Source organism: Bombina bombina, chromosome 5, assembly GCF_027579735.1.
Source record: "Bombina bombina isolate aBomBom1 chromosome 5, aBomBom1.pri, whole genome shotgun sequence".
In the NCBI taxonomy this organism is placed as follows: Eukaryota; Metazoa; Chordata; class Amphibia; order Anura; family Bombinatoridae; genus Bombina; species Bombina bombina.
In genome coordinates this window covers 512,738,796-512,882,974 of record NC_069503.1, presented here as the reverse complement: position 1 = coordinate 512,882,974, position 144,179 = coordinate 512,738,796, and the positions used below count along the sequence as shown (strand labels likewise).

The 144,179-nt window shown below is 40.3% G+C and overlaps 1 protein-coding gene and 1 long non-coding RNA gene across 3 annotated transcripts in view; one reads left to right on the top strand and one right to left on the bottom strand.

Moving 5' to 3' along the window:
- LOC128659409 (uncharacterized) overlaps positions 1-1,846 on the bottom strand; it is an 84,860-nt gene extending 83,014 nt beyond the window's left edge. Inside the window, exon 1 of the long non-coding RNA XR_008402370.1 lies at positions 1,796-1,846. This is a non-coding gene — a long non-coding RNA (uncharacterized LOC128659409). The remainder of the gene's footprint in view (positions 1-1,795) is intronic.
- Positions 1,847-56,729: 54,883 nt separating this feature from the next.
- On the top strand, positions 56,730-130,739 carry RP9 (RP9 pre-mRNA splicing factor). 2 transcript variants are annotated; one of them, XM_053714427.1, is made up of 7 exons: positions 56,730-56,796; positions 58,722-58,970; positions 64,259-64,289; positions 68,835-68,964; positions 75,235-75,326; positions 76,897-76,958; positions 130,049-130,739. In XM_053714427.1, the coding sequence occupies exons 2-7, from the start codon at positions 58,762-58,764 to the stop codon at positions 130,212-130,214; spliced, it is 690 nt and encodes a 229-aa protein (XP_053570402.1). In that variant the 5' UTR covers positions 56,730-56,796; positions 58,722-58,761; the 3' UTR covers positions 130,215-130,739. The 2 variants fall into 2 exon arrangements, with proteins under 2 accessions (XP_053570402.1, XP_053570401.1); XM_053714426.1 differs by lacking the exon at positions 56,730-56,796 and adding an exon at positions 56,941-57,038.
- The last annotated feature ends 13,440 nt before the right edge of the window (positions 130,740-144,179 follow it).

Sequence of the window (144,179 nt, the reverse complement as noted above, 5' to 3'; positions counted from 1 at the left end):
AAGTAAATTGGAATGTTGTTTAAAATTGTATTCTCTATCTGAATCATGAAATCATTTTCTGGGGTTTAGTGTCCCTTTAAACAGTATGAACTTTACTGGATGGATTTAAAGGGACACTGTACCCAAAAATTTTCTTTTGTGATTCAGATTGAACATGAAATTTTAAGCAACTTTCTAATTTACTCCTATTATCAAATTTTCTTCATTCTCTTGGTATCTTTATTTGAAATGCAAGAATGTAAGTTTAGATGCCGGCCCATTTTTGGTGAACAACCTGGGTTGTCCTTGCTGATTGGTGGATAAATTCATCCACCAATAAAAAAAGTGCTGTCCAGAGTACTGAAACCAAACAAAGCTTAGATGCCTTCTTTTTCAAATAATGATAGCAAGAGAACGAAGAAAAATTGATAATAGGAGTAAATTAGAAAGTTGCTTAAAATTGAATGCTCTTTCTGAATTACAAAAGAAAAAATTTGGGTACAGTGTCCCTTTAAAGTGATGTGAAACCCCAAATGTGTATTCCATGATAGGAGCACGCAATTTTATACAACTTTTGGTTTTACTTTTATTAATTTTTCTTCATTCTATTGGTATCTTTTTATAAAAAGCAGGGATGTAAGCTTAGGAGCCAGTCATTTCTGGAGCACTATATGGCTGCAGTTTTGCTAGAAGAGCACTAGAGGGCAGCACTATGTCCTGCTATGTAGAGCTCCAGATGCCTGAATCAGTAAATACATTTCTTGGGGTTTATATCCCTTTAAAGATAGTGTCATTTACTAGCAGGCTATATATATATGCGTAATACAGCCATTTATTTTACCTCTGGTTATTTCTATTGGATAATTCTAGACTCTTTTATAGACAGATTTCTTACACTAAAAAGGTTTACATTTTTTAACAGAAGATTAAAAAAAAAGATTAAAGGGACATTCCAGACAAAACTGAAATCCCTATAGATACATTTCAGTTTTGAATACACAGTATTAGCAGAAATGTTTCTAATAAAAGCTAAAGCGTATTTTAGTATGCACCGTGCATCAGCATTTTATACACAGCACTTGCTTAGAGAGCCCAAGGTGTTTGTATCATCTGGTTATAACTCAGTTTGTTAATTGCTGACATGATACAAGCTCCACTCGCATTCTGAGCAGCTGCAGTATTTAAAAAGCTGGTGAAGTGAGAATATCTAGCTGTGCTTCACGTGCACAGAAAATGCTATCACTAAAACAGTGCTAACTTTTACTAGGAGCATTTTTGCCAATACATTTATATTGTAAATATATACAAATCTATTCCAAGATGTCATTTATCTAGGTGCATTTACATTTTGTCCAGAATGTCCATTTAAAAAAAGCTGCCTTTTCAAACAGCTGCAATTAATAGCCTAATTATGTTATCACACACAATACACAGTCCATTATCTTAGTACAATGCATTTGTTTTAACTACAAAGCAGTAGCTAATTTACTTAAACAATCACTAAAATCACAATTATTTTATTTGTAATCTCAATTACATATCCAGTCAATACTACACAACACAACTAAAAGAAAGCTCAAGAAATCTTTTGCACAAGTGTAAGAACAAATGCATAGAGTTTAACACATTTTACTGTAGACAATGCCTTTAAATGTTTCTGCAGTGTAAGCTAAACACAAACTATAAGGCATAACAAACAGGCAAGACACTTATACACATAAATCTGCAGGAAACGTTTGTTTTAACTTCTGAATAAATGATGCAAAACACACAATAACATCATGTGCCATATTGTAGCAAACGCTGCAAAACTCACCAGTAGTTTATTCTCATTCAAATTTTGGCGCAATTTCTGTCTCTGTACAGGAAGTAAGACTCAAATGTAACCTTCCATGTGATCATGTGACATGCAGCAACCAATCAGAGCTCAGATTTTTTTTTAATTTTTTTTTAAACATGCTTTATTTATATGTAACACTGCATGGTGCAACGTGAATTTCTGATGAAACATCATTTTAGTATGTTTTTCTAGCAGATTTAAAGACATTAAATTATATCTAAGTTAGTTTAGCATTCGAAATTATTTTCTTGGCTTAATGGCATTTTACTTGAGAAATTGGTAGGGGGGTGTTTAAACCAAGGCTACCAACAACAATACTGCAGAAACAAAAAGGGGAACCATATTTTGGGTGTAAAATGATAATCCCTGTTTTCCCTATAGACCTCAGCCAGCCTACATATTTATATATAGTCTTACCATAATTTTTAGAGGTGAAACTGGGACCAGCTGGTGCGGTGCCAGTGGGGGTGTGGTCAGGGGCGTGGTCAAGGGGCCATGGCGATTACCGGTCCTTTTAAAGTAGTAGCTTTTATGTGTGTAATGTTTTGTGGATACTCTACCCTTCCTCAGTCTAACAACAAGTGAATCACACAGTTTAAATTGACCATAACACCACCCCCTAGTGAAAAGGCACCATTACGTTGTCATGGCAACCCATACACATGAGCAAATAAATCATTCATCTAAATCTCAGATTCTAAATAATGCCAAACATCAAACATAATTATCAATTTCATAAAATAGTGAAAAGCGTATACATCACACAATTTAATATCTGCAGTGTAATATGTGTTTTATGTGTCTAATTAAGGAACAGAGCCAAATACTGATAAGGCATAAATACAACATTGAATGAAAGTAAAAAAGAAACACGTACCTGTTAAAGCCGTTTAAGAGGCTACTCTATACCATAATGCAGGAAGATTATAGCCAAATTGCTATCCTGCATGAAGTAAAGCAAGATCCAGGCCAAAAATTCTGCCTGTCTGTACTTCCTAGTCATACCCATATGATTCCCCTAAAGGTGTATTACCGGTGATGTCACCAGGGGTCGGGGGGTGTTGCATTCTTACAAAAATAAACCAAGTAGTACTACAAAATTAAAAAACACTATGCTGCTCACTCAGCCTGTATTACTAAATGTAAACTTTGAAGGACACGAACGTTAAGCTAAGCAGGGCTGTATGTAACAAAGTACCAGCATCCAACTATGCTGGAAAGTCACAGTCCAGTCATTTTGAATAATGTGTCTGTGTTTCAGGTGGTCTGAAACCCGGACACATGATTTGAAACCTGGAGGTGGCAACCCTACTGGGACAGAATGAACAACTGGGTGGGACACTGGGACAGCGCCTCCAAACCGGGACAATCCCAGTAAAAGTGGGACTTCTGGTAAGCCTATTTATATACATTTCTGCAGATTATGTGTAACTGTTTACAATGACTTCTGTCAGTAGCAAACCCTGCTGGAAGATAATGTTCACACTGCACAGCTTTAAAGGTGTAGCTCACACAGTCTTAAAGGGACATACACGCACCCTACACAGACTTTTAAGGGACAATTCTAACACACTACACAGTCTTAAAGGGACATATTACAGTAGGCACACTCAGCCTTAAAGGGATAGATGCACACACACAGTGTCCACAGCATTTAAAGGGACAGATCACAATATGCAATATGTGAACAGACACAACCTTGCACACTCATAGTCATAAAGGGGCAGGCAAAAAGAGTGCACTCAATCTTTTAAAGGACAGGCACGCACACTCTCTTTCACATCCTTTAAAGGGATAGCTGACACCACACACACACACACACACACAAAGAGATGCACACACACCCAAGGCAGACAGCCTTAAAAAGAAAAGAAACCCAGAATTTTTATTTTATTATTCAGATACAGCATGCAATTTTAAACGACTTTCCAATTTACCTCTATTATCAATATACTTCATTCTCTTGGTATCCTTTATTGAAGGAGCAGCAATGCACTACTGGGAGCTAGCTGAACACATAAGTCATAAATGTGCAGCTACCAATAAGCAGCTAGAGCCCAGCTCCTAAGCCTACATAGGTATTGTTTTCAACAAAGGATACTAAGAGAACAAAGCAAATTAGATAATAAAAGTAAATTGTAAAGTTGTTTAAAATGTTATGGTCTATCTGAATTATGAAACAAAAACATTTGGTTTAATGTCCCTTTAAATGAACACCTGGCAGTCTTTGAGGGTCAAACACAAGCCTGTGTATTCTTCAGACTAGTACCAGGCTTCTCTCTCCTGGGCCCCTATTTAACAAAGGTCTGGCGGAACTGATCAGGTCCGCCAGACCTCACTGAATGCGGACAGCAATAGGCTCTCCGTATTCAGCATTGCACCAGCAGCTCTTGTGAACTGCTAGTGCAACCCCCCCCCTGCAGATTGGCCGCCAGCAGGGAGGTGTCAATCACCCCGATCATACTCAATCGGGTTGAATTGCAGCGATGTCTGTCCGCCTCCTCAGAGCAGGCAGACAAGTTATGGAGCTGCGGTCTTTTAACCGCTGCTTCATAACTGGTGTGTCTGGTGAGCCTGCAGTCTCACCACAAACACGGGCCCTCAAGATCCATCCGGAGCTTGATAAATGGGCCCCCTGGACTCCTCTTCAGACATTAAAGGGACAAGAAACCCAAAAGTTTTCCTTCATGATTCAGATAGAGCACTGGTTTTCAAACCTGTCCTCAAGCCTCCCCAACAGGCCAGGTTTTCAGGATTACCTTGGAAGAGAGCAGGTAAGGTAACCATATTTACTAATCAGCTGATTGTTTCACCTGTGCTCCAGTTCAGATAACCTCAAAATGTGGCCGGTTAGGGAGGCCTGAGTACAGATTTGAAAACTAGTGAGATAGAGCATACAATTTTAAACAACTTTCCAATTTATCTTCTATTGTGCAATTTACTTAGTTTTATTGGTATCCTTTGTTGAAAAGAATACATAGGTAGGCTCAGAAGCTGGGTGCTAGCTGCTGATTGGTGGCTGCACAGAAATGCCTCTTATGATTGGCTTATCAATGTGTTCAGCTAGCTCCCACTTGTGCATTGGTGCTCCTTCAGCAAAGGATACTAAGGCAATGAAGCAAAATTAAAGGGACATAATACTCATATGCTAAATCACTTGAAACTGATGCAGTATAACTGTAAAAAGCTGACAGGAAAATATCACCTGAGCATCTCTAAGGAAGATATTTTACCTCACAACTTCCTCAGCTCAGCAGAGTAAGTTCTGTGTAAAAAGTTATACTCAGCTGCAGGTAAAAAAAAAACAGCCAATCAGCATCAGCAGTGCTGAGATCATGAACTCTTTTACTGTGATCTCATGAGATTTCACTTAACTCTCATGAGATTTCATAGTAAACTTCCTTAAGCTGAATAGGGAAATAACATGAGAGTGCACGAATACTCGCTCCTTCCGCTGTCCCAGGACAGACTTACTGATTTGCTGCTTAGAAGTCCTTTACAATGGGATGTGGTTACTGAGGAACTTTTGAGGTAAAATATCTTTATTTTTTACATAGAGATGTTCAGGTGATATTTTCTAGTCAGCTTTTTACAGCTATGCTGCATCACTTTCAAGTGTTTAAACATTTGAGTATCATGGCCCTTTAATACTAGAAGTAAATTGGAAAATATATTCTCTGATTCATGAAAGAAACATTTTTGGTTTCATGTTCCTTTAAGGCCTAATAGATCTTCTAGGCTTCCTTAGGTACAGCATGCCTTACTGCAGCAGGAATAAAAATCAATCTCTTTGACAAAATTCTTTTATGATACTATCACTTTCACATGTGTTACACAATTGGGACTGTTAAAGGGATACTAAACCCAAATGTTTTCTTTCATGATTCAGATAGAGCATGCAATTTAAGCAACTTTATAATTTACTCCTATTATCAATTTTTCTTTGTTCTCTTGCTATCTTTATTTAAAATGTATAAATGTAAAGCTTAGGAGCCGGTCCATTTTAGGTTCAGCACCCTGGATAGTGCTTGCTTATTGGTGACTACATTCAGCCAACCAATAAGCAAGTGTAACCTATATTCTGAACCAAAAATGGACCGGCTCCTAAGCTTTACATTCCTGCTTTTTAAATAAAGATACCAAAAGAACAAATAAAAATTGATAATAGGAGTAAATTAGAAAGTTGCTTAAATTGCATGCGCTGTCTGAATCATGAAAGAAAAATTGTTTTAGTAACCCTTTAAGTACTGGGACTCATGAAGCACCCAAGTGCACAGAGATTTAAAGGAACACAGTATTAAAGAGACAGGCACACAACCTTTAAAGGGACAACTCATACACATGCACAGAATTTTAAAGGTACAGGCTTTAGAGGGACAGGTCACACCATGCACACAGACAACACACAGGGACCGATTTATCAAGTGTCTGGCGGACATCATCCGCTGTAGCGGATCCTGTCTGCCAGACATCAATAAATGCCAACAGCATACGCTGTCAGCATTTATCATTGCACAAGCAGTTCTGGTGAACTCCTTGTGCAATACCGCCCCCAGCAGATTCGCGGCCAGGGTGTCAATCAACCCAATCGTATACGATCGGGCGGGTTACTGTCCGCCACCTCAGAGGTGGCGGACAAGTTAAAGGGACAGTCTAGTCAAAATTAAACTTTCATGATTCAGATAGGGCATGCAATTTTAAACAACTTTCCAATTTACTTCTATTATCTAATTTGCTCAATTCTTTAGATATCCTTTGTTGAAGAAATAGCAATGCACATGTGTGAGCCAGTCAAACAAGGCCTCTATGTGCAGCAACCAATCAGCAGCTACTGAGCATATCTAGATATGCTTTTCAGCAAGTGATATCAAGAGAATGAAGCAAATTAGATAATAGAAGTAAATTAGAAAATTGTTTAAAATGACATGCTCTTTCTAAATCACGAAATTAAAAAAATTGGGTTTCATGTCCCTTTAAGGAGCAGTGCTCTTAACACCGCTGCATCTTAACTCCTGTTGCGGCGAGCCTGAAGGCTCGCGCAAAAATAGGGGTATACAGCCCCATTAGGGCTGTGATAAATTGGCCCCACAGTCTTGAAAGGACAAATGCACTCGCACAGTGAACACAGCCTTATTGTACACCAAATACAGTTTTAAAGGGACAAATCACAGCATTCACAAACACACGGTGCACACAGTCTTAAAAAAGAGGTCATATCACATGCACACTGTCTTAATGGTACAGTAGCACAACAACCTTAAAGGAACAAATCACACCATATGCATTCCAGAATTCCCAACTCTCCCTGAAGTTCAGGGAGTCTCCCTGATTCTAATAGCGGCTCCCTGATGCCAGCAAATGGAATGCAATCTCCCTGAAACTCCAAGTACCATGAACCAATGTGGCCCAAATTCATAAAAGTTTTTTTTTTTTTTTTTTAAGGAATGCCTTTAGTTGCTGGGAAGTTATAGAACCCTCAAAGCATGCATCAGTAACCAAAAAGCCCCCACTGATTTTAATAAAATAAAACACAAATGCTACCTTATTTACTGCACGTAATTAAACTTCGTATTCTAAAATATTTAAAGGGACACTGAACCCAATTTTTTTCTTTTGTATTTCAGAAAGAGCATGCAATTTTAAGCAACTTTCTAATTTGCTCCTATTATCAATTTTTCTTCTTTCTCTTGCTATCTTTATTTGAAAAGAAGGCATCTAAGCTTTTTTTGGTTTCAGTACACTGGACAGCACTTTTTTATTGGTGGATGAATTTATCCACCAATCAACAAGGACAACCCAGGTTGCTCACCAAAAATGGGCCGGCATCTAAACTTACATTTGTGCATTTCAAATAAAGATACCAAGAGAATATAATAGGAGTAAATTAGAAAGTTGCTTAAAATTGCATGCTCAATTTGAATCACGAAAGAAAAATTTTGGGTATAGTGTCCCTTTAAGCATTCAACAATCATACGATCACTGGAAAATAGGTTTGTTGTATGTGGTTGTGCAATAAAGCTACTTTTTTATGTGACTTTAGCGGGAAGCTACTTTAAAGGGTCAGTAAACCTTAAAAATAATGTTATATAATTCTGCACATAGTGCAGAATTATATAACATTACATTAGCCAAACTTTTTAAATCATAATATTCCCTTTTTATTTTGTAAAAATACAGCTGTTTTACAGACCCGCTCTCTGTACTCTGCTGAGCGGGTCTGTTGGTTTTACTGAGCGCATCGGGCCAGCTGTATAGTCACAGCCCGGCCCGACCGCGCCATTAGACACAGTGCAGCTCGCTCCTGCTCTGTCAGACAGAGAGCGGGTCTGTAAAACAGCAATATTTTTACAAAATAAAAAGGGAATATTATGATTTAAAAAGTTTGGCTAATGTAATGTTATATAATTCTGCACTATGTGCAGAATTATATAACATTATTTTTAAGGTTTACTGTCCCTTTAATGATAAGTCTCTATCTTATTTAGCGTTTCAAGGTGTCCAATATATAACTGAGAGGGGGGGGGTTGCGGCACAGTAGCGGGTGAAGCCACCTCCTTGAAATGAGTTTTTGCAGGTTAGGATGTCTGGTACTCAGTCTTAAAAGGGCTGGCAAACACATACAATACACACATTCTTTTATTGAATAACCACAGCAAAACAAAAACAAACAAACCACAGTCTTATAGAGAAAAAAACTGCAGAAAAACACACAGCTTGAAAAAGACAGCTCACAGTTTTCACCCACAGCCTTAAAGAAATGTTTCATGGTACACAAACCCTTTAAGAGATGTCTCAATGCTAGGGTTGCCATCTCACATATATGAGTTATACATGCTGCAGGGTGTGCAGAGGGGCCTATGAATTGCACCCCTGGATAGCACATAGTGATCCTGGACAGCACTATTCATGTTCCTCCCTGCAAACCCTGCAGCATGTGTAGCACATAAGTGTTCAGCAAAACATGGTTGAGGTGGAAACCCTACTCAAGGCATTCATGCACAGCCTTAATGGGAGCTTATGGCATCCATTTACAGCTATGAGCTGCCCCTTTTGAGTTTGGGTGTGTGTGCCATGATTTGGGGTTGTGTGTGCATATGTGTTCTAAGCTTTTTTCTTTGATTTTTTTTTAAAGCAACTGTGCATGCGTAATATCTCCTGAAAGTGGCGATATTCATTGAAACAACTTTATCCATAATTGGCAACATTTTTTAAAAAAATTCTAGGGACACTTTGCAGCAGAGCAAGCAAGCGGGTTACTGGAGTATTGACGACCTTCTGTTCAACTGCTCCGCCCACTCAGTTCAAAACACACACATTTGAAAGTAATTTTATAATTTAGACGTAACCATAGTTTATTATACAGATTACAGCATCAAGCTCTTACACCTACCCAGTCTCTGGAACACATTCTGGGCGTATGGTTATTTCTACAACACAGCATCAAAATTATCTATCTGTATATATTTATGTGTGTGTGTATATATACAGTAAAGTATATATATATATATATATATATATATATATATATATATATATATATATATATATATATATATATATATACAGGGAGTGCAGAATTATTAGGCAAGTTGTATTTTTGAGGATTAATTTTATTATTGAACAACAACCATGTTCTCAATGAACCCAAAAAACTCATTAATATCAAAGCTGAATATTTTTGGAAGTAGTTTTTAGTTTGTTTTTAGTTTTAGCTATTTTAGGGGGATATCTGTGTGTGCAGGTGACTATTACTGTGCATAATTATTAGGCAACTTAACAAAAAACAAATATATACCCATTTCAATTATTTATTTTTACCAGTGAAACCAATATAACATCTCAACATTCACAAATATACATTTCTGACATTCAAAAACAAAACAAAAACAAATCAGTGACCAATATAGCCACCTTTCTTTGCAAGGACACTCAAAAGCCTGCCATCCATGGATTCTGTCAGTGTTTTGATCTGTTCACCATCAACATTGCGTGCAGCAGCAACCACAGCCTCCCAGACACTGTTCAGAGAGGTGTACTGTTTTCCCTCCTTGTAAATCTCACATTTGATGATGGACCACAGGTTCTCAATGGGGTTCAGATCAGGTGAACAAGGAGGCCATGTCATTCGATTTTCTTCTTTTTTACCCTTTCTTGCCAGCCACGCTGTGGAGTACTTGGACGCTTGTGATGGAGCATTGTCCTGCATGAAAATCATGTTTTTCTTGAAGGATGCAGACTTCTTCCTGTACCACTGCTTGAAGAAGGTGTCTTCCAGAAACTGGCAGTAGGACTGGGAGTTGAGCTTGACTCCATCCTCAACCCGAAAAGGCCCCACAAGCTCATCTTTGATGATACCAGCCCAAACCAGTACTCCACCTCCACCTTGCTGGCATCTGAGTTGGACTGGAGCTCTCTGCCCTTTACCAATCCAGCCACGGGCGCATCCATCTGGCCCATCAAGACTCACTCTCATTTCATCAGTCCATAAAACCTTAGAAAAATCAGTCTTGAGATATTTCTTGGCCCAGTCTTGACGTTTCAGCTTGTGTGTCTTGTTCAGTGGTGGTCGTCTTTCAGCCTTTCTTACCTTGGCCATGTCTCTGAGTATTGCACACCTTGTGCTTTTGGGCACTCCAGTGATGTTGCAGCTCTGAAATATGGCCAAACTGGTGGCAAGTGGCATCTTGGCAGCTGCACGCTTGACTTTTCTCAGTTCATGGGCAGTTATTTTGCGCCTTGGTTTTTCCACACGCTTCTTGCGACCCTGTTGACTATTTTGAATGAAACGCTTGATTGTTCGATGATCACGCTTCAGAAGCTTTGCAATTTTAAGAGTGCTGCATCCCTCTGCAAGATATCTCACTATTTTTGACTTTTCTGAGCCTGTCAATTCCTTCTTTTGACCCATTTTGCCAAAGGAAAGGAAGTTGCCTAATAATTATGCACACCTGATATAGGGTGTTGATGTCATTAGACCACACCCCTTCTCATTACAGAGATGCACATCACCTAATATGCTTAATTGGTAGTAGGCTTTCGAGCCTATACAGCTTGGAGTAAGACAACATGCATAAAGAGGATGATGTGGTCAAAATACTCATTTGCCTAATAATTCTGCACTCCCTGTATATATATATGCACACACCAAATGTTGGGCAAAAGAAATTGACAGTGGAAGGCCCTCTAGTGGGCCTGTGGCAAAATTAAGGGATAGCTGACTTCAAGTCTGGACTGTTCTAGGTGTTTTTGTTATAGTGTTGCAAGTTGGGGGGCGGGTGTCTTTGCTTACCTTTATAGGTTCTTGTTGCAGACCCGGCCTCTTTCTTCCTGCGTCCAGACTTCAAGGGAACTTTCTCTGTAGAATTCTTCTTCTGGTTCTTGGCGTTTGAAGAAATGGAGCGTGCTAGGAGGAAATCTGTACACCCCCCCCCCCCATTAAATATATAGAGAGGTGGTGGTTGAGGTGCCAGGAAAGGAGAGGACCTATGAGAGAAAGTGGAGGATCAGACATGATCTATAGCTAAGTCCAGGCAAACAGTGAGGAGGGGACTGGGCCTGCAGGAAAGGACAGCCACTCCTGCGGCCCAGTCGCATACACATGGCCCAAATGTATACACCCCAGGGATACTAGGGGTCCCCTCCACATCACACGCAGGGAATGAGGAGATTACCATTAGTGCAGCTCCCACTACTCCCCAGTCCAGGGATCTCATCCATACAGGCCCAAAGGAGACAGCTGCAGGCATGGAGGCCTTGTGGCAACAGCTGCAGGCCTTGCCCCCAACGGCCCTAGCGACCGTTCTCTCCCTGGCCTAGGCTCTTGTGGCAGTCATCGCCCCAGGTAGTACTTTGGCAGGTTGGCATCTGTGGTCACATCACCCAGGAATATCTCCAGAAGCACACGCCCAGAGATAGATACTCATGAAAAAATACTACGGGAGAAAGTCTCTTGTTGCCTGATCTAAATCTATCCTTTAAAACAGATCTGAAAGTTCTCCATGTCATGGAAAATAGCAAAGGTAATGATGTGCATGGAATACCATCAAAGCAATTCCCTCCATACACAGAGTCGCAGAAAAATGAAGAAAAATCAACTGCAGCTAAATCCAAACTCCAAACCTCCTGATTGCAAGATGGTTAAGTTATCCGCCGGCCACTAGAGCTTGCTGTTGGCTGGATAGTAGACTGCAGAGAGGGAAAAAGGAATACATCCTTTATTATCTGACCTTTGATAGACATCTTCTCCTAGAAGATGTCTATCAAAGGTCAGATAATAAAGGATTTAAACTTTGGGCACCACAGCCTGCAGAACTTTCTCCCAAAAGCTGCTTCCACCAAAGCAAAAACATCAAATTTGTAAAATCTAGCAAAAGTATTTAAAGAGGACCAAGTCGCCCCCTTACAAATCTGCTCCATAGAAGCCTCGTTCTTAAAGGCCCAGGAAGAGGCCACAGCCCTAGTTCAGTAAGCCATAATCCTCTGAGGAGGCTTATGTCCCGCTGTCTAGGCCAGATGGATAATGCTCCCCGAATACACAACAAATAAATACGAAGACTGTCTGAATTCCTTCATGGCTTGAAGATAAAACTACAAGGCCCGAACCACATCCATATTATGAAACAACCTTTCCTTTGACAAAGAAGGGTTAGGACACAAGGAAGGAACTACTATTTTCTGATTGATTTTATGATTTGACACAACCTTGGGAAGAAAACCCAATCCAGTGCGATGAACAGCCTTATCAGCGTGAAAAAATAGGTAAGGAGGCTCACATTGCAAGGCAGCTAACTCAGAGACTCTGCGAGCCGATGCAATAGCCAGTAGGAATAGGACTTTCCAATATAGAAGTTTAATGTCAAGCGCATGCATAGGCTCAAACAGAGCCCTCTGCAAAATCCTAAGAACCAAGTTTAAGCTCCAAGGAGGGGCAGAGAGCTTGAACAAAGGACTGAATATCAGGACGCTCCGGTAGCTTCTTGTATAACAGTACAGATAAAGCCGAAATCTGTCCCTTTAAGGAACTGGCAGCAAGACCTTTATCCAGACTGTCCTGGAGAAAGGCCAGAATCCTGGATACCCTAACCTTGTTCCAGGGATATCCACGTTCCTCACACCAGGACAAGTAGGTCCTCCACACCTGATGATAGATGCGCAGAGTGACCGGCCTCCTGGCCTGAATGAGAGTATCAATCACTCTCTCCAAAAATCCTCTCTTGGCTAAGACTAAGCGTTCAATCCCCACGCAGTCAGTCTCAGAGAATCGAGATTTTGGTGTAGAAATGGACCCTGAACCAGCAGATCTCTGTGATCGCTGTTCTATTGTCTCAACATGCACAACTGAAGAGGCTTGAGATGGAACCTGGCGTATGGAAGGACATCTATGCTGGATACCATGAGCCCAATCACCTCCATACACCTGGCCACAGATGTCCTTCAGGAGGTTTGAAGGGCAAGACAGCTGGACGCAATCTTACAACGTCTCTGATCTGTCAAGAATATCTTCATGGATAAAGAATCTATTATTGTACCCAGGAATTCCACCCTGTTGCTGGGAACCAGGGAACTTTCCCCTTTGTTTATCTTCCATCCATGAGATTGAAGGAGAAGAGCCCTCGTGTTTTCCTCGGTGAGACTGCAGAACGGAGCCTGGACCAGGATAAGGATAAGGAGCCACTGCAACACCTCTGGCTCTCGCCACCGCAAGCAGTGCTCTCAGAACCTTCATAAAGACTCATGGGGCAGTCGCCAGAGTGAACGGTAGGGTCAACATAGCAAGCACCTCTTTCAGCAGAAAGAGCAAATGCTCCATCTTAAATTTAAAATCTGGCTCCTCCGCAGATGAAGATCTAGAAATCGTTGATCCCGACCCAGAAAAAAACGTCCTCCGAAGAGTCGGAGTCGTCTTCATCAGTGGATAATCTGTCAGATACATCCAGCGGAGTAGATGACCCCTGGCATGGATAGCTATGTTTCACCTTTCGCTTGTGCTTAGCAGGGCGTGGTATGGCATTAAAGGCAGCAGAAACCGCCGTTTGTAACTGATCAGCTAAATCTGGCGGCCAAAGAGCTCCTCCCGCGGGAGGATTAGTAGTGCCCTGGGGAACTGCATGTGCAATAGGAGATGGGTGTATGGAACGCACCTTGCAGGATGGGGAAAACCCTCAGAGGTGGACGGCTCAGTGGTAATAAATATCTTATTCTTTTTAGATATTGCAATTTTGTCAAAGCATGTGTAACAAAGTTGAGCAAGTGGATCAACCAGAACCCCCTCACAATAGACACAGTTATTAGGTTTAATTAAAGAGGGAGTACCCTCTAACATATCAGAGTCCTCCATAGCTTGCGCCTTTATTGCGGACTAGATATAAATTAAATGGCACCTTTATATCCCAATGGCCAGGTCACTCACCACCTCCTATGACCCAGACCACAAAGAAACTGCTTTATCTCCAAAAACCGCCGGTCAAGAAGAGGAAGTTAAAAAGGCCACACCCGGTCACATGGAGTGCTATGCAGGAACGCCCCTGCATTAGAGAGAAAATGCGCCAAAAAAACAGAATTTATGCTTACCTGATAAATTACTTTCTCCAACGGTGTGTCCGGTCCACGGCGTCATCCTTACTTGTGGGATATTCTCTTCCCCAACAGGAAATGGCAAAGAGTCCCAGCAAAGCTGGTCACATGATCCCTCCTAGGCTCCGCCCACCCCAGTCATTCGACCGACGGACAGGAGGAAATATATATAGGAGAAACCATATGATACCGTGGTGACTGTAGTTAGAGAAAATAATTCATCAGACCTGATTAAAAAACCAGGGCGGGCCGTGGACCGGACACACCGTTGGAGAAAGTAATTTATCAGGTAAGCATAAATTCTGTTTTCTCCAACATTGGTGTGTCCGGTCCACGGCGTCATCCTTACTTGTGGGAACCAATACCAAAGCTTTAGGACACGGATGAAGGGAGGGAGCAAATCAGGTCACCTAAATGGAAGGCACCACGGCTTGCAAAACCTTTCTCCCAAAAATAGCCTCCGAAGAAGCAAAAGTATCAAATTTGTAAAATTTGGCAAAAGTGTGCAGTGAAGACCAAGTCGCTGCCTTACATATCTGGTCAACAGAAGCCTCGTTCTTGAAGGCCCATGTGGAAGCCACAGCCCTAGTGGAGTGAGCTGTGATTCTTTCAGGAGGCTGCCGTCCGGCAGTCTCATAAGCCAATCGGATAATGCTTTTAAGCCAAAAGGAAAGAGAGGTAGAAGTCGCTTTTTGACCTCTCCTTTTACCAGAATAAACAACAAACAAGGAAGATGTTTGTCTGAAATCTTTAGTAGCCTCTAAATAGAATTTTAGAGCACGGACTACGTCCAAATTGTGTAACAAACGTTCCTTCTTTGAAACTGGATTCGGACACAAAGAAGGTACAACTATCTCCTGGTTAATATTTTTGTTGGAAACAACTTTCGGAAGAAAACCAGGCTTAGTACGCAAAACCACCTTATCTGCATGGAACACCAGATAGGGCGGAGAACACTGCAGAGCAGATAACTCTGAAACTCTTCTAGCAGAAGAAATTGTAACCAAAAACAAAACTTTCCAAGATAATAACTTAATATCTACGGAATGTAAGGGTTCAAACGGAACCCCTTGAAGAACTGAAAGAACTAGATTTAGACTCCAGGGAGGAGTCAAAGGTCTGTAAACAGGCTTGATCCTAACCAGAGCCTGAACAAATGCTTGAACATCTGGCACAGCTGCCAGTCTTTTGTGAAGTAAAACAGATAAAGCAGAGATCTGTCCCTTCAGAGAACTTGCAGATAATCCTTTCTCCAAACCTTCTTGTAGAAAGGATAGAATCTTAGAAATTTTTATCTTGTTCCATGGGAATCCTTTAGATTCACACCAACAGATATATTTTTTCCATATTTTATGGTAAATTTTTCTAGTTACAGGCTTTCTAGCCTGAATCAGAGTATCTATTACAGAATCTGAAAACCCACGCTTTGATAAAATCAAGCGTTCAATCTCCAAGCCGTCAGTTGGAGGGAAACCAGATTCGGATGTTCGAATGGACCCTGAACAAGAAGGTCCTGTCTCAAAGGTAGCTTCCATGGTGGAGCCGATGACATATTCACCAGGTCTGCATACCAAGTCCTGCGTGGCCACGCAGGAGCTATCAAGATCACCGAGGCCCTCTCCTGATTGATCCTGGCTACCAGCCTGGGGATGAGAGGAAACGGTGGGAATACATAAGCTAGGTTGAAGGTCCAAGGTGCTACTAGTGCATCTACTAGGGTCGCCTTGGGATCCCTGGATCTGGACCGGTAGCAAGGAACCTTGAAGTTCTGACGAGACGCCATCAGATCCATGTCTGGAATGCCCCATAATTGAGTTATTTGGGCAAAGATTTCCGGATGGAGTTCCCACTCCCCCGGATGGAATGTCTGACGACTCAGAAAATCCGCTTCCCAATTTTCCACTCCTGGGATGTGGATCGCAGACAAGTGGCAGGAGTGATCCTCCGCCCATTGAATTATCTTGGTCACTTCTTTCATCGCCAGGGAAGTCCTTGTTCCCCCCTGATGATTGATATATGCAACGGTTGTCATGTTGTCTGACTGAAACCTTATGAATTTGGCCTTTGCTAGTTGAGGCCAAGCTCTGAGAGCATTGAATATCGCTCTCAGTTCCAGAATGTTTATCGGGAGAAGAGACTCTTCCCGAGACCATAGACCCTGAGCTTTCAGGGATTCCCAGACCGCGCCCCAGCCCACTAGGCTGGCGTCGGTCGTGACAATGACCCACTCTGGTCTGCGGAAGCTCATTCCCTGTGACAGATTGTCCAGGGTCAGCCACCAACGGAGTGAATCTCTGGTCTTTTGATCTACTTGAATCGTCGGAGACAAGTCTGTATAATCCCCATTCCACTGTCTGAGCATGCACAGTTGTAATGGTCTAAGATGAATTCGTGCAAAAGGAACTATGTCCATTGTTGCAACCATCAATCCTATTACTTCCATGCACTGCGCTATGGAAGGACGAGGAACAGAATGAAGTACTTGACAAGAGCTTAGAAGTTTTGATTTTCTGACCTCTGTCAGAAAAATCCTCATTTCTAAGGAATCTATTATTGTTCCCAAGAAGGGAACTCTTGTTGACGGGGACAGAGAACTTTTTTCTTTGTTCACCTTCCATCCGTGAGATCTGAGAAAGGCTAGGACGATGTCCGTATGAGCCTTTGCTTTTGACAGGGACGACGCTTGAATCAGGATGTTGTCCAAGTAAGGTACTACTGCAATGCCCCTTGGTCTTAGAACCACTAGAAGGGACCCTAGTACCTTTGTGAAAATCCTTGGAGCAGTGGCTAATCCAAATGGAAGTGCCACAAACTGGTAATGCTTGTCCAGAAAAGCGAACCTTAGGAACTGATGATGTTCCTTGTGGATAGGAATATGTAGGTACGCATCCTTTAAATCCACGGTAGTCATAAATTGATTTTCCTGGATAGTAGGTAGGATCGTTTCGAATAGTTTCCATTTTGAACGATGGTACCCTGAGAAATTTGTTTAGGATCTTTAGATCCAAAATTGGTCTGAATGTTCCCTCTTTTTTGGGAACTATGAACAGATTGGAATAAAATCCCATTCCTTGTTCTCTTATTGGAACTGGATGTATCACTCCCATCTTTAACAGGTCTTCTACACAATGTAAGAATGCCTGTCTCTTTATTTGGTTTGAAGATAATTGAGACCTGTGGAACCTTCCCCTTGGGGGTAGTTCCTTGAATTCCAGGAGATAACCTTGAGAAACTATTTCTAGCGCCCAAGGATCCTGAACATCTCTTGCCCAAGCCTGAGCAAAGAGAGAAAGTCTGCCCCTCACTAGATCCGGTCCCGGATCGGGGGCTATCCCTTCATGCTGTTTTGGTAGCAGTGGTAGGCTTCTTGGCCTGCTTACCCTTGTTCCAGCCTTGCATTGGTTTCCAGGCTGGTTTGGGTTGTGAAGTATTACCCTCTTGCTTAGAGGATACAGAATTAGAGACTGGTCCGTTTCTGCGAAAGGGACGAAAATTAGGCTTATTATTAGCCTTAAAAGACCTATCCTGTGGGAGGGCGTGGCCCTTTCCCCCAGTGATGTCTGAAATAATCTCTTTCAAATCAGGTCCAAATAATGTTTTACCTTTGAAAGGAATGTTAAGCAATTTTGTCTTGGAAGACACATCCGCTGACCAAGACTTTAGCCAAAGCACTCTGCGCGCCACGACAGCAAACCCTGAATTTTTCGCCGCTAATCTAGCTAATTGCAAAGCGGCATCTAAAACAAAAGAGTTAGCCAATTTAAGTGCTTGAACTCTGTCCATAACCTCCTCATACGAAGATTCTTTACTGAGCGATTTTTCTAGTTCCTTGAACCAGAAACACGCTGCCGTAGTGACAGGAACAATGCATGAAATTGGTTGTAGAAGGTAACCTTGCTGTACAAAAATCTTTTTAAGCAAACCCTCTAATTTCTTATCCATAGGATCTTTGAAAGCACAACTATCTTCGATAGGAATAGTAGTGCGTTTGTTTAGAGTAGAAACCGCCCCCTCGACCTTGGGGACTGTCTGCCATAAGTCCTTTCTGGGGTCGACTATAGGAAATAATTTCTTAAATATAGGGGGGGGGGACAAAAGGTATGCCGGGCCTTTCCCACTCTTTATTTACTATGTCCGCCACCCGCTTGGGTATAGGAAAAGCGTCGGGGGGCACCGGAACCTCTAGGAACTTGTCCATCTTACATAATTTCTCTGGAATGACCAAATTGTCACAATCATCCAGAGTAGATAACACCTCCTTAAGCAGTGCGCGGAGATGTTCTAATTTAAATTTAAATGTCACAACATCAGGTTCAGCTTGATGAGAAATTTTTCCTGAATCTGAAATTTCTCCATCAGACAAAACCTCCCTCATGGCCCCTTGAGATTGGTGTGAGGGTATGTCAGAACAGTTATCATCAGCGTCCTCTTGCTCTTCAGTGTTTAAAACAGAGCAATCGCGCTTTCTCTGATAAGTAGACATTTTGGATAAAAGATTTGCTATGGAGTTATCCATTACAGCCGTTAATTGTTGCATGGTAATAAGTATTGGCGCACTAGATGTACTAGGGGCCTCCTGTGTGGGCATAACTGGTGTAGACACAGTAGGGGATGATGTAGTATCATGTTTACTCCCCTCATTTGAGGAATCATCTTGGGCAATATCATTATCTGTTGCATTACTGTCCTTACTTTGTTTGGACACTATGGCACAATTATCACATAAATTTAAATGGGGAGACACATTGGCTTTCATACATATAGAACATAGCTTATCTGATGGTACAGACATGTTAAACAGGCTTAAACTTGTCAACAAAGCACAAAAAACGTTTTAAAATAAAACCGTTACTGTCACTTTAAATTTCAAACTGAAAACACTTTATTACTGAATATGTGAAAAAGTATGAAGGAATTGTTCAAAATTCACCAAAATTTCACCACAGTGTCTTAAAGCATTAAAAGTATTGCACACCAAATGTCAGAGCTTTAACCCTTAAATTAACGGAACCGGAGCCGTTTTTACATTTAACCCCTATACAGTCCCAGAATGAGGCTCTGTCTATAACTAGAAAGGCCCCCATCTGAAAAAGGTGTCCAACACAGTGCCTGCCGTTTTTCTAAACGTTCCCCAAGATTATAATACCAATAATTAGTTAGAATCTGCATAATATGCCTAGTAAAGCAATTGTTTTAGCCCAGAAAAATGTCTACCAGTTTTTAAGCCCTTTTTGAAGCCCTTTATTCTTTTATGTTTAACTAAGAAAATGGCTTACCGGTCCCCATGAGGGGAAATGACAGCCTTCCAGCATTACATGGTATTGTTAGAAATATGGCTAGTCATACCTTAAGCAGAAAAGACTGCTAACTGTTTCCCCCAACTGAAGTTACTTCATCTCAACAGTCCTGTGTGGAAACAGCAATCGATTTTAGTTACTGTCTGCTAAAATCATCTTCCTCTTACAAACAGAAATCTTCATCCTTTTCTGTTTCAGAGTAAATAGTACATACCAGCACTATTTTAAAATAACAAACACTTGATAGAAGAATAAAACTACATTTAAACACCAAAAAACTCTTAACCATCTCCGTGGAGATGTTGCCTGTGCAACGGCAAAGAGAATGACTGGGGTGGGCGGAGCCTAGGAGGGATCATGTGACCAGCTTTGCTGGGACTCTTTGCCATTTCCTGTTGGGGAAGAGAATATCCCACAAGTAAGGATGACGCCGTGGACCGGACACACCAATGTTGGAGAAAAAGCCCTGCGGTGATCTCTCGCTAAGAAAACTGACTGTTCACACCTGACAGAGCCTCATCTCACACATGACGTAGCATTAAACAGAATAAATAATAGTATGCAAAAATACCCCCCCTGTTCAATAACCCCCTTTCCGAGGAAATTACCTTGATTCTTGATTCTTGATCTTCTTACCTTATCATATGTGAATAAATGAAACATTCTTACCAGAATCTATGCAGTGGGCCAGGAACACGGCCTTTCAAGTGTGAGAGGGTAGTAGCATCGCTCCTGACATGGACTTAAGGGCAGAAAAGCAGGCAGCGAAACTTGTCAAAACTGATTGCTTATGGAGCTGTTAATCTGAGTCGGGATGGTTTTGCAGAAAGACTCCCCCTGCATCTCCGGACTCTAACATTCCTCCATGCTCTTACTGAGAGGCTGACAGGACTACTTAAAACTCCAGTCCCATTTCGAAGCGTACTACCCTCCATAAGAGACTACTCTGAATATTCGACACTTCTCTGCAAACCTCCTGGGGGAGGTATTTAAGCCTTTGTCTGGGGTTTCTTTGCCTCCTCCTGGTGGCCAGGTTTTTAATTCCCACAAGTAATGAATGAAGCAGTGGACTATCGTCCAATTAAGATGGAAAATATTATAAAAATATAATGTACGTATATATATATATATATATATTATTTATTTAATATATATTATAATATATATATATAATGTGTGATTATGTGTAGTTTTCATATTAAATATATAAGTTAAAGTGAGCTGTGTGAAGGCAGGGGTTTCCAGTTCACCCCTGGTCTTATGTGGTATCTAGCAAGGAAATGAATGGGGGCATGGAGTCTTGAGGCTTGGCTGGTATATTGTGGTATATTGAGGTCTGAACTGAATTGCATGATCCATTATGTACCACAATATATGTCATCCATTATTTCTGGATTATTAATGGACTTTATTGATGGACATTTTCTTTGTTATTATGCAACTTTCATTGCCCAATTTGAAACAAACTGTCAGATAACAATGTTGCCATTTGTTATAATTAAATGTATCAACTATATCAGTGTTTGTTAACTTTTCTTTCTCACTCTCTCTCTGATTTTCTCTGTGGGAATATCATTAATCCTTGAGTTATTGTCTAGTGCTGGTTAATAGTGGTCTGCTTTATCTATTTAGTGTCATTTAAAACTACCGTGCACCACTACAGGTGTATCCCAATATGGGAACATTGTGTTTTGTATGTGACTCTCACATTCATTATACTAGTAGTGCTGATTTCATATATAGATTTAATATATATATATATATATATATATATATATATATATATATATATATATATATATAGGTATGAGTATATATTGTACCAAAATAGATATATTTAGAAATATGTATCTATGAATAAATAGAACATATTATGTTATGTGAAGAACACTGGAATGTGAAATATTCATATTTACATGTCAACATCCTCAGGACTATCCATTCAACCAAACAAATTGTAATTTCGCCCATCATTCCCTGAGGGATGTACATGACAACAGAGTCATGCACATTCAATGGCTTAAGTTAAAAATAATTTACAGTTCTTGTGTTTTTGTTTAAAAACTACATGAGGGTTTTAGTCACACCTTAGACCACACAAATGCTTCGTTCTACCATGGTGAGAAAGTTCTGTCTTTGGTATTTTAAAATATTGTAGCTATGTTTTTAGATTGTGTTATATGGTGTATGTGGGAATTTGGTGTGTGTTAGGTATTTGTGTTAGGAGTGTGTGAGTGTGGGAATTTTGTGTGTGAGTAAAGTGTTAGATATGTGTGAGCTAGGTGTTTGCATTATGTGGTATGTTTGAGTTAGGATTGTGTTAGTGGTGTGTGTTTATTTGTGTTTGTAACTTGTCTGCCTGCTCTGAGGCTGCGCACATCAGTCCGCCCGATCCTATACGATCAGGCAGATTGGCACCCCCTACTAGCGGCTGATTGGCCGCAAATCTGCAGGGGGCAGCAATACACATCAGTTCACAAGAACTGCTTGTGCAATGATAAATGCCGACAGCGTACGCTGTCGGCATTTATCGATGTGCGACAGACATGATACGCACTTTAATCAATTTCATGTCCATGCGCACTTTAATAAATTGGCTCCTTAGACTATGCATATAGATTTGTAAATATATATCTGTGTATTTGTGCAAATATCAGTGTTTATGTGTATATATGTATGTTTGTGTACATCATGTGCATACTTGTTTCTGTGTCTATCTCTGTGTTTACCAACTTACCTAGTGACCTGACTGTATCTACCTACTGACCTGATTACCCATCTATATCTGTACCTGCCTAACTACATAACTAAAAAAAAATGACATATAAGTGTGGATGTGTAGGTATGATTATGCGCATACGGCATATCTCTATCTGTGTAGGGGGCAATAAAAACAATCCTTGCACCCAGGTTCCAAAAACTCCTTGCTAACCTCTGCTTGTTTTCAAACGTTACATGTGCAGATATGGATGGTTTCATCAAAGCACTAAGAAACCAATATGTTCATAACTACTGCTTGGTGAAACTGTAAGAATAGAAGGTTAGTTTTTCACAAACGTTATTACATTTTCATCCAGGTGTGACATAGTGTTGAAATCTTGGTTATTTTTGCTTATATGATCATACATAAATGATCATGTGATTTATAGGATTCATAACACTACCCCTTACACATAGAACAATAGTCTTTGTGTGTTTAGTTTTAAAGCACCCAATAATATTTCCCAAGGACATTACATGGCATTCTGATACCACAACTATTTTTTAAATAAAAGCACATACTGCAAGAAAGTGGGGAACTTCAACCTTTGTATTTTCAAATAAATACTTATTTCCTTCCATAAGACAGGGAGAGTCCACAACTTAATTCCTTATTGTTGGGAAATACAACATCTGGCCACCAGGAGGAGGCAAAGACTTAAATATCCCTCCCACTTCCCCCATCCCCCAGTCATTCTTTGCCTTTCATCACTATAGGAGGTGGCAGAGAAGTGTCAGAAGATTTGGATAGTCCTGTAATGGGTATGTTCCCTTCAAGAAAGGACTGGAGTTTTAAGTAATCATGTCAACCTATCAGTGAGAGTATTGATGAAACTTAGAGTCTGGAGATGCAAAGTTTTTCTGCGAACCCATCCAGACTGTCGCTAACAGCTCCTGAGCAATCAGTGTTGACGAGTTTCACTGCTTTCTGCTACACACTCAAGTCCATGTCAGAAGCGCTGCTGCAAAACTGTCACACTTGAGAGGCTGTGCCTGTTCCACAGCATGAATCCTGGAGGGTAAGAATTTTTTTTTTATATATATACACTTTTAAACGCTATACAGGGTCACAGTGTGGCTCCTTTATACCTCGATAGGATCAAGGGTTAATATCTCCTTCAGGGAGATTATTTGAACAGCTTGGGGATTTATATCTGCTTAATGTGAGAGTTTTTTTTGGGCTCATAGACTGTGTTTTTTTTTTTGGCTTGGAACAAATAGGTTTCACTTTCGTTTTTGAAGTGTTGCACAGCTCATAATAGCTTTTTTTAATAGCAGGGGAAGTCTTTCCCACCATGTGACTGGGTGTAGTCTCTTTCATTTCCTAAGATCCTGCTGCAGACATTATTCCTGAGGAGAGCAGCTGTCTGGGTCTAGGAGGTGGTGAGTGCCCCAGCCATTGGGAGTATTAAGGTGTCATATTTTAAATAAATGCGTTTCTTTTTGTTTGTCCTTCTGTGGGTATATACAAAGCTGTGGAGGGCTCTGATACTACATTAGAAGGTTCCGCTCCTTCTGTACTGATTAATAATCCCTGTTTATATTATGAGGAGGTTATGGTTTGCCCGCCTGCTCAATTTTGTTCCATTTGCCTAAACACTGTTCTAAAGTCTAAGAAGGGTCTAAGGTCTAAGAAAAGCCTGATAATACTCATATCGCTATTAGCCCTTCTGAGCCGTCTACTTCTCAGGAATCTGGGTCCCAAGAAATTACTACCCTTTCTACACCTCCTTCAGTGGAGGAACCCTCCTTTAGATTTAAAATTGAGCATCTGCTTTTTTTATTAAAGGAGGTTCTGTCTACGCTAGAGGCTCCAGAGGCTACACTCCCTAAGGAACCGAAGAACCCTAAATAAGACAGGGTTTATGAAGATAGGAAGGTCCCTCTGACTTTTCCTGTGCCAGTTAAGATGGCGAACATTATTAGTGATGAATGGGAAAGAGTAGGAACTTTTATTTCCCCCTTGTCTACTTTAAAAAAATGATTCCCAGTCCCTGGCTCTCAATTAGATTTGTGGGGCTCCATCCCTAAGGTGAATGGCGCTATATCTATGCTGGCTAAGCATACTACTATCCCTCTGGACAGGGCCGCCACTAGAAATTTTGGGGCCCCTGACTTAACCATTGATCAGGGCCCCCCCCCCTCCTTTGACATGTGCAATTTTTGACCAAGTGACTAAAACGTATATGCACTTTATTCTTAAGTGTCTATTTAAACTTGGAAATGTTGTAAAGGTAGTAACATACATTGAAACACACACGCACACTCACACATAAGGATTCACATATAGACACTCTAGCAAAGACGCAAAGAAACTCAGACACAGACACCCAAACAGACACTTAGCACTTGTTCACATTGACCTGACATGTAATGAGGTAAACTACAGTTTTGTAAAAAAAGGAGATTTAGAAAACAAAATATGGAGTTCTGATGATCTTTTTGTAAAGGAAAATGCCAACTAAATGATGACAACAGCATGCAGTGGCTGAAAGGAAGGGCCCTGAACTGCCTAAGCAATAATTTAAAGGTTAAATGGTAGATTGGTGACTTCCGGAAAGGTCTCAGTCTCAAAGTCTGTAGAAAGATGTGAATAATCAGTAGTAAGGTCAAAATGTCCTAAAAAGGAACAGACAATGGACACACACACACAAACTCAAACTTGCACATACACCCAAGGAAACACCAACAGAGACAGCCTCAGAAAACACACAAGACATACACACACACACAGAGACACCCACAGAAAAAAAACAGAAAGACATACATACACACCCTCACTGAGACATCCACAGAAAACACACAAAGACATACACACACCCTCACAGAGACACCCACAGAAAACACAGACATATATACACACACAAACACACCCTCACAGAGACATTCACAGAACAGACACACACCCACCCTCACAGAGGCATCCAGAGAAAATACACAATGACAAACACACGCCCACCCTCACAGGGACACCCATAGAAAAAGCTCAAAGACATATGCACACACCCTCACAGACATCCACAGAAAATGCACAAAGACATACGCACCCACCCTCACAGAGAAACCAACAGAAAAAAATACATACACACTCATAGAGACAAAAACCAAAGCACAAAGACATAAACACAGACACCCACAGAAACACTCACAGGAGGAAACATTTATGCACCTTGCATCCCCTAAATCAACAGTGTGTGACATGCATGATAAAAAAAATGCAGAAATTAAGAGATCACTTTTTAAAGAATCATATTTGTAAATGTGCAAACAAAAATAATTCTGTGAATTCAAAATTGTACATTAATGATCTGGGTAGATGGCTAGATGAAGAAAAGTACTTTTAAAAGGTTGACATATGTTTGATATTTTCCCAATTTTCCCCAACCAAGAGCACCACTTCAAATATAGTGTACAAATGTTCCCATCTGTCAGCTGTACTTGTGGAGTTTGAAAATGCTCTACTCTATATGGTCTTGGTGGAACCATAAACTGTGGTACTCATACCATTAGATCTGGTTAAATGCAGGATTTAAGATTGTTGGTATGCATTTCAAAATTAAGTCAGCTGTAGAGTAAACTGAACAGTTTTAAGTTAACCTGTCTCATTTCCAACATTGAGCAATCTTAGTCTGAGAGTATAACATGTTATGCAGATGTAAAAATCCTGTATCTGGAAAGTCCTTGCATAAAGGGGCAGTAAACTGGAATGTAATATATATCATTTGTGTATTGAGGAGGAAACATTTCTGCATGGTTTTAAATATAGAATTTCTACAGCATTGTCAAATAATCATAAATACACTGCTGCTAAAAAAATGTGTTTTTATGGACCCCTGGCCCCACCATACAACTACTACCACACTGAAGTTACAATCTTAAATTGCACAAAGAAATAAAAAAACATTTGCTAAGTAATTCCTACCTCCTCTGCAAATGAAAGTGATCAGCCGTCTGACTCAGGCACACACTCTACAAACAAAGTGCCAAGTCTGTCTCACACTGTGCATAGCGGTTTAGTGTACACTCAGAAATCCTCTCAAATGCTAATACTTTACTCCTTGTAATAACATTTCCCATGCTCAATTAGCACTTTGCTGTAGTACCCACTGGTGGCTGCCAAAATTAAAAAAAAAAAAATAATAGTTCTTGCCTCATGGGGCTCCCCTAGCCCATTGGGCCCCTGACAGGAGTCACCCCTGTCACCCCCTGATGGCGGCCCTGCCTCTGGACAATAGTTCTTCTTTTAGAGAGCCTATGGAAGAAAATGGAAACTTTTCTGAGGAAGATGTTTCAACATACGGGGTTATTATTTCAACTGGTGGCAGCTGGAGCCACGGTTGCTGGAGCAGCTACCTACTGGTGCAACACTCTGTCAGAGCTCCTTGAGGTGGAGACTCCTCTCTGGGATATTTAGGAGAGAATTAAAGCACTGAGAATTGCTAACTTCTTCATTTGTTACGTGAATATGCAGATTATTCGCATAAATGCAAAGGCTGCTGGCTTTGCGGCTCTAGTCCGCTGGGCTCTCTGGTTGAAGTCTTGTGGATATGACTTCTAAATCCAGACTTATTTCTCTTCCCTTCAAGGGGAAGATTTTATTCGGTCCAGGGCTGGACTCCATTATCTCTACAGTTACCGGAGGGAAAGGTGCCTTCCTACCGAAGGATAAAAAGAATAGGTCTAAGGGACGCAACTATCTAATTTTTGTTCTTTTCATGCTGACAAGTCACAACGACAGCAGTCCTCTTCCAAGTCCGAGCATCCCAAGAGTACATGGAAGCCGGCTCACTCCTGGAATAAGTCCAAACAGACTAAGAAGCCCGCAGAGAACAAAACGTCATGAAGGAACAGGCCTCGATTCGGGATCGGATCGAGTAGGGGGCAGACTGTCTCTTTTTTCAGACACTTGGTTCCAGGATGTACAGGACCCTTGGGTCCTGGAGGTTGTATCTCAAGGATACAGGATAGGATTCAAGTCTCATCCGCCCAGGTGCAGATTCCTACTCTCCAGCCTGTCTACAAGACCAGAGAAGAGGGCTGCCTTTTTTGGTTGTGTATGGGATCTCTCCTCTCTAGGAGTAATTGTCCTGGAACCTACAGCAGAAAGAGGTTTGGGGTTCTATTCAAACCTTTTCGTGGTTCCAAAGAAGGAGGGAACTTTTCGTCCAATTCTGGACCTAAAGTGCCTAAACACGTTTCTGAGTGTTCCCTCTTTCAAGATGGAGACAATACGGTCAATCCTTCCCCTGGTTCAGGAAGGATAGTTTATGACCACAATAGACCTGAAGGATGCATACCTTCACGTCCCGATAAACAGGGAACATTTTCAGTTCCTGAGGATTGCTTTTCTGGACCAGCACTTCCAGCTCCCGAGGTTTGCTTTTCTGGATGATATCTTGGTACAGGCACCATCTTTTTGTCTAGTGGAAGAACATTCGGAGTCCCTTCTCAATCTTCTTTGATCACATGGATGGACTTGGAAAAGAGTTATCTTACTCCAACTACAAGGGTGAATTTTCTGGGAACTATAATAGACTCCCTATCAATGAGACTATTCCTCACAGATCAAAAACCTTGCAAGCTAACTTCTGCATGTCTTGCCCTCCAGGCCTCCTCGAGACCCTTAGTGGCTCAATGTATGGAGGTAATCGTACTCATGGTGTCCTGCATGGATATCATTCCTTTTGCCAGATTCCATCTCAGACCCTTACAACTATGCATGCTGAAACAATGGAATGGCAACCATTCAGATCTGTCTCAACAGATCGTGCTGGACAGCCTGTCGAGAGACTCGCTCTCCTGGTGGCTCTGTCCACATCATCTGTCCCAAGGCACTTGCTTTTTGAGACCGTCCTGGAACAGTGTGACTACGGATGCAAGCCTTTCCAGCTGGGTAGCCATTTGTGGTGCCAAGAAGGCACAAGGTCTGTGGTCTCAGGAGGAGTCCTCCCTTCTGATCAATTTTTTGGAACTCCGGGCAATCTTCAATGCCTTGCAGGCTTGGTCCCAGTTTATCAGATTCCAATCAGACAATATAACCTTGGTTGCCTACATCAACCATCAGGGTGGAACGAGAAGTTCCTTGGTGATGAGAGAAGTATCTCAGATACTAGAATGGGTGGAGACTCACAAATGTACGCTGTCAGCGATCCAGATTCTGAGTGTGGACAACTAGGAAGCATACTTCCTCAGCAGGCAATCCTTTCACCCAGGGGATTGGTCTCTTCACCCTAAGGTGTTTGCAGAGATATGCAGCGAGTGGGGGATGCCAGAGATAGATCTCATGGCATCCTGCCGCAATACCAAGCTATTCAGGTACGGGTCAAGGTCGAGGGATCCTCAAGCAAAACTGATAGATGCCCAATCAGTACCATGGAGGTTCAGACTCATATATATTTTTCCTCCATTACCAATTCTCCCTCGTGTGGTGGCTCGCATCAAGCAGGAGTGAGCATCAGTGATTCTGATTGCTCTGTCATGGCCATGAAGGATGTCGTTTGCGGTTCTGGTGGGGATGTCCTCATCTCATTGGAGGTTACCTTGTCACAGAGATCTGCTAATACAGGGTCCCTTTGTTCATCAAAATCTAGATTCTCTGAGGTTGACTGTGTGGAGATTGAACGCTTAGTCTTAGCCAAGTTAGGGTTTTCTGAGAGTGTTATCGACACTCTGGTTCAAGCACGTAAGCCAGTTACTCTTCGTATCTACCATAAAGTGTGGAGGACTTATTTGTAATGGTGTGAAGAGCATGGCTTTTCCTGGCATAAGGTTAAGGTTGCCAGAATTTTAGCTTTCCTCCAGGATTGACTGGAGAAGGGTTTATCTGCTAGTTCCCTCAAAGGGACAGATATCGGCCCTGTTGGTGTTACTGCACAAAAGTTTGGCTGAGCTTCCAGATATGCAGTCCTTTGTTAAGGCTCTGGCTAGGATCAGACCCGAGTTTAGATCTGGGGCTCTGCTTGCCTTGGAGCCTCAATCAAGTTCTTACGCCTAGATTTAGAGTTTGGCATTAGCCATCAAAAGCAGCATTAAGGGGTCCTAACGCTGCTTTTGGCCGCCCGCTGGTATTTAGAGTCAGGCAGGAAAGGGTCTAACGCTCACTTCCCTACCGCGATTCCAGGCTACCGCAGATCCCCTTACGCTAATTGCGTATCCTATCTTTTCAATGGGATCTGCCTAATGCCGGTATTTGGAGTCTTGGCATTAGCCGTCAAAAGCAGCGTTAAGGGGTCCTAACACTGCTTTTGGCCGCCCGCTGGTATTTAGAGTCAGACAGGAAAGGGTCTAACGCTCACTCCCTACCGCGATTCCAGGCTACTGCAGATCCCCTTACGCCAATTGCGTATCCTATCTTTTCAATGGGATCTGCCTAATGCCAGTGGCGTCACTAGGGGGGGGGGGGCGGGCCGCACCTGGGTGACACCCTCCAGGGGGTGACACCAAAAAAAAAAAAAAAATTTTTTTTTTTTTAAATTTTATTGAAATTCAAAGAAATACAATGTTGAGATGCATAGATTATTTTATTAGAGGCTGGCATTTGTGAACATTAGTGGGACTGGGGAAGTTGTAGACACCCAATTTTTTTGCCCCTTGAGCCAGTGCTGCAATTTCAACAAATAGTTTTCCCGGCTGCTTTTGCTTGGTTGTACTTTGCTCCTCCCCTGCCCAATTTCACTATGAATGTTGTGGGTGTGCCGTGGGTCTTGCAAAGTTGCGCTGCTAGCCTAAACCTGCCTGCCTATCTGTGCTCACTGCTCAGTGACATGCGGCCAGGGCTGTGCACTGACAGACTTGGAACAGAGTCAGAGAGCAGAATTTTCATAGTTTGCGCGCCTAAACCTTTTCTTCAGTGATTTATTTTAGAGTGCTCTGTTTATCTTTCATTTGATGTTCTGCTGAGCCAGGGAGCAGCTCTAGGCATGAGCTTCATAATTAATGCAGTGCAGTTTACATATTTTGTATGTGTGTGTCTGAGTTTTTGTGTGTCTCAGTGTTTTTGTGTGTGTGTTTTTGTGTGTGTGTCTGAGTGTGTTTCCGAGTGTTTGTGTGTGCATCTGAGTATGTTTTTAAGTGTGTCTGAGTGTTTATATGTGTGTTTGCCTGTGTTTTTGTGTGTCTCTGCTTTCTGGGGGGGGGGGGGTGACACCATGACTTACCGCACCGGCTGACACCAACCCTAGTGACGCCACTGCCTAATGCCGGTATTTGGAGTCTTGGGAGAAGTGAGCGGTAGACCCTCTACCGACAAGACTCCTACCGCCAAAAAATGTCAGTAGTTAAGAGCTTTATGGGCTAACGCGTGAATATAAAGCTCTTAACTACTGTGCTCTAAAGTACACTAACACCCATAAACTACCTATGTACCCCTAAACCGAGTACCCCCCACATCGCCGCCACTCTAATATTTTTTTTTAACCCCTAATCTGCCGACCGGACACCGCCGCCACCTACATTATCCCTATGAACCCCTAATCTGTTGCCCCTAACATTGCCGACCCCTATATTATATTTATTAACCCCTAATCTGCCCCCCCCAATGTCGCCGCTATCTAACTACACTTATTAACCCCTAATCTGCCAACCGGACCTCGCCGCCAATATAATAAATGTATTAACCCCTAAACCGCCGCACTCCCGCCTTGCAAACCCTAGAATAAATAGTATTAACCCCTAATCTGCCCTCCCTAACATCGCCGCCACCTACCTACAATTATTAACCCCTAATCTCCCACCCGCACCGTCGCCGCTACTATAATAAAGTTATTAACCCCTAAACCTAACTCTAACCCTAACCCTAACACCCCCCTAACATAAATATAATTTATATTAAACTAAATAATATTCCTAAAATTAACTAAATTATTCCTATTTAAAACTAAATACTTACCTATAAAATAAACCCTAATATAGCTACAATATAACTAATAATTACATTGTAGCTATTTTAGGATTTATATTTATTTTACAGGCAACTTTGTATTTATGTTAACTAGGTACAATAGCTATTAAATAGTTAATAACTATTTAATAGCTACCTAGTTAAAATAAATACAAAATTACCTGTAAAATAAATCCTAACCTAAGTTACAATTAAACCTAACACTACACTATCATTAAATTAATTAAATAAATTACCTACAATTACCTAAAATAAAATACAATAAAATAAACTATTCTATAATACAAAAACAAACAAACACTAAATTACAATAAAATAAAAAAGAATTACAAGCAGTTTAAACTAATTACACCTAATCTAAGCCCCCTAATAAAATAAAAAAGCCCCCCAAAATAAAAAATTCCCTACCCTATTCTAAAATACAAAAGTAATCAGCTCTTTTACCAGCCCTTAAAGGGCTTTTTGCGGGGCCTTGCCCCAAAATAATCAGCTCTTTTACCTGAAAATAAAATACAATACCCCCCCAACATTACAGCCCAGTACCCACATACCCCTACTCTAACCCACCCAAACCCCCTTAAAAAAACCTATCGCTAACCCCCTGAAGATCTCCCTACCTTGAGTCGTCTTCACTCAGCCGAGCCGAATTCTTCATCCAAGGTGCGCAGAGGAGGTCCATCATCCGGTAGAAGTCTTCATCCAAGCGGGACAAGAAGAGGTCCATCATCCGGTAGAAGTCTTCATCCAAGCGGGGCAAGAAGAGGTCCTCCATCCGGTAGAAGTGTTCATCCAGGTGGCGTCTTCAATCTTCATCCATCCGGAGCGGAGCGGAGCCATCTTCAAAGGAGCCGACGCAGAGCCATCCTCTTCTACCGACGGACTAATGACGAATGAAGGTTCCTTTAAGGGACGTCATCCAAGATGGCGTCCCTTCAATTCCGATTGGCTGATAGAATTCTATCAGCCAATCGGAACTAAGGTAGGAAAAATCTGATTGGCTGATGCATGAACACTTCTACCGGATGGAGGACCTCTTCTTGCCCCGCTTGGATGAAGACTTCTACCGGATGATGGACCTCTTCTTGTCCCGCTTGGATGAAGACTTCTACCGGATGATGGACCTCCTCTGCGCACCTTGGCTGAAGAATTCGGCTCGGCTGAGTGAAGAAGACTCAAGGTAGGGAGATCTTCAGGGGGTTAGAGATAGGTTTTTTTTAAGGGGGGTTTGGGTGGGTTAGAGTAGGGGTATGTGGGTGGTGGGTTGTAATGTTGAGGGAGGGGTATTGTATTTTATTTTCAGGTAAAAGAACTGATTACTTTGGGGCAAGGCCCCGCAAAAAGCCCTTATAAGGGCTGGTAAAAGAGCTGATTACTTTTGTATTTTAGAATAGGGTAGGGAATTTTTTATTTTGGGGGGCTTTTTTTATTTTATTAGGGGGCTTAGATTAGGTGTAATTAGTTTAAACTGCTTGTAATTCTTTTTTATTTTTGTAATTTAGTGTTTGTTTTTTTTGTATTATAGAATAGTTTATTTTATTGTATTTTATTTTAGGCAATTGTAGGTAATTTATTTAATTAATTTAATGATAGTGTAGTGTTAGGTTTAATTGTAACTTAGGTTAGGATTTATTTTGCAGGTAATTTTGTATTTATTTTAACTAGATAGCTATTAAATAGTTATTAACTATTTGATAGCTATTGTACCTAGTTAAAATAAATACAAAGTTGCCTGTAAAATAAATATAAATCCTAAAATAGCTACAATGTAATTATTAGTTATATTGTAGCTATATTAGGGTTTATTTTATAGGTAAGCATTTAGCTTTAAATAGGAATAATTTAGTTAATTTTAGGAATATTATTTAGTTTAATATAAATTATATTTATGTTAGGGGGGTGTTAGGGTTAGGAGACTAGGCGGGAGATTAGGGGTTAATAATTGTAGGTAGGTGGCGGCGATGTTAGGGAGGGCAGATTAGGGGTTAATACTATTTATTCTAGGGTTTGCGAGGCGGGAGTGCGGCGGTTTAAGGGTTAATACATTTATTATAGTGGCGGTGAGGTCCGGTCGGCAGATTAGGGGTTAATAAATGTAGGTAAGGTAGCGGCGACATTGGGGGGGCAGATTAGGGGTTAATAAATATAATATAGGGGTCGGCGGTGTTAGGGGCAGCAGATTAGGGGTTCATAGGGATAATGTAGGTTGCGGCGGTGTACGAGCGGCAGATTAGGGGTTAATATTATAATGTAGGTGTCAGCGATAGCGGGTGCGGCAGATTAGAAGTTAATAAGTGTAAGGTTAGGGGTGTTTAGACTCGGGGTTCATGTTAGGGTGTTAGGTGTAGACTTAGAGAATGTTTCCCCATAGGAAACAATGGGGCTGCGTTAGGAGCTGAACGCTGCTTTTTTGCAGGTGTTATGTTTTTTTTCTGCCCAAACTGCCCCATTGTTTCCTATGGGGATATCGTGCACAAGCACGTTTTTCCTGCTTACCGCTACCGTAAGCAGCGCTGGTATTGAGGGTTGAAGTGGAGCTAAATTAGGCTCAACGCACCCTTTTTTGAGCCTAACGAAGCCCCTCAGAAAACTCTAAATACCAGCGTTGTTGGAAGGGTGCGTTGGGAAAAAAAGCAGCGTTAGCTACGCGGGTCTTTACCAACAAAACTCTAAATCTAGCCGTTAGTGTTTTGCAGTAGACTCCGTTTGAGCCTATGCATTCTGTTGACATTAAATTGTTATCTTGGAAGGCTTTTTTTGTTGGCTATTGGCTCTGCGCGTAGAGTTTCTAAGATTTCTGCTTTGCAATGTGATCCCCCTTATCTGTATTTTCATGCTGATAAAGCGGTTTTACGCACTAAACTAGGGTTGCAGTTTTCTGGGTCTGTAATTCATCCAATTTGATGCATCTAATTATGGATTTAGTTGCTAAAAAGGGGTGAGTTCTCATAAAAAGTGCTGCCAGGGGGGTTACTTAGCTTTTTAAATCTGCAGTCTGTTTCTATTTTAGTGTATTAACCCTAAGCTTAAAGAGTGTCAGGGCATTTGTAGAGAGCTCTCTACTTGTTTTTTTCCCCATTATTTGTGTATATCTGGTGTCATTGTATACTGTTTTTACACTGTATTATGGAACAAACTCACTGTTGTTTGTACTATACACATTTGTTCCATTACCAGGTTATTTCAATTTTGTCAAAGCTCTGTATCTACAATTTTGCATGCAATCAGCCATAATTTTCTACTTCCTATAAGAAATTTTGTTCTGTTTATGACACTCAGGGGGCTTCAAATGTTGTTTTCCCTGAATATAAAAAGAGTGTGTTTACGGTTCTAAATAGCTCAGTAGGTAACATACTGAACTAAGGACCAGGAGACACAGGTTCAAATTCAGCACAGAAACTCTGCTCAGCAATCACATACATTACCTTATGTGGTTATTATACTGTTAATGCAAGTTATGTCATATAGACATTAAGTCATTTATTTATCAAAATTATTTGGTGGCTATTTCTAAAATTAAGTAGCATAAGTGCAAATCTGGGGATTTTTCCTTAATGTCTCATCTGCCCAAATTTTCTGTGTTGCTGCAAAGTTCTGACTGTGTATAGGTTATCTGATGATTGCCTTATGTTACAGTCTATGGGGCATATGCCCCGTGTTTCTGGCGAGCCTGCAGGCTCACCAGAAACAGCAGTTATGAAGCAGCGGTCACAAAGACCGCTGCTCCATAACCTGTCTGCCTGCTCTGAGCACCCCCCTGCTGGCAGCCTATTGGCCGCGAGTCTGCAGGGGGCGGCGTTGCACCAGCAGCTCTTGTGCGCTGCTGGTGCAATGCTGAATACGGCGATCAGGTCCGACAGACATTGTTAACTAGAGGCCTATATGTATTTATTATATTTATACCTATCTGCAATTAAGAAAATTATATATCATGTGTCTGTATGTATGTATGTATGTGTGTGTATATATATATATATATATATATATATATACAAAAGATAAATGGCAATGATTTATATGTAAGAGGTGACACAGGACCCTCTGGCGGACGTGCACTCTGTTACCTACTATGAACTTTAGCTACTCTCACTAGTGCTAGACCTATTGCCCTTCATATATATATATATATATATATATATATATATATATATATATATATATATATATATATATATATATATATATATATATAGGTATATAGTAGATGTGGAACAAAGCACTCACTGGTCTTGAAATATATTCAAACTTGAGTTTTATTTGCAGTGACATTTTTGGTGTTCACTCCTTCATCAGACCAACACTAGTGAATAGATTGACAAACAATATAAAGGAATTAGGCCCCTCCCACTACCAGAAAAACTGCCAAGGAGTTACCCTGGCAACATACACCCCCAATAATAAAACACCTGTTAAAAAAAAATATAAAACACATACCAAAAAAAGTACACTATAGGTGAATCAATATACCTTATGTGTATCATACATACAAATATATACAATATATACATAACCCATTATTAGCGCTGAGTAAAATATGCAACAATCTGTCTTAGATATGGATATAAACAAAGCAGTTCTGTGTATCAAAATTTTATTTGTATTGCACATTAGGCAAAATACATCACTGTTAGCGCTGAAAATTCTATATATGGTTACATCATGCAACAATCTGTCTTAGATATGGATACAAACAATGCAGTTCTGTGTATCAATATTTATACTTGTATTGCACATTAGGCAAAAGACACCACTGTTAGCACTGAAAATCCTATATATAGTTAAATCATGCTAATGCCTAGTGTAGAGTGGCTCACAAGTACTGAGAGACTAGCAAGGCTAATGAAGCAAATCACTTAATTAGATAATTGTAGTGTACTTACGCTGGTAAGCCCAAGAATATCACAAGAAAATCACTGGCTCTGTTACAGGGGCCATGCAGCCTGTCAGGTAAATAGAGGGAGAGTATCCGCCCCCAATGACTTCATTGTGACATCATTGCCACGCCCCTAATGTGATCGTGGCTATTAAAGTTGTTACAATAAACTTAAAGTGTTACAAGCATTGGTAAACTACTGAAACATTTCAGTACAGGTAAAAATATCATATATGGCATAGGAAATATACCATAGTGATGCATATCGTCTAACTATGCAAATGTCACTAAACAAGGGACAGGATCAGAGGTAGAACTGGTCAGTTCTGTCAATAAGCCTATGATAAAAGGTAAAAGATAACATATATCGCCTATCCTCAGTAGCCCTATTTGGGGAAACTAGATAGCAGATGTACTGTACTATGTTAGCGACTTGTGTGCAAACAAGGGCAGGGCCATGGGTAGTACTGTATTCCATAAATCAACTTATCTATACATATAAAAATATAAAAGTATAAATATGCCTCTCAACCACAATACACACAGACTTAGCAAGTCTAGAGAAAATGGAACATGCCTCGCTCAGTTATACTAAACAGCATATATGGGGCCGCATAACTCCTTCAGTGAGCCCGGCCAATAGGTCCAGTGTGGAAAAAAACATATAAATGAATACCGTGCCACATAGCTCAAGATACACATCAACAGTATCTACAAGAAACCATGTAAAACATTGAAAAATACACTGTCATAGGAAGCAATTCCAGTCCACTCCTGCATTCAAACCTTTAGGATGTATCGTGTCCAATTTAAAGATCCATCATGCTTCCAATTGCAGCAACTGTTTATTCCTATCACCCCCTCTAGGTAGGGCAGGTATATGGTCAATAAGCTGTAATCGTAAATTTTTCACAATGTGTGCTTGCTCCAAAAAGTACCTTGCCACCGGTTGGTCACTCTCCCATTTTTCAATCGCTGTGCGAATCGCACTGCGGTGGTTCACCATTCTTTTCTTGATGTCATCCAACGTTTTCCCTATATTGAAAATAGCCCACAAATGCAGCTTAGCATGTAGATCACATATGGGGTAGTAGATGTCAATAAATGTTTGATCTGAAATTGCTTATTCGTATGGGGGTGCTTAAAGTTATTACCCTGAATCATAGGGTGGCAAGTTACACAACTCAGGCATCTATATGATCCCTTCTTAATGGTCTGTAACCATGAGTCCTTTTTGTAGCAGTGTTGGGGGTCTGTTAGTACCAGCATATCAGGTTGACTCCTACCACGTTTAAAAGACACTCTTGGGGGTCCGTATCTCTCATACGAGAGGGATTTTTTAAAATTATTTATTTATTTATTTAACCCCAACAAAATGGGTACAATATTGACAGAAAACAAAATGATTGCTACACAGGGCAAAATGACATTTAAATATATTTTGTATATACATAAGGTGACCATATTGTAGCTTTAAAAAGGGACACATATGAAAAATACATATGTCAGGGTTCTTATACAAAACATTTCTATAAACAGCCCAGAAAACAGCCCTGACATATGTATTTTTCATATGTGTACCTTTTTAAAGCGGCAATATGGTCACCCTATATATACATCATCTTAAATATGAACATAAATCTTTAACCCTTACATTCATTTTGATGGGATTTTTCCATTTTATCTCTGAATAATCTTGGGTCTAAAATATGCATCAACATATAAAGAAAAAAAATGGATAGAGATTTCTCCTCTGGACATCCCCTTGTAACGGGTATAAGAGCCGTGGAAAGATAATTGTTTTGATAATTGTTTTAAGACTAATTCTAGCCCAGACTGACAGGGGAAAAGAGACCCATAATTCTAGATGTGCTTTAATTTTCTGCAATAAAACTTGATAGTTAAGTCTATACCAGTTTTGTGGGGTTTTATGTAGATATATACCCAAATATCTAAGAGCGTCAACTTCCTTAAACTGAATTTTTGGTATACTGTAACCCGTTTTATGAATCAACATCAATTCACTTTTATTATAATTTACCTTATAACCCCAAAAGGAACTGAAAAAATTTAAACAATCTAAGATTAATGGTATAGCTTGAGCTTTATTATAAAGACAAATTAAAAAATCATCAGCATATAATAAAGTTTTAAGAATATGCTTGCCCAAAGGAATTCCCTCTAGCTGATCTCTTAGCCAAATGGCTAGAGGTTCTACTGTTAAGTTAAAAAGTAATGGGGACAAGGGAGAACCTTGTCTAGTACCTTTTTTTAAAACTATACCAGGTGTTAAAGACCCGTTAACCAACAAAAAAAAAGTTGGGCTACTATATAGGTTACGCACAAAATGAACAAATTGATTTTTAAAACCAAACTTCTCGAGCTTTGAATAGGTATTCCCATTCAATAGAATCAAAAGTCTTTTCGGCATTAAGGGTCAAAAGCGTTATATCATGTTTAAGATGTTTACTATTACTTCTACCTATGTTCCACATATAATCTAAGAGAGTTATAATTTTCTGCATATTTTTAGATGAATTCCTGGAGGTCATAAACCCCGTCTGGTCAGAATAAATAATCAAGACATATCATAAGTCTGCATGCTATAATAGAGGTTAATAGCTTGTAATCTACATTAAGCACAGATATTCGTCTTTATGAAGCGGTATCTTCCGGATTTTTATCTTTCTTGGGAATTAAAGAAATGTTAGCTGCACAGAAATAGCCTGAAGGTGGATTATTTAATGAATTATACTTATTTAAAAGTTTTTTAAGAGTAGGTTTAATTTCTTCCGCGAGTATTTTATAATACTCTGTCTGTAGGCATTCCGGACCTGCTGCCTTATTTAACTTAGCTTTTTCTATAACTTTTCCAATCTCTTCCCCTGTAATTGGAGCATTAAACATAACAAGAATGTCTTCTGTGACCGACAATGTTCTAATTTGTGTCCAGAAGTTTTCTTGATTCACGTTATTACTACTAATCTTTGTATATAACTTCTGGTAATATGTGTAAAAAGTCTTACTAATATCTGTCGGATCTGTATATCTTTGATCTCCATCTTTAATGGCTAGTATATAGTTTTTCTTTTTCTTATTCTTAACTAGCTTAGCCAGATATTTAGCGGAACACCCATGGTAGCCTCCAAACTGTAAACTTACTTTGATCTCTTCTTCATGGGATTTCTGTTTTAAGAAGATATCCCTTTCTTGCCTTGCTCTGTAATAATTCTCCCAATTTGCCCAGATTGGGTCATGATAGAATTTTCTATAGGTATTTCTAACTTGATTTGCTAATTGAACTTCTCTCATGTTATCTTTCTTTTTCTTATTGCACATATATGCTTTTATGTCTCCCCTTAAGACCACTTTAGAAGCTTCCCAAAACGTCTCTATTTTATGAAAGTATGTTATATTATGTGTGCAATAATCTTGCCATTTTTGCTTTAGCCATAATGAAAACTTGGTATTATTATACATATATTGAGGGAAATGAATAGCTTGATTCTTCTCTTTGGGTCTAGCTAATGTATGAAATGACAGCGAAACAACCGCATGGTCCGATATGGCTAAATCACTTATTTTAGCTTCAATCTTTTAAAAAGATAATGATTCTGCTACTAATAAAACATAAATTCTAGAAAATATTCTAAAAGTTTTTGATTTGCATGTAAAAGAACAAGTATCTTGAGAAAGGCTGTATGCAGCCGAAACGCGTTGCTCGTTATTCTTGTTTTTGTGTCACACTTGGGCTTCCGTAGCCCTAATACATGGATGCTGTAAGAGTTCACTGAACTCGCAAGGTGTTTTTTTACAAAGTGAAACAGCGGATTACATTGGAACATTCACAGAGGCGAGAAGGAGAGAAACAATTTGGGATTCTAGAGGACAAACAACTACAGGCATCTGGTGTAAGTATATATATATATATATATATATATACACCTTGCCATTGGAATTTTGTATGTGCCTTAAAAGGATCTTTCTGTCCTTTATCTCGCCCTTACTCTGCAGTTTTTGCAATTCTTCAGCCCTTCAGCTTGTGCCACTGAAACGCTTGTTTAAAACTACTAACCAACAAACTGCTTTGCTCTTTTACAAAAAGACTTTTTACAATAAGACTTCATTGTTTATATGTGAAACGCTGTATGTTTGATCTGAAAAGTCTTTGGTCATTGTGCAAATTAGCTTGTTTTATTATTATTTTTTTACTTCATTTTCTAAGCTATAAAATTATAAGTATTTTAAGTAATTTATCTATGATGATGTTTTAAAATTAAATATATACTGTATATATACATCTAATATTCCTTTAGCCAGTTACTACACACATTTAGCTGCTCTTTTGAGGGCAGCGCAGCTGTATATTATTACCAGCCTGCAGATCTCTGCAGACATTGTAATTTAACCCCTATCAGTGTGCTAATTAAGGAGAGAGGGAAAAGGGAATCCTTATTTACAGCTGCTTTGTGTACTTCTACTTAGCTTTGTGGCTTGTGTTTTTTATTCCCAAATTTTTCAATGTTTTACATGGTTTCTTGTAGATACTGTTGATGTGTATCTTGAGCTATGTGACACGGTATTCATTGATATGTTTTTTCCACACTGGACCTATTGGCCGGGCTCACTGAAGGAGTTATGCGGCCCCATATATGCTGTTTAGTATAAATGAGCGAGGCATGTTCCATTTTCTCTAGGCTTGCTAAGTCTGTGTGTATTGTGGTTGAGAGGCATATTTATACTGTTATATATTTATATGTATAGATAAGTTGATTTATGGGATACAGTACTACCCATGGCCCTGCCCTTGTGTGAACACATGTCCCTAACATAGTACAGTACATCTGCTATTTAGTTTCCCCAAATAGGGCTACTGAGGATAGGCGATATATGTTATCTTTTACCTTTAATCATAGGCTTTTTTTGACAGAACTGACCAGTTCTACCTCTGATCCTGTCCCTTGTTTAGTGACATTTGCATAGTTAGACGATATGCATCACTATAGTATATTTCCTACGCCATATATGACATTTCTACCTGTACTGAAATTTTTCATTAGTTTACCAATGCTTGTAAAACTTTATTAAGTGTATTGTAACAAGTTTAATAGCCACAATCACATTAGGGGGCATGGCAATGACGTCATGATAACAGAGCCAGTGATTTTCATGTGACTTTCTTGGGCTTACCAGCGTAAGTACACTACAATTATCTAATTACATGATTTGCTTCATTAGCCTTGCTAGTCTCTTAGTACTTGTGAGACACTCTACATTAGGCATTAGCATGATTTAACCATATATAGGATTTTCAGCGCTAACAGTGGTGTCTTTTGCCTAATGTGCATTTAGGCATTTCAGACTAAAACTTCCCCAGGAGACCAGAGCATTTTTAGCATTTGCCATCACTACATTTAAACAGAAATAGAGCATTGTTTTATATTTACCCATAAAAACTATATATTTTGCATTTAGTAGACAACCCAAAGTATTGATATAGGCCCATTTTGGTATATTTCATGCCACCATTTCACCGACAAATGCAATCAAATAAAATAAATCGTTAACTTTTTCACAATTTTAGGTTTCTCACTGAAATAATTTACAAACAGCTTGTCCAATCATGGCACAAATGTTTGTAAAAGCTTAAATGGAAAGAGAGAAGCGCTCAACCTAGGAACGAACAATAGCATAATAGCTTGTTCTATGGCTAGTTACCACCCAAAAAGCAGCCTCTTTTTGCTCAACATGTGCCTTTCACAGAGAAGAACTTTCCTGAAGCATATCAGTCTGATCCTGACTTCACAGTACAGTCCAGCCCCGAAATATCAGGCAATCCCTCTCTGAACGAGAGAAACAGCAAAACCCCAGGCGTACGTTTCGGCCTATTGTGGGCCTCGTCAGTGAGGTGCAGCCATATCCCTCTAGGCACACTGAGCAACGGGTCCACGTCTGGATTCCCGCATCACACTTAGGAAGACTTCCCTAAGTGTCATAATTTGCATAAATAAAAAGAGAGAAGCGCTCAACCTGGGAACGAACAATAGCATAATAGCTTGTTCTATGGCTAGTTACCACCCAAGAAGCAGCCTCTTTTTGCTCAACATGTGCCTTTCACATAGAAGAACTTTCCTGAAGCATATCAGTGTGATCCTCTGTGAAAGGCACATGTTGAGCAAAAAGAGGCTGCTTCTTGGGTGGTAACTAGCCATAGAACAAGCTATTATGCTATTGTTTGTTCGCAGGTTGAGCGCTTCTCTCTTTTTTTATGCAAATTATGACACTTAGGGAAGTCTCCCTAAGTGTGATGCGGGAATCCAGATGTGGACCCGTTGCTCAGTGTGTCTAGAGGGATATGGCTGCACCTCACTGACGAGGCCCACAATAGGCTGAAACGTACGTCTGGGGTTTTGCTGTTTCTCTCGTTCAGAGAGGGATTGCCTGATATTTCGAGGCTGGACTGTACTGTGAAGTCAGGATCAGACTGATATGCTTCAGGAGAGTTCTTCTCTGTGAAAGGCACATGTTGAGCAAAAAGAGGCTGCTTCTTGGGTGGTAACTAGCCATAGAGCAAGCTATTATGCTATTGTTCGTTCCCAGGTTGAGCGCTTCTCTCTTTTTATTTATGCAAATTATGACACTTAGGAAAGTCTCCCTAAGTGTGATGCGGGAATCCAGACGTGGACCAGTTGCTCAGTGTGCCTAGAGGGATATGGCTGCACCTCACTGACGAGGCCCACAATAGGCTGAAACGTATGTCTGGGGTTTTGCTGTTTCTCTCGTTCAGAGAGGGATAGCCTGGTATTTCAGAGCTGGACTGTACTGTGAAGTCAGGATCAGACTGAAATGCTTCAGGAGAGTTCTTCTCTGTGAAAGGCACATGTTGAGAAAAAAGAGCCTGTTTCTTGGGTGGTAACTAGCCATAGAACAAGCTATTATGCTATTGTTCATTCCCAGGTTGAGCGCTTCTCTCTTTTTATTTATGCAGGTTGTAAAAGCTTCTCTGGGATCCCCTTTGTTCAGAAATAGCAGACATACATGGCTTTGCCATTGCTTTTTGGTAATTAGGCCACTAATTGCAGCTGAGCAACACACGTTTATTATTCCCAGCAGTGAAGGGGTTAATCAGGTAGCTTGTAAGGTTAATTTTAGCTTTAGTGAAGACATTACCCTCCCACCTGAAACTTCCAACCCCCTGATCCCTACCTGACCCCTCTCAAACAGCTCTCTTTCCTCCCCCACCCCCCAATTGTCACTCCCATTTTGAGTAAATCTGCCATTATGAAAATATTAGGCTTTTTTTTTTTTTTTTCTATTTTCTGCAGTGTAGGATCCCCCCAAACAGCTCTCTAAACCTCCCTCCTCTACCTATTAGCCACCATTTTTAGATACTGGCAGCTGTCTGCCAGTACCCAGTTTGCTATCTATGTATTTCTTTCATATAGGTGGCGAGAGTCCACAAGCTAGTTACTGATGGGAAATACATTCCTACCAGGAGGGGGCAAAGTTTCCCAAACCTCAAATACCTATACATAAACCTCCCACCTCACTCATACCTCAGTTTTAAAAACTTTGCCTCCTTAGGAGGTGGTGAAGTTTGATGTGCTTGATTTCTTCAGTGAAAGGCGTTTCTGAGCATATTGAAGCCCAGTTCCTTTCTAAATGCAGTGTTTGTCTGAGGGATGTGAAGGGAGTATTGCCTGGCGATACCATGTTTTCGCCTATGGGAAAGCTTTTCATAAGGCTCTCTGTTAATCGGTTGCAGGGATTCATTTGTTGCAGGGATTCATTTGCTGCCTCCCTTTAAATATCGACAATATACTCATGTACCATTTCCTCTGCTGATATGCTTTAGTACTGGTTTGGCTGTCTGCTATATGTGGATGGGTGTCTTTCATGGTAAGTATATACTTTTATTATATAAGACACTCAGCTATGGATTGGGCACTTTATAAGTAGAAGTTGTTATATATTGTTTGTATACATGCCTTGAGTCAGTAATTCAGTGCTCTTTTTTAGCGACTTTATTTGTGGCTAAATATTTGTCAAGGTTGGTAAAGTCTGTGAAACATACAGGTGTTTTTTTTTTAAGCTAGTAATTTATTTATAAATTAGAATGTTGATAATCACATTTTATGCAGCTGTAATAGAAGTATCCATTAGGCTTTATTTAGGTACATTTAAGTTTTTTTGTATATACAATCAAAATTCTTACCTGCTTTTTGGAGGTGTATTAGAAATCCACTACAGCTTTGCATGTCGCACATTTGATGATGCTATTTATGTCATAGCGTGACGTGTCATAATTTTGCACCATTTTTTTTGGTGCCAAAAAATTCCCGCCAAATATTTAAAATTTCCTGCCAACATTTTCCCGCCAAAATTGCAGTTATAAGCTCCACCCCTAGCTCATTCATTGTTCTCAGAGAACACACTCCGCTAGATTTAGAGTTCTGAGTTAGCTGTCAAAACCAGCGTTAGGGGGTCCTAACGCTGGTTTTGGCCCCCCGCTGGTATTTAGAGTATTTAGAGTCAGTCACTTTCCAGCCGCGACTTTTCCATACCGCAGATCCCCTTACGCCATTTGTGTATCCTATCTTTTCAATGGGATCTTTCTAACGCCGGTATTTAGAGTCTTGGCTGAAGTGAGCGTTAGAAATCTAACAACAAGACTCCAGCCGCAGCAAAAAGTCAGGAGTTAAGAGCTTTCTGGGCTAACGCCGGTTCATAAAGCTCTTAACTACTGTGCTCTAAAGTACACTAACACCCATAAACTACCTATGTACCCCTAAACCGAGGCCCCCCCACATCGCCTCCACTCTATTAAATTTTTTTAACCCCAATCTGCCGACCGCACACCACCGCAACCTACATTATCCCTATGTACCCCTAATCTGCTGCCCCTAACATCGCCGACCCCTATATTATATTTATTAACCCCTAATCTGCCCCCTCCAACGTCGCCGCTACCTACCTACAATTATTAACCCCTAATCTTCCGACCGGACCTCACCGCTACTATACTAAAGTTATTAACCCCTAATCCGCCTCACTAACCCTATAATAAATAGTATTAACCCCTAATCTGCCCTCCCTAACATCACCGACACCTAACTTCAAGTATTAACCCCTAATCTGCCGACCGGACCTCACCGCTACTCTATTAAATTTATTAACCCCTAAAGCTAAGTCTAACCCTAACACTAACACCCCCCTAAGTTAAATATAATTTTTATCTAACGAAAGAAATTAACTCTTATTAAATAAATTAATCCTAATTAAAGATAAATACTTACCTGTAAAATAAACCCTAATATAGCTACAATATAAATTATAATTATATTATAGCTATTTTAGGATTAATATTTATTTTACAGGCAACTTTGTATTTATTTTAACCAGGTACAATAGCTATTAAATAGTTAATAACTATTTAATAGCTACCTAGTTAAAATAATTACAAAATTACCTGTAAAATAAATCCTAACCTAAGTTACAATTAAACCTAACACTACACTATCAATAAATTAATTAATTAAATAAAATACCTACAATTATCTACAATTAAACCTAACACTACACTATCAATAAATTAATTACATAAAATACCTACAAATAAATACAATTAAATAAACTAACTAAAGTACAAAAAAATAAAAAAAGAACTAAGTTACAAAAAACAAAAAAATAATTTACAAACATTAGAAAAAGATTACAACAATTTTAAGCTAATTATACCTACTCTAAGCCCCCTTATAAAATAATAAAGCCCCCCAAAATAAAAAAAATGCCCTACCCTATTCTAAAATACAAATAGAAAAGCTCTTTTACCTTACCAGCCCTTAAAAGGGCCTTTTGCGGGGCATGCCCCAAAGAATTCAGCTCTTTTGCCTGTAAAAAAAACATACAATACCCCCCCAACATTACAACTCACCACCCACATACCCCTAATCTAACCCAAACCCCCCTTAAATAAACCTAACACTAAGCCCCTGAAGATCTCCCTACCTTATCTTCACCACGCCGGGTATCACCGATCCGTATAGAGGAGCCTCCGAAGTCTTCATCCAAGCCCAAGCGGGGGCTGAAGAAGTCCATCATCGGGCTGAAGAGGTCCATCATTGGGCTGAAGTCTTGATCCAAGCGGGTGCTGAAGTGGTCCATCATCGGGCTGAAGTCTTGATCCAAGAGGGCACTGAAGAGGTCCATCATCGGGCTGAAGTCTTCTATCAAGCGGCATCTTCAATCTTCTTTCTTCCGGATCCATCTTCATCCCACCGACGCGGAACATCCATCCTGGCCGACGACTTCCCGACGAATGACGGTTCCTTTAAGGGACGTCATCCAAGATGGCGTCCCTCAAATTCCGATTGGCTGATAGGATTCTATCAGCCAATCGGAATTAAGGTAGGAAAATTCTGATTGGCTGAGGGAATCAGCCAATCAGATTCAAGTTCAATCCGATTGGCTGATCCAATCAGCCAATCAGATTGAGCTCGCATTCTATTGGCTGTTCCGATCAGCCAATAGAATGCAAGCTCAATCTGATTGGCTGATCCAATCAGCCAATTGGATTGAACTTGAATCTGATTGGCTGATTCAATCAGCCAATCAGAATTTTCCTACCTTAATTCTGAATCCTATCAGCCAATCGGAATTCGAGGGACGCCATCTTGGATGACGTCCCTTAAAGGAACCGTCATTCGTCTGGAAGTCGTCGGCCAGGATGGATGTTCCGCATCGGCGGGATGAAGATGGATCCGGAAGAAAGAAGATTGAAGATGCCGCTTCATAGAAGACTTCAGCCTGATGATGGACCTCTTCAGCGCCCGCTTGGATCAAGACTTCAGCCCGATGATGGACCTCTTCAGCGCCCGCTTGGATCAAGACTTCAGCCCGATGATGGACCTCTTCAGCCCAATGATGGACTTCTTCAGCCCTCGCTTGGGCTTGGATGAAGACTTCGAAGGCTCCTCTGGACGGATCGGTGATACCCGGCGTGGTGAAGATAAGGTAGGGAGATCTTCAGGGGCTTAGTGTTAGGTTTATTTAAGGGGGGTTTGGGTTAGATTAGGGGTATGTGGGTGGTGGGTTGTAATGTTGGGGGGGTATTGTATGTTTTTTTTTACAGGCAAAAGAGCTGAATTCTTTGGGGCATGCCCCGCAAAAGGCCCTTTTAAGGGCTGGTAAGGTAAAAGAGCTTTTCTATTTGTATTTTAGAATAGGGTAGGGCATTTTTTTATTTTGGGGGGCTTTGTTATTTTATTAGGGGGCTTAGTGTAGGTGTAATTAGCTTAAAATTGTTGTAATATTTTTCTAATGTTTGTAAATTATTTTTTTATTTTTTGTAACTTAGTTCTTTTTTTATTTTTTGTACTTTAGTTAGTTTATTTAATTGTATTTATTTGTAGGTATTTGTATGTAATTAATTTATTGATAGTGTAGTGTTAGGTTTAATTGTAGATAATTGTAGGTATTTTATTTAATTAATTTATTGATAGTGTAGTGTTAGGTTTAATTGTAACTTAGGTTAGGATTTATTTTACAGGTAATTTTGTAATTATTTTAACTAGGTAGCTATTAAATAGTTATTAACTATTTAATAGCTATTGTACCTGGTTAAAATAAATACAAAGTTGCCTGTAAAATAAATATTAATCCTAAAATAGCTATAATATAATTATAATTTATATTGTAGCTATATTAGGGTTTATTTTACAGGTAAGTATTTAGCTTTAATTAGGATTAATTTATTTAATAAGAGTTAATTTATTTTGTTAGATAAAAATTATATATAACTTAGGGGGGTGTTAGTGCTAGGGTTAGACTTAGCTTTAGGGGTTAATAAATTTAATAGAGTAGTGGTGAGGTCCGGTCGGCAGATTAGGGGTTAATACTTGAAGTTAGGTGTCAGTGATGTTAGGGAGGGCAGATTAGGGGTTAATACTATTTATTATAGGGTTAGTGAGGCGGATTAGGGGTTAATAACTTTATTATAGTAGCGGTGAGGTCCGGTCGGCAGATTAGGGGTTAATAATTGTAGGTAGGTAGCGGCGACGTTGGGGGCGGCAGATAAGGGGTTAATAAATATAATATAGGGGTCGGCGTGTTAGGGGCAGCAGATTAGGGGTACATAGGGATAACGTAGGTGGCGGCGGTGTACGGAGCGGCAGATTAGGGGTTAATAATATAATGCAGGGGTCAGCGATAGCGGGGGCGGCAGATTAGGGGTTAATAAGTGTAAGGTTAGGGGTGTTTAGACTCGGGGTACATGTTAGGGTGTTAGGTGCAGACTTAGGAAGTGTTTCCCCATAGGAAACAATGGGGCTGCGTTAGGAGCTGAATGCTGCTTTTTTGCAGGTGTTAGGTTTTTTTTCAGCTCAAATGTTCCCATTGTTTCCTTTGGGGATATCGTGCACAAGCACGTTTTTGAAGCTGGCCGCGTCCGTAAGCACTGCTGGTATTGAGAGTTGCAGTGGCGGTAAATTATGCTCTACGCTCCCTTTTTGGAGCCTAACGCAGCCCTTCTGTGAACTCTAAATACCAGCGGTATTTAAAAGATGCGGGAGAAAAAAAGCACGCGTAGCTAACGCACCCCTTTGGCCGCAGAACTCTAAATCTAGCGGTAAGAGAGGTTTCATGCAGCATTTTTTAAATCAGTTTTCTTTTTTTTAAATAAATTTTCCCTTTGTTTCCCATTCTCTCAAGCCTGTTATATATATCATATATAGGAGCATGGATATAAATTTGCAGAATTAATTTATTTTTTTCAAATTTATTTTTTTTGCAATTATGTCTCAAACTGAACCTGCCTCTGATGTTACCATAGGATTTGAGCTGTCTGAACACGTATCTACCTAAGCTAAGTGTGTTTGTTGTAATAAAGCTGATCTAATTTCTTCAGCTCAATTATGTGGCTTTTGTTTTGACAAACTGTTAAATTCTTATAATATATCTGTGAGTACAAATGCACCCACTGTTATTCCATCTCAGTCTCATCTACATAGCATTACTGCAGAAATGAAAGATTTTATTGCTGCAGCTATAGAGAAGGCAATGACTGCTATTCCGCCTTCAAATAAACATAAAAGGGTTTTGCAACAGTTTCCTAAACATACAGCTAGATTACGAGTTTTGAGCGCTATAGGGAAAGTAACTAACAAACACAATTAACCCCCTATAGCGCAGCCATTACAAGTTTTAAAAAACCCGGCTTGTGCGGGCGATATGGTACTTTAAGCTCCATACCGCACCAAAATACAAGCTCTGTTTTGATGTGCCCATGCACGCTTCCCCCATAGACATCAATGGGGAGGTTTCAGAAAAAAACACCTGCGATCACGGAAAGAACACCTATTACTAACCTATCACTAACCCCTGAAGATCCACTTACAGTTTTTGAAGTCCCGCTTGATTGATCTTCATCCAGGCGGCGAAAAGTCCTCATATTAGATTAGGTGTAATTCTTTTTTATTTTTGATAATTTCGTTGTTTTTTTCCCCGTAATTTAGTGTTTGTTATTTTTTGTAATTTAGTATTTTTTTTTGTATTTAGATACTTTGTAAATTGTAGAGTAGTGTTAGGATTTTTTTAATGTGTAGTTTAGTTTTAGTTAATTGGTAGTTAGTTTAATTTTAGTTTAATAATTATATTGGTTTAATTGTTAGTTTAAACTTAGTTTTTTTAATTTGACAGGTAAGTTTTAATTTAATTTAAACTAGGGAAATTGTAATTTTAATCTAAAGTTAGGTGGTTGTTAGGTTTAGGGGTTACTAGTTTAAATTAGTTTATTGCGATGTGTGGGGCTTTTGGTTTACGGTTAATAGTTTAGTTTAGTATATTTCGTTGTGGGGGCTCACGGTTTAGGAGTTTAAGGTTTATTATAGTGGCGGCAGTGTAGGGCTTAATAACTTTAGTATAGTGGTGGCGATGTGGGCAGAAGGCAGATTAGGGGTTAATTATATTTAAATAGTGTTTGCAATGCGGGAGGGCGGCAGATTATGGGTTAATACGTTTATTATAGTGGTGACGATGTCAGTCGGTTGCGGAATAGGGGTTAATATTTTTTTTAAGTGGCGGCGATATTGGGAGCGGCAAATTAGGGGTTAATAAATTAAATTTAGTGTTTGTGATGCGGGAGGGCCTCGATTTAGGGGTAAATAGGTAGTTTATGGGTGTTAGTGTACTTTTTAACACTTTAGTTATGAGTTTTATGTTACAGCTTTGTAGCGTAAAACTCATAACTACTGACTTTAGATGGCGGTACAGATCTTGACGTTTTAGGGGGTAACGCCGTTTTTTTAGTCAGAATGCAAAACTCGTAATACCAGCGCTATGGGAATCCCATTAAAAAAAACGTAATTTTTAAGAGTGCGGTACTGGTGTTGCATTACAGGCTAAAAGGCTTGCGGTACAGCTATACCGTCAAGACTCGTAATGGATGCGGTGCTATTTTAACGCTGAAAATACCATATTTTCAGTGTTAAAAGACAAACGCACAGACTTTGTAATCTAGCTGATAATGAATTAAGTTCTGACTTTTAGCATACTGATGTATCCTCTACTGATGGGGTTTCCTCTGATTCAGAGGACGCCACGTCAGAGACAGATTTAGGCAAATCTTTTTTATTTAAGATAGAATATATTCGTTCTCTCCTGAAGGAAGTTTTTTTGTTTACTTTGGGTATTGAGAAGTCTAAACCTCCTGATGATAAAGCTAACTTCTGTATTTAAGACCACTGTTATTACTCCTGAAGTATTTCCTATTCTTGACACTATCTCTAATGTGATTCCTAAAAAATGGTCTAAGCCTGGTAACTCTTTTCACCTTTGTTCTAGGTTTAAGAAATTGTATCCTTTACCTTTATCCAATTTAGATAGGAAGCTTGAAACTTATCTAAGAAGGGCATATTTAATTACTGGCTATATTCTTAGACTTGTTATATCTATGGCTGATGTTGCTGCTGCTTCTACTTTTTGGTTGGATAGTTTAGCACAGCAGTTGTCTTCAGACTCTAAATTATCTAACATTATTGTTTGACTTCAACATACAAATAATTTTATTTGTGATGCTATATTTGATGTTATGAAGATCAATGTCAAATCCATGTCTTTAGCTATTCTAACTAGAAGAGCTTTATGGCTTAAATCTTGGAATGCTGACATGGCGTCTAAAAATAGATTATTATCTCTCTTATTTGAAGGTAAAAATCTTTTTGGTTTACAATTGGATACTATTATCTCCACTGTTACTGGGGGTAAGGGAGTTTTTCTGCCCCAAGACAAGAAATCTAAGTGTAAATTTAAAGCTCCCAATCATTTTCGTTCCTTTCGTCAGAAAAGACAACAGAAAACCACTCCTCCTCCTAAGGCCTCTGGCTCTAATTGGAGACCAATTGGAATAAATCCAAGTCTTATAAGAAACAAAATTCTACCCCTAATCCTACACGAAGGTGTGGCCCTCAAGTCAGTTGTTCTGGTAGGGGGCAGACTAAAGCTATTTTACAGAGTTTGGACAGACTCTGTCCAAAATCAGTGTATTCAGAATATAATTTCTCAGGGGAATCAAATAGGATTCAGAATAAGACCTCCTTTGAGAAGATTCTTTCTTACCCATGTATCAAAAAACCTAGTAAAAGCTCAAGCCTTTCTGAAATGTGTTTTAGATCTAGAACTTTCCGGGGTAATTATCCCAGTTTTTTTTTTATTCAAATCTATTCATTGTACCAAAAAAGGAAAATTCTTTCAGACCAATTTTGGATCTGAAAACTTTAATTTATTTTGTAAGTGTCCCAACTTGCAAGATGGTGACTATAAGGACTATTCTGCCTTTTGTTCAGCAAGGTCACTTCATGTCCACAATAGACTTACAGGACACTTACCTTCACAATCTGATTCATTGAGATCACTATCGATTTCTGACATTCTCTTTTCTAAACAAGCATCACCAATTTTTCGCTCTTCCGTTTGGCCCTGCAACGGCACCAAGAATATTCTCAATAATTTTAGGTACCCTTTCTATCTGTAATCAGAGAGCAATGTACTGCAGTGTTTCCTTATTGGGACGATATCTTGGTACTAACTCAATCTTTTCATTTAGCAGAATCTCACACTAAACAATTTCTGCTGTTTCTTCAAAGACATGTTTGGAGGATCAATTTACCAAAGAGTTTCTTGATTATTCTGACAAAGGTCACCTTTTTTAGGTTTCCAGATATATTCAGTGCCCATGACTTTATCCCTAATAGAAAAGAAACGTTTGAGATTGGTTTCAGCTTCCCTAAACCTTCAGTCTCTTATCATTTCCTTCAGTGGCATGGAAGTTTTAGGTCTCATGTTTGCAGCATTGGACACAATCCCTTTTGCTTGTTTTCATATGAGACCTCTACAGGTTTGCATGTTGCACCAATGGTGCAGGGATTATACTCAGATATCACAACTGATATACTTAAATCACAACAATCAGCTTATTGTTTAGGGGTCTCCTTTGTTCATCCTACGTGGACTGTGATCACAACAGATGCAAGTCTCACAGGTTGGGGAGCTGTCTGGGGGTCTCTGACAGCAAAATGAGTTTGGAATCCTCAAGAGGCAAGGATACCAATTAATATTAGAACTCTGTGCTATTTTCAGAGCTCTTCCGGATTGGCCTCTATTAAAGAGAGAACCGTATATTCGGTTTCAAACAGACAATGTCACAACAGTGATTATTTTACTTTCCTCTCGTTGCACCTTTCAACAAATACAGCCCTTCTCTTCACTCACATTTTCTTCATTTGAAGCACACCTGATTTGGGTATTCTATCCCCTTTCTATACGTCTTGCAGTCATATTCCGCCCCCCCCTGGCTCCCCAACTCAATTTTTAGATCACTTTGCTGCCTGGCTTCCTTATTTCCTTTCCTCAGACACCCCTGCCCTCATTCTTGGCGACTTCAACATCCCTCTTGACAATCCCACTGCCTCCTCTGCAAAACAACTTCTTCAACTCACTTCCTCTTTCGGCCTGTCACAATGGACTGACTCTCCCATTCACAAAGATGGTCATTCCCTTGATCTGATTTTCACCTATCGTTGCACTATCTCAAATTTAACAAACTCCCCTTTTCCTCTCTCTGACCATCATCTCCTAACTTGCAACATCACTTCCCTACCTACAACTCCCCCTCCCTCTACCCCTCACACCAAACTTCACAGAAGCACTAAGTCATTAGATCTACAAAAGTTCGCTAGCTCTCTCGAACCTCTCCTCTCATGATCCATCACCTCCTTTTCCTGCCCTGACCAATCTATCTGCCAGTATAACTCCACCCTTACATCGGTCATTGACAATCTGGCCCATCCAACCATAGCTCAGAAACCACACTCTCATTCTCAGCCCTGGCATACTCCTCTGACACGGTACCTACGCAGATGTTCCCGTACTGCTGAGCGACACTGGAGGAAATCTCTGAGTTCAGCTGACTTTCTTCACTACAAGTTCATTGTGAACTCCTACTATTCTGCCCTTAATCTCTATAAGCAACAATACTTCTCTAATCTCATCCGTACTCGTTCCTCTAACCCAAAACGTCTGTTCTCCACGTTCAATACTCTTCTCCGCCCACCCCCACCTCCTAATACAACCTCTCTCTCAGCTAAAGATTTTGCCAGCCACTTCAATAACAAAATTGACTCCATCAGAAGTGAAATCAGCTTTTAACATACTACCAATCTCCCACCCCCTCAAAAGCTCACAATCATCCAAAACCCAAATATCGAAAAATGCAGCTCTTTTGCCCCTGTTAACGAGGATGACGTTTCTGCCCTTATACTGTCCTCCCACCTCACCGCCGGAAACGTAAGTTAAGAAGCAGTGGTCTTAAAGTGAAGGTAAACTTACCTTCATGTCAATCTAGTATTACCTTCTTTGTTCCATATCATTAATTCATCATTTTTTTTTTTTTTAAATGGGTCGAATTTGTAAAGCGTTAGAAATCAATTAATAAAGCCTTTATTTACAATAAGATTGATAAAATTGGCAGACATCCCAACTCTCCCTGAAGTTCAGGGTGTCTCCCTGATTGTAATAGCGGCTCCCTGATGCCAGCAAATGGAATGCAATCTCCCTGAAACTCCAAGTACCATGATCCAATGTGGCCCAAATCTGGAAAAGTGTTTCTTTAAGGAATGCCTTTAGTTGCTGGGAAGTTATAGAACCCTTAAAGCATGCATAAGTAAACAAAACCCCCCCACTGATTTTAATAAAATAAAACACAAATACTACCTTATTTACTGCACGTAATTAAACTTTGTATTCTAAAATATTTAAGCATTCAAAAAGCGTTCGATCAATGAATAATTGGTTTGTTGTATGTGTTTGTGCAATAAAGCTACTTTTTTTTAAAGTGACTTTAGTGGGAAGCTACTTTAATGATAAGTCTCTATCTTATTTAGGGTTTCAAGGTGTCCAATATATAACTGGGAGGGGCGCAGTAGCGAATGAAGCCAACTACCTGAAATTAGTTTTTGCAGGTTGGGATGTCTGAATTGATGAATTAAACTCCTATTGATTTGTAACAAAGAAGGTAATACTAGATCGACATGACAGTAAGCTTTGTCCGCCACCTGATCCGATCCGATGATTGACACCCCTTGCTATTGGCCGATTGGCTGCGAATGTGCAGGGGGCATCATTGTACAAGCATTTTACAAGAAATGCTTGTGCAATGTTAAATGCCGGCATCAGGACCGTCTTTAACACAGGGCAAAAGGGGCAGCTGCCCAGGGCCCAGTTTCTGTTGAGGGGCCCAAGAGTCCTAAAAAAAAAATTTTTTTTTTTTTTAATGGTTCATACCAGACTGCTGATGTGACATGGGGAACACATACATTCAATCCTAATACTGTCACAGTCAAAAGTACTCTGTTTATATATATATATATTTTTAAACTGTGCCAGACCGTGCCGGTGTCACGTGACATGCCAAGCTTTTGCCATGTGCTGTTTTAGATGTGCACTGTGCAGCACTGAATGCAAAGCCTTAACTTGGTATCCAGCCATTCCCACTGCATCAGATAAGGTCCTACTGGGGCTACCACTGTTACCAGGTCACTGCTCTGGTGGTGGGGATTGTTTCTGGGTAGGGCTGACTGTAGGCGCATGCAGCAGAAAGCAAGGACGTGAGGATTTGAGCATCTGTGCAGCTGCATACACTGCTCTCTTCAGTCTTGAGGCTGTGTGACTCATCCCACACTGTATCCATGCAGCCTTGGACAGACAGCATCCTGTCTGCTGGTCCCCTTAGCCCTGCTCTTTCTGCTGTGGCCCTAAGATCAACTAACTGAAGTTTGTTAGGGGAACAGTGCTTTGTAGAAAGGTGTCAGTGGGAAGAATAAGTGAGTGCACACATGCCACTCCCCATGCAGCATTGTCTAGTGCAGGGTGAGAGGGAACTTGTTCCTAGCAAAGAAGTGGCATGTGCTGCTGTGGCTGATGTATAGTGTCATGCTGATACTTCACAGATTAATGTAAGTTTTATTTTTATAGTTTTTGTTTTCTCTCTGTCTCAGATTTTACAGATTCCCATAGTAGTTCTGCTGTTCCAGTCAGTAAACTTATACTGCACCTCCATGCTTCCTCCTCAGTCTTTACCTTGCTTTGCTCCTGTTGGCTGCCCTAAATCTCTTTAACCAGCTAACCTCACACTAGAATCACATTCAAAAGAATATTAAATGAATCCACAGTGGAGGAATTTATATATTTATTTACTTATTAGTTCTGCTTAGGTCCAGTTTCACATATTGCAATGTATTTCATTTTTTTTTAAATGATTAGCCCAGCAGTGGATGATCCACTGCTGGGCTAATAATAAAAAAAAATGGATTTAGTTGTTTTTTGGGATGTTGGGGTGGAGAGCGAAATTGCATGGGGGGGGGGGGGGGCCAAGAAAATTTTTGCCCAGGGTCCAGTCAATATTAAAGACGGCCCTGGCCGGCATCTCAAAACAACAAGTCAATTTTTTTTTTTTAAATGCATGGCCTCTCTGGGCTTGTGAAGTCTATCCACTAAAATAAAAAGTAATGCAAACAAGCTCTAGGAAGGTTGTGTCATGTAGTGCCCCCCATAGGTTCAAGGCCCAAAACTTGTTTTATTAATACGTTATCGTAGTACTGTATACATTATAATAACACAAAGGCTACAGAGTAACACAGGTAGCCACTAGAGCTCATTAAAGCCACTTAGGCTTTGCTATCTACATTATATTAAAACGTTTACAGTGTTTAAAACATGCTGTATCCACATAATATGTATTTATTTGTACTTTTTTCTGCATCATAAGTAAAAAAAAAGAACGACTATCACAATTTCTGTACACGTGACACTTTCTAACATGTATGAACTATAGTAGTATGAACATACACCGATTGTAATTACAAGCAATGTCCAAAAGTGGGGGCTGTTTTTAAACAAACCAGTTGGGCGAGTGGTCTGGCTTGTCTTGCCTCATTCAGTTACGCTTTATTCTCTATGGTGCCCGGACGTGCTAGTTGAGAATCACAACATCCGCAAAAGGAGGATGCTGTGAGTTGTACGGATAGCGGTATGGCTCTTTTTCTCATTATTGCTATACATAAGCATTGCGCTATATATCTTTATTTTTTCCACACAGTTACATTTGGTGTGTGAGCTCTAGGAAGGGAACACAGGCACCTTGGTACATGTGCACGGGATAACATTTCTGCAGACAGGCTAATGGTATTTGGGAACAAGCAAATGACGTATGTCATCGCGACGGCTTAAAAGCTATTTTAGAAACATTATATTGTAGGCCGTTGTTCTAAAGTAAGTTTTGTTTCTTTGCTTTTAGAAAGAAAAATCACAAGGAAAGTAGCCTATTAAAGTGTTGTATAGTCACCCTGGTGTGTCAATCAACGGCATGGCCAATTTAAAGCTGTGACACATGATTATTGACTTAACTGAAGGTGCTTTCCTGACTCTCCGTAATCCAGGCTGACAAACCAGTGCATGCAAAATTTGTCAGCAGTGAAAATTAATAGAAACCATCTGTAAACAGTAAATCAGATAACTTATTGTGGTTCTTTGTTTACTGATTCGTTCTTCTCATTTTTAGTGCAGCCTGATTATAGGAGTGGACAGGAGCAATAGGTATGGATGGACACAAATAGGCTGAGGGGCTAATCCATTGCAATCAGCTGCGGACAAAATAATTATTTAAAATACAAGCTTTATTATCAATTACTTTTGTATTGTCTACTGGGTATATACAGTTATATGCCATCTTTCAGACATACATTATTTGCCATTACTTTAGATTGTGGACCACTACTTACTAGTTATGAATGCGATAAACTTTAATTAGAGTACTACCTCTGTATGCTCTTATGGAAAGAATCTACTTTTCCACAAAGGATAAAGAGAAACATATATACATTTAATAATAAAAGTAAATTGGAAAATGTTTAAATTATGAGGGTTTTATGTTAAAGGAGCAGTCTACACCAGAATTTATATTGTTTAACCCTTTGAGTGCTAAGCACTTTCCCACCTGGATGCTAAGATTTTTTAATTTTTTTTTTTTAATTTTTTTTTTTTTTTGAACAATTTTTTTAACTTTTTTTTTTCCAGACCCCCAAGACTGTTGGAATGGTTGTGCAATTACCTTTCCAATGGTGGGTCTTAGAGGTCTGTAGCTGCTTAGATGCCTGAGATACAGGCTTCGAAGCAGCATGCCCCCTGCTCCTATACTTAACATTAAGTATAAATAAAGTTGCACGGTGACGTCATCACGTTATTGCGCGTGACGTCACCACGCAAAAAGGGAAGCCCCGGCGATGCCTGTCACTCTACAGGCAGGATCGCCGGCGTAGGAGCCCCCAGATCTCCCTCAAGGTCGGAGAGTGCTAGCGACGGCTCTGAGCCGTCGTTAGCACCAGAGTGGGAAACTCTGCGACGGCTCAGAGCCGTTGTAAGCACTCAAGGGGTTAAAAAGATAATTGCTTTATTACCCATTCCCCAGTTTTGCATAACCAACACAGTTATATTAATACACTTTTTACCTCTGTGATTACCTTTTATCTAAGCCTCTGCAGACTGCCCCCTAATTTCAGTTCTTTTGACACTTGCATTTTAGCCAATCAGTGCTGACTCCTAGGTAACTCCACAGGCATTAACACAATGTTATTTATATGGCACACATGAACTTATGCCCTCTAGTTGTGAAAAAATGTCAAAATGCATTCATATAAGAGGCGGCCTTCAAAGGCTGAGAAATTAGCATATGAGCCTACCTCGGTTTAACTTTCAACTAAGAATACCAAGAGAACAAAGCAAAATTGATTATAAAAGTATATTGGAAAGTTGTTTAAAATTACATGCACTATCTGAATCATGAAAGTGTATTTTTGACTAGATTGCCCCTTTAACTTCCATGTCCTGTTAACAGATGTAACTGCTTCTTTATGGAATGCATACATAAAATGAGTGCTCTGTTCATTTTGTTTTTAGATATTGTTGCCTTTGAGAGCGCAAAAGGTAAGAGGCAACAATGTCCCGCAGAGGAAGTGAGGATTATTCAAAGGAAAGACGCAGCCACAAGCACTACAAGCGAGATAAAGATGATGAAGTGAGTCCAGGCAGCAGCCGCCATCATGAGCAAGATCACAGTGATAAAAAGAGAAGGAGAAGCAGCAGCAGCAACAGCGATGGTTCGCGCACAGCCTTAGAGATCCAGAAGATCAAACATGTTGAGATCTTGTAAGGGAATAGCTCTCTGTTGAGAAATACATTGTGTCTATATATGCAGGTATAATAACTGTTTGCAAGTTATACATAGAAAAGCTGTAGTTGCAGTGTAATGATAATGTCCTAAATAGTTAGGGATTTTTTGCCAAATAATTGGTAGAGATTATGTTGTGGTAAAAAGTAGAATGGAACTGGGTTAGCTTAAAGGGACATAAACTCATTCAATTCTATTTAAACATGTTGTAATAATATTTTGCAATGTACATTCTTAATTATTTATATTCCCCTCCCCTCTTATGACCCTGACAATTGTGCGTTTTTTGCAATTCCTATGAGAGGTTAACATGCAAACTCCAGGCATCAGAACTCCAATTCTTCTACATTTGACACAGTGATTGCTTGATCACTGTTGTAGCTCATTTTATATCTGCCCTAAATCGGCCACACCAGAGATGATATATTTTTTAATAGGTTTCTCCTTGGACTGCAAAACAGTGCTTGTCTTTTGCAATTATCTAATTAACTACTAGTATATAATAATCATATATAAACACAAGTGTAATGTCCCTTATGAAAAGCTACTGTTTAGGCTGAAAAGATAATATATAGATGACTTTTGGTATTTATTTTTACCATACCCCATCAATTATTGCTACTGTGCAAACCATATTAATGAAAGGTCCTCCAATTATCTCTATGAAATGTCAATATTTGCAATTTGCAATATATCATTAGACTTTTTTGAATATTCATTTGCAAAATGTTTTAAAAATAATTTCGTTATAGATACCTTCTAACAAAATATCTAATAGATTCATTTTTCACAATTTGATATAAAGGAGTCTATTATACAGTATAGTGTAAAATTTTGTTTTCTTTTTAGTGTGTAGATTGCAGATAGTGCTTGACAGATTAGGTCAAAATCTTAGAGCCAACCCATAATTTAGGAGTCAACAGTTTTGGGACACCCTCATGATGCAGTATGTGTGTATGTCTATATGTAAACAAATTATGTATATGTGTGGTGTACGTTCAAAAGTTGTGGGTCACTTATTTTCTATGAAATCATACATAAAATGAGTTTGAATAGGAAATATAGTCATTGAAAATGTTAGAAATAATGAATTTTAAGTGAAATATTGTCCTTCAAACTTTGCTTTCGTCAAAGAATCCTCCATGTGCAGCAATTACAGCCTTGCAGACCTTTGGCATTCTAGTTGTCAATTTGTTGAGGTAATCTTAAAGGGACATGAAACCCAAAAACGTTCTTTCGTGATTCAGATAGAGATAACAATTTTAAACAACTTTCTAATTTACTTCTATTATCTTATTTGTTTCATTCTCTTGGAATGCTTTGTTGAAGGAGCAGCAATGCACTACTGATTTCTAAATTAACACATGGGTGAGCCAATCATTATTGATATATATTTGCAGGCACCAATCAGCAGCTAGAACCTAGGTTCTCTGCTGCTCCTGAACTTGCCTAGATAAACCTTTCAGCAAAGGATAACAAGAGAAGGAAGCAAATTAAATAATATAAGTAAATTGTATTCTCTATCTGAATCATGAAAAATAAAATTTTTGGGTTTCATGTCCCATTAAGAGATTTCAGCTCATGCTTCCTGAAGCTCCTCCCACAAGTTGGACTGGTTTGATTGGCACTTCTTACATACCACACTGTCAAGCTGTTCCCACAACAGCTCAATATGGTTGAGATCTGGGGACTATGCTGGCCACTCCATTAAAGAGATATGAAACCCAACACATTTTTTCTTTCATGATTCAGATAGAGCATGTAATGTTGAACTACTTTCTAACTTCTATTATCAATTGTTCTTTGTTCTCTTGGCCCAAGGCAGAGCATGCTGTGATCTGAGATGTAATCTCAGAAAATGCAGCATGTCTGCAGAAAGAATGGGACACATGCAGGAACTGTTGGCTCCTTTGCTTTGCAATGCTGCTCCAAATCAAGCTCTTCTCTTCAAACAGTGCTGTGCTCTGACTGCACTGTGTAAGTTTTCCATAACACAATGCAGCTAGAGCGAAGCACTGTTTGAAGAGAACAGCCTTTCCTGGTCTGCAAAGCTGTGACTCTTGAATGTAAGACATTCTTTTGAGCAATGCACCTTTTTCACTTCTACATTTTTACCTTATAATTATGTAATGTTAGACCAAGAGCAAAGGAACCAAATTTATTCAAGAGACATTTCAAAAACTTCTTCTAAAATTTTTTTTTTCACTGCAGCTAATTTGCAATGAGATTTAACTGACTCAATATATCATAAAATTGCTTTATTTTCCAGTTAATCAACACATTGTAATTGAGAGGGCACTTAAGCCTTATATAAATTGAATTTCATTTCAAAATGATCTGCAGAAAAATAAAAAAATAAATAAAAATCTCATTGCAGAAAGTTAAAAAAAGTTCTGCCTCTGGGTCTCTTGGTATCTTTTGTTGAAATTCAAGAGAACGTATGCTTAGGAGCCGGCCCATTTCTGGAGCACTATATGACAGCAATTTTGCAACAATGTTATCCATTTGCAAGAACACTAGATGGCAGCACTATTTCCTGCCACGTAGGACTCCAGATGCCTACCTAGGTATATCTTCAACACATATTATGGTAACAAAGCAAATTTGATAATAGACGTAAATTGAAAACTTTTTAAAATTGTATGCTCTGTCTTAATTACAAAATACAATTTTTGGTTTTCATATCCCTTTAAATTCATACTGACTGATTCTTCCCTAAATAGTTCTTGTATAGTTTGGAGCTGTGTTTTTGGGTAATTTTCCTGTTGTAGGCAGGAAATTGGCTCTAATCAAGCGCCATCCACAGGGTATGGCATGGTGTTGCAAAATTGAGTGATAGCCTTCTTTCTACAAGGTTCCTTTTACCCATTATAAATCTTCCACTTTACCACGACCAAAGCACCCCCAGATCATTACATTGCCTCAAGCACTCCTCCAGCATCTTTTCATTTGGTCTGCTTCTCATGAATGTTCTTCTTTGTGATCACCTCAAACTTATATTTGTCTGTCCATAACACTTTTTTCCCCCAATCTTCCTCTGTCTGTGTTCTTTTGCCCATCTTAATCTTTTCTTTTTATTGGCCAGTTTAATATATGGCTTTTCTTTGCAACTCTGCCTTGAAGGCCAGAATCCTGGAGTCACCTCTTCAGTGTTGACGTTGAGACTGGTGTTTTGCGGGTACTATTTTATAAAGTTGCCAGTTGAGGACCGGTAAGGTGTATGTTTCTCAAACTAGACATTCCTAATGTATTTGTCCTCTTTCTCAGTTGTGCACCGGGTCCTCCCTTTCCTTTTTCTATTCTGGTTAGAACCAGTTTGCGCTATTCTGTGAAGGGAGTATTACACAGAGTTGTACGAGATCTTCAGTTTCTTGGCAATTTCTCGCATGGAATTGCCTTCATTTCTCAGAATAAGAATAGACTGACAAGTTTTTTTCTGGCAATCTTGAGCCTGTAATCAAACCCATAATTGCTAATGCTCCAGATACTCAACTAGTCTAAGACTGAAGGCCAGTGCAAATGCTAACATGCAAATGAGTTTTCTAATGATCAGTTAGCCTTTTTACGATATAAACTTGGATTAGCAAACGCAATGTGCCATTGGAACACAGGTCATATGGTTGCTGATAATGGGTCTCTGTACACCTATGTAGATATTACATTAAAAATAAGCCGTTTCCAGCTACAATAGTCATTTACAACATTAACAATGTCTACATTTCCTTTTCTTTTGAAACAAGGACATTTCTAAGTGACCCCAAACTTTTAAACTGTATTGTATATCTGTGTGTTGTTTGTTGGGAGATCTGTTGCAGAACTGCTTGTATGCTCACACACTCCCAGCTTCTTGACCACCAATATGTCCGCAGTGTTACTGACATCTCTGGCCAGCATTGCACATGAAATCAAGTGACATTGACTCGCCCTCCCCATATGTCGTGTTTATTGGCATAGAAGCTTCACAGGAGGTATTAAAGGGGGCTTGGCCAAAAATGGATTTGTAGTATTCTGCTGCACCAGGCTAAATTTTAGGTGCAACTGGCAGTGGGGGCTCCACACCAGGGCCTTATTTTAAGGTGCCAGTTGCTCCCTGATGCCTGGATTTGTTGAGCCCTGGTCTAGATATATAAAGGACATTTGCAACTGCTATATAAAGGAGTATTATACTGTTTGTCTCATTCAGTAAGTCAGTAAGTCTCCACTGCCACTTCCAAGCAGGGTCAGTTTATTCGACAGTAAACTGTATAGCCAATTAGTGCACTCTTTAAACTCCAGCATCCAGCTCTATTTACATTAGTATTCCAGACTGAGGTGATGCAAATACACTCGCTGAGCCTTTTCTGCTTCAAGAAGCTGTGCAGACAAGTAGTGAAGGACGATGCACACTGCGCACAAAGAAACTGTCCCAGTCTGGGTGAGGCCTGTGGAACTTTACATGAGGGGATTTAAAGGGTATGATACTCTTTATAGGGCATTTGGAGCAGCTGTAGTTGTGTCCCAGTATCATTATATCTCATAACATAAGCCTAGTTTTGTTAGCAATCTTTCCAGCTCCACCAGTCTCACTTGTTTCCATGATACTATATTCTATACGTAGCATAAAATAACATAGGAACTGGTAAGGCTCAGTGTAGCGTAGAACATATGCCTCTTCTCATTGGCTCACAAGATATGTTCAGCTAGATCCTGGTAGTACCTTTCTGCACTGGAGCTGACTTTTAATTATGTGTTTATAGTTCGATGCAAGCAATAGTAGAATAATAAAATGCTTAAAACATCATAACATTTTATTTTAACATTTTATTTTTACAATGTTATCTCCTTTTTAAAGTTGTAATGTGTTTGAGTAAACTGCTGTCTATTGTGGTTGTCTGATGACATGCTACAAGACCAGCTGTATACACATTGCCAGCAATTGTTAGTCCTTCCTATCCACACTTATATGTATTTGTTCAGTGTTGTTTACTGTTATTTGTACAGCATACAAATACAAAGGGTATTAGTGTGTTTAAACTTTTAACATCTAAATGATAGAACGGTTCCCCAGAGAGTTTGCAGCAGTATTTGTGAGGGAAGGCGGAATTGGCTGATTCATATTCTGCAACAGTTGTTTTCTTTTTATAAAGCCCATGAGAATCCTGATCCTAGGACTTGTGAAAAATATGTATAATACAAATGTTAACATTTCATCTTAATTTTCCAATATAGATATTGTGCTTTTAGGCTCTGTTGATTATTTACAAATATTTTTTGTGTTTTATTTCAGCTACGAAAAACCTCCCCCAGGACTAATTAAGGTAATGTAACAGAATATATGCAACTTAATTTATTATGCACAATGTGCTCCCCTCTTAAAGCAATGACAACATTTGTGCAGATTATTACTTGCCGCTGCAGTGTTTCTTGGCCATAGACAAGCCCTTTACTAAAACTGCCAATTTCATCAAAGAATATGTTATATGATTTGTGATAGTGACACTTGGCTCTTTTCTTGGCGCCTAAGCAGAGAGTTTGTTTTCTCTGATACAAATTAGTTTGTCCATTTTTGTTTCTGTAATATCTTGTACTTCCAATTTGTGTTATTTTGCTGTGCTTATGACCATCTAAATAACTTTGGCTTTAAAAGTGACTTTCTTTTATTAGTTAGAAAAGAAAGCATTTAAAAGGAGATTAAACAGCAAATCAATGCTAGATAAAAATGCTGTATTAAAATCAAAAGCTTAGCCATAGAATAATATATAGATGTAGTTTTCAGTGTATAAATATTGAAAAATATAAAGTTTTAGTGTCAAGCAGTTGGACAGTTCTAAATGGGTCACTAGAGTGTCCAGATTTGAGTGGAATATAAACACTGTTAAAGGGAACCACAACAGCTGCTTGACATTTTTTATACTAACTTTTTCTGATTAACCAAAATTGACTTTAATTCTGTATGCAGTGTTTATCTTATCACATTCTGTTATATATATAAAAGTTTTACAATTTAAACTTTGATCTGCAGCATTGGATGTGCTATGCTGCTGATCTTGTAACGTACGTTCCACAACAGTGGGTCACATGATGCACACGGCACCTGCTATTACTAAATCAGAGTGAGCCCTGCAGTGTCTCAGAAGAACGGCTTCAGGCACTGTTATGTTTTTAAATAGCACAAGCAGGGAAGGAAGTGTGAGGGGAGAGGTGGAGAGGGAGGCACAGGGGGAGAAAGAAAGCAAACTCACTCTGATTTAGTAATAGCAGGTGCCGTGTGCATCATGTGACCCACTGTTGTGGAACATACTTAAAATATGGCAGCATACATAGCACATCCAATGCTGCAGATCAACGTTTAAATTATAAAGCTGTTATGTACAACAGAATGCAGTAAGATGAAAAGACTGCATACAGCATTGTGAGTTAGTTTATTTTGCACAATTAGAAAAAGTTAGTTCAGAGTATGTCAAGCAGGTGTTGTGGTTCCCTTTAAGTACGAAATATATTCTTCCACATTTAACAGTAATTGGAAAGCCTACCTTTTTAGAACTAATTTACAGGGAAAGGACCAAAATAAATAATGAAAGAATAATGCACGACATACCATCTAAAAGTGTTTATGTTTCTTCAAATGGACATTAACTCGTATTTGCATTTAATTATGCATAATTATAAACAAAAAACCCCCAAAACTTTGCAATGCATTTTCATTATTTATTTTGCCTTCTTTCCCTGTATTTTATATTTGAAAATGGTAGTGTTTCTACTCCCCCCATAGAGGCTGACACTCTTACGTGTTGCACAGTGATTGATTGACACTTATTTGTAGGCAGGTCTATTAAAATGCAGTGGGTCATTTCTAATACACAAATTGCAATGCAAACACCTACATATAAATGTTTTAAAAGCTTTTAAACTATCCTTTTAGTTAGCAATAATTATGTGGCTTTGCAGTTTATGGACATACCACTTGAAAGGCCCTTAAGGGTTATTTTGTTTCCTCCACTGTCGCTATTTAGGGAGATATAAAGGAACTCCTAATCTATCATTACGGTGTATAATGTTAATTGTAATGTCGGAGTTCTGGTGTGTAATGTAATTGATATGTCAGAGTTCTGGATTCTGCAAGACACACTTCTGCTTTTTTGGGGACGGTGGGGAAAAAAAGTTATCTATAAACTTTTTTTTAAATTTAATTATGCTGCAGTTTGCCTGATTCAGCTACTGCTTAAAGGAGCGCACAAACTCTTTTACATACATTAAAATGAGTTCAATATCCCATTAACTAATTTAGACATTTAAAGGACATGGGTTCTGGGTACAAATACAGTATCAGGTAGGCATGTTCAATCGGAGGCCTCCAAATGTTTACAGAAGGCGGCCAAGTGCGGCTTTTGGCACTTTTTTTTTTTTTTTTTAGCCATATTTCTTCTTAAGAAAGTGCAACACACTAAGATCTGGATTTGCACTTTCACAAAAAGAAACTCGGCTCCAAAAAGAGTTGAATGCTGTGAGTGGCTGCCGCATTCTGCATTTGGAGGCCTCCGAAACCTCAGTATGCACATACCTAGTAGCAGGGTTACTACTCACCTTGCTATTTTTGCTGTTGATGTAACTCTCTTTTAAGCTGTTCTTCTTTTTTTTTTAACCCCTTATTCATGCCCATTAGTGAAGCTCTGCATTTTTACAATGGGTGCTGCTATCTTAAAGGGCCATAATAATTAAAAATAAAGAGAGAATGCAATTTTGACACAATTGAGGCTCAACTCTTTATTTAAACCCTTTAATCCTGCTCAGAAGATTCAGAGAACTGCAGTTCCCAATCAGAAACTACCAAGACATGACCTAGCTGTGCAGCTACCTCTGCTGATTGGGTGACTGTTAAGGCTGTGACACACAGCAAGCGTCGCATCGCTTCTGAAGATCAAACATTTCATCTCTGAGCGCTTAGCTACGCGACCTGACGCAGCAGAGTACACAAAGATGAAAAGCAGGACACACTGAGCGCGCACAGCCGCATCTACACGCTGCGCGCCACTCCGCTTGCAGTGTGTCACAGCCTTTAGTTTCTGCTCTGGACCAGTAGTTCTCACCTCAGTTGTGCAAGGTACATCTGCCAACATCACTTCTGTCAAAGGATATAAGAATATATGTGTTCTAAGATAGTGACAACCAGTATGAAGATGTCTTTACCAAGCAGCACCTGTACTGGGTTAAAATAGGGGAATGGTGCTGAAGACAGCTGCAAGCACAGTAGGAAAAAAGTATCATTGTGAGTAGTACCATACTACTGTAGTGTACCTAGCAGTTTAATGTCCCTTTAAATAAATTCTTAATGGGTGCAGTCAGTCAATAATAATTACTGTGAACCTAGTTATTTTATTTTTTTTAAAGATAACATTATTACACTTAACTAATATCCAGAAATCTTGGAAAGTGAGAACTCCTATCCTGCAGAATGATAGCCTTATAAGTCTGATTATTTTGCTAATGAACATGAGATCACAATGTATATAATAAATTATGTATAAAAATTATTCTTAAAGGGTCAATAAACACAATTTGTTTTCTTTCGTGATTCAGATAGAGCATGCAATTTTAAGCAACTTTCTAATTTACTCCTATTATCAATTTTTCTTCATTCTCTTGGTATGTTTATTTGAAAAGCAAGAATGTAAGTTTAGATGCCGGACCATTTTTGGTGAACAACCTGTGTTGTCCTTGCTGATTGGACAGCACCAATAAACAAGTGCTGTCCATGGTTCTGAACCAAACATTTGCTGGCTCCTTAGCTTAGATGCCTTCTTTTTCAAATAAAGATAGCAAGAGAAGAAAAATTGATAATAGAAGTAAATTAGAAAGTTGCTGAAAATTGCATGCTCTATCTGAATCATGAAAGAAAAAATGTGTGTTCAGTGTCCCTTTAAAGGGACAGTAAAGTCAAAATTAAACTTTCATGATTCAGATAGAGCATGCAATTTTAAACCACTTTACAATTTACTTCTGTTATCAAATTTGCTTTGCTCTTGATATTTTTTGTTAAGAGTAAATCGACGTAGGCTGATAGGAACTCAGGAGCGTGCACGTGTCTTTAGCAGTCTTTGAATAACATTGCTATAAACAAGGTTGCAAACACTGCTGCCAGATGGCTAGAATCATGTGCATGCTTCTGAGCTCACCAATGGTTACTCTTTTTAATAAAGAATACCAAGAGAACTAAGCAAAATTGATAACAGAAGTAAATTGAGAAAATGTTTAAAATGTCATACTCTATTAAGTCCTTTAAGGTTAATTTTTTACTTTACTGTCCCTTTAAGTAGGGAAGGCATCATATTTTTAATAATCAAATGTGTGTGTATGTATAATATAATACTGCTCCTGAACCTACCTAGGCATGCTTTTTAAACAAAGGATACTGAGAACAAAGCAAATTAGATAATAGAAGTCAATTGGAAAGCTGTTTAAAATAGTGTTCTCTATGTAAATCATAAACGTTTTGACTTTAATGTCCCTTTAATAAAAGTTTTAATTTTTACTTTTAAGAGACTTTTCAATTGACTTCTATTATCGATTTTCCTTTGTTCTCTTGGTATTTCTTGTTGAAAAGCCTATCAATGTAGGCTCCAGAGCAGCAATGCTCTAGTAGGAGCTAGCTGGTGATTGGTAGCTACACACACTCCCTTTTGTCATTGGCTCTCCCAGTAGTGCATTGCTGCTCTGGAGCTGATTTTAGCTGTGTGTTTAACCCCTTTGCACGGGCTAATCGCATAGTTATCTGCAAACAATAGTGCAGTAATGAAATCCCTTTAAGCATACACCCACAAATGATAATGTTCTATACATTTACCAATTAATATGTGTCTCCCTAGGAAGATGAGCCTAAACCTGAGGATTGTATACCTGATTTACCTGGTAATGAACATGCCAGAGATTTCCTGGCTCATGCTCCTACAAGAGGACTGTGGATGCCTTTAGGAAGAGAGGTTAAGGTTATGCAGTGTAAGTTTGCTTGTGTCATTATCACAATTCTTTTTTCTTTCCTTCTTTTTTTTCTTCACTGTCCATGTTTGAAGTTAAAAATATTAGCTCAAAATGTGTGTGTGTGTGTGTATATATATATATATATATATATATATATATATATATATATATCTATCTCTATAATCTCGCATGAAAAAATGTAAAGCTCGCACTTTGTATTGTGCATCCTGACCCAAGTACCCAGCAGCTTATTGCCCTTTTAAAGATGAACAGGATTTTGGAATTTTTATTACAAACAATTTGAAGTTTGGGAAACCATTCAGAAGTGCAGTAGGTAAGGCAAGTTAGATGCGTTGTTGTATAGGAGGAGGTATTAGCAGCAGAAAAAAAATAACGTTCTTCTGGCTCTTTAAAGTGAAGGTCAATTTTGATGAATTAGTGCCCTGTTTTTGATAATCCTATTAAAACCAAGGGCACTTTAATTCATAAAAATTGTCATTTCACTGTTTTCTTCAAAAACATACTTGTTAATCCTGGCAGACGCTCAAGCGATTCCCCTGGCCATCGGAAGCCTCTGCAGACGTCAGAAATGACGAATCCGGCTTCCTCCAATCATGGCTTCCCCCCGGGGGAATCTTGGCCTGATGCAACGCCGTGATTGGAGGAAGCCAGATTCGTCATTTTGCAAAGATGGCATGCGACTGGTGGAGGAAGTGCTGGAGCGCCTGCCAGGATTAAAAGGCAAGTTTTTGAAGAAAACAGTGAAATGTCAATTTTGATGAATTAAAGTGCCCTTGTTTTTAATAGGATTATTAAAAACCAGGCACTAATTCATCAACATTGACCTTCACTTTAATACAGTAGATGGTTATGCTAATTTTAAACACAATGTACAGGTCTGGAGACTGTAAATTATTTAGAAACTGTTCAAAGGAGGACTCCTGACTTTAAAATATTTAGCTTAGAGAGGGCAGAAGTGTGATATGATCAAAAACATATGTGTTAAAGGGATCTGTTGGCGCTCTACAAATACCTGATAATAATAATAAAAATAATAATTTGAAGCCCAAAAAATTTCTTTCATTATTCAGATAGAGCGTGTGATTTTTAAACAACTTTCAAATGTACTTCTATTATCAATTTTTCTTCATTCTTGTGGTATCCTTGGTTGAAAAGCAGGGACGCAAGCTTAGGAGACGGCCCATTTGTGTAGCACTATAAGGGCAACAGTTTTGCGAGAATGTTATCCATATGCTAGAACATTAGGTGGCAGCACTATTTACTGCCATGTTGTGTTCCAGATGCCTATCTAGGTATCTCTTCAACACAGAATATCATGGGAAAGAAGCATATTTGATAACAGGAATAAATTGCCAGGGCAGTTGGTTCAGGAGTAATTAACGTAAGCACTTCCTTACAGTAAGGGTGGTTCCTTCATGGAATAGAAACTCTAATAAATGTGGTAAGGCCAAAAACTGTAAGAGGATTTTAAGATTTCCTATTTTCTTTTCTTTCATTACTACAGTGTTCACTTATCATAACTTAAAACTAATTAATTTTACTATAGAAAGTTGAATAAATGTTGACATTGTTTAAAAAAAATAATGATTTTTATTTTTTTATGATTTATATATTAGTGAAATGAAATAAAATGGATTTAAAATTGAGATTTATTCATTATTACTAAAAATATTAATAGCACCATTACAAAATTATTTGACCGTACGTACGTGATACAGGTGGGGCAGCACATTAAAAGAAATTTTGAAATTTGTTAGAAAAAAAATCTATTGCTAAGTGCTATTGCATTGTCTTTTTATTATGCACTTTTGGTTATGCAATTCTAATGAATTTAATGGTCCTTTAACAAGGTGAGATTCTAACCCATGCTAGCTTTAACTCAAAATAATGAGTAAGGAATGAAACAGAAAAGCTTGATTTGAAAAGTAGAAAATACACAATTGAATTTGTTAGTAAATCTGATTTAGGTTAAATGGATATGTTAAAAAATATAATTCTCTAATGCAGGGCTTGACAAATTCTAAGAGCCAGTCCATAAATTTAGGAGACAGAAACTTTTGGGGGTTATATATTCTTTAGGATGGTTCTGCACTCTCAGCAACCAAAAGGGTGCAGGTAAAATTAATTTTATATAAATCTGTACTTGCTGGAATTTTTTTAAACACAATGATTTGTTTATGTGACATTTCAGGGACCAAGTCCCCTTCCACAGACTATATAGATACATACATTATATAATATCCCAATAAAGGTTGAATTTGCATTTCACAGCTGTGAAGCTTAGAAAGAATTCAGCCTAATTTTAAAGGCCTAATTTTAAGGCGACAGTGGCTACTTGGCATCTGGGTTTGTTGAGCCTTAGTCAAATGCGTTGGAGCACTTTATTATTGTACTATTGCTTTTAATATAACTATGCCTTTAAAATGATTAAACACATAACTAAAGGCCTAGGGCAGTAATGTGCTACTAAGATTTAGGTGAGCACATCTGGTGAGCCAATCACAAGAGGCCTATAAGTTTAACCGTCAATCAGCAGCTAGCTCCCAGTAGTGCATTTCTACTCCGGGGCCTACCTAGGTATGATTTTCAACAAAGGATACCATGAAAATAATGTAAATATTATAATAGAAGTACATTACAGTGTCTTGGTATTGTATGCTCTAACTGAAACATGATTTTTTTTTTTTTTTTTGTTTGTTTTTTATTCTTGAAGGAATATTTGGTCTCTTCCCCCCCCCCCCCAAGTTCAACATTTTACTCTCTTTACTGTTTTTATCAGCCTAGATAAAAAGCAAACAAACAAATACAGTTAACAAATGTAAAGATACATAGAAAAAAAATGAAGATGTTGGATTTATGGAATGTGTCAAGGTAAATATAAATGTTTAAATACAGTGCCTTTTTATATTAGGGTAGAATATTAATTGATTTAATTTGTTGTCCAATATGTCTCAACTTCAGTCATCAAGTACCCCTTACAGGCCAGATTTTCATGATATCTTAAAGGGACATTTTACTTACTGGAGTGTATTTAAAATAGCTCCTTAAATAGTTTTCTTTTCTAATTTTTAAACAGATTATTTGTCTATTGTATCCTCACCTATACTGAATATTTATGGTTACAAAAAACATGTAAACAAGAAGGTTTAGATAAAATAATGCTCCCAGTGAGGGGCTGTGACAGAGTTGTACTAAAATGTTAATTTTCGATTGTTCTCTCTAAGAGCCTGATGATAAAAAAAAACCAAAAAAAAAACTCGCCAGCGTGTAGAGAAATCACGTACAATCTTTGGGAGCTTTTTTGAACATTATAATGTAACTAGTGAGAAAGCCTGCCCAGAGGGCAGTCTATTGTGGTGACGGAACCACCCTGCCATTTTCGGAATCCACCTGGATGCAGGTTACGCTGCATCCAGGTTGATTCTTTCACCACCCTGTCATCCAGATGGATTCCGAAAAAGGCAGGGTGGTGATAAAATCCATACAGGTGGATTCTTTCACCACCCCTTTTGCTCTCTCTCCCCCTCTCTTTTGCTCTCCCTCTCCCCCCTCTCTTATGCTCTCCCCCCCTCTCTTATGCTCTCCCCCCCTCTCTTATGCTCTCCCCCCCTCTCTTATGCTCTCCCCCCCTCTCTTTTGCTCTCTCCCTCTCCCCCCTCTCTTTTTGCTCTCCCTCTCCCCCCTTCTCTTTTGCTCTCCCTCTCCCCCCTTCTCTTTTGCTCTCCCTCTCCCCCCTTCTCTTTTGCTCTCCCTCTCCCCCCATCTCTTTTGCTCTCCCTCTCCCCCCTTCTCTTTTGCTCTCCCCCTTTCTCTTTTGCTCTCCCTCTCCCCCCTTCTCTTTTGCTCCCCCTCTCCCCCCTTCTCTTTTGCTCCCCCTCTCCCCCCTTCTCTTTTGCTCTCCCTCTCCCCCCTTCTCTTTTGCTCTCCCTCTCCCCCCTTCTCTTTTGCTCTCCCTCTCCCCCCTTCTCTTTTGCTCTCCCTCTCCCCCCTTCTCTTTTGCTCTCCCTCTCCCCCCTTCTCTTTTGCTCTCCCTCTCCCCCCTTCTCTTTTGCTCTCCCTCTCCCCCCTTCTCTTTTGCTCTCCCTCTCCCCCCTTCTCTTTTGCTCTCCCTCTCCCCCCTTCTCTTTTGCTCTCCCTCTCCCCCCTTCTCTTTTGCTCTCCCTCTCCCCCCTTCTCTTTTGCTCTCCCTCTCCCCCCTTCTCTTTTGCTCTCCCTCTCCCCCCTTCTCTTTTGCTCTCCCTCTCCCCCCTTCTCTTTTGCTCTCCCTCTCCCCCCTTCTCTTTTGCTCTCCCTCTCCCCCCTTCTCTTTTGCTCTCCCTCTCCCCCCTTCTCTTTTGCTCTCCCTCTCCCCCCTTCTCTTTTGCTCTCCCTCTCCCCCCTTCTCTTTTGCTCTCCCTCTCCCCCCTTCTCTTTTGCTCTCCCTCTCCCCCCTTCTCTTTTGCTCTCCCTCTCCCCCCTTCTCTTTTGCTCTCCCTCTCCCCCCTTCTCTTTTGCTCTCCCTCTCCCCCCTTCTCTTTTGCTCTCCCTCTCCCCCCTTCTCTTTTGCTCTCCCTCTCCCCCCTTCTCTTTTGCTCTCCCTCTCCCCCCTTCTCTTTTGCTCTCCCTCTCCCCCCTTCTCTTTTGCTCTCCCTCTCCCCCCTTCTCTTTTGCTCTCCCTCTCCCCCCTTCTCTTTTGCTCTCCCTCTCCCCCCTTCTCTTTTGCTCTCCCTCTCCCCCCTTCTCTTTTGCTCTCCCTCTCCCCCCTTCTCTTTTGCTCTCCCTCTCCCCCCTTCTCTTTTGCTCTCTCTCTCTCTCTCCCTCTCTCCCCCCCTCTCCCCCTCTCTCCCTCTCCCTCCGCCGCTGGCACCAGCAGAAGATCGTTACCGACAGTGACACACACAGTGTCACCGTCTGTAACGATCAGGCATCTGGCCTCATATGGAGGCAGAGCACCGATCGCGTGCCGGCTCCATATGCGGCAGATGCCTGAAGCTTCAGAAGCTCCAGGTCTCAGCTGTTATATTACACCTGAGAGTTGGAGCTCCTGAAGCTGTCTCGTCGCTGCGAGGTGGCTGCGTGTGCGTCCCACATTCCTTTGAGGATTCGTGCGCAACTGCCGACGGTGACAGCTCTCAAGCTAAAATTTGCCTTTCTAAAATTCGTTGATGGACCACACAGTAGTGAAGAGATTCCTTAGATAATCTCGCTGGACCAGTTTTAGATTAGTGGATGGCCTTTGAGTAAACCCTAATGAAGAAGATAAGGAGGACTTTGTTCAAATAGTCAGATAAGATAATGAGGTATTCTCTCCTTACATAATCAGCACATTGTATTGGGTTGTGGTTTCAGTTATCAGAAACTATACCTAAATTAATAATTTCTCATACATTTAAACTTTGCAACCGGTATAACAAGTAATTGGATACACATTAAAATAATGATAAATCCTTGTGTTTTTGAAATGCTAGGATTTAACAGTGTTGCAAATAAAGGGGACTTTCAGTCATGAAAAATAAAACACTTCATGCTGAAAATTCCTTAATTTGCCCGCAGAGTATGTCGCACTGAACGCTTTAGGCGTCCCACGGCAAAACACTATTTTTTTCAATCAGGTAACGTTTCTATTAGCCATTCAGCCCAGTTGGCATTATGCTGTATGGCTAGCACTCTATTGGCTAACATCTCATTGACAAAATAGCCTTCTGCTGTGGGAGGCCTTAGACGCTCAGCACAGTATACGCTGCAGGCAAATAAAGGAACTTTCAGCATGAAGTATTTATTTGTAACACTGGTAAATCCTAGCGTTTCATGAACCCTAGGATTTACCATCACTTTAAGGAGCACCCACCCAGTATACTGTCCTTTTAACTTCAGCACAGGTGACACTTAGCTTCAACACAGGTGAATCAGCTGATTAGTAACCATGGTTACTAACCGGCTCTCACCCATCAGCGGATAATTTCACCTATGCTCTAGTGAAAGGGACATGAAACTCAAATGTTTTCTTTCATGATTCAGACAGAACATGGGATTTTAAACAAATTTCCGATTTTGCTTTCATTATCTAAATTGCTTCATACTCTTGGTATCCTTAGTTGAAAAGCATATCTAGGTAGGCTCAGGAGCAGCAATGCATTACTGGGAAGTAGATGCTGATTGGTAGCTGCACAAAAATGCCTCTTATTAATACAGTGCTTACATATGTAACTAGCGTATGTGTTTACGTGTTACGTTTCTCATCTTTGGTATCTTAATTACTAATGTTTGTTGTCTTTGATCATTTTAAAGGCTGGAGGTGCAAACAGTATGGACACAGAACTGGGGACAGGGAATGCCCTTACTTTATAAAAGGCAATCAGAAGATTGAGCAGTTCAGAGTGGTAAGAAATGAATACTCCGCAGATTCACTCTGTCATTTAAAGGACATTGAAATTAAAAGATCTTGTATCATGCGTATGGAAGAGCAGCAGTTAAAGGGACACTGAACCCAAATTTTTTCTTTTGTGATTCAGATAGAGCATGCAATTTTAAGCAACTTTCTAATTTACTCCTATTATCAATTTTTCTTCGTTCTCTTGCTTTCTTTATTTGAAAAAGAAGGCATCTAAGCTAAGGAGCCAGCAAATGTTTGGTTCAGGACCATGGACAGCACTTGTTTATTGGTGCTGTTCAATCAGCAAGGACAACCCAGGTTGTTCACCAAAAATGAGCCGGCATCTAAACTTACATTCTTGCTTTTCGAATAAAGATAGCAAGAGAATGATGAAAATTGATAATAGGAGTAAATTAGAAAGTTGCTTAAAATTGCATGCTCTATATGAATCACAAAAGAAAAAATTTGGGTTCAGTGTCCCTTTAAATATGATAAAATACTTCTCACTTGTTTTATTGAAACATATACAAAGTGCACGTGCATGCACAGCTCTTAACTTGGCACTTTATGCTTACTGGCTGATAAAGACAGCTCCCACATCTCTAGTGGTGCACATGGACACATCTCCATCATCATTAAAATTCAGTCTAGTTTTATGCAGGATAGGAAGAAGAAAAATTGTAATACATTCTCATTTGGATGCAACAAAGAAAAAAATGTCTCTTTAAAAAAGCATTGCATTCTTTAAAATTGTTGTATAAAATGCTAAATAATGTGTAGTAAATATAGCCAAAGCTCTGGAAGTTCTGCTTATCAACTAGTGAGAAACCAGTCTTAAAGGGACAATAAACACCTTGTGATTTTTATATAAAATGTTTAGTTATGCATAATGAAACAACTTTGCAATATGCTTCCGTTATTTTTTTTGCCCCATTTTCATATAATTGAGGCATTTTGTTAACACCTTTTACATAATAAAACATTTAAAGGGACATAAATATACAAAAACAAACTGCTCTTATTTATTATTTATTACAGTTTTGCTTGAAAATAACTGTGTGTTTAACCCATGCAAATGGATGTTCCAGAAAAGCAATGTACTATTGGTACCTAGCTGAACACACCTGGTGAGCCAATGACAAGAGACGTGTGTGTTGCCAACAATTGCCAGCTAGCTCCCAGTAGTTCACTGCTCTTCCTAAGCCTACCTAGGTATGCTTTTCAACTAAAGAAACCAAGAGAATTACCTAAAATTGATCATACATGGTAACACCGTATAACATTGCTACATTGTTTGAAGACACGTACGCAGTCCTAAAACTACCAATGTTTATTCTTAAATAATACAAAGAGAACAAAGTAAATAAAAAAAATAGAACTAAATTATTTCTTTTAAATTGCATTTTATTTCAATAAATTTTAATTTGGACTTTCCTGTCCTTTTAAGCAATTAACCATTAGCTCAATTTTTTTAGCATCTCATTATTCTTTTCCTCCCTATTGGCTCAACTATAAATGATGTTGTAATTTATATTACATAGTAATTAGACTGTAAAAGCAATGTCATGTCTCCACAGGCTCATGAAGACCCAATGTATGGCTTAATAAAACAAAAAGAGCACCAGGAAAAGGAAATGAGGTAAATAATATCTGGTACATTTTCTATTATGTAGTTAACACAACAGCAAATGTAGTGCACTTTGTATTGAATGCGGTGCTCTGTAGGAAAAGGAGGATCAAGCTGCTTTCTTTTTGTATTGAGGCAAACTAAATAATGTGCTGGTACTGGATCAGAGGTTATAGGAGGTGGGAACAGCAGGGGAGAGCATTCTGCTCAGGTAGGGCGGGAGCTTCCCAGAAAAGCTCTTAAACACAAGGCAGGAAAGATGGAGGGTGCGTCTGGATTCCAGCGACAGACAGTTTAGTTCTTTTAGCATGTCACAATGGTGGGTCCTGTAGTTACATTTTAGCACGAAGTGGCAGAATGAGTTATACAATGTATTAAGTTTATTAAGTTGAGTTTGCGGTGCAGGTGCATATACTACGTCCCCATAATCCATGATTGGCATCAGCATTTGTACAATCTTTTCCTTTACTGTAGGGCTGAGACATGATTTGTTTCTGTACAGGGCACCTAGTTTTGGATAGAGTTTAGATGCAAGTTTTTCTATGTGGAGGCCAAAAGATAGATTGGGGTCTAACAATATACCCAAGTATTCCAAAGAGTGGACTGCAGTCGTTTAACATTTATTGGCATATTAACAGCTGTTGATGAGCCACTTTCAATGTATATGCAGTCACAATTAACTTTTTTCATTGTTTAGCGACAGCACTTTTTCATTATATTTTTGGTCACCAATTGTCCTATACTTTATATGTGCCATACCTGTTTGTTTTTAAAAAAAATCATAATCCAAATTCTTAATAGTTAACACGAGGAAGTCACAGATACAAATTGTACCTACTGGGTCAATTAAAGTTAAAGGGACACAAAACTAAAAAATTTTTCTTTCATGATTCAGATAGAAAATACAATTTTAAACAGCTTTCCGATTTACTTCTGTTATCTGATTTGCTTCATTTTCTGGGTATCCTTTGTTAAAGAAGCACCAATGTACTACTGTGAGCTACCTGAATGCACTGGGTTAGCCAATAAGTTTACTTAGGTATCCTTTTCTTTTTAAAGACACAATGAGTCCACGGATCATCATCCTTACTTGTGGGATTACACCTCCTGGTCAACAGGAGGAGGCAAAGAGCACCACAGCAGAGCTGCTATATATAGCTCCTCCCACCCCAGTCATTCTCTTTGCCTACGTTAGTGATAGGAAGAGGTAAAGTGAGGTGTTAGTTTTAGATTCTTCAATCAAGAGTTTGTTATTTTAAAGTAGTGCCAGAGAGTGCTACTTTGTTCTGAGGTGTAGCCTGGTTCCATTCAGTCTCTACAGTAGAGCTTTGGTGGCTTTAGAGCAATGGGAACTTGTGGGACATAATTCTCACTGCGCCTCCCATATTTGTGCTGCCCTATCTCCTTCAGTCTGAGGTACTTCTTGACTCAGCATGTATTTATTTCTTGGGCCAATGTGAGGGGGAGGACCTCTCAAGCTTGGGACTGCCTTCCTGCCAGGCAGTGTTTAAGGTAAGTGCTGCCTTTTTTCCTGGGACCTAAGGAGACTCAGTATGTTTGGTATAAACAGCACTATGGAACATAAGTGTTTAATGGTTAAAGCCTTGTTTATGTTGGGACTCGTTTTAACTTTCAATTGAAGGTTTTTTTTGAGGCAGTGAGATATATTGCAGGCACTCTGGCTGGAGATAGGTTGCTTTTTTTGTTGAGGAAGACTACGGTGGTTTCACTATAGTTTTTTTCACGGAGAGACATTGATCTTTAGGAATGCCCACGATGGGCGGGACTTCCGTTTTTTGTGCGCCTTTCTGTAAGAGCGCACTTTTCTCTGGTATTTTAACTTTGTTATTGAGCTGGACAAGTTGCTTATCTGCTCTAGAGTGGCATGCAGTATATTTTCATGTGTTTCTAGTGCAGATGAGTTAGAATTGTTTCCGGACTTTTCCTGGCAGTGTGACTGTTAACGGATCAATAGCAGAGGGATCCGGTGTCATTTATCACGGTAGGAGCACCTCAGCAGGCTGCTGAGGTGTATTTCATTAGTCATTTTTCTTAAATATTGGGCTTAGGAATAGATTCTCAAATCTGACAAAAAATAGTGAAATCGTTTGTATTTAAAGGGGCAGTAACTTTTTTTATAATTATCATTGCTTGATATTTATTATTTTTTCTATTTGTTATTTGAAGATTTGTGACAAAAGATGGAACAAGATGGTGTACAATATGTTACATGTGCTTTGTGTCTTGATGCAAATGTGGAACCACCAATCCCTTTCTGTTCTACATGTGTTGAAAGGACTGTAAGTTTTAGGGATAAGATTTTTTTCTGAGCCAATCTCCTCTCAGGCAGATGTTGTCCAAGAGTCTTCTGATGAGGGTCAATTTATGCCACAACTTTCTCCCCAAGCGTCCCAAAAATTAACGCCCCCACCAGCAGTGCCCTGCACTTCTGCGCTAGTACCTGCTGCAGTTACTTTAAAAGACATATGGTTATGTCTTCCACAATTTCTGATGCGTTGTCTGCTTTTCCTATGCTTCAAGGCAAGCGCAAGAGGAAAGACAAGCATGTTATCAGTGAGGTTTCTGATGCCATGGTGGCTGTCTCAGAGGTACCCTCTCAGGGAACTGAGATGGAGGGTATAGAGGTTTTATCAGATGGCGAGATTTCAGATTCAGAACGGTTGACTAATTCAGATGTTGTCTCTTTCCGATTTAAACTAGAACACCTCCGTCTGTTACTCAGGGAGGTGTTGGTTACCTTAGACGACTGTGATTCTACTGTAGTAGTCGCTCCTGTAAAGGCGAGTAAATTGGACAAATATTTCGAAGTTCCAACTTTCTCAGATGTTTTTCCAGTTCCTAAGCGAGCTTCTGAGATTGTTTCTAAGGAATGGGAGAGACCAGGTATTCCCTTCTCTCCGTCTCCTATTTTCAGAAAGATGTTTCCTATAGCTGACACTATCAAGGAAACTTGGCAAACGGCTCCTAAGGTAGAAGGGGCTATCTCCACCTTAGCTAAGTGAACTACTATTCCTATTCAGGGTAGTTGTGATTTTAAAGACCCCATCGACAAGAAGTTGGAGGGTCTACTTAAAAAGATTTATGTTTACCAGGGTCTGCTGTTGCAGCCGGCTGCGTGCATTGCTACGGTCACTAGTGCGGCAGCTTATTGGTTTGATGCTCTGTCTGAGTCTCTTTAGTCAGAGACTTCTTTGGAGGAGATCCAAGACAGGATTAAAGCACTGAAATTAGCCAATGCTTTTATTACGGATGCTTCTCTGCAAATTACTAAATAAGCAGCTAAGAGTTCGGGGGTTCTCTATCCTAGCCCGCAGAGCTTTATGGTTAAAACCTTGGTCTGCGGACGTTTCATCTAAGTCTAAACTTCTAGCTATCCCTTACAAGGGAAAGACCTTGTTTGGACCTGGCTTGAAGGAAATTATTTCTGACATCACTGGAGGTAAGGGTCACCTCCTTCCTCAAGATAAGAGGAATAAACTAAAAGGAAGACAAAATCATTTCTTCTATAAGGTACAACAAGTCCACGGATTCATCCTTTACTTGTGGGATATTATCCTCCTGCTAACAGGAAGTGGCAAAGAGCACCACAGCAGAGCTGTCTATATAACTCCTCCCTTAGCTCCACCCCCCAGTCATTCTCTTTGCCTACTCTAAGTACTAGGAAGGGTAAAGTGAAAGAGGTGATAAAATATTCGTTTTTAATTTCTTCAAGCAAGAGTTTTTTGTTTTAAATGGTACCGGTGTGTACTATTTACTCTCAGGCAGCAGATGGATGAAGACTTCTGCCTGGAGGATGATGATCTTAGCATTTGTAACTAAGATCCAGTCCTGTTCCCACAGAGGCTGAGGGGTACAAGAAACCTTCAGTGTGAGGAACGTTTTCATGCTATATAGCAGTGAGGTATGTTCAGTCATTTTTTCTGTAGAGACTGTGTATTTCAGAAAGGCTGACAGTATCCCCATGAGGGTAAGGGTAAGCAGTAGGGTTGCACCGATACCATTTTTTTTAAGACCGAGTACAAGTACCGATACTTGTTTTCAAATACTCGCCGATACCAATTACCGATACTTTTTTTTAATGTCATGTGACAGTTTACCAAGCACAATACAGACAAATTATTTAAGAATCCTTCTTTATAATTATGAAGGACTGTAGCTCAAAAGACATTATAAAATAATAAAACAGGTTTTATTTGTCACAAAGTTCACAGAACATGTTTAGAAATAAAAATATTACAATAAAATATATTAACAACAACAATAAATAACAAAGATAAAATTGCAACCAACCAAAAGTGTCATACAGTAAAAAAATAGAACAGAATACTGTTTAATCATGGTGAATAACACTATGGGCTAGATTACATTTGACTGGTAAGCTTTACCAATGCTCTCATTACTTGTCCTACTCCATTAAAGGCTATGGAGTTGGAAATGTGAACAGAGCATTGGTAAAGCTTACCAATCAAATGTAATCTAAATCTAGTCCTATAATTGCAGGATGAGTGTTCATTGGGATTAACTTAATTTTTCCTATGAGTACTCTTCCTGCAATTATATAAGCTAAGATGTTCCTCAGAGTACAGTATGTTTTGAACATAATTGTGCAAGATGAGAACTAGCAGTATAAAAGGCAATCTAGCAATTAGAATAATTTTTCAAAAGTTAGTGGCATGTTCTTTTTAAGGAACAGAACAGAAGCATCTCTGCATGTTCAGCTATAAGTCTGTTTTTGCTATCAGTAAGGAGGTTCTACTTTCCACACTACTGTATGGGGCAGAAAGATATTTTTGGGCCATTTTAGCCAGAGCTGGAAATCTCAGTTTATTAGCTGCCCAGTACTTCAGGGGTTTATCTGAACGCAGTACAGCGATCTCACCTACAATAATACAAATAAGAGCAATTTGTATTGGCAGAACAGTAGTAAACACTTTTTAGTTTAGTCTCCACTCCAGCTTTAAATGAAATGTGAACATGCTGTTTGAAAAAAACACCACAAGATAGCATATGGGTAATAAGTGGAGGTATCGGTTTAAGTATCGGTGCATTTGCACGAGTACAAGTACTCATGCAAGTACTTGGTATTGGTACCGATACCGATACTAGTATCGGTATCGGTGCAACCCTAGTAAGCAGTAATCCTAAGAGCTATAGAAAGGCATTACTAAGCTTGCATAAGGGGCTAATTACAAAAATGGTTGACACTGAGTTTTGAATGTTTGTGGGCAAACATTTTATGAACTGGGAATGCTGTTAACGTTTTGTGGGTTATAACGTTTTTTGGGAAACTTTATTGAGGGTACACTTGGCTTATTTTTTGGGTCTCAGAACCCACATGGCTACTTTAAAACCGCTCTGGTGCGGTTCTTTGAGGCTGTAGAGACAGCCTCAGATGCGCAGTTGTTTTCACGCAGCAAGCACCAACTCCTGAGGGCCCTTGTGAATGTTTTGGGCCAAATCGAAGCTTTAACCCCATATTTACTATCCCTGAGGGCAGGTAGGCGCCATAGCAGGACTGTGGCAAGGTGCTGGGGGTGTTTTTTTTCCGGATTTAGGCCTAATTTCAATCAGGTTTGTACATTTAGGGGTTAAATGTTAAATTTCCTTGTGGGGCAAACTTAAATACACATATTGAGTCTGCTTGCAAAAATTTGAAATATTTGGTGCATTTTAAAGCAGTTTTGCAGAACGTGTATGCTTTTTTTCTCTTAAAGGCGCAGTACCGTTTTTTAAGATTGTTATTTTCTTCACTAAATAAAGTGTTTTCATGCTTGTTTGTAGTCATTACTAGCCTGTTCAACATGTCTGACATTGAAGAAAGTCATTGTTCAATATGTTTAGAAGCCATTGTGGAACCCCCACTTAGAATGTGTCCCTCATGCACTGAAAGGTCAATAAATTGCAAAGAACATATTTTAGCTACTAAAAGTATGTTGCAGGATGATTCTCAGTCAGAAGGGAATCAGGTTATGCCATGTAATTCACCCCAAGTGTCACAACCATTAACGCCAGCACAAGCGACACCAAGTACTTCTAGTGCGTCTAATTCTTTCACCCTGCAAGATATGGCCGCAGTTATGAATACTACCCTCACAGAGGTTTTATCTAAGCTGCCTGGGTTGCAGGGAAAGCGCAGTAGGTCTGGTGTGAGAACAAATGCTGAGCCCTCTGACGCTTTATTAGCCATATCCGATGTACCCTCACAATGTTCTGAGTTGGGGTTAGGGATTTGCTGTCTGAGGGAGAGATTTCTGATTCAGGAAAGATGTTCACTCAGACAGACTCGGGTATGACGGCTAATAAATTTAAACTAGAACACCTCCGCTTATTGCTCAGGGAGGTTTTAGCGACTCTGGATGATTGTGACCCTATTGTAGTTCCAGAGAAATTGTGTAAAATGGAAAGATTTCGAGAGGTTCCTACCTACACTGATGTTTTTCCGGTCCCTAAGAGGATTTCGGACATTGTTACTAAAGTGAAGGTAAAGTATTTAATAGCTGAATACACTAACGAATAAGTCATTATTTAAATAAGGTAATCGCTAACTTTTATTCCACAATTTGTTTTATATTATTGAAATAAAAGATGTTTCTAATTCCCTACCGTTACGATCTTAACTCCTCCCAACTTCTATTTCCTTATCTCCTATTCAGTGACTTGTAGAGCGTGTATACAGAGCGCGTTCACGATTAACAGTTGAACTGCGCATGCGCAAATTGGCGATTACTGTCAGTAATGCGCATGCGTTAATTGGCTACTCCTCTTTTCTATTAATAAAACAAATATGCGGGACCGCGCTTGGATTGAAAGATCAAGAAAAAAAATTTGGCATATGTGCAGATCATCCGTTCGGCGGATGATGTAGATTGACGACCACCTAACGGCCAGCTTTTCAATAGGCTCCAATAAAAACGTGACCAACAATGAAAAAAAAAATACATCAATGGGTTGAATTTGCGGACCTAAAAAAAGTAAGTAAAAACGGAAAAAAATGAGTTTAGAGTCACAATTAAAAAAAATTGATCAATGAAACTCCTATTCATTTTTGGGAACAAATAAGGTTACACTTTTATATCAAGGTAACTTTACCTTCACTTAAGTAGTGGGATAGACCAGGTATTCCGTTCGCTCCCCCTCCTACTTTTAAGAAAATGTTTCCCATATCAGACACCATGCGGGACTCGTGGCAGACGGTCCGTAAGGTGGAGGGAGCTATTTCTACCCTGGCTAAGCGTACAACTTTACCTATTGAGGACAGTTGTACTTTCAAAGATCCTATGGATAAAAAATTAGAGGGTCTCCTAAAGAAAATATTTGTTCATCAGGGTTTTCTTCTCCAACCTATAGCATGCATTGTTCATGTAACTACTGCAGCTGCCTTTTGGTTCGAAGCTCTGGAGGAGGCTCTTCAGGTTGAGACCCCATTAGATGATATTCTGGATAGAATTAGGGCTCTCAAGCTAGCTAATTCTTTCATTACAGATGCCTATTTTCAAATGGCTAAATTAGCGGCAAAGAATTCATGTTTTGCCATTTTAGCGCGTAGAGCGTTATGGCTTAAGTCCTGGTCTGCTGATGTGTCATCAAAATCTAAGCTTTTAGCCATCCCTTTCAAGGGTAAGACCCTATTCGGGCCTGAACTGAAAGAGATCATTTCAGACATCACTGGAGGGAAAGGCCATGCCCTTCCTCAGGATAAGACAAATAAGATGAGGACCAAACAAAATGATTTTCGTTCCTTTCGAAACTTCAAAGGTGGTCCCTCTACCTCTTCCCCTGCTGCAAAGCAAGAGGGGAATTTTGCTCAATCCAAGTCAGTCTGGAGACCTAACCAGACTTGGAACAAGGGTAAACAGGCCAAGAAGCCGCTGCTGCCACCAAGACAGCATGAAGGGGTAGCCCCCGAACCGGGACCGGATCTAGTAGGGGGCAGACTTTCTCTCTTTGCTCAGGCTTGGGCAAGAGACGTTCAGGACTCCTGGGCTTTAGAAATCGTAACCCAGGGGTGTCTTCTAGATTTCAAAGATTGTCCTCCAAGGGGGAGATTCCATCTTTCTCAATTGTCTGTAAACCAGACAAAAAGAGAGGCGTTCTTACGCTGTGTAGAAGACCTATATACCATGGGAGTGATCTGCCCAGTTCCTAAAACAAAACAGGGGCAGGGGTTCTACTCCAATCTGTTTGTGGTTCCCAAAAAAGAGGGCACCTTCAGACCAATTTTAGATCTCAAGATCCTAAACAATTCCTCAGAGTCCCATCCTTCAAGATGGAGACCATTCGGACTATTTTACCAATGATCCAGGAGGGTCAATATATGACTGTGTATCTACACATCCCTATCCACAAAGATCACCAGTTCCTCAGGTTCACCTTTCTGGACAGGCATTACCAGTTTTTGGCTCTTCCCTTCGGGTTGGCCACAGCTCCCAGAATTTTCACAAGAGTTCCATTCCTGGGAACTCTGATAGATTCGGTGGACATGAAAATTTTTCTGACGGAGGTCAGGAAATCAAAGATTTTAAACATCTGCCGAGCTCTTCATTCCATTCCTTGGCCGTCAGTGGCTCAGTGTATGGAGGTAATCGGACTAATGGTAGCGGCAATGGACATAGTTCCGTTTGCTCGCTTGCATCTCGGACCACTGCAACTATGCATGCTCAAACAGTGGAATGGGGATTATGCAGATTTATCTCCTCAGATAAATCTGGATCAAGAGACCAGAGACTCTCTTCTTTGGTGGTTGTCACAGGATCATCTGTCAGGGAATGTGTTTCCGCAGGCCAGCATGGGTCATAGTGATGACGGACGCCAGCCTATTAGGCTGGGGTGCAGTCTGGAATTCCCTGAAAGCACAGGGTTTGTGGACTCAGGAGGTGGCTCTCCTCCCGATAAATATTCTAGAACTGAGAGCGATATTCAACGAGCTTCTGGCGTGAGATTCATAAGATTCCAGTCGGACAATGTCACGACTGTAGCATATATCAATCATCAGGGGGGAACAAAGAGTTCTCTAGCGATGATAGAGGTTACCAAAATAATTCGATGGGCAGAGACTCACTCTTGCCATCTATCAGCAATTTATATCCCAGGAGTGGAGAACTGGGAAGCAGATTTTCTAAGTCGTCAGACTTTTCATCCGGGGGAGTGGGAACTCCATCTAGAGGTGTTTGCACAATTGATTCAGCAATGGGGCACACCAGAATTGGATCTGATGGCGTCTCGTCAGAACGCCAAACTTCCTTGTTACGGGTCCAGGTCAAGGGATCCTCAGGCAGTACTGATAGATGCTCTAGCAGTACCCTGGTCGTTCAACCTGGCTTATGTGTTTCCACCATTTCTTCTCCTTCCTCGTTTGATTGCCAGAATCAAACAGGAGAGAGCTTTGGTGATTTTGATAGCACCTGCGTGGCCACACAGGACTTGGTATGCAGACCTGGTGGACATGTCATCTCTTCCACCATGGACTCTGCCACTGAGACAGGACCTTCTGATTCAAGGTCCGTTCCAGCATCCAAATCTAGTTTCTCTGCGGCTGACTGCTTGGAGATTGAACGCTTGATTTTATCCAAGCGGGGTTTCTCTGAGTCGTCATAGATACCTTGATTGAGGCTCGAAAACCTGTCACTGGGAAAATTTATCATAAGATATGGCGTAAATATCTTTATTGGTGCGAATCCAAAGGCTACTCATGGAGTTAGATCAGGATTCCGTCCTTTCTCCAAGAATGATTGGAGAAGGGGCTATCAGCTAGTTCCTTAAAGGGACACATATCTGCCTTATCAATTCTACTGCACAAGCGTCTGGCAGATGTTCCAGACGTTCAGTCGTTCTGTCAGGCTTTAGTTAGAATCAAGCCTGTGTTTAAACCTGTTGCTCCGCCATGGAGTTTGAATTTAGTTCTTAAAATTCTTCAAGGGGTTCCGTTTGAACCTATGCATTCCAAAGATATTAAGCTTCTGTTACAGAAGCATTAGTTATTTTGTTGTGAAGAGCTTATTTCCCAGCAGCAATGCCTGAACCAGCAAGCCAGCGCCTAAGAAGGGCTCCAAGAAAACTGTAACAAGTTTCATTTCATAAAGAGTTAACTCTTTTTTTTTTCAGCTTTTAGAAACTATTGTCTAATCACCTCTGGAGCCAGACTGCTAATTGATAAGATGAACTTGTAAACTTGTTATCTTAAGTACTGTAATCCTATTGTGGCCTGTCAAAGGACAGTGCTCTCTATCTAAATGTGTGATGGGGGATTTTGTGCTTCCCCCCCTCTCCCCCTGGGAGTGCCCTGTGTGCATGTAACCTTAATAAAAAGCAGGCTGGGCATCCCAGTCCTGAGTTCTTGTTTGACCCTCAATCGCAGCGTTGACTCGTTTTTGTGGGCAGAAGGGTATCCTAGCTGTACTGCAGCTAAGGGAGATTATTCTATATTTGCGAGACTCATATAGAATACTATGGAAAGCAGCTTCTCCCCTCTTTAGCAATAGGGATCCAGGCTACTAAGCGGTCCATCTCTCAGCGAGACTAAGGGTAACCGTAACATTTGGCGGCAGCGGCGGGATTTTCCTGGATTTCCTAGGAGAGGTACAGAACGGATGGAGAGCGCTTACGAAAAATTGAAGCGTACAACCCTAAAGGATTTACTTGAAAGCAGAGGGGGGTACGCCAGCAACCGGCCGAGGAGAGAGCTGATCGCAGAATTGACCGAACTGGATCAGAGCTTCACAATGGCGGAAACACCGACCACGATTAGTGACGAAAAAACCAGGATTGTTCGGGAAAGGCTCTCATTATACGGGCCGAACCCCTCCATGGAATTGGTACAGCAGTTGATGGCGGAGGCGGACGAGGATATACGAGAGACTCGAGCCCACGAACTCAACCTAGCGAACGCACACCGCAATGCTGAAGCCCCGCAGGTAATCATCCCTGTCGAAAATGCTGGGAGGCCCAAGATACCCTATGCGGCATTTCGACCCTTCCTAGAGAGCGAGACAGGGATTGATGAATATTTGGCGGACTTCGAAAGGCAATGTGCCCTGCACCAGATTCCCAACAGAGAGTGGCCCACGATATTGTCTGGGAAACTATCCGGGCGAGCCCTGGAAGCCTTTCGTACTCTGGGTGCTGAGGAAGTGACACAGTATGAGCTAGTTAAGGAGACACTGTTGCGACGGTACGCTGTAACTCCGGACACGTATCGCCGACAGTTTCGGGGCACGGAAAAGAAGCCTAACGATACCCATATGGAATGGGCGCACCGAATGCGGAGAGCGGCAAATCACTGGCTGAGCGGAAGTAAAGCGGTGACTGGGGAGGAAATTTTACAATTGTTTCTCTTAGAACATTTTTATAATGGCATGGAACAGCAAGGGAAGGAATGGCTGCGAGACAGGCGGCCTTCTACCTTAGAAGAAGCAGCCAAATTGGCCGATGAACATTATGACTCCCGTCTTCACGAACCCATGAACTACCGAGCTCCAGCACGGGTCGAACCCAGAGAGGTTTACCGTGCACCCCCTCGTGCTGAATTCCGAGCCCTGGTGCCCACAGGGCCCGTCCGACACTCAGGACCACCCAATAACAGCTCTGAGCGTCCCAGACCGACTTGCCACCGATGCAAGCAACCAGGGCATTTCATGGCTAGCTGCCCCCTTAATACGCACCAGACACCCAGGAATTACAATTACCCCTCTGGGTCCTATCGTCCGGCCCGGGCCCTCTGTGTTAACCAAGAGGCCCCTATGGAGGGATATGTGGGGCCGCTTCACGAGGCAGACCCTGTATATGCTGCCTCAGATAACCGCCAGCACCATCGGCAGAGGGTATGGCTCGAGGGGCGATCTACCGAGGGATTGCGAGACACAGGGGCTACTATCACGCTGGTACAGAGTCATTTGGTGCCAGAGCACAAGCGATCCGGACAGACTGTGGCCGTTAGAGTGGCGGGGGGGGATGTGTACAAAATTCCAACAGCTAAAGTGCATCTTGATTGGGGAGCGGGAAAGGGGGCTGTGAACGTGGGCCTAATGGATAATTTACCTGCCGAAGTACTACTGGGCAACGATTTGGGCCCCATGACTTCTGCCTATGCTCCAGTATGCAACAACGAGGCGGACCCAGTGACTACACGGGCCCAAGCCCGGACGGAGCGAGAGCTCTCACCAGTGCGGGAGACACAGGTAAGACCTACCCCGACCTTGCCTGACAGGTTAGGCCCCATACCCTGGGACACCCCAGATGCCTTCGAGGCAGAGTCTAAGACTGACCCGACCTTACAAAAGTACCGGGAACGAGCAGAGACCGGAGGGGGCGGGGCAGATAACGAAACATTCTTATGGGAAAAAGGGAAACTATACCGCTGGACAGAGAAAAGGGGACAGCGTAGGCGACAGCTGGTAGTGCCCCACAAATACCGTCAAGAAATCCTCAAAATAGGCCACGACATCCCCTTAGCAGGCCACCTAGCCGTTACCCGTACCCTACACCGCATTACTCACACGTTCTTTTGGCCAGGGGTGCACGCTGACGTTAGAACTTACTGTAACACCTGCGATGTGTGTCAACGAGTAGGAAGGCGAGGCGATCACCCTAAAGCCCAGCTAGTAAATATGCCCATTGTAGAGGAACCCTTCAGCCGGGTTGCTATTGACCTAGTGGGACCACTGGCTACCCCTAGTCCCTCCGGTAAGCGATACATTCTTACCGTAGTGGACTACGCTACCAGGTACCCAGAGGCTGTCGCCCTATCCAACATACAAGCGGATACGGTAGCGAATGCACTAGTACAGGTGTTCTCCCGGGTAGGATTTCCAAAAGAAATCCTATCCGACCGAGGCACCCAATTTACGGCTGAATTGACCCAACAACTCTGGCAGGTTTGCAAAATTAAGTCCCTCCTAAGCTCCCCATACCACCCCCAGACGAACGGGCTGTGTGAGAGGTTCAATGGGACCCTCAAGCAAATGCTCAAGACGTTCACTCAGGAATACCGAGACTGGGAACGCTTCCTGCCGCACCTCCTATTTGCTTATCGGGAGGTGCCCCAGGAAACGACAGGGTTCTCTCCCTTCGAGTTGCTCTACGGAAGAAAGGTACGGGGACCCCTAAACCTGATCCGGGAGCACTGGGAGGGAGAGATGGAGGCTGACGGTGTCCCAGTTGTGCCATACGTGCTGGAACTCAGGGACCGAATGGAGCAAATAGCCAAATCCGTGCGGGCTAATCTCCAGTTGGCCCAGAGAAGACAGAAAGTATGGTACGATCGGGGGGCCCGAAAGAGAATCTTCACCATAGGACAAAAGGTGTTAGTACTTAAGCCGGTGAAGACAGACAAATTGCAGGCGTCCTGGCAGGGTCCCTACCAGATCGTAGAGAAAAGGGGAGACACCACTTATGTGATAGCTAGCTGCCACGACAACAATCTTAGAAAGACATTCCATGTAAACATGCTCAAGGAATATTTTGAGCGACCAGAGAACGTGACGGCCGTATGTTGTTCCCCTCAGGAAGACCCCGACAGTTTACCCATTCCAGACCTATTAGAAAAGAGCCTCCCCACAGGTATAGTGGCGCAGGTTCAGATAGGGGACCGACTTAGCCCCACTGAAAGGGAGCAGCTCAACCAACTCCTCCAGTCCAAACACCTCACCTTCTCCCCGAAGCCAGGGTACACTACTTTAACCACCCACCAGGTAGATACTCCGGGACAAGCTCCCTTGCGCCAGGCTCCGTACCGAATCCCCGAAGCAGTTAGGACAGGAATGAAGAAGGAGATCGATGAGATGCTCCAGCTCAGGGTAATTGAGCCCTCCGATAGTCCCTGGGCCTCCCCAGTTGTCTTGGTGCCCAAGAAAGATGGGACCACCCGGTTCTGCGTAGACTATCGGAGGCTCAATGAAAATACCGTGACGGACGCTTACCCTATGCCCAGGGTAGACGAGCTACTCGATCGTATAGCCAGGGGAAATTACCTGACCACTATTGACCTCTGCAAAGGTTACTGGCAGATTCCCCTGGCCCCGGAGGCTATCCCCAAGTCGGCATTCGTCACCCCATTCGGCTTATATCAGTTTAGGGTAATGCCGTTTGGGATGAAGAATGCCCCAGCTACATTCCAGCGCTTGGTGGATAGGCTCCTGGATGGCTTCCAGAGTTTTGCTTGCGCCTACCTGGACGACATAGCGATCCACAGTGAGTCCTGGGAGGACCACTTAGCTCATGTGGGAATGGTTCTGGATCAGATCCGGGCTGCTGGCCTGACTCTGAAGCCAGAAAAATGCCACTTTGGGATGGCCGAGGTACAGTACCTGGGTCACCGGGTGGGGTGTGGAAAGCAGCGACCAGAGCCGGCCAAAATAGAAGCTGTCGCCAATTGGCCCACCCCCATCACTAAGACTCAGGTCCTAGCCTTCCTGGGCACGGCAGGGTACTATAGACGGTTCGTACCAGACTACAGCACACTTGCCAAACCCCTGACTGACTTGACCAAGAAGAACTTACCTCGACAGGTCCTGTGGTCTCCCCACTGTGAAACGGCTTTCCAGGCTCTCAAAAATGCTCTAATTAACGCTCCTGTCTTGGCGGCCCCAGCCCTTAACAAACGTTTTATCGTCCATACCGATGCTTCCATGTTCGGGCTGGGAGCCGTCCTCAGCCAAGTAGGCGAAGATGGAGGGGAGCATCCAGTTGCCTACATCAGCCGGAAGCTCCTGCCCCGCGAAGTCAGCTATGCAGCGGTCGAAAAGGAGTGTTTGGCTTTGGTGTGGGCATTAAAGAAATTGACTCCCTATTTATATGGTCAGGAGTTCACTCTGGTCACCGACCATAACCCGTTGGTGTGGCTGAACCGGGTCTCTGGAGATAACGGCAGGCTATTACGTTGGAGCTTATCGTTGCAAACCTTCAATTTCACCATTACTTACAGACCTGGGAAACAGAATGGCAACGCCGACGGGTTGTCCAGACAAACCGACCTCAGCCCCGCATAACCAGCGGTCTGGACAGCCTTAGTCTGCCCCGAAAAGGGGTCAGACCGTGTCTGCCAGAGTGTTCCACAGAAAGGGAGCAATGTTACAGAAGCATTAGTTATTTTGTTGTGAAGAGCTTATTTCCCAGCAGCAATGCCTGAACCAGCAAGCCAGCGCCTAAGAAGGGCTCCAAGAAAACTGTAACAAGTTTCATTTCATAAAGAGTTAACTCTTTTTTTTTTCAGCTTTTAGAAACTATTGTCTAATCACCTCTGGAGCCAGACTGCTAATTGATAAGATGAACTTGTAAACTTGTTATCTTAAGTACTGTAATCCTATTGTGGCCTGTCAAAGGACAGTGCTCTCTATCTAAATGTGTGATGGGGGATTTTGTGCTTCCCCCCCTCTCCCCCTGGGAGTGCCCTGTGTGCATGTAACCTTAATAAAAAGCAGGCTGGGCATCCCAGTCCTGAGTTCTTGTTTGACCCTCAATCGCAGCGTTGACTCGTTTTTGTGGGCAGAAGGGTATCCTAGCTGTACTGCAGCTAAGGGAGATTATTCTATATTTGCGAGACTCATATAGAATACTATGGAAAGCAGCTTCTCCCCTCTTTAGCAATAGGGATCCAGGCTACTAAGCGGTCCATCTCTCAGCGAGACTAAGGGTAACCGTAACAGCTTCTATCTTGGAAAGTTCTGTTTTTAGTTGCTATCTCTTCACCTCGAAGAGTTTCTGAATTATCTGCATTGCAATGCGACTCGCCTTATCTTGTTTTCCATGCTGATAAGGTGGTTTTGCGTACCAAACCTGGATTCCTTCCTAAGGTTGTTACTAATAGGAATATCAATCAGGAAATAATTGTTCCTTCTCTGTGTCCTAATCCTTCCTCTAAGAAGGAGCGTCTGTTGCACAACTTGGATGTGGTTCGTGCTTTGAAGTTTTACTTGCAAGCAACCAATGATTTCTGTCAAACATCTTCTTTGTTGTCTATTCTGGAAAACGTAGAGGTCAAAAAGCTACGGCTACCTCTCTTTCTTTTTGGCTGAAAAGCATCATCCGTTTGGCATACGAGACTGCTGGACAGCAGCCTCCTGAAAGGATTAGAGCTCACTCTACTAGAGCGGTGGCTTCTACATGGGCTTTTAAAAATGATGCTTCTGTTGAACAGATTTGTAAGGCTGCGACTTGGTCTTGCTTCATACCTTTTCCAAATTTTCCAAATTTGATACTTTTTGCTTCTTCGGAGGCTTTTTTTGGGAGAAAAGTTCTTCAAGCAGTGGTGCCTTCTGTTTAACCATCTGTCTTGTCCCTCCCGTTCATCCGTGTCCTGTAGCTTTGGTATTGTATCCCACAAGTAAAGGATGAATCCGTGGACTCGTCGTACCTTATAGAAGAAAAGTAAATTCATGCTTACCTGATAAATTCATTTCTTCTATTGTACGACAAGTCCACGGCCCGCCCTGTCAATTTAAGACAGATTATATTTTTTTATTTTAAACTTCAGTCACCTCTGAACCTTGTAGTTTCTCCTTTTTCTTCCTGTACCTTCGGTCGAATGACTGGGGGGTGGAGCTAAGGGAGGAGCTATATAGACAGCTCTGCTGTGGTGCTCTTTGTCACTTCCTGTTAGCAGGAGGATAATATCCCACAAGTAAAGGATGAATCCGTGGACTCGTACCATAGAAGAAATTAATTTATCAGGTAAGCAAAAATTTACTTTTTCGTTCCTTCCGCAATTTCAAGGGAAATTCTTTCTCTTCCTCCTCTAAACAGGTAGGAAACTATTCGCAATCCAAACCCACTTGGAGTCCCAACCAGCCTTGGAACAACGGTAAACAGTCCAAGAAGCCTGCTGCTGACTCCAAATCAGCATGAAGGGCATGCCCCCGATCCGGGACCGGATCTGGTGGGGGGCAGGCTTTCATTCTTCGTTCAAGTTTGGGTGCGAGACGTTCAGGATCCCTGGGCTATAGAAAGTGTTATAGGGGGTAAGGTTAATACAAAGATTCTACACTCAGACTCTTAGCTAATCCCGAAGGGTGATGTAACCTCAAAAACACTATCACCGAAGTTTAGAAGAAAAGAAAAAGTGGTTGGGATAGCGCTAAACAGCTGCGAGTCTTATAGGGTGAAATAAATGTATATGATTTCTTATCGATTTTTATCTGAATGTGAGGGTGTCCCTGTTTTGGGTTCTCCAATTTTGAGATTACTATTTTGATATATGAGGATCCCCGGTTTATTTTGATCATATAACCGGGATAATAGAATAATTTCTATGTTTTTAGGATAGTCTTATGTCCTATGGTTTTTTTATGTAAATTTTATACTTGTTATATTCTATCAGTATTACCGCTGGTTTTAAACTATAATCGTGGTTTTATGAAAGCGGCTCTAATTGGCAACATTTAATACACAAAAGTTTCTTTTCCTTAACATACATGTATCGTATATTATGTTTGTTACAATTGCAATTTTCCGGTACAGATCTAGTTTTACAGTGTACTAGCTAGATAAGTGTGAATACCACGTATTTTTACTCAGACATTGATATTCCAGGTCTACGGTGGTTTGTCACAATTATATATTGTAGTTAGTAGATTTATCTGTCATATATGCGTGTATAGGCAGATTGTCTCTTATTATAAAAACCTTGGTATATTGTCCATACTCTGGATTTCCTCAGTTAAAGTTGTGACCGGCCGGTCTTTTGGTGAAGTAGTTCCGTGTGTTCTCCCTTGTTTTCTTTCTTTGGTTTAAATCCGGGTCCTTCAGGTATTTTCTGATCCAATAGTGGATTTCTCCTCGTGTCTGTATAACCCTTAAGCCAGGTGATTGAGGCTGGAACGGTTACTGGATCCTTGGATAGGAATTACACATATGGAGTCTGTCCCTAGGAAGTGGGATATGGCTCGATGTACCTGTCCGAGCTGCAGCTGCACAGGAAGTAAATAAATTAATGGGAGGAGAAAGAAAACAAGGGAGAACACACGGAACTACTTCACCAAAAGACCGGCCGGTCACAACTTTAACTGAGGAAATCCAGAGTATGGACAATATACCAAGGTTTTTATAATAAGAGACAATCTGCCTATACTCGCATATATGACAGATAAATCTACTAACTACAATTTATAATTGTGACAAACCACCGTAGACCTGGAATATCAATGTCTGAGTAAAAATACGTGGTATTCACACTTATCTAGCTAGTACACTGTAAAACTAGATCTGTACCGGAAAATTGCAATTGTAACAAACATAATATACGATACATGTATGTTAAGGAAAATAAACTTTTTGTTGTGTATTAAATGTTGCCAATTAGAGCCGCTTTCATAAAACCACGATTATAGTTTAAAACCAGCGGTAATACTGATAGAATATAACAAGTATAAAATTTACATAAAAAATTGTTTTAATGATGTTTTAAATCTAGATGCCGGCATCTATATGTTAGCTTTTACTGTTAACTAATTCACGATAGGAATCTTATCTGTATAGGAATAAAAATACATATATCTTTAAGCACCTGCTCCTTTCTCTTTTTTTCATCATATTTTGCAATAATATCTATGAGATATATAAAAAACCATAGGACATAAGACTATCCAAAAAACATAGAAATTATTCTATTATCCCGGTTATATGATCAAAATAAACCGGGGATCCTCATATATCAAAATAGTAATCTCAAAATTGGAGAACCCAAAACAGGGACACCCTCACATTCAGATAAAAATCGATACGAAATCATATACATTTATTTCACCCTATAAGACTCGCAGCTGTTTAGCGCTATCCCAACCACTTTTTCTTTTCTTCTATAGAAATAGTGTCCCAGGGATACAAACTAGAGTTCAAGAATTTTCCTCCACAAGGAAGATTTCTTCTTTCAAGATTATCTGCAAACCAGATAAAAAGAGAGGCGTTCTTACTTTGTGTAAGAGACCTGTACAGGAACACGGGCAGGGTTTTTATTCAAATTTGTTCAAATTTTTATTCAAACTCTGAGAAACTTGTTCAGACTCTTGAGGTCTAAAATAGGTCTGAAAGTTCCCTCCTTCTTGGGAACTACAGAGTTCCATCTTTCAAGATGGAAACTATTCGTACCATTCTTCCATTGATCCAGGAGGGTCAATTTATGACAACAGTGGACTTAAAGGATGCATATCTGCATGTTCCTATCCACAGAGATCATCACAAGTTCCTAAGGTTTGCCTTTCTAGACAGACACTTTCAATTTGTGGCTCTTCCGTTCGGGCTGGCCACGTCACCCAGAATTTTCACAAAGGTTCTGGGGTCTCTGCTGGCGGTTTTAAGACCGCAGGCATTTCGGTGGTGCCTTATCTGGACGATATTCTAATCCAGGTGTCAGCAAACAAAGTCCCATACCGACATTGTACTATCCTTCCTGAGAACTCACGGGTAGAAGGTGAATCTGGAAAAAAGTTCCTTAATTCCGAAAACAAAGGTGACTTTTTTGGGAACTGTAATCGATTCAATATCTATGAGAATTTTTCTGACAGAGGTCAGGAAATCAAATATTCTAGATGCCTGTCGAGCTCTTCAGTCCAATCCTTGGCCGTCAGTGGCCCAGTGCATGGAAGTAATCGGACTGATGGTGGCGGCAATGGACATCATTCCGTTTGCTCGTTTTCACCTCAGACCTCTGCAGTTGAACATGCTTAGGCTATGGAATGGAGAATATGCAGACTTGTCTCCTCGAATATCCCTGGAGCAGGAGACAAGGGATTCACTTCAATGGTAGTTGTCTCTGGATCATCTATCCCAGGGAACATGCTTTTGCAGACCATCATGGGTGATTGTGACAACAGATGCCAGCCTTCTAGGGTGGGGAGCTGTCTGGGGTCATCTAAAGGCTCAGGGAGTGTGGACTCAGGCGGAGTCTGTTCTTCCTATAAACATTAGCGATATCCAATGCTCTTCTGGCCTGGCCTCAGTTGGCTAAGGCCCAGTTCATCAGATTCCAGATGGACAACATAACGACAGTGTCTTACATCAATCATCAGGGAGGAACGAGGAGTTCCTTAGCAATGACGAGGTAGCCAAGATAATCCGGTGGGCGGAGGCCCATTCTTGTCATCTGTCAGCGATCCACATCCCAGGGGTGGACAACTGGGAGGCAGACTTTCTGTGCAGGCAGACTTTTCATCCGGGAGAGTGGGAACTCCATCCGGAAATATTCTCCAACCTGATTCTCAAATAGGGTCGGCCAGAGTTAGACCTCATGGCATCTCGTCAGAATGCCAAGCTCCAGGTCCATGGATCCCCAGGCGGAAGTGATAGATGCTTTGGCAGTTCCTTGGTCTTTCAGCCTAGCATATCTATTTCCCACCTTTGCATTTCTTCCTCGGGTCATTGCTCGAATCAAACAGGAGAAGGCATCAGTGATCCTCATTGCTCCTGCGTGGCCTCACAGGATTTGGTATGCCGACCTGGTGGACATGTCAATCCCTGCCACCCCTCGAATCTTCCATTGAGGAAGGACCTTCTCATTCAAGGACCCTTCCTTCACCCAAATCTAGATTCTCTGAAACTGACTGCTTGGAGATTGAACGCTTAATCCTATCCAAACGGGATTTTTCTGATTCGGTCATAGAGACCTTAATTCAGGCGCGTAAACCTGTAACTAGAAAGATTTACTATAAGATATGGTGTAAATATCTTTATTGGTGTGAACCCAAGGGTTACTCATGGAGTAGGGTTAGGATTCCCAGAAATTTATCTTTTCTCCAAGAAGGATTGGAGAAGGGTTTATCGGCAAGTTCCCTAAAGGGTCAGATCTCTGGCTTATCTATTTTGTTACACAAGCGTCAGGCTGATGTCCCAGATGTTCAATCCTTTTGTCAGGCCTTGGTTAGGATCAGGCCTGTGTTCAAATCAGTTACTCCTCCATGGAGTCTGAATTTAGTTCTTAAGGTTCTTCAAGGGGGCCCGTTTGAGCCTCTGCATTCCTTAGATATTAAGTTGTTGTCTTGGAAAGTTTTATTTCTTGTTGCTATTTCTTCAGCTATAAGAGTATCTGAGCTTTCGGCGTTGCAATACAATTCACCTTACCTTATTTTTCATTTGAATAAGGTAGTTTTGCGTACTAAACTAGGGTTCCTTCCTAAGGTTGTTTCAGACAGAAACATTAATCAGGAGATTGTTGTTCCTTCCTTGTGTCCTAATCCTTCTTCTCAGTAGGAACGTCTTGGTCTTCTCTTCACACTTTTTATGAATTTTACAAATTTGATACCTTTTGCCTCAGCTGAGGCTGTTTTTGGGAGAAAGGTTCTTCAAGCAGTGGTGCCTTCCGTTTAGGTTCCCCGTCTTGTCCCTCCCTTATCATCTGTGTACTTTAGCTTTGGTATTGTATCCCACAAGTAAGGATGATGATCCGTGGACTCATCGTGTCTTTAAAAATAAAATACAATTTATGCTTACCTGATAAATATGTTTCTTTTTAGAAACGATGAGTCCACGGCCCGCCCTGTTCTCTTAAGACAGGTTATTAATTTTTGTAAACTTCAGACACCTCTGCACCTCGGCTTTTCCTTTCTCTTCCTAACTTCGGTCGAATGAGTGGAGTGGGAGGGAAGGGAGGAGCTATATATAGCAGCTCTGCTGTTTTGCTCTTTGCCTCCTCCTGCTGACCAGGAGGTGTAATCCCACAAGTAAGGATGATGACCCGTGGACTCATTGTGTCTAAAAAGAAACAAATTGATCAGTTAAGCATATTTTTTTCTTTTCAACAAAGGAGATTAAATAACAAAAACAGTTATATATTAGAAGTAAATTGTAAAGTTGTTTAAAATAACTAGCTTTATTTAAATCATGAAAGAAAACATTTGGGTTTATGTCTCTTTAACAAATGATATGCACAAATGGGAATTAACATATGAAATTAGAGCAAAAGGAAATTTAGATATAAAAATACAATGTGAGTTATAATTGGATGTAACAAGTACACTTCCATGAATCTAGAGCGCAAATACAATGGATGTAACAAGTGTTTGAGCTATAGTAGGTTATTTCTGTAAAAGAACACACATAAGTGGTGGGGGAGGGCTGATAGGGAGAGAAGTGGGCATGTTTTAATTCAAATTAGTGTGTTTTAGGAAGCTCTGATAGTCTGACCTTTGCAGGAGGGAGAGATCCAGTTTTAGGAGTTACAGTGAATCTCTAATTCTGCAAATACTTATGCAATAGCTTTCAACTGAAACTATAGTTGGAGGAATGATATAAGAGAAATAACCACTTTGCTTAGAGCGTATTAAAGGGACAAGCTCCCTGTGTGATCAAGTGGGACAGGAATAAATATCATTGTAGATAGAGTATTTGGTTCCTATGGGAAAAACTGTAATTCTTTGGGTACTAGAGTAGACCTCCGTTTTGCTACACAATTTTAGAGAAAGGGTTAAAGAAGACATTTTATAGTTTTTGACGTTTTCTCTTTGATATACATTGTTCTATGTCTTGCTTATTTTGTGTATGTATATGTGTGTATGTATATGTATGTATGTATATATATATATCTATATATCTATCTATATATATATATATATATATATATATATATATATATATATATATATATATATACACATATACATATACACACACACACACACACCATATAGTGTGTGTGTATGTACATACAGTCATGGCCAAAAATATTGGCACCCCTGCATTTCTGTCATAAAATGCACCACTTCGCCCAGAAAATTGTTGCAATTACAAATGTTTAGGCATTCTCGTGTTTCTTTTGTTTGTATTGGTATGACACAAAAAAAGGGGAGAAAAAAAAAAATGCCAAATCTGACACATTCCATGCAAAACTCCAAAAATGGACTGGACAAAATTTTTGGCACCGTCTCAAAACTGTAAGAAATAATTGCATTCCAAGTTTGTGATGCTCCTGTAAATTGTAATTAAACTCACCTGTATCAATTAACAGGTGCTGACAATATAGAAATCACACCGGCAAATATTTAAAATAGTAAAAAATAGACTCAACCTTTCTGTTGTGTGTCTCTGTGTGCCACACTGAGCATGGAGAAGAGAAAGAGCAGCAAAGAATTGTCTGAGGATTTGAGAACAAAACTTGTGGAAAAGTATGGCCAATCTCAAGGTTACAAGTTGAGCTCCAGAGATCTTAACGTTCCTGGCCGCGATCCGATATAAATCGTCGCCGGCTTTTTGCCAAAATTTGCGCTGGTTTGGTATCGCATATACGGTGTAACCTAGAAGTTACGCTCGTATATTTCTGCCTTCGGCCGTAGTTTTTTGGCCGATTGACAGGTATACCAAACCAGCGCAGTTTGGTATCCAATATACAGTGTAAGGACTTACGTGGCGAAAATGGAGAAATCTTACTCCATTTTCACCTCGCCATAAATTGCAGGCGTAGTAAGCCTTACGCTGTGTATCGGAGCCCCGTAACTCCCTAAACTAGCTGCAAAATAAAACCTAACGCATGCGCAATGTCTATCTACCTGTCAACCGCGATCCCCCGCCGCAATCCCTAATAAAGTGTTTAACCCCTAAGCCGCCGCTCCCGGACCTCGCTGCCACCTACATTCAATGTCAAACCCCCTAATGTGAGCCCCCTACACCGTCGCCACCTACATTAAAATTATTAACCCCTAATGTAATCTCCCTACACCGCTGCCATCTATATATTAAATTAATTAACCCCTAAAATACTAAAATTTCCCTACCACTAAACCTAAGTCTAAACCTACAAATAGCCCTGAAAAGGGCTTTTTGCGTGGCATTGCCCCAAAGTAACCAGCTCTATTGCCAGCCCTTAAAAGGGCTTTTTGCGGGGCATTGCCCCAAAGTAATCAGCTCTTTTACCAGCCCTTAAAAGGGCTTTTTGCGGGGCATTGTCACAAAGTAATCAGCTCTTTTGCCTGTAATCTAAATCCCCCTATACCGCCGCCATCTATAATAAATGTTTTACCCCCTAATCTAATCCCCCTACACCGCCGCCACCTATATTAAATATATTAACCCCTAATCTGACCCCCCTACACCGCCGCCACCTATATTAAATATATTAACCCTAATTATATTAGGGTTAATATTGTTATTATATTATATATATTAACCCTATCTAACCCTAACACCACTAACTTAATTATTATTAAAATAAATCTAAATAATATTCATAATATTAACTAAATTATTCCTATTTAAAACTAAATACTTACCTATAAAATAAACCCTAAGATAGCTATAATATGATTAATAATTACATTGTAGTTATTTTAGGGTTTATATTTATTTTACAGGTAACTTGGTATTTATTTTAACTAGGTACAATAGCTATTAAATAGTTAATAACTATGTAATAGCTACTTAGTTTAAATAATTACCAATTTACCTGTAAAATAAATCCTAATCTAAGTTACAAATACACCTACACTATCAATAAATTAAATAAACTACAAATATCTAAACTAAAATACAATTAAATACACTAAACTAAATTACAAAAAAACTAAACACTAAATTACAAAAAATAAAAAAAGAATGCAAGAATTTTAAGCTAATTACACCTATTCTAAGCCCCCTAATAAAATAACAAAGCCCCCCAAAATAAAAAAAATTCCCTATCCTAATCTAAATTACAAAAGTAAACAGCTCTATTACCAGCTCTTAAAAGGGCCTTTTGTGGGGCATTGCCCCAAAGTAATCAGCTCTTTTCCCTGTAAAAAAAACAACCCCCCCATTACAACCCACCACCCACATACCCCTACTCTAACCCACCCAATCCCCCCTTAAGAATAGGTGAAATTAGCTTAAAATTCTTATCTTTTTTTATTTTTTATAATTTAGTGTTTGTTTTTTTTTGTAATTTAGTGTATTTAATTGTATTTTAGTTTAGATATTTGTAGTTTATTTAATTTATTGATAATGTAGGTTTATTTGTAACTTAGGTTAGGATTTATTTTACAGGTAAATTGGTAATTATTTTAACTAGGTAGCTATTAAATAGTTATTAACTATTTAATAGCTATTGTACCTAGTTAAAATAAATACCAAGTTACCTGTAAAATAAATATAAACCCTAAAATAGCTACAATGTAATTATTAATTATATTGTAGCTATCTTAGGGTTTATTTTATAGGTAAGTATTTAGTTTTAAATAGGAATAATTTAGTTAATATTATTAATATTATTGAGATTTATTTTAATAATAATTGTTAGTGGTGTTAGGGTTAGATAGGGTTAATATATATAATATAATAACAATATTAACCCTAATATAATTAGGGTTAATATATTTAATATAGGTGGCGGCGGTGTAGGGGGGTCAGATTAGGGGTTAATATATTTAATATAGGTGGCGGCGGTGTAGGGGGATTAGATTAGGGGGTAAAACATTTATTATAGATGGCGGCGGTATAGGGGGATTTAGATTACAGGCAATGCATTTTTAAGGGCTGGTAAAAGAGCTGATTACTTTGGGGCAATTACCCTGCAAAAAGTCCTTTTAAGGGCTGGCAATAGAGCTGGTTACTTTTGGGCAATGCCACGCAAAAAGCCCTTTGTAGGGTTAGACTTAGGTTTAGTGGTAGGGAAATTTTAGTATTTTAGAGGTTGCGGCGGTATAGGGGATTAGATTAGGTGTTAATTAATTTAATATAGGTGGCAGCGGTATAGGGGGTTTAGATTAGGGGTTAATTAATTTAATATAGGTGGCGGCGGTATAGGGGGATTAGATTAGGGGTTAATTAATTTAATATAGATGGCGGCGGTGTAAGGGGGTCAGATTAGGGGTTAATATAGTTTAAATAGGTGGCGGCGGTGTAGGGGGATCATATTAGGGGTTAATATAGTTTAAATAGGTGGCGGCGGTGTAGGGGGCTCACATTAGGGGGTAATATAGTTAAAATACGTAGCGGCGGATTAGGGGGTAATATAGATAATGTAGCTGGTGGCGGGGTCCGGGAGCAGCGGTTTAGGGGTTAATATATTTATGGTTAGGAGTGAGAGGGGGGATTGCGGATAGAGGGGTATACGTGTCGATCTATGTTTGGGAGGCGTGTTAGACAGACAGCACGGGTGATTTAATAACTTAGTCAGGTTTTTTATGCGGCGGCAGTTTCTAAAGTGCCGTAAGTCACTGGCGACTCCAGAAATTTGTACTTACGCAGATTTCTGGACATCGCTGGTTTTTCAGACTTACGGCACTTTAGCATCTGACGGCGCCGTATATGAGATAGCTCGAGTTGCGAGCTGAAACTACGGGCGGCGCAGGTTTCCACGCTTGGGCCGAAACCTGCACCGTATATCGGATCGCGGCCCCTGTGTCCACTATGCACAACATTGTCAATAAGTTTACAGCCCATGGAGCTGTAGCTAATATCCCCTGACGTGGACGAAGGAGAAAAATCGATCAAAGATTGCAACAAAGGATTGTTCGAATGGTGGATATAGAACCTTAATCAACTTCCAGACAAATTCAAGCTGACTTTCATGCACAGGGTACAAATGTGTTAGCTCGCACTATACGTTGCCATCTGAATGAAAAGGGACGCTATGGTAAGAGACCCAGGAGGAACCCACTGCTGACACAGAAACATAAAAAAGCCAGATTGGGGGGCGTCCATGATCAGATGAAATATCTAGAGCTCTTGCCACAAAATATCTAATCCGCTGATTAGTGCTAGCCTTCTGCTTCATCCATGGACAAATTTGATCGCTACATACTCTGCTGAATTGTTCGATACTAGGATTGAAGTGTTAAGCACTGCTGGACCCTAAACCCTACTAAGATAATTGGCGGTGGCCTAACACAAGTCTTTAGCCCCCCCCCCCCCCCCGAAGAACCAAGGGTTGACAGTCACACTCCAGATACACTTCTTCATCACCTTTGTTGACCCCTATCTACTATACATCAATCCCCAATAATATGGATATGCAGTCAATCACCACTCATCAAAGGCAAGCTAGCGGTTTCGAGAGTAAAATGGGCGAGCAATTTGATGACGTCCGAGCATTTCAAGAGTTGGGCAGGAAAAGGTATGTCGGCGCAGAGGGGTACTGCGTAGAGGAGAAGACACAGATCGAAGCCCAATCTACACTACCCGGGACAGTTTCCTCATCATGTTATTCTAGTGGAGATGACAGAGATGTGGCGATTGTTGGTGAGAGTCCTCACAAGTTACAGCAGACTCTCAACAGATCCTGTGAAGGAACTGCAGTTCCTGTGAAGCTGGGACTTCTCTCTACGGAACCACACGACAAACCCTTCACAGGACTCCTCCGCAAAACGATAACCACCAGAGGATATGTGAAATGGCGGACCCATACTTACCGCTTTCAGCCAGCTACTGTCACAAGAAGCCAGGCACTACTGAATTTAACATATCAAGCCAAGGACTCACTAGACTGTTCTCTGTGGCTTTAAGAGGGGTATCGGCTAATAAGGAAACAGTGCTTATCTCGATAGTATGAGATGAAGTTGTGACTTTCATGGAATAGAAGTTTATATATATCACGGGTTACTGTGTTTTTACGCTCTGTAGTGTCATATCACTGTTGAATTGGTTAATACTGTTTAGTTGCATGGGAGCATTTGTGGTAAGTCTCTGCTACACCATAGAAAATTGTATAGCTTGCCTAGTGCTGTTCAGCTATTTCCTTACAGAATCAATATGGTGCATTGTACACTAGAAGGTTTTCTCTCACTACACTAGTAGCTGAGGCCGATGTGGTGTGGCCTTAGATGCGTTCTCCTTGAGGGATTTTTTTTTATCCAATAGAGTACACTAGCTATTAGTTATTACTATATGTCATCTGTCCATACTACATATCTATCATGCTAGCCTCTTGCCACATAGGCTTCTCACAGTTATATATATATATATATATATTCATTTGATCATGAGTGCTGTCTACAAACTTTATTTAGAATGCTCATGTTCACTCCCCTTGTAGAAAATACCTGAAACTCAATATAGTTAATGTTTTCCCTAAACAGTTATAGCCCCATGTTCCCATAACTTCATCTTACTATACTTACTAATCCTCTTTTCTAGCCCCAATATGGTTTGAACATAGGTTGTACCGATGCGCTGTTACTTGGGAATCCCCCCCCCTAAGAAATTAACCCTGCTCAAGCCTCACACCTAATTATGTGAGTCATACATAGTCCAAGGATATTTTCATTCCTACAAAGTTATACTAAGTTAATATCCCACAAATATTACGACTAAGATCATATAACATAAGCAGGAATGCATTAAGAGATGCACACCACCAACATACTGTTATAATCTATGGCTGATCCTAGTAATTGACTGTTCTATCAACCTTCTCTACCTTCTCTCTCTCTCTCTCTCTCTCTCTCTCTCTCTCTCTCTCTCAATAATAGATAAGATAGTTATGCCATAATTATGCATCTTGAACTTATACAACTAAAAAATAGTTGTAAAAAAAGTATACATATAAAGCACTTTATTCTCACTTGTGAATGATATAATTACAGCGTGGTGGTCCACAGATATTAAAAAATTTAACTTTCTCCAACATAGGTGTGTCCGGTCCACGGCGTCATCCTTACTTGTGGGATATTCTCTTCCCCAACAGGAAATGGCAAAGAGCCCAGCAAAGCTGGTCATATGATCCCTCCTAGGCTCCGCCTACCCCAGTCATTCTCTTTGCCGTTGCACAGGCAACATCTCCACGGAGATGGCTAAGAGTTTTTTGGTGTTTAAATGTAGTTTTTATTCTTCTATCAAGTGTTTGTTATTTTAAAATAGTGCTGGTATGTACTATTTACTCTGAAACAGAAAAGAGAAGAAGATTTCTGTTTGTAAGAGGAAGATGATTTTAGCAAACGTTACTAAAATCGATTGCTGTTTCCACACAGGACTGTTGAGATGAAGTAACTTCAGTTGGGGGAAGCAGTTGGCAGACTTTTCTGCCTGAGGTATGACTGGCCACATTTCTAACACGACTTGGTAATGCTGGAAGGCTGTCATTTTCCCTATGGGGACCGGTAAGCCATTTTCTTAGATTAAGTAAAAGAATAAAGGCTTTATAAGGGCTTAAAAAACTGGTAGACATTTTTCTGGGCTAAAACGATTACTTTGCTAAGCATATTTGACAGATTATAGCTCTTTATTGTTATTATAATCTTGGGGATTGTTGTTAAAAAACGGCAGGCACTGTATGGACACCTTTTTCAGATGGGGGCCTTCTCTAGTCATAGGTAGAGCCTCATTTTCGCGCCACTAATGCGCAGTTGTTTTTGGAAGGCAAGGCATGCAGATGCATGTGTGAGGAGCTAAGATCCACTGAAAAAGCTTATAGAAGGCGTCATTTGGTATCGTATTCCCCTCTGGGCTTGGTTGGGTCTCAGCAAAGCAGATTCCTGGGACTGTATAGGGGTTAAATGTAAAAACGGCTCCGGTTCCATTATTTTAAGGGTTAAAGCTTTCAAATTTGGTGTGCAATACTTTTAAGGCTTTAAGACACTGTGGTGAAATTTTGGTGAATTTTGAACAATTGCTTCATACTTTTTCGCATATTCAGTAATAAAGTGTGTTCTGTTTAAAATTTAAAGTGACAGTAACGGTTTTATTTTAAAACGTTTTTTGTGCTTTGTTGCCAAGTTTACGCCTGTTTAACATGTCTGAACCATCAGATAAACGATGTTCTATATGTATGAAAGCCAATGTGTCTCCCCATTTAAATATATGTGATAATTGTGACATGGTGTCCAAACAAAGTAGGGACAATGATGCCACAGATAATAATAGTGCCCAAGATGATTCTTCAGATGAGGGGAGTAAGCATGGTACTGCATCACCCCCTTCTGTGTCTACACCAGTTTTGCCCACACAAGAGGCCCCTAGTACATCTAGTGCGCCAATACTTATTACTATGCAACAATTAACGGCTGTTATGGATAATTCTATTGCAAATATTTTATCTAAAATGCCTACTTATCAAAGAAAGCGCGATTGCTCTGTTTTAAACACTGAAGAGCAAGAGGACGCTGATGATAACGTTTCTGACATACCCTCACACCAATCTGAAGGGGCCAGGAGGGAGGTTTTGTCTGAGGGAGAAATTTCAGATTCAGGAAAAATTTCTCAACAAGCTGAACCTGATGTTGTAACATTTAAATTTAAATTAGAACATCTCCGCGCACTGCTTAAGGAGGTATTATCTACTCTGGATGATTGTGACAATTTGGTCATTCCAGAGAAATTATGTAAGATGGACAAGTTCCTAGAGGTTCCGGTGCCCCCCGATGTTTTTCCTATACCCAAGCGGGTGGTGGACATAGTAAACAAGGAATGGGAAAGGCCCGGCATACCTTTTGTTCCTCCCCCTATATTTAAGAAATTATTTCCTATAGTCGACCCCAGAAAGGACTTATGGCAGACAGTCCCTAAGGTCGAGGGGGCGGTCTCTACTCTAAACAAACGCACTACTATTCCCATAGAAGACAGTTGTGCTTTTAAAGATCCTATGGATAAAAAATTAGAGGGTTTGCTTAAAAAGATGTTTGTTCAGCAAGGTTACCTTCTTCAACCAATTTCATGCATTGTTCCTGTCACTACGGCAGCGTGTTTCTGGTTCGAAGAACTAGAAAAGTCGCTCAATAAAGAATCTTCGTATGAGGAGGTTATGGACAGAGTTCATGCACTTAAATTGGCTAACTCTTTTATTCTAGATGCCGCTTTGCAATTAGCGAGATTAGCGGCGAAAAATTCAGGATTTGCTATCGTGGCGCGCAGAGCGCTCTGGCTAAAGTCTTGGTCAGCGGATGTGTCTTCCAAGACAAAATTGCTTAACATCCCTTTCAAGGGCAAAACACTGTTTGGTCCTGATTTGAAAGAGATTATTTCAGACATCACCGGAGGAAAGGGCCACGCCCTTCCTCAGGATAGGTCTTTTAAGGCTAGAAATAAGCCTAATTTTCGTCCCTTTCGCAGAAACGGACCAGCCTCTACTTCTACATCCTCTAAGCAAGAGGGTAATACTTCTCAACCCAAACCAGCCTGGAGACCGATGCAAGGCTGGAACAAGGGTAAGCAGGCCAAGAAGCCTGCCACTGCTACCAAAACAGCATGAAGGGATGGCCCCCGATCCGGGACCGGATCTGGTGGGGGGCAGACTTTCTCTCTTTGCTCAGGCCTGGGCAAGAGATGTTCAGGATCCTTGGGCACTAGAAATAGTTTCTCAAGGTTATCTCCTGGAATTCAAGGAACTACCCCCAAGGGGAAGGTTCCACAGGTCTCAATTATCTTCAAACCAAATAAAAAGACAGGCATTCTTACATTGTGTAGAAGACCTGTTAAAGATGGGAGTAATTCATCCAGTTCCAATAAGAGAACAAGGGATGGGGTTTTACTCCAACCTGTTCATAGTTCCCAAAAAAGAGGGAACATTCAGACCAATTCTAGATCTCAAGATCCTAAACAAATTTCTCAGGGTTCCATCGTTCAAAATGGAAACCATTCGAACGATCCTTCCTACCATCCAGGAAGGTCAATTTATGACCACGGTGGATTTAAAGGATGCGTACCTCCATATTCCTATCCACAAGGAACATCATCAGTTCCTAAGGTTCGCTTTTCTGGACAAGCATTACCAGTTTGTGGCACTTCCATTCGGATTAGCCACTGCTCCGAGAATTTTCACAAAGGTACTAGGGTCCTTTCTAGCGGTTCTAAGACCAAGGGGCATTGCAGTAGTACCGTACTTGGACGACATCCTGATTCAAGCGTCTTCTCTGTCAAAAGCAAAGGCTCATACGGACATCGTCCTAGCCTTTCTCAGATCTCACGGATGGAAAGTGAACATAGAAAAAAGTTCTCTTTCCCCGTCAACAAGAGTTCCCTTCTTGGGAACAATAATAGACTCCTTAGAAATGAGGATTTTTCTGACAGAGGTCAGAAAATCAAAACTTCTAAGCTCTTGTCAAGTTCTTCATTCTGTTCTTCGTCCTTCCATAGCGCAGTGCATGGAAGTAATAGGATTGATGGTTGCAGCAATGGACATAGTTCCTTTTGCACGAATTCATCTAAGACCATTACAACTGTGCGTGCTCAGACAGTGGAATGGGGATTATACAGACTTGTCTCCGACGATTCAAGTAGATCAAAGGACCAGAGTTTCACTCCGTTGGTGGCTAATCCTGGACAACCTGTCACAGGGAATGAGCTTCCGCAGACCAGAGTGGGTCATTGTCACGACCGACGCCAGTCTGGTGGGCTGGGGCGCGGTCTGGGAACCCCTGAAAGCTCAGGGTCTATGATCTCGGGAAGAATCTCTTCTCCCGATAAACATTCTGGAACTGAGAGCGATATTCAATGCTCTCAAAGCTTGGCCTCATCTAGCAAAGGCCAAATTCATAAGGTTTCAATCAGACAACATGACGACAGTTGCATATATCAACCATCAGGGGGGAACAAGGAGTTCCCTGGCGATGGAGGAAGTGACCAAGATAATTCAATGGGCGGAGGATCACTCCTGCCACTTGTCTGCAATCCACATCCCAGGAGTGGAAAATTGGGAAGCGGATTTTTTGAGTCGTCAGACATTCCATCCGGGGGAGTGGGAACTCCACCCGGAAATCTTTGCCCAAATAACTCAATTATGGGGCATTCCAGACATGGATCTGATGGCGTCTCGTCAGAACTTCAAGGTTCCTTGTTACGGGTCCAGATCCAGGGATCCCAAGCCGACTCTAGTAGATGCACTAGTAGCACCTTGGACCTTCAACCTAGCTTATGTTTTCCCACCGTTTCCTCTCATTCCCAGGCTGGTAGCCAGGATCAACCAGGAGAGGGCTTCGGTGATCTTGATAGCTCCTGCGTGGCCACACAGGACTTGGTATGCAGACCTGGTGAATATGTCATCGGCTCCACCATGGAAGCTACCTTTGAGACAGGACCTTCTTGTTCAAGGTCCATTCGAACATCCGAATCTGGTTTCTCTCCAACTGACTGCTTGGAGATTGAACGCTTGATTTTATCAAAGCGTGGGTTTTCAGATTCTGTAATAGATACTCTTATTCAGGCTAGAAAGCCTGTAACTAGAAAAATTTACCATAAGATATGGAAAAAATATATCTATTGGTGTGAATCTAAAGGATTCCCATGGAACAAGATAAAAATTCCTAGGATTTTATCCTTTCTACAAGAGGGTTTGGAGAAGGGATTATTTGCAAGTTCTCTGAAGGGACAGATTTCTGCGTTATCTATTTTACTTCACAAAAGGCTGGCAGCTGTGCCAGACGTTCAAGCGTTTGTTCAGGCTCTGGTTAGAATCAAGCCTGTTTACAGACCCTTGACTCCTCCCTGGAGTCTTAATCTAGTTCTTTCAGTTCTTCAAGGGGTTCCGTTTGAACCCTTACATTCCGTAGATATTAAGTTATTATCTTGGAAAGTTTTGTTTTTGGTTGCAATTTCTTCTGCTAGAAGAGTTTCTGAGTTATCTGCTCTGCAGTGTTCTCCGCCCTATCTGGTGTTCCATGCAGATAAGGTGGTTTTGCGTACTAAGCCTGGTTTTCTTCCGAAAGTTGTTTCCAACAAGAATATTAACCAGGAGATAGTTGTACCTTCTTTGTGCCCGAATCCAGTTTCAAAGAAGGAACGTTTGTTACACAATTTGGACGTAGTCCGTGCTCTAAAATTCTATTTAGAGGCCACTAAAGATTTCAGACAAACTTCTTCTTTGTTTGTTGTTTATTCTGGTAAAAGGAGAGGTCAAAAAGCAACTTCTACCTCTCTTTCCTTTTGGCTTAAAAGCATTATCCGTTTGGCTTATGAGACTGCCGGACGGCAGCCTCCTGAAAGAATCACAGCTCACTCCACTAGGGCTGTGACTTCCACATGGGCCTTCAAGAACGAGGCTTCTGTTGACCAGATATGTAAGGCAGCGACTTGGTCTTCACTGCACACTTTTGCCAAATTTTACAAATTTGATACTTTTGCTTCTTCAGAGGCAATTTTTGGGAGAAAGGTTTTGCAAGCCGTGGTGCCTTCCATTTAGGTGACCTGATTTGCTCCCTCCCTTCATCCGTGTCCTAAAGCTTTGGTATTGGTTCCCACAAGTAAGGATGACGCTGTGGACCGGACACACCTATGTTGGAGAAAACAGAATTTATGCTTACCTGATAAATTACTTTCTCCAACGGTGTGTCCGGTCCACGGCCCGCCCTGGTTTTTTTAATCAGGTCTGATGAATTATTTTCTCTAACTACAGTCACCACGGTATCATATGGTTTCTCCTATGCATATTTCCTCCTGTACGTCGGTCGAATGACTGGGGTAGTCGGAGCCTAGGAGGGATCATATGACCAGCTTTGCTGGGCTCTTTGCCATTTCCTGTTGGGGAAGAGAATATCCCACAAGTAAGGATGACGCTGTGGACCGGACACACCGTTGGAGAAAGTAATTTATCAGGTAAGCATAAATTCTGTTTTTATTAAATTGTCTTAAAAACGGGTACTTTAAAATCACCTAGTAGTATTAGGGTTAATCACTTGTATAGTATAAAGTTACAAAGCATTAGCTAGGTCAATATTGTGATCAGATTTGTGAGGTTATGGTCTAAAATGAGCAACAGATTTTATATGCGAGAGATCTAAATTATGCAGCTCTAAAAATAGTTGGGTTTAGTAAAGGATAGTAATCCCCCAAACTAGAATTGATGCTTGGTGCAAACAGTATCAATATTTTACACGTGCTTGAGATTCCTTACACAGGGATTATTATGGGTTATCCACCAACTATGTATTCTTTCTTTGATAGAATATTATAGCTTAGAGGTGTCAGATATTAGCAATATCAATAGGGTTATACAACATTTTTATGTACTTGTTGAAAGTATGGATGGTAATTACCCCTTAAAACGATATCATCACTGGTGCAAACAATATCAATATTTGAACATACCTAACTTCTCCTTGGTGGAGGTAGGTATAATTCTGTTATAGTTCCGTTAGTTTTGATGTTGCACCGACTTAGTATTCTTATTTGTAGGAGTGTTATACCTTGCAAATATATAGAGTAGATGATATCAGTATAGGTTGTATAACATGCGTGTTTCCCCTTTGAACGAGGTTAACAAAAAGTATCTCCCAACTTAATATAATTATTGACAACATCACACTCTACTAAAGTGCAAGCGTGTGTATATTATACCAAATGCTAATTATTCAAACTTTGGAAGTTAGTAGCTGCTTTTTAATAGGTCTTAAATATGTGCATACTAAAGTTGTCAAGTATACTTCAATTTATCACTTGTATTTCTTGTATACTGTTGTAATTCAGAGTTTTAGTGGTACGTTTCATATTGTTATAATTTATACAGTTTGTGTAAGTTCCTTTATATTGAAAGGTTTAACGGAGGGTACCTTCTAACATTCGTGTAATTACTATAAAACGGCACTATCATAGCATGTATGAAACAACTACTGTGATTGGTGAGGGTATATCTATTATGTAGTTCAGTATAAATGGCTGAATTACCCACACCTATTTTTATAGTCTCAATATAGCAATATTTTTAAAAAAAGGTTAGAAGTTGATTCATTACTAAATAACTGGTGTCATATATAAAAGTTACAATATTGTTTGAATTGTAACACTGTGGGGATTATTTTCTCAATATATATGAGGTGACTGAATCCCAGGCAATATAACTAACTGTTCGGTTAGGAATAATATTCAGGTCTTAGTATTTTCAGTCCTGAATAAAAATGCGCTTAGTTATATATTCCCTCTATTCCAGTTTAAGTATTACACCTGGGTTAAATACTTCGAATTATAACCTGTTACAAACAATTAACACTCTTGTTGAGGTGTTATATCTCCTCTCGTATTTGTTTGAATTATAAAAAGTGTGATAAGTTGTTTTTGTAAATTAGTATACAAGAATGTATTGTATTGTCGCACCTCCTAGCGTGGTTACATAGGTTGTAACCAGGGTTGCACGACCTGCAATGAGTGCCCGGATAGCAAAGTTGCAACCTCAAGTGGGATGACCTAGCTAATCTGAGTATACAGTAATTGTCAGCTCAGATATCATGGTGTTACTCTAATAAACTACTGGAAAGTTTAAAAAACTAAGGGCAGATGGCATCAATAGCTTGTTCTATGGCCCGGTTGCCACCTAGGAGTAGCTTCTTTCTGCCCAATTGTGCTTTTCACAGAGGAAAACTTCCCTGTGGTATATCAGTCTGATCCCACCGACATGGTCATTCCAGCCCCGAAATACCAGGCAATTCTCCTCTGAACAAGGAACACGACAACCCCAGATGATCGTTTTGGCCTCCTTTGGGCCTCGTCAGTGAGGTGCAGCCATATCCCTCTAAGCACATTGGGCAAGGAGTCCACGTCTGGTTTACCCCATCACCCTTAGGGAGACTATCCCCAGGGTCATATTTATTTTTTATTTTTTTTTAAATAGTTTTTATTGAGGTTGTGAGAAATGTAACAAACAAAAGTAATCCATAAACAACAATAACATAGTAATAAGACATACATTATTAGGACATACACAAAATTGAGGAGCTTAGAGGTAACAATTCTAGGCATGGAGTCTGAGCAATTCTGAAGGGATGTAAGTACTAAGACCATAAAGTATTTAGCTATGTCCAAAATTTCAACTATCTGTATGGAAGTAAAGAAATCTACAATATGAAGATGGAAGTGATATTCCAAAACATGGTTAATTTGTATGTAAATAGAAAATTGATGCAAATCATAATGAAACCTCGGTTTTGTATTATATAAATCGGTAAAAATGATCCCCACATTGCCATAAAGAACCTTCATGAAATTATCTGTTGCAATAAGATTAGGGCAAGATGGGGGTTAGCTTTTTGTTCTGGTCACTCATGGACTATAATATACAAGGAAGGGGGGAAGGAGTTCAGCGGGCAAGAGCCGCTCTAAATGAAATAAAGGGGGGGAAATGGGGGGGGGAACTATATAGGATGTCAGAGTAGTAAAGTGGAGGGAATAGATATTGGTCATGTTACATGGCTAGAATAAATATAACATTTTACTAATAATGGTGTCTAACATCCAACTATATAAAATGAATAATATTACTCCGGAGTCCCGGCCGCAGACCCAGGAGTATATCACTGTGAATGTTAGGCATGATGAACGTAGAGAATTGTCTTGAGCATATATATGACTGTACACTTCTGCCATAGAAGATCATGCCCCATATAGTTACACTCTAGAGCCCAACTTCTTAGAGGTAGGGAGAGCATGCCTATCTAACCACGCAACTTTAATGAGAATTAGTACGAGAAAATGCATAATATTATACTAGGCACTTATAACTATGTGCCTCGACACGTAGAGGGCCATATGGGAGGTACAGGTCAAACCCTTGAGTAGCTGTAGAGGTTTCTAAGTAAGAACAGTCCTATGGATAATATCCCTAGGGGAGCCCTAAACAATGATATCCCATCTAACAGTGGGGTGGTTAATCCTCCCAATACCAAAGGTATATTATGTGGGGGGGGGGAGAAGGTAATGTGAGAGTGTTAGGAAACTGATATTCCGCCTCTAGAGGAAAAGAGGTAGGACCGGGAGTAAACTAGAGATACTTTGTATTGAGGTAATACCTGATGCATGAGGGTATCAAGGACAATGTTCTCAGAAAGAGTGTGTTGTATGTGACCTAATCATAGAATAATGCAGGGTAAAACCCTGCTTTGTGGGCTGAGTGCAGGTACGATCTGCCTAAGTCTTAAACTGTAAATATTGTGAGCAGAAAGTAAACCCAGTACGTGGTGAGCAAAGAGAGAAATCTGAGTCACAGCACCGGGACCTTCTCAGTATAATATACATGAATTATAAATATGTCAAAGATATATTTTAAGGTCATAGGTGGTTGTTCACTCGCTTAGGCTTAGGTGAGTATAACATAGAAAAATTAAATCATATACAAGTATTCTAGATAAGTCCTTTTGGAGTCCGTTAAAGTATCAGAACTATAGTCATGCAAGGAGATCACAATACAATAGACATGTTTTGGGCAGGAAAAAAAACAAAAAAAACCCCCACAGAACTTGTTAGCCACTTGTAGTCAATAACATACACGGGGACAAAGGGTAGTAAGCGTATTAAAGTGTATGGCCAAAGCCTATATATGTTAAAAAAAATTGCTAGCGGTATATACAGGGGTGAGATAGTGAAATAGAGAAAGTTGTGTTGAGGCTACATGGAATTAAACTAAGGTCAGTAGAGTGCAAAACCAAACCTAGGTAGATGGCTCTCCAAAAAAAAAACTATTAAGGTGATCTAGCAATGTACATTTAAAGGACAATAATAAACACCAAATCTAAAGCTACTACAATTTTTTTTTTAACTAACACAAATGAACCCTGATATAGCAAGTTATAAGCCTGTCTACATGAGTATACAATTATATGGCTTGTGAAGATATATTTTAGTTTTAGTTAAGTACAACTGACCAATTTAGAAAACAAGGAAGACAAGAGAATAACAAAAGAAAATAAAGACGGTAGAGCCATAAAGACTTAGGTAATGCAGGAAAATAAGTTTTCTGAAAGGATATTGACAACCTTTAACTATTATTTAGGCACCCGTCAAGTAGACTTCAAAAGTATAATAGTTTCACATCTTATGTCATAGCTTAACAGTCCCGGTTATGAGTCTGAGGTGTAGAGTCTCAATTCAAACTCATCCCACTCCATGCCTTTCGCCATGAGAGACATTTACTGGAATGCACAGCCCTGAATATATAGAGCTCTGAGTCCATGAGTCAATGCACTGTGATCGGTCTTTTGAATGCAGTTCAGTAAGACAATCCATACACTGCACAAACTCCTCACTTTTCGAAAGAGTATTTGCCATCGTACGCAATACTGAAATTACACTTAAGCCGCCATATTGGCCCTCAGCCCATGCGTGGATGTCAATTGAATCTCGTTTCTGAGGTGTATAAAGTTCCTCCTCCAGGTCCTAGTAGCTGCTTTTACCAATACTAACCGGGTATCTGCTTCGGCACAGCCTCCTATGGGCCCTTTAGGATCATGTAAATTACAGGGGCCTCCGGTGAGCATGATTTTACTTGTAAAGCAGTCATCAACACCTGGGAACATTTTTGAAAAAACTTCTCTCAACAGTAGTCTAATGCTGCTAAAATGATCATCTATTAGCTGTGCGGTAGAACGTTCCCAAGTTTCAAGTGCCTCATTGACGTGTATGCTAAGCGGATCGCTTAGGTTGTTTACCGGTTGTATTGTGTAGTGCATTCTGGCGCGCTGTGTCTGGGCTCAGCCCTCGTCTCTTGGCTCCACTATAATCCTCTGCTCCTGTCTCTATCTGACCATCGGCGTCATTTATGTTTAGCCCCCCATGTTTGCCAGCCAGCAGAGTCGGCTCTGGTACAAAAATCCAGCATTCATCTCCTTAAAAAGCAGTTTTGGTACCATTATGTACGGAGCTCCTAAGACTTGCGACCACTATGGTCGGCGGTTAGCTCCGCCCCCCCAGGTTATATTTACATATGCAGAACAGAAAGAGAAGAAGTCTGCCAGGAACGAACAGCAGCATCAATAGCTTGTTCTATGGCCCGGTTGCCACCTGGGAGTAGCTTCTTTCTGCCCAATAGGCTGCTTCTTGGGTGGTAATTAGCCATAGAACACTCTATTATGCTGTTGTTTGTTCCCAGGTTCAGCGCTTCTCTCTTTTTTTTATTAAGTGTGATGTGGGAATCCAGACGTGGACCCGTTGCTCATTGTGCATAGAGGAATATAACTGCACCTCACTGAGGAGGCCCACAATAGGCCGAAACGTACGTCTCGGGTTTTGCTGTTTCTCTCGTTCAGAGAGGGATTGCCTGGTATTTCAGGGCTGGACTGTAGTGTTAAGTCAGGATCAGGCTGATATGCTTCAGGAAAGTTCATCTCTGTGAAAGGCACATGTTGAGCAAAAAGAGGCTGCTTCTTGGGTGGTAATTAGCCATAGAACAAGCTATTATGCTATTGTTCGTTCCCAGGTTCAGCGCTTCTCTCTTTTTATTTATGCTCAATATGTTGTTACTACTAAAAGTCTCAATAAAAGATTAAACTTTAAAAAAAAAAGCCAGATTGAAGTTTGCCAAAACTTTCCTGAGGAAGCCAAAATCCCTTTGGGAGATTGTGCTGCGGACAGGTGAAACAAAATTACAGCTTTTTGGTAAAGCCCGTCATTGTACTGTTTTCAGAAAAAGAAATGAGGCTTTTAAAGAAAAGGATACAGTCACTACAGTCAAACATGGTGGAGTTTCACTGATGTTTTGCGGTTGCTTTGCTGCTTCAGCCGCTGAATGTCTTGACACTGCATGACATTATGAAATCTGAAGACTACCAAAGAATTCTGTGGTGCAATGTAGGGCCCAGTGTTAGAAAGTTGGGCCTCCTTCAGAGGTCATGTGTCTTACAGCAGGACAGTGACCCAAAGCAACCAGAAATGAATGAATGATTAACTTGTATAGCGCTACACCGTGAACTAAATCGCCTCAAGGTGCTTTTCAGCCAGTAACGGCCTGAGACTTCAGAAAAGGGGGGTCTTGAATTTCTTAATGAAGGCCAGATGGTTTTCTTCTGAGCAGATGTCCGCGGGTAGCGCATTCCATAGCCAGGATCCTTGGACTGCAAATCTTCGTTCGCTTTTAGACTTGTAGCGGGTCTTGGGTATGTGGAGGAGGTTCTGATCGGAGTGGGCGATCTGGGGTGTAGGGTTTTATTTTGTCGCACAGGTATTTTTGGGCTTTGTGTACATTTGTGGGTGAGGCAGAGGGTCTTGAATGTAACACGATCCTACACCAGTAGCCAATGGAGGGTCCTCAGGGACGGGGTGATCGATTCCCAAGGTTTTTTCCCAGTTACCAGTCTGGCGGCTGTGTTCTGGACAACTTGCAGCCGTGAGATTTGGTATTTAGGGAGTCCTAAGTAGAGGGAGTTTGCGTAGTCAAGTCGGGAGTTGATGGTTGTTCCATCTACAGCTGCAGTGTCTCCTTCAGGGATGAAGGGGATTAGTCGATGTAACAGGCGAAAAGGTGGTGAGATTCACTGACTACTGATCCTATTTGAGTGTCCATTGTCATGTCTGAGTTAAAGATGACTCCAAGGCTTTTGACTTTGGCGCTGGGGGTGATGGTTTGTCAGAGGATGGTAGGTGGGTTGGATGTTTTGTAGGGGTGTTTCGGTTTGCGTGTTTTGCATCCGTTGAGTTTGAGGGAGCTCTCAGTCATCCACTCGTCAATCAATGAGAAGCAGTTTTCCAGGGCATGGTATTGGTCTTTCTTTTTGGTGATGCGCAGGTAGAGTTGAGTGTCATCGGCGTAGGAGTGATAGAGCAGGTCTTGGTTGCTGATGATTTTGAGGAGTGGGCAGAGGTAGATATTGAAGAGCACGGGTGACAGGGGTGATCCTTGAGGGACTCTGCATGTGATTTTACATGCTTCTTAGGTGAAGGCGCTTAGTTTCACTATCTGGGATCGGTTCTCTAGGAAGGATGCAAACCAGGGTAGGTCTGAGTCTGTGACTCCAGCTACTTCTGCGAGACGAATGAGCAGGGTTTTGTGGTCTACTGTGTCAAAGGCTGCGCTGAGGTCCAGTAGCACCAGGAGGCATGATTCTCCTTCATCTGCTGCTTCGAGGGCATCATCCCCAGATCTTACGGAGTGCTGTTTCGGGTCCCGTGGCCATGGCGGAAACCAGATTGTAATGGATCCAGGAATTCATGTGTGTCCAGATAGGACTGTAGCTGTTGCACTACTGCTTTCTCGATAATCTTGGAGAGGGTTTTGAGGCTTGTGATAGGTCTGCGGTTGTTTGAGTTTTTGGGGTCAAGGTTGGGCTTCTTTAGGAGGTGTTTGATTATGCCTTGCTTGAGGGAGATCGGCATAATTCCTTCTTTGAATGACTGGTTTATGAGGTGAGTTACGGTGGGTGTCAGGATGTCGATGCATTCTTTCAGAAGTTTTGTGGGAATAATGTTGTTTGGTGATGTGCTGTCTCAGAGGCTTCTGATTATGGTTTTGGTGGTGTCGATGGTGATTGGCACCAGGGTGAATCTCTGTGGTTGTGGAGAATTTGTGTGGTTTTTGTCTTCTTGCTGTAACCGGGCGGAGTTGATTGCTATGTTCTGTTGGATTTCTTCTCGAATGTTTGTGATTTTGTCAATGAAAAAGTCAGATAGCTCATTGCAGAATTCTTGTGTTTCGTTTGCCGGTGGCTCAAGACAGATGGGGTTCATAGTCTCTGCGACTAGTTTGAAGAGCTTGCGGGGGCTTTTGATATGGTGTTGGAAAAGTGTTCTTTTTTTGCTGTAAACATGGCTTTGTGGTATTTAGTAGTGAGTGATTTCTAGTTTGTGTGGTTGTCTGTGCTTGGGTTTCTTCTCCAAGCTTCTTCCGCTCTTCTGCGTTCTTGTTTCAGTGATGTATAGGAGTCATTGAACCAGCCAGAATTGTTTTTGCGGGTGTGTGCTCTGTGTATTGGAGTGATTGTATCTGCTGTCTGTAGTAGGGCTGTGTTAAGAGAGTTGAGTGTGCCTTCAGTTGTGGGGAGTTGCGTCAGTGCCGCTATTTTCTTGGACAGTGTGGTTTTGAAGAATTGTGATTGTAGTTTCTTCTGTGATCTTGTCCAGTGTGGTGTTGTTGAGTGTGCTGGTTTTTGGCAAAATATGTCTGTAGTTATTTTAAATTTGATAGCGTGGTGGTCAGTCTATGGTAGGGGCATGTTGTCCAGAATGTTGATGTCTATGTTCTGTTTGAAGATGAGGTCGAGGGTGTGGCCAGAAATATGGGTGGGAACACTTATCAGCTGCTGCAGACCTAGTGCTTCTAGTTCGGTGATGCAGGCGGTGGTGATGGGGTCCTGGGAGGAGTTGGTCCAAAGGTTGAAGTCCCCGATTAACAGGAGGTTTTTGGTTTTCAAAGTGTGTGTGAAAATGAATTCAGTGAAGGGAGTGAGGAAGTGTCTTTGGTCGTGGTGGTCTGTAGCATAGTAGTATGTGGATGGTGTCTTGGGGTGTTGTTTGGAGTTGCAGTGTGAGTGTTTCCATGAACGGCAGTGTGCTCTGTAAGGTTGGTTTAGTGAGAATGAGATGTGATTTGTAGATTACAGCTAGGCCGCCTCCTCTTTGTCCGACTCTGTGCTCTGTCAGGATGGAGTAGTTCTCAGGCACAATTTCTGCTAGGATGGTGTTAGTTAACTCTCGGTGATGAAGAGACAGTCTGTGTTGTATTGAGTGATGAAGTCGTGGATTTCATGCTTGTGCTTGACTACTGATCTGGTGTTGAGCAGGGCACATGATAGGTGTTGTGCTGGGGGTGGTGCAGTTCTATTTTGAGTGGGTAGTTGCAAGTTAGTGCTTAGAAGTTGTTCTTTTCGTAGTATTGTTTGGGTGGTGGTATTTAGTGGTTTGGCGGTGTTCCTCAGGCTGAGGATGTCAGATGAGTATTTGATGGTGTGCATGATGGATTGTAAGTTAGTGCGTGGTATGCGAGTGATGCCGAGTTGTGTGGGCACTGTAGAGGTGATAGGTGGGGTGTGGGTGAGTGGATGCTCTGTGGGATAGAGGGTACTGTGAACTAGTGTTGTGCGTGGGTGTTCTGTGTTGGAACTGTAGGTGCATGAGTGCTAGGATGAGGGCTGGTGACTGGGAGCTAGGGTGAGTGCTTGGAGTGCTATGGGGGTGCTGGTAAATAAATGTTAGGGGTGAGTGCTGGTGAGTGGGTGCTAGGGATGAGTGCTGGTGAGTGGGTGTTAGGGGTGAGTGCTAGTGGGTGCGAGCTGGGGAGTGGATGCTAGGTGTGAGGTGTTACGGTTGCCTCCAGGCTGGCTGGAAGTTGGACCGTAGAAAAGGATGCAAGTTAGAGGGTCAAAATAGGTCTGATGTGCTGGAGCACACAGCCTGCTTTTTATTGAGGTTACATGCAAACAGGACACTCTCAGGGGGAGGCATAAAATCCCCCATCACACATTTGATATTAGATAGAGAGACACTCCCTTTGACGGGCCACAACATTACTTCAGCAGATAACAAGTTACACACAATAAAACAATGCAGTCCACCTTATCACTAGCAGTCTGATTAGACAATGGTAAGGTTTATCACTAAACCTAATTAGAGCTGATCCCAGCAAACTTGTATTTAGAATTGAACAAAATTAACTCTTAATGGCACACAATGAAACTGAACCAAGTGGGAGAAAGCCAGGGACAAGTCATTTCACAGGTCTGGGGACATAGTCTTAAAGGGGCATTGTTCACCAAAGTCGCAATATGTCCCCAGACGGTTCTTAAAGGGCAATACACACCCAATAAAAGTTAATATGCTCTCAGGGGCACAATCTTCCAGGGGCCATAGTCATGAGGAAGGAGGCTGTCAAATAGGCTTCTCCAAAATCCAGGGAAGCAGGGCAATTTTCCATTTAAAGGGCCAGTTACAAATAGCAGTTTGTAACATATCTCCCCTTTTGGAGGGAGACTAATCAGGCATCTGACCTTCTGTCGGTCAGTGCCTAAGTTAGTCTCGTAACCCACCCACAAATAAACATTAGCAGCAAAGTAGCCCCCCCACAATAAGTAGTACTGGCCTGTAGGTTCCAGGTTGTAGGATGAAAGTGTAGCATCCTCGGTCTTCCTGGCGCAGCTGGGCAAATAGCTGGTGGTACTTGGGGGGCAGAGGCCAGCGGCACTCTGCCCTGGTGCCAGTGCTTCTGCTGGGGTGAGGGGTTTGCAGGCCAGTCCTGTAACAAGGGGGTCTGTAGGGCAGAGGCCAGCAGCGCTCTGTCCTTATGCCAGCTCTTCTGCTGGGGGCATTGGGGCATAGTCCTGCCCGGTGGCAAAGGGAACGTGGGGGTCAGTGGGGGTTAGCATCTCCACTGTTAACCCTGGGCCCAAGTTAGGAGTTAGCTGGAGAATGGAGACTGGGCTCCCAATCCACTGCATCTCACTCTGCTGATGGGGGACAGGAGCAACTGTCTCTGCCCCCTGTGCTGTAAGTGCAGAGACCACGGTCCCATCTGCACGGTTGTGGGGCTTACTGTCTCCCCCTGGTGCGTTAAGCTGCCGCTGGGGAGAGGGGGTTACAAGCTCCTCTCCCATACATACTTCCAGCCGCTGGGGAATGGAGTCTGGGCTCCCAATTCCCTGCATATTCCTCTGCTGCTGGGGGACAGGACCAACTGTCTCTGCCCCCTGTAACTCAGCCTGCCGCTGGGGAATGGAGTCTGGGCTCCCAATTCCCTGCATATTCCTCTGCTGCTGGGGGACAGGACCAACTGTCTCTGCCCCCTGTAACTCAGCCTGCCGCTGGGGAATGGAGTCTGGGCTCCCAATTCCCTGCAATTCACTCTGCTGCTGGGGGACAGGACCAACTGTCTCTGCCCCCTGTAACTCAGCCTGCCGCTGGAGAGCAGGTGTCCATACCCCCAAACTCCACAGTTGGCGCTCAAAGGCTCGTGCCGCTTCGTTCTCAGTAGCCAATTTTTGGATGATTCGACTGACTACCTCCTGCGCAGGGTCTGGACCATATCGGACTAGCCGCCTCTTTACCCCTAGAACGAAATCAGCGCCCTCATAGCGACGGATCAGGTTGAGGTGCTCTTCACAGGGTTCTGACCAGTGTCTTGTCAGCTCCATGCTGCTGTAGGTAGGGACGCTGCACAGTGGCTAGCGTTGCCCTCAATAACTCTCCTACGATACCAGTGCTGTTGTGGTGCTGCTCCTTGCGCTAGGACGCTATCCCACCGCTGCCGCCAAATGTTACAGGTTGCCTCCAGGCTGGCTGGAAGTTGGACCGTAGAAAAGGATGCTCCTAGCGCTCACCAAAGAATCATCAGCACCGTAGTCAGCAATCCCTGTAGTGATATAAGCTGTATCCTACAATCATGAGTCAAAGCTGCAAGTTAGAGGGTCAAAATAGGTCTGATGTGCTGGAGCACACAGCCTGCTTTTTATTGAGGTTACATGCAAACAGGACACTCTCAGGGGGAGGCATAAAATCCCCCATCACACATTTGATATTAGATAGAGAGACACTCCCTTTGACAGGCCACAACATTAAGTGAGTGCTAGGGGTGGATGAGTGCTAGTGAGTGAGTGCTATGGGAGAGGGCTAGTGAGTGTTGGTGATTGAGTGTTATGGGTGAGGGCTGGTGAGTGCGTGCTATAGTGAGTGCTATAAGTGAGGGCTGGTGAGCGAGTGCTATGGATGAGGGCTGGTGAGTGAGTGCTAGGGGTAAGGGCTGGTGAGTGAGTGTTATGGGTGAGTGCTGGTGACTGAGTGCTAGTGGTGAATGAAAGGGGTGAGTGCTAGGGTTGAGGGCTGGTGAGTGAGTGCAAGGGGTGAGGGCTAGGTTTAAGGGCTGGTGAGTGAGTGCAAGGGGTACTGAAGAGTACTGAACTGGCCAGCAATGAGTCCAGATCTTAATCCCATAAAGCGCCTGTGGAGAGATCTCAAAACAGCAGTTGGGAAAAGGAACCCTTCCAATCTGAGAGACTTGGAGCAGTTGCGAAAGAAGAGTGGTCCAAAATTCCAGTAGAGAGGTGTAAGAAACTCATTGATGGTTACAGGAAGCGATTGATATCAGTTATTTTTTCCAAGGCGTGTGCTACCAAATATTAAATTGAGGGTGCCAATAATTTTGTCCAGTCCATTTTTGGAGTTTTGTGTGGAATGTGTCAGATTTGGCTTTTTTTTTCTCCACTTTTTTGTGTCATACCAATACAAACAAAATAAGTAAACATGAGAATGCCTAAACATTTGTAATTGCATCAATTTTCTGGGCGAAGTGGTGCATTATCTAACAGAAATGCAGGGGTGCCAATATTTTTGGCCATGACTGTATGCGTGTGTGTTTATGTATGTATATGTATATGTGTATATATATATATATATATATATATATATATATATATATATATATTTCTTTCATGTAATTAACAAGAGTCCATGAGCTAGTGACGTATGGGATATACATTCCTACCAGGAGGGGCAAAGTTTCCCAAACCTTAAAATGCCTATAAATACACCCCTCACCACACCCACAAATCAGTTTTACAAACTTTGCCTCCAAGGGAGGTGGTGAAGTAAGTTTGTGCTAGATTCTACGTTGATATGCGCTCCGCAGCAAGTTGGAGCCCGGTTTTCCTCTCAGCGTGCAGTGAATGTCAGAGGGATGTGAGGAGAGTATTGCCTATTGAATGCAGTGATCTCCTTCTACGGGGTCTATTTCATAAGGTTCTCTGTTATCGGTCGTAGAGATTCATCTCTTACCTCCCTTTTCAGATCGACGATATACTCTTATATTTACCATTACCTCTACTGATTCTCGTTTCAGTACTGGTTTGGCTTTCTACAAACATGTAGATGAGTGTCCTGGGGTAAGTAAGTCTTATTTTCTGTGACACTCTAAGCTATGGTTGGGCACTTTATTTATAAAGTTCTAAATATATGTATTCAAACATTTATTTGCCTTGACTCAGAATGTTCAACTTTCCTTATTTTCAGACAGTCAGTTTCATATTTGGGATTATGCATTGAATTATCATATTTTTCTTACCTCAAAAATTTGACTTTTTTCCCTGTGGGCTGTTAGGCTCGCGGGGGCTGAAAATGCTTCATTTTATTGCGTCATTCTTGGCGCGGACTTTTTTGGCGCAAAAATTCTTTTCCGTTTCCGGCGTCATACGTGTCGCCGGAAGTTGCGTCATTTTTTGACGTTATTTTGCGCCAAAAATTTCGGCGTTCCGGATGTGGCGTCATTTTTGGCGCCAAAAGCATTTAGGCGCCAAATAATGTGGGCGTCTTATTTGGCGCTAAAAAATATGGGCGTCGCTTTTGTCTCCACATTATTTCAGTCTCATTTTTCGTTTGCTTCTGGTTGCTAGAAGCTTGATATTTGGCATTTTTTCCCATTCCTGAAACTGTCTTATAAGGAATTTGATCTATTTTGCTTTATATGTTGTTTTTTCTCTTACATATTGCAAGATGTCTCACGTTGCATCTGAGCCAGAAGATACTACAGGAAAACCTCTGCCTGCTGGATCTACCAAAGCTAAGTGTATCTGCTGTAAACTTTTGGTAGCTATTCCTCCAGCTGTTGTTTGTAATAATTGTCATGACAAACTTGTTAAAGCAGATAATATTTCCTTTAGTGATGTACCATTGCCTGTTGCAGTTCCCTCAACATCTAAGGTGCAGAATGTTCCTGATAACATAAGAGATTTTGTTTCTGAATCCATAAAGAAGGCTTTGTCTGTTATTTCTCCTTCTAGTAAACGTAAAAAGTCTTTTAAATCTTCTCTCTCTACAGATGAATATTTAAATGAACACCATCATTCTGATTCTTTGGACTCTTCTGGTTCAGAGGATTCTATCTCAGAGATTGATGCTGATAAATCTTCATATTTATTTAAGATGGAATTTATTCGCTCTTTACTTAAAGAAGTACTAATTGCTTTAGAAATAGAGGATTCTAGTCCTCTTGATACTAATTCTATACGTTTGGATAAGGTTTTTAAAGCTCCTGCGGTTATTCCAGAAGTCTTTCCTGTTCCTAATGCTATTTCTGCAGTAATTTCCAAGGAATGGGATAAATTGGGTAATTCATTTTCTCCTTCTAAACGTTTTAAGCAATTATATCCTGTTCCGCCTGACAGGTTAGAATTTTGGGACAAAATCCCTAAAGTTGATGGGGCTATTTCTACCCTTGCTAAACGTACTACCATTCCTACGTCAGATGGTACCTCGTTTAAGGATCCTTTAGATAGAAAAATTGAATCTTTTCTAAGAAAAGCTTATCTATGTTCAGGTAATCTTCTTAGACCTGCTATATCATTGGCTGATGTTGCTGCAGCTTCAACTTTTTGGTTGGAAACTCTAGCGCAACAAGTAACAAATCGTGATTCTCATGATATTATTATTCTTCTCCAGCATGCTAATAATTTTATCTGTGATGCCATTTTTGATATTATTAGAGTTGATGTTAGGTTTATGTCTCTGGCTATCTTAGCCAGAAGAGCTTTATGGCTTAAGACCTGGAATGCTGATATGGCTTCTAAATCAACTCTACTTTCCATTTCTTTCCAGGGAAACAAATTATTTGGTTCTCAGTTGGATTCTATTATTTCAACTGTTACTGGTGGGAAAGGAACTTTTTTACCACAGGATAAAAAATCTAAAGGTAAAAACAGGACTAACAATCGTTTTCGTTCCTTTCGTTTCAACAAAGAACAAAAGCCTGATCCTTCGTCCTCAGGAGCAGTTTCAGTTTGGAAACCATCTCCAGTCTGGAATAAATCCAAGCCTGCTAGAAAGGCAAAGCCTACTTCTAAGTTCACATGAAGGTACGGCCCTCATTCCAGTTCAGCTGGTAGGGGGCAGGTTACGTTTTTTCAAAGAAATTTGGATCAATTCTGTTCACAATCTTTGGATTCAGAACATTGTTTCAGAAGGGTACAGAATTGGTTTCAAGATGAGACCTCCTGCAAAGAGATTTTTTCTTTCCCGTGTCCCAGTAAATCCAGTGAAAGCTCAAGCATTTCTGAATTGTGTTTCAGATCTAGAGTTGGCTGGAGTAATTATGCCAGTTCCAGTTCTGGAACAGGGGATGGGGTTTTATTCAAATCTCTTCATTGTACCAAAGAAGGAGAATTCCTTCAGACCAGTTCTGGATCTAAAATTATTGAATCGTTATGTAAGGATACCAACGTTCAAGATGGTAACTGTAAGGACTATATTGCCTTTTGTTCAGCAAGGGAATTATATGTCCACAATAGATTTACAGGATGCATATCTGCATATTCCGATTCATCCAGATCATTATCAGTTCCTGAGATTCTCTTTTCTAGACAAGCATTACCAATTTGTGGCTCTACCGTTTGGCCTTGCTACAGCTCCAAGAATTTTCACAAAGATTCTCGGTGCCCTTCTGTCTGTAATCAGAGAACAGGGTATTGTGGTATTTCCTTATTTGGACGATATCTTGGTACTTGCTCAGTCTTTACATTTAGCAGAGTCTCATACGAATCGACTTGTGTTGTTTCTTCAAGATCATGGTTGGAGGATCAATTTACCAAAAAGTTCTTTGATTCCTCAAACAAGGGTAACCTTTCTGGGTTTCCAGATAGATTCAGTGTCCATGACTCTGTCTTTAACAGACAAGAGACGTCTAAAATTGATTACAGCTTGTCGAAACCTTCAGTCTCAATCATTCCCTTCGGTAGCCTTATGCATGGAAATTCTAGGTCTTATGACTGCTGCATCGGACGCGATCCCCTTTGCTCGTTTTCACATGCGACCTCTTCAGCTCTGTATGCTGAACCAATGGTGCAGGGATTACACGAAGATATATCAATTAATATCTTTAAAACCGATTGTTCGACACTCTCTAACGTGGTGGACAGATCACCATCGTTTAGTTCAGGGGGCTTCTTTTGTTCTTCCGACCTGGACTGTAATTTCAACAGATGCAAGTCTCACAGGTTGGGGAGCTGTGTGGGGATCTCTGACGGCACAAGGAGTTTGGGAATCTCAGGAGGTGAGATTACCGATCAATATCTTGGAACTCCGTGCAATTTTCAGAGCTCTTCAGTTTTGGCCTCTTCTGAAGAGAGAATCGTTCATTTGTTTTCAGACAGACAATGTCACAACTGTGGCATACATCAATCATCAAGGAGGGACTCACAGTCCTCTGGCTATGAAAGAAGTATCTCGAATTTTGGTTTGGGCGGAATCCAGCTCCTGTCTAATCTCTGCGGTTCATATCCCAGGTGTAGACAATTGGGAAGCGGATTATCTCAGTCGCCAAACGTTGCATCCGGGCGAATGGTCTCTTCACCCAGGGGTATTTCTTCAGATTGTTCAAATGTGGGGGCTCCCAGAGATAGATCTGATGGCCTCTCATCTAAACAAAAAACTTCCCAGGTATCTGTCCAGATCCCGGGATCCTCAGGCGGAGGCAGTGGATGCATTATCACTTCCTTGGAAGTATCATCCTGCCTATATCTTTCCGCCTCTAGTTCTTCTTCCAAGAGTAATCTCCAAGATTCTGAGGGAATGCTCGTTTGTTCTGCTAATAGCTCCGGCATGGCCTCACAGGTTTTGGTATGCGGATCTTGTCCGGATGGCATCTTGCCAACCATGGACTCTTCCGTTAAGACCAGACCTTCTGTCGCAAGGTCCTTTTTTCCATCCGGATCTGAAATCCTTAAATTTAAAGGTATGGAGATTGAACGCTTGATTCTTGGTCAAAGAGGTTTCTCTGACTCCGTGATTAATACTATGTTACAGGCTCGTAAATCTGTATCTCGAGAGATATATTATAGAGTCTGGAAGACTTATATTTCTTGGTGTCTTTCTCATCATTTTTCTTGGCATTCTTTTAGAATACCGAGAATTTTACAGTTTCTTCAGGATGGTTTAGATAAGGGTTTGTCCGCAAGTTCTTTGAAAGGACAAATCTCCGCTCTTTCTGTTCTTTTTCACAGAAAGCTTGCTATTCTTCCTGATATTCATTGTTTTGTACAAGCTTTGGTTCGTATAAAACCTGTCATTAAGTCAATTTCTCCTCCTTGGAGTTTGAATTTGGTTCTGGGAGCTCTTCAAGCTCCTCCGTTTGAACCTATGCATTCATTGGACATTAAATTACTTTCTTGGAAAGTTTTGTTCCTTTTGGCCATCTCTTCTGCTAGAAGAGTTTCTGAATTATCTGCTCTTTCTTGTGAGTCTCCTTTTCTGATTTTTCATCAGGATAAGGCGGTGTTGCGAACTTCTTTTGAATTTTTACCTAAAGTTGTGAATTCCAACAACATTAGTAGAGAAATTGTGGTTCCTTCATTATGTCCTAATCCTAAGAATTCTAAGGAGAAATCGTTGCATTCTTTGGATGTTGTTAGAGCTTTGAAATATTATGTTGAAGCTACGAAATCTTTCCGTAAGACTTCTAGTCTATTTGTTATCTTTTCCGGTTCTAGGAAAGGCCAGAAAGCTTCTGCCATTTCTTTGGCATCTTGGTTGAAATCTTTAATTCATCTTGCCTATGTTGAGTCGGGTAAAATTCCGCCTCAGAGAATTACAGCTCATTCTACTAGGTCAGTATCTACTTCCTGGGCGTTTAGGAATGAAGCTTCAGTTGACCAGATCTGCAAAGCAGCAACTTGGTCCTCTTTGCATACTTTTACTAAATTCTACCATTTTGATGTCTTTTCTTCTTCTGAAGCAGTTTTTGGTAGAAAAGTTCTTCAGGCAGCGGTTTCAGTTTGAATCTTCTGCTTATGTTTTTTGTTAAACTTTATTTTGGGTGTGGATTATTTTCAGCAGGAATTGGCTGTCTTTATTTTATCCCTCCCTCTCTAGTGACTCTTGTGTGGAAAGATCCACATCTTGGGTAGTCATTATCCCATACGTCACTAGCTCATGGACTCTTGTTAATTACATGAAAGAAAACATAATTTATGTAAGAACTTACCTGATAAATTCATTTCTTTCATATTAACAAGAGTCCATGAGGCCCACCCTTTTTTGTGGTGGTTATGATTTTTTTGTATAAAGCACAATTATTCCAATTCCTTATTTTTTATGCTTCGCACTTTTTTTCTTATCACCCCACTTCTTGGCTATTCGTTAAACTGATTTGTGGGTGTGGTGAGGGGTGTATTTATAGGCATTTTAAGGTTTGGGAAACTTTGCCCCTCCTGGTAGGAATGTATATCCCATACGTCACTAGCTCATGGACTCTTGTTAATATGAAAGAAATGAATTTATCAGGTAAGTTCTTACATAAATTATGTTATATATATATATATATATATATATATATATATATATAGTGTATATGTCTCAATAGACTTTTAACTCTATAGTGTGGCCAAATTTGAGGTGGCCTATTCTCCTTTAACTTTTATTTTATAATGTTGTAAAACCCGTGAGCAGCTGTGAATGGCCTTATTATTAGTGAATTTTGTATTGTTTTAGTTTGTTCTAACAGTGCTTCTTTACATATTATTGACATGTTAGCTTTAAAATTTAATTAAAAAGTGTTAAATATTAAACCTTGTTGCACATCTACATTAATGACTTGTGTTTTTCAGGATCCAGCAGCTGAAGAAACTTTTAGAAGATTCTACCTCTGATGAAAGCAGCAGCTCCAGTTCTGATAGTTCCCATGGCAAACACAAGAAGAAGAAAAGGAAGAAAGAGAAGAAGAAGAAAAAGAAGAAACACAAATCTTCTAAGAGATGTTCAGATTCAGACTGAGTTCATGAAGTATATGTTAAAGATATTGCCACTGGTCCCAGACCATCATGGTCTAGCAGGAAGGTGGCAACGTGCATGAATTAACATTTTCTGAAACAAATTAGAACACAGAATGGGTGGTTCTTGTAACATATCAGAAGCAAACCTGCTCTATTCGATTGATATCTTCATTGTTTGCAACACCTTTATAATGTTGCATTTCATTGGTGTGAATTTATCATGGAATATGAAGACATTGCACATATTTGGATAATTTTACAAGAAGAAAATATTTTTGTCTGGTTGAGCTTTTTTAAAGAGAGAAATCTAGATTAAAAAATGTTGATTTACATGATATATGTATTAGTGGAAGTAATTTATATATAGCATATGACCCAATTTGCTCTTGTTTCACCAAGATGAAGATATTAATGCAGATTTCATTTTTCTAGTGATGAGAAATTTTATTCCTTCAAACTGCTCATTTCACCTAAGGACTTTATTTTACTGTTAAGAAGACATATAAAGAAACTGAAAAAATTGTCATTGGTTGTAAGACTGATTCTTTACGATGACTTTTCAATGTATAACTTCATTTTGCTTAAGAAAGTTTCAATAACGATGCAGAATTTAGTTATTCTTTGTAATAGCATATGTATGTTGTATTTTCATGTAAAAATATTATTTCAATTAGGGGTCCGCTGAGATAAGATAGATATTTGATTATTTTAATTATGATGCCAAAGTTGTAGCTACTTCAGTTACTCACTGCATAACCACATTCATTAAGATAAGTTTAGTACCATGGGCATGAAGATGATAAAAACTTGGTGGCATTGAGAGAAATCACACACAAACTTTGAGCCTTTTGTTTGAATATTATTATTGAAGAGTGTATACCTCTCCATATTTATAACCCTGCATTCATAGCTAAAATCTATGATTAAGCATCTGTAGTGTCACGAAACGCGTCAGTGAGTGTCCCCTGCCTACTGTGTGTATCTGTGTATTTTTCATCTGCATCTCAAATAAATTGGCTTTTATTTTGAGGATTTGCGAGTGCTGCTGTTTTTTAATTTTATTTTAATTAACTTATTTATAGGTTAACATATATGCTTGCATTAAGAGCAAGAGGCATTGTACAAATAGAATATAAGGTCATCTTATAAAGAAAGAGGGTTTCTCTAAAAAGAGAAAGTACTATGAGCTACGCAATGCAGCTGAATTAGCAACTTATACCAGAATATAACAGGTTAAAAAATATATATTTAATGAACAACAGTGTATACACTTAAAACATTAAATTTATCGACAGACTAGCTCAAAAAGCATAGTATCCACATATGTGTATGTATTTTGTACATATGTGGATACTATGCTTTTTGAGCTAGTCTGTCGATCTATTTGATGTTTTATATTTTAAGTGTATACACTGTTGTTCATTAAATATATATTTTTTTAACCTGTTATTTTCTGCTATAAGTTGCTAATTGTGTAGTGCATAGTACTTTCTCTTTTTAGAGACATCCTCTTTGTCCATTTGAAGGTTGAATAGGGACCCCCTTTCTTTTGTACTAATTTGTTTTTAGAAACGTATCTGCAGCGCAAGTATCTTTTTGTCTTTATCAACAGGTAATCTTAAAGCAAGATCAAACTAAAAGTATTTTATATATCACTTTAGTCCAAGAAAAAACTCCATAAGTGGTACATGTACCAGGTCTCCAGTGCCATATTGTAAAACAAGTATAGTTGCTGGTTGGGTCTTAACATATGAGATTGTTCAACTTCTTGCATGTACACATTGTAATAAGTCCAAATATGCAAGCAATTAGAAAAAAGAAATGCAAACAAATATACAAATAAACATATAAACATTAGAACTAATCAACTTGTAAATGGGGCCTAAGCCTATGTATAATACTCTTTGCGTCATGATTGATCACTCCAAAAAAAACATAATCACAGCTTTTATATCAATTCTCTCTATTTCTATCTATACTTGAATGTTACTCCCGTTTCTTCACATAGGCTCATAAGGCTCATTCTTTGTCATTCACTGGGATATTGAATATGTGTATTGTTCCCATAGGAACTTCATGTCATAGTATGTGTCCAATTGTCCAGTCTTAAAATAATAGTAGCGTTCCAGAGAGAGTTTTACTCACTAAATTCTCCCATTCATTAATGATCGGGATCTGGGGAGATTTCCAATATTTGGGAATTAAATGTGTGGCTATATTAGAATTTGATATAGACTACTTCTGATTTCCCGTGAATCTGTTTCCAGAACGTATGAAGCACATCGCAATTCCACCAAATGTGGAGCATGGTACCTTCCTGATTACACCCTCTCCAGCATTTATTACTGGCATTTCAAAACATATGTTTCAGTTTATTTGGGGTTTGGTACCACCTAGTCAAAATTTTTATATTGGTTTCTAGGCTAGATATAGAGTGTACCGATTTTGCAGTAGCTTTAGACCAAGAGGTGATGATTTTCTTAGAAGAGGTTTGGCTAACACATAAATGTTCAAACACTGTTAGAGGTCTCACAAAGTGTTTTTTTTATGTGTTATTATATAGTGTCTTGCTTGATGATATTGTAGCCAGAAATTGAATTGAGAGATTCCCTTTACTAAAAGTTCCTCTCTGGGAATAAACTGTTCTTTGTCTATTAGGTTGTGCATTGGTATGAGATCTTGTAATGTAGGAATCCTACTTAGTGATGAGGTGCTCCACTGGTTTCCCACTGAGAATTCCCCGTTGTTAAGTAGGGTGCTTAGGGATGATAGTGCAGAAGATATTTTGCAGTGTTTGTTTCTAATAGAAAGCCAATCTGACCATGTCTATTTTATGATAGGGTACATGGAACATCTATTTAATATAGATAATGAGGGAGCCCAACACAATCCACCAATATTAGGAACATCTAAGAGTTGAGATTCTAGGTAGACATTTCTTTTATATGAGTCTTTGCTTTGTCTACACCAATCTATCACCTTATTCAAGGCGATTGCTAGCTTATAAAATTGTAAAATGGGACCTCCTTTTTCTTTGGGGGTAAATAGTATGGATTTAGCTAATATAGGGGATCTATTCTGCCATATATAGTTATTAATTATATATTGCAATCTGCGAAGATCTTCCGAGATTCCCGAAACAGGATATGCCTGCATCTCTTAGAAGGCCTTAGGGAGTAATGTCATCTTAGCTACCGTGATTCTACCCAACCAAGATATGTTATTTGAAAGAGGGGGGGGGGGAAAGAGAAACTTTCCTAAAAATAACAAAGAATCCAGATCTTCTTGAAGTTCCATTTATAACTGGATACAGTTCCCAACATCATGAAATAAACAACATTTTAAAAAAGCACTGGCACTTTATTAGAAAATATCCACTTTTAGGAGATAAAGTTAAAAATAGATATGACAATTTTTAGGAAAGCAAAAAAACTAAAAAACTTCTTAGCTCCCAGTGAATTTAAAAAGATGAATAGTTTTATCACAAAGACCTCACGGGGGCATTCTAAAAGTTTTCTAACTCTTGTAAATTCTGCAAATATAGCAATTTGACTACGGAAGTTTTCTACACAGATAGAAAAAAGTCATAAGATTAGGGAACCTTTTAGATGTACTGACAAAAATATGATATATATGATCCAGTGTACATGTAATTTGATTTATATAGGTCAAACCAGCCGCTGTCTACGCGGCAGCATAAGAGAACACCTGTGGAGCATTGAAAATTAAAAAACTAACAGTCCTCTACAAACATTTTAAAGAACCCCATCTAGGGGATCCTAAATAGCTTTACATTTTGGGGTATACAAAAAATATATAAAGACTTGAGAGGGGGAAGTATAGAGAAGAAACTACTAAAGGTCTTAGCATGAAATTTTATCTGAATTTTCTATTCTAATTAATTAACTTTTAGAATGATTATAGATTTATTTTATGTCTTTTAGACTCTGAATTTGTATTAACTCTGTTTCTTGTTTATATACAGTGGGTATTGAAAATAATTGCAACCTGAAATAAAGATGTACATTTTTTGTTTATCCCGTTGTAATTACTCAGTTTAACTTATAACATCCAAGTGAAAGCTATAACACCAACATGTAAGGCAAAAATAAAGACAATTCAAAAACAGAATCACTAAGTTGGAAAAAAGATCACCCCCTTAAGTTAGTATTTTGTTGAACCACCTTTTGTTTTAATTACAGCCTTTAGTCTGTTGGGATATGTCTCTACTAACTTTGCACATCTTGACTGTCCAATATTTGTCCACTCTTTTTGCAGAACTGCTCTAGTTCCATTACATTTGATGGTGACCATTTGTGGACTGCAGTCTTCAAGTCATGCCACAGATATTTAATGGGGGTTTAAGTCTGGGCTTTGACTATGCCATGCAAGGACATTCACCTTTTTTTCCTTCAACCACTGTGTGGTCATTTTGCTGTCTGCTTTGGGTCATTGTCATGTTGGAAGGTAAACCTTCCCATTAAAAGACTTCCTGGCAGAGGGCAGCAGAGTTTCCTCAAGAATGTGATGGTATTTTGCCCCATACATTATTTCTTCTATTCTGACAAGTGCTCCAGTGCCTGCTGCAGAGAAACATCACCATAACAGGATATTACCACCTCCATGCTTTACTGTAGGTATGGTGTTATTTGGATGGGGAGCTGTATTGGATTTTCCTCCATACATAACGTTTGGCATTGAGGCCAAATAACATAATTTATGTAAGAACTTACCTGATAAATTCATTTCTTTCATATTAGCAAGAGTCCATGAGCTAGTGACGTATGGGATATACATTCCTACCAGGAGGGGCAAAGTTTCCCAAACCTCAAAATGCCTATAAATACATCCCTCACCATACCCACAAATCAGTTTAACGAATAGCCAAGAAGTGGGGTGATAAGAAAAAAGTGCGAAGCATAAATATAAGGAATTGGAATAATTGTGCTTTAAATAAAAAAATCATAACCACCACAAAAAAAGGGTGGGCCTCATGGACTCTTGCTAATATGAAAGAAATGAATTTATCAGGTAAGTTCTTACATAAATTATGTTTTCTTTCATGTAATTAGCAAGAGTCCATGAGCTAGTGACGTATGGGATAATGACTACCCAAGATGTGGATCTTCCACGCAAGAGTCACTAGAGAGGGAGGGATAAAATAAAGACAGCCAATTCCGCTGAAAAAAATCCACACCCAAAAATAAAGTTTAAATCTTATAAAGAAAAAAAAAACTGAAAATATAAGCAGAAGATTCAAACTGAAACCGCTGCCTGAAGTACTTTTCTACCAAAGACAGCTTCAGAAGAAGAAAACACATCAAAATGGTAGAATTTAGTAAAAGTATGCAAAGAAGACCAAGTTGCTGCTTTGCAAATCTGATCAACCGAAGCTTCATTCCTAAACGCCCAGGAAGTAGAAACTGACCTAGTAGAATGAGCTGTAATCCTTTGAGGCGGAGTTTTACCCGACTCGACATAAGCATGATGAATTAAAGATTTCAACCAAGATGCCAAAGAAATGGCAGAGGCCTTCTGACCTTTCCTAGAACCGGAAAAGATAACAAATAGACTAGAAGTCTTTCGGAAATTCTTAGTAGCTTCAACATAATATTTCAAAGCTCTAACTACATCCAAAGAATGCAATGATTTCTCCTTAGAATTCTTAGGATTAGGACATAATGAAGGAACCACAATTTATCTACTAATAATGTTGGAATTCACAACCTTAGGTAAAAATTTAAAAGAAGTTCGCAACACCGCCTTATCCTGGTGAAAAATCAGAAAAGGAGACTCACAAGAAAGAGCAGATAATTCAGAAACTCTTCTGGCAGAAGAGATGGCAAAAAGGAACAAAACTTTCCAAGAAAGTTATTTAATGTCCAATGAATGCATAGGTTCAAACGGAGGAGCTTGAAGAGCCCTCAGAACCAAAATCAAACTCCAAGGAGGAGAAATTGACTTAATGACAGGTTTTATATGAACCAAAGCTTGTACAAAACAATGAATATCAGGAAGATTAGCAATCTTTCTGTGAAAAAGAACTGAAAGAGCAGAGATTTGTCCTTTCAAGGAACTTGCAGACAAACCTTTATCCAAACCATCCTGAAGAAACTGTAAAATTCTCGGAATTCTAAAAGAATGCCAGGAAAAATGATGAGAAAGACACCAAGAAATATAAGTCTTCCAGACTCTATAATATATCTCCCTAGATACAGATTTACGAGCCTGTAACATAGTATTAATCACAGGGTCAGAGAAACCTCTTTGACTAAGAATCAAGCGTTCAATCTCCATACCTTTAAATTTAAGGATTTGAGATCCTGATGGAAAAAAGGACCTTGCGACAGAAGGTCTGGCCTTAACGGAAGAGACCACGGTTGGCAAGAGGCCATCCGGACAAGATCCGCATACCAAAAACTGTGAGGCCATGCTGGAGCTACCAGCAGAACAAACGAGCATTCCTTCAGAATTTTGGAGATTACTCTTGGAAGAAGAAACTAGAGGCGGAAAGATATAGACAGGATGATACTTCCAAGGAAGTGACAATGCATCCACTGCTACCGCTTGAGGATCCCTGGATCTGGACAGATACCTGGGAAGTTTCTTGTTTAGATGAGAGGCCATCAAATCTATTTCTGGAAGTCCCCACATTTGAACAATCTGAAAAAATACCTCTGGGTGAAGAGACCATTCGCCCGGATGTAACGTTTGGCGACTGAGATAATCCGCTTCCCAATTGTCTATACCTGGGATAAGAACCGCAGAAACTAGACAGGAGCTGGATTCCGCCCATACCAGAATTCGAGATACTTCATTCATAGCCAGAGGACTGTGAGTCCCTCCTTGATGATTGATGTATGCCACAGTTGTGACATTGTCTGTCTCAAAACAAATGAACGATTCTCTCTTTAGAAGAGGCCAAGACTGAAGAGCTCTGAAAATTGCACGGAGTTCCAAAATATTGATCGGTAATCTCACCTCCTGAGATTCCCAAACCCCTTGTGCTGTCAGAGACCCCCACACAGCTCCCCAACCTGTAAGGCTTGCATCTGTTGAAATTACAGACCAGGTCGGAAGAACAAAAGAAGCCCCCTGAACTAAACAATGGTGATCTGTCCACCACGTCAGAGAGTGTCGTACAATCGGTTTTAAAGATATTAATTGAGATATCTTTGTGTGATCCCTGCACCACTGGTTCAGCATACAGAGCTGAAGAGGCCGCATGTGAAAACGAGCAAAGGGGATCGCGTCCGATGCCGCAGTCATAAGACCTAGAATTTCCATGCATAAGGCTACCGAAGGGAAAGATTGTGACTGAAGGTTTCGACAAGCTGATATCAATTTTAGACGTCTCTTGTCTGTCAAAGATAGAGTCATGGACACTGAATCTATCTGAAAACCTAAAAAGGTTACCTGAGTCTGAGGAATCAATGAACTTTTTGGTAAATTGATCCTCCAACCATGATGTTGAAGAAACAACACAAGTCGATTCGTATGAGATTCTGCTAAATGTGAAGACTGAGCAAGTACCAAGATATCGTCCAAATAAGGAATACCACAATACCCTGTTCTCTGATTACAGACAGAAGGGCACCGAGAACCTTCGTAAAAATTCTTGGAGCTGTATCTAGGCCAAACGGCAGAGCCACAAACTGGTAATGCTTGTCTAGGAAAGAGAATCTCAGAAACTGATAGTGATCTGGATGAATCGGAATATGCAGATATGCATCCTGTAAATCTATTGTAAACACATAATGCCCTTGCTGAACAAAAAGGCAGGATAGTCCTTACAGTTACCATTTTGAATGTTGGTATCCTTACATAACGATTCAATATTTTTAGATCCAGAACTGGTCTGAAGGAATTTTCCTTCTTTGGTACAATGAAGAGATTTGAATAAAACCCCAGTCCCTGTTCCAGAACTGGAACTGGCATAATTACTCCAGTCAACTCTAGATCTGAAACACATTTCAGAAATGCTTGAGCCTTCGCTGGGTTTACTGGGACACGGGAAAGAAAAAATCTCTTTGCAGGAGGCCTTATCTTGAAGCCAATTCTGTACCCTTCTGAAACAATGTTCTGAATCCAAAGATTGTGAACGGAATTGATCCAAATTTCTTTGAAAAAACGTAATCTGCCCCCTACCAGCTGAGCTGGAATGAGGGCCGCACCTTCATGTGGACTTAGGAGCTGGCTTTGATTTTCTAAAAGGCTTGGATTTATTCCAGACTGGAGATGGTTTCCAAACTGATACCGCTCCTGAGGATGAAGGATCAGGTTTTTGTTCCTTGTTGTGACGAAAGGAACGAAAACGATTATTACCCTGGAAAGAAAGGGAAAGCAGAGTAGACTTAGAAGACAGATCAGCATTCCAAGTTTTAAGCCATAAAGCTCTTCTAGCTAAAATAGCTAGAGACATATACCTGACGTCAACTCTAATGATATCAAAGATGGCATCACAAATAAAATTATTAGCATGTTGAAGAAGAATAAAAATGCTATGAGAATTATGATCTGTTACTTGTTGCGCTAAAGCTTCTAACCAAAAGATGAAGCTGCAGCAACATCCGCTAAAGATATAGCAGGTCTAAGAAGATTACCTGAACACAAGTAAGCTTTTCTTAGAAAGGATTCAATTTTCCTATCTAAAGGATCCTTAAAGGAAGTACCATCTGCCGTAGGAGTAGTAGTACGCTTAACAAGAGTAGAGACAGCCCCATCAACTTTAGGGATTTTGTCCCAAAACTCTAATCTGTCAGATGGCACAGGATATAATTGCTTAAAACGTTTAGAAGGAGTAAATGAATTACCCAAATTATTCCATTCCCTGGAAATTACTTCAGAAATAGCACTAGGGACAGGAAAAACTTCTGGAATAACTACAGGAGATTTAAAAACCTTATCTAAACGTTTAGATTTAGTATCAAGAGGACCAGAATCCTCAATTTCTAATGCAATTAGGACTTCTTTAAGTAAAGAACGAATAAATTCCATTTTAAATAAATATGAAGATTTATCAGCATCAACCTCTGAGACAGAATCCTCTGAACCAGAAGAACCATTATCAGAATCAGAATGATGATGTTCATTTAAAAATTCATCTGAAAAATGAGAAGTTTTAAAAGACTTTTTACGTTTACTAGAAGGAGGAATAACAGACATAGCCTTCTTAATGGATTTAGAAACAAAATCTCTTATGTTATCAGGAACACTCTGAGTATTAGATGTTGACAGAACAGCAACAGGTAATGTAACAGTACTAAAGGAAATATTATCTGCATTAACAAGTTTGTCATGACAAAACAGTACAAACAACAGCTGGAGGAACAGATACCATAAGTTTACAGTAGATACACTTAGCTTTGGTAGCTCCAGCCCCAGGCAGCGATTTTCCAGAAGTATCTTCTGACTCAGTTTCAACGTGGGACATCTTGCAATATGTAATAGAAAAAACAACATATAAAGCAAAATTGATCAAATTCCTTAAATGACAGTTTCAGGAATGGGAAAAAAATGCCAGTGAACAAGCTTCTAGCAACCAGAAGCAATAAAAAATGAGACTTAAATAATGTGGAGACAATAGTGACGCCCATATTTTTTTAGCGCCAAAAATGACGCCCACATTATTTGGCGCCTAAATGCTTTTGGCGCCAAAAATGACGCCACATCCGGAACGCCAACACTTTTGGCGCAAAAGAACGTCAAAAATGACGCAACTTCCGGCGACACGTATGACGCCAGAAACAGAAAAAAAAAATTTGCGCCAAAAAAGTCTGCGCCAAGAATGACGCAATAAAATGAAGCATTTTCAGCCCCCGCGAGCCTAACAGCCCACAGGGAAAAAGTCAAATTTTTAAGGTAAGAAAAAAATTGATTTATTCATATGCATTATCCCAAATATGAAACTGACTGTCTGAAATAAGGAATGTTGAACATCCTGAGTCAAGGCAAATAAATGTTTGAATACATATATTTAGAACTTTATATAAAAGTGCCCAACCATAGCTTAGAGTGTCACAGAAAATAAGACTTACTTACCCCAGGACACTCATCTACATGTTGTAGAAAGCCAAACCAGTACTGAAACGAAAATCAGCAGAGGTAATGGTATATAAATAAGAGTATATCGTCGATCTGAAAAGGGAGGTAAGAGATGAATCTCTACGACCGATAACAGAGAACCTATGAAATAGACCCCGTAGAAGGAGATAATTGAATTCAAATAGGCAATACTCTCCTCACATCCCTCTGACATTCACTGCACGCTGAGAGGAAAACCGGACTCCAACCTGCTGCGGAGCGCATATCAACGTAGAATCTAGCACAAACTTACTTCACCACCTCCATAGGAGGCAAAGTTTGTAAAACTGATTTGTGGGTATGGTGAGGGATGTATTTATAGGCATTTTGAGGTTTGGGAAACTTTGCCCCTCCTGGTAGGAATGTATATCCCATACGTCACTAGCTCATGGACTCTTGCTAATTACATGAAAGAAAATTAAATTTTGTCTCATCTGACCATAAAACCTTTTTCCATGACTGCATGTGGCTTTTCTTAAGGAGTGGCTTTTGTCTTGCAACCCTCCCATACAAGCCACATTTGTGGAGAATTCATTATATTGTTGTCGCATGCACACAATGAACACTCTGTCACAAATTCCTGCAACTGCTTCAGAGTTGCTGTGGGCCTGTCAGGATGCCAGGAATCAGATTGAGACGAGAAGTGCAAAACTAATCACACCTTTATTAATAGCAAAAAATAATAAAAATCCATAAGTCAAATAACAAGCCAGGAATAAACATCAGAGCTGGTAGTCAGATGTGACGAGTCAGGAGCCAAAGCGGATAGTCAGATGAGCCGAGTCAGGAGCCAAAGCGAGTAGTCAGACGAGCCAGAATCATAAACAAGGAGAACAGCAGAGTCAGGAACAAGCCAGGGATCAGGAATCAGGAGGGACGTCAGACAGCCAGGTAATACACAGGAGCTCTTACAAACAGGTCTGAGACAACGCAAGGGCAAAGCATACTGAACAAAGGCCCTTTAAATAATAAATGATGACATCACAATTCTGAGACTGCATCCTGTCTCACATGGATGATGTACACCAGTCTGGCTACAAAATGAAGTGCAGGAAATGAGCAGCATCACACAGTATGCACCAGAGTCAGCATGAGAGGTGAGTAAAATGGCTGCCAGCAGCACATGGCAAACAAAACAGGGAAAAAACCTTGACAGGGCCTCTTGGTAGCCTCTTTGACCAGTTTCCTCCTGGATCTTTCATCCAGTTTGGAGCGATGTCCTGATCCAGAGTGGGTCTGTGTTGTACCAAAAACCTTCCACTTCTTAATAATAGACTTCACTGTGCTTCTAGGCATTGATAAAGCCTTTGATATTTTCTTGTATCCATCTCCTGACTTGTGCCTGTCCACAACATTATCCTGGAGAACTTTTGACAGTGCCTTGCCACCCATAGTTGATTGCTTCAGTTGCACTACCAGGGATTGAGATGCTCCAGGAAAGCTCTTTTCATGCTAAGCTAATCAATATGCCCACAGCTGATCACAGTTGATGATTTTGTGTGTGCCATTGAGAAGGTGATTAGCTACACCTGATTAAGTTAACAAGTAATTTTAGGTGGGGGTGATCCTTTTGAAACTCAGTGATTCTATTTTTGAATATTCTTTATTTTTGTCTGACATGTTGGTGTTATTTCTTTCACTTGGATGTTATAAATTGCACTGAGTAATTACAACTCGATAAACAAAAACTGTGTTTATCTTTATTTCAGGCTGCAAAGCATCACAATGTGATTCTTTTCAATACCCACTGTATTGTTCCTAATAATGTGACCCCAAAGAATGTTATCACTTGATATACAAACTCATCAAAAATGAAATAAATGAAAACAATATATTAACATGTATATTTTTTATATTCTATTTTATTATTTTATTTTAATAATTTTTTTTATTATTATTTCACATTATATATATTTTTTATATTTTATTTTAATTTATTATTATTTTAAGTTAAATATTAAAATAAAATATAAAAATATTAATAAAATTAAATAAATATTAGAATAAAATTAAAATAATATTAAAATAATGATAAAGTAACAATAAACTAAAATTAAAATAAAGTAAAATAATATTAAAATAAAATATTAATACAAAATTAAAATAAATTATTTAAATAAAATATTTAAAAAAATTAAAATTAAATAAATAATATTAAAATTATATAAAAATTAAAAAAAAATATTACATTATTTAAATAAAGTAAAATAGTATTAAAATAAAATACTGAAATAAATACATTAAAATTAAATAAAAATAATATTAAAATAACATTAAAATAATATTTAAATAAAATATTAAAATAAAAATAAATAAAAATATTAAAATTAATTAATATTAAAATAAAATAATATTAAAATAAAATAAAAATAATATTAAGCCCAGATCTGGAACGTTAAGACCGTAGGTGGCGGCCTACCCTGAAAACCTTAACACCACCACCCGGTCACACGAGTATGGCAGTATTTGTTGTGCACCAACTCAATATGGAGGAATCCTGTCATATCATAAAACCGATACTTCAAGTCTTTGAAAAACAGTTTTGCGATCTGATAGCCTAGTAAAATCCTTACATTCGAACCGCAAAAAAAAACCCAGATCGATTCCTACAGGGAAAGGAGCCCTGTACACAAATACCTACCTTACTTATGCCAGATTCGTCTTCTGCTGCAGGTTCGGAGGAAGGGAAGCAAGTCATGAGAGACCAAAGCAGAGTGCCCAATCTTGTTCTGGCAGTGACTGCACAGCTGTGGAGGCCACAGACAGAGGCCTCGTGCTGACACAATCAACAGAGCCCCCACCACTTAACCTTATGCAGTCGGATGCGCTAGTGGAGATTCGCATCAAAGTAGCAATATAGACTTTTCGCAGATGACTTTGCGGGATGTGACCGACCCCTCCAAAGTTCATGATGAAACACCTAACTACTCAATGGTTGCCGCTCAAACCGGCTGGTTCTGGGGAACGATCGACAATAAACCACCAGGACTCATATGCTCTAACTGTTTCCTGACACTCTCAGATAAGATTCTGCACGCCATCCTTTCCCTGTTAGTTTATAGGACACAGAGAGTATCTGGTATCGGTTAGAAAGAAATATTGCAAGAGTAGCACTTTGACAATATTCCATCGAAATTGTAAGTTTTCTCTTTCTCACTCACCACATATTATGAAAGATGTAGTCCCGATATTATGCTAGATAGTTTTTAGGTTAAACAAAACCAAAAAGACAATATCAGCGCTGGCCAAGGAGTAGAGGTGTAAAGCCGGTATGTCTTAGATAAACTGTTTGCAACAGGGCTGGGATCAAACAATGTATCATCTCTGTAGCCACTGTAAAGGGAACTGTTCTTTGTTCCCCTCCTATTTACTTACTGTGCAGCTGTTGCTGGGTGTAAACCTCATCTTCAGACGTGCTAGACTAACCACCTTCTGTGAACCCTCGCTCACATTTGGTTCTAATGGCTATGGTGAAAAAAGGATGGCAGAGGAATTCCACAATTAAGCACAGACTAAATGGAACAATTGTTTTAATGTTTTTTTTATGTTTTTAATCTTGTAAGTGTTCACTTATCACTTATGCGCAAATTATATGTATATTAAATGGCCTGCACCTAGTTGGGTTGCGCTTGTCTTTTCTTTACAGTTTTTAGGTTAAGCCTAGTTATATATTGCAATATCCATGTAAAGTGCTGCTTATCAAACACTTATGTCTCACATCCCGTTCTATTTGCTGTAAAATTGTATTTTTATCTCCATATTTTCTCTTTCTCCCTCACTTACTGCATATTATGAAGGACGTAGTCCCGATATTATGTTAGGTATAGTTTTTAGGTTAAGCCTGGTTATATGTTGCAATGTCCAAGTGAGGTGCTTCATGTCA

Excerpts from the sequence above, each read along its gene's own strand:
- RP9 (XM_053714427.1), top strand. The coding sequence starts at position 58,762 with ATGTCCCGCAGAGGAAGTGAGGATTATTCAAAGGAAAGACGCAGCCAC. Across the intron at positions 58,971-64,258 it reads ATCAAACATGTTGAGATCTT|CTACGAAAAACCTCCCCCAG; the intron begins GTAAGGGAATAG and ends GTTTTATTTCAG. Across the intron at positions 68,965-75,234 it reads AGAGGTTAAGGTTATGCAGT|GCTGGAGGTGCAAACAGTAT; the intron begins GTAAGTTTGCTT and ends ATCATTTTAAAG.